The 135,748-nt window shown below is 41.7% G+C and overlaps 10 protein-coding genes across 14 annotated transcripts; 5 read left to right on the plus strand and 5 right to left on the minus strand.

Moving 5' to 3' along the window:
* Positions 1–2,915: 2,915 nt before the first annotated feature.
* On the minus strand, positions 2,916–16,559 carry rint1 (RAD50 interactor 1). Its single transcript, XM_083999453.1, has 15 exons — positions 16,324–16,559; positions 15,548–15,673; positions 15,240–15,355; positions 13,858–14,031; positions 13,629–13,769; positions 12,711–12,900; positions 12,497–12,607; positions 11,317–11,542; positions 10,324–10,461; positions 8,840–8,934; positions 7,910–8,014; positions 7,132–7,352; positions 6,846–7,026; positions 6,528–6,646; positions 2,916–3,695 (listed from the first exon to the last, which is right to left on the minus strand). Exons 1-15 carry the CDS (start codon positions 16,552–16,554, stop codon positions 3,482–3,484), a joined length of 2,388 nt encoding a protein of 795 aa, XP_083855579.1. The 5' UTR covers positions 16,555–16,559; the 3' UTR covers positions 2,916–3,481.
* Positions 16,560–27,162: 10,603 nt separating this feature from the next.
* prl2 (prolactin 2) lies at positions 27,163–29,388 on the plus strand (the record flags this gene model as incomplete). Its single annotated transcript, XM_083999443.1, has 5 exons — positions 27,163–27,184; positions 27,413–27,600; positions 27,812–27,919; positions 28,167–28,346; positions 29,194–29,388. 5 exons carry the CDS (start codon positions 27,163–27,165, stop codon positions 29,386–29,388), a joined length of 693 nt encoding a protein of 230 aa, XP_083855569.1.
* A 2,276-nt stretch (positions 29,389–31,664) lies between these two features.
* Positions 31,665–45,545, minus strand: hspa14 (heat shock protein 14). Its single transcript, XM_083999177.1, has 14 exons — positions 45,423–45,545; positions 44,337–44,417; positions 43,314–43,396; positions 43,096–43,144; positions 42,463–42,568; positions 42,055–42,145; positions 41,829–41,933; positions 41,327–41,488; positions 37,303–37,458; positions 36,281–36,383; positions 35,063–35,278; positions 34,811–34,975; positions 31,918–31,985; positions 31,665–31,829 (listed from the first exon to the last, which is right to left on the minus strand). The coding sequence occupies exons 1-14, from the start codon at positions 45,477–45,479 to the stop codon at positions 31,751–31,753; spliced, it is 1,521 nt and encodes a 506-aa protein (XP_083855303.1). The 5' UTR covers positions 45,480–45,545; the 3' UTR covers positions 31,665–31,750.
* A 260-nt stretch (positions 45,546–45,805) lies between these two features.
* Positions 45,806–49,865, plus strand: cdnf (cerebral dopamine neurotrophic factor). The gene is made up of 4 exons (XM_083999261.1): positions 45,806–45,905; positions 48,058–48,185; positions 49,372–49,513; positions 49,602–49,865. Exons 1-4 carry the CDS (start codon positions 45,833–45,835, stop codon positions 49,772–49,774), a joined length of 516 nt encoding a protein of 171 aa, XP_083855387.1. The 5' UTR covers positions 45,806–45,832; the 3' UTR covers positions 49,775–49,865.
* Positions 49,866–51,259: 1,394 nt separating this feature from the next.
* On the minus strand, positions 51,260–66,837 carry irak3 (interleukin-1 receptor-associated kinase 3). The gene is made up of 12 exons (XM_083999933.1): positions 66,707–66,837; positions 64,634–64,822; positions 61,583–61,729; positions 61,259–61,419; positions 60,364–60,428; positions 60,157–60,271; positions 58,479–58,597; positions 57,124–57,322; positions 55,314–55,376; positions 54,850–55,017; positions 53,875–54,232; positions 51,260–52,098 (listed from the first exon to the last, which is right to left on the minus strand). The coding sequence occupies exons 1-12, from the start codon at positions 66,807–66,809 to the stop codon at positions 51,968–51,970; spliced, it is 1,818 nt and encodes a 605-aa protein (XP_083856059.1). The 5' UTR covers positions 66,810–66,837; the 3' UTR covers positions 51,260–51,967.
* A 5,932-nt stretch (positions 66,838–72,769) lies between these two features.
* Positions 72,770–75,962, minus strand: LOC311006917 (beta-2-microglobulin-like). The gene is made up of 4 exons (XM_083999953.1): positions 75,754–75,962; positions 74,911–75,183; positions 74,090–74,127; positions 72,770–73,984 (listed from the first exon to the last, which is right to left on the minus strand). Exons 1-3 carry the CDS (start codon positions 75,815–75,817, stop codon positions 74,114–74,116), a joined length of 351 nt encoding a protein of 116 aa, XP_083856079.1. The 5' UTR covers positions 75,818–75,962; the 3' UTR covers positions 72,770–73,984; positions 74,090–74,113.
* Positions 75,963–77,637: 1,675 nt separating this feature from the next.
* Positions 77,638–80,159, minus strand: LOC311006944 (beta-2-microglobulin-like). Its single transcript, XM_084000008.1, has 4 exons — positions 80,005–80,159; positions 78,954–79,226; positions 78,246–78,281; positions 77,638–78,132 (listed from the first exon to the last, which is right to left on the minus strand). Exons 1-3 carry the CDS (start codon positions 80,066–80,068, stop codon positions 78,268–78,270), a joined length of 351 nt encoding a protein of 116 aa, XP_083856134.1. The 5' UTR covers positions 80,069–80,159; the 3' UTR covers positions 77,638–78,132; positions 78,246–78,267.
* A 4,242-nt stretch (positions 80,160–84,401) lies between these two features.
* Positions 84,402–89,865, plus strand: tmbim4 (transmembrane BAX inhibitor motif containing 4). The gene is made up of 7 exons (XM_083999178.1): positions 84,402–84,599; positions 85,207–85,315; positions 86,802–86,907; positions 87,114–87,147; positions 87,239–87,356; positions 87,462–87,507; positions 88,939–89,865. Exons 1-7 carry the CDS (start codon positions 84,506–84,508, stop codon positions 89,143–89,145), a joined length of 714 nt encoding a protein of 237 aa, XP_083855304.1. The 5' UTR covers positions 84,402–84,505; the 3' UTR covers positions 89,146–89,865.
* A 989-nt stretch (positions 89,866–90,854) lies between these two features.
* Positions 90,855–107,605, plus strand: lemd3 (LEM domain containing 3). Its single transcript, XM_083999160.1, is given in 14 exon segments — positions 90,855–92,253; positions 94,344–94,381; positions 96,009–96,078; positions 97,006–97,079; positions 98,405–98,484; positions 98,586–98,731; positions 98,815–98,916; positions 99,663–99,765; positions 100,593–100,768; positions 102,890–102,971; positions 103,083–103,188; positions 103,290–103,368; positions 105,474–105,530; positions 105,533–107,605. Coding segments are annotated over 14 exon segments (2,715 nt in total). The 5' UTR covers positions 90,855–90,878; the 3' UTR covers positions 105,760–107,605.
* A 1,253-nt stretch (positions 107,606–108,858) lies between these two features.
* msrb3 (methionine sulfoxide reductase B3) lies at positions 108,859–118,869 on the plus strand. 5 transcript variants are annotated; one of them, XM_083999772.1, is made up of 8 exons: positions 108,975–109,079; positions 111,126–111,235; positions 113,453–113,601; positions 115,653–115,761; positions 115,854–115,931; positions 116,015–116,043; positions 117,764–117,861; positions 117,954–118,869. In XM_083999772.1, exons 3-8 carry the CDS (start codon positions 113,526–113,528, stop codon positions 118,140–118,142), a joined length of 579 nt encoding a protein of 192 aa, XP_083855898.1. In that variant the 5' UTR covers positions 108,975–109,079; positions 111,126–111,235; positions 113,453–113,525; the 3' UTR covers positions 118,143–118,869. The 5 variants fall into 5 exon arrangements, with proteins under 5 accessions (XP_083855896.1, XP_083855899.1, XP_083855897.1 ...); XM_083999770.1 differs by lacking the exon at positions 113,453–113,601 and having other exon boundaries at positions 108,859–109,079; XM_083999773.1 differs by lacking the exon at positions 111,126–111,235 and having other exon boundaries at positions 108,859–109,079.
* The last annotated feature ends 16,879 nt before the right edge of the window (positions 118,870–135,748 follow it).

Consider the following 135,748-nt stretch of genomic DNA (forward strand, 5'->3'; position numbering starts at 1 on the left):
CACTGACGCACATCAGTACCAGTCCAGTGCGGCCTGAGCACTGATGCTGAAAGAAAAGAAAAACAACCAATAGGTAAACACTGTGACGTCCCAGTACGGCGAGCACTTTAGAAACCCGATACATGTAACTTATTCACGAATACGTGATTAATGTCACCACACATTCCTTGGCCGCCACAAGTCAGGGGGACAAAGGTTGTTTCTGCTCCTGCGCCTGCTCCTATGTGTGAAGGGAAGTGTTAGTGGACCCCGCCGCCCGTGAGTCAGTGCATTAGCATCCCACTTAGCCCAGCCCTTGTTTGTTAAAGCGGGCTAGATGTGAAACTGAACTTTCTACTCACCCCACCTCCACCCACATGTCCTCTCCTGTGTCTTTTTCAACTGATACCGCGGACGACACACACAGGAACACAACACAGTAGTCACTCACGCGGTGCAGGTATTTAGTGCTGTATAAAGGAAGCAAACTGCTATTCAAGCAACAACTGCTGTATACTGTATTCAACATATTTCCACTGTGAACTTTATCTGCTCGTGTTTGGCAACGAGACCACTCAGAAATTAATAAACCCACTGCCAGTCTCGTATTTTAATGCCAGTATCACATGGGAATATTCAAGACTGATTTTCTCTCACTCAACATTTATGTTTTTTTTTTTCCATTAGCCATTTTATTGCAGTCAAATACTGGGCGGGGGGTCAACTATGGGGTGATGTTTTTTCCATGTTTGTCTGCAGAGCTGGTTGGGCACTGGGCAGCACTGGGACACTTTGGCACACGATATGGAAAACTGTTCCAAAAAAAAAGAAAAGTCCAACATAAATGCTCCCAGTGCTTTATTTTTCCAAAACATTACTGATTACTCTGATGTTACCCACCAGTCTGAGAATCTAACCCCCTCAAATAAATTTCATTGTGTATGATTGAACTCCAGGACACTAAAGATCAGGTCACATGTATGTATACTGGTCTGGAGAGGTTATGTTTGTGTTGCCTGGATACGTTTTTTTTATTTATTTTTTTATTCAATGATCAACAGAGGTAGGGTTGGATACCAATGCCCACACACTGAGCTTACTATTATGAGCACTACCATGGGAATTTCAAATGTCTCTTCTCTCCATAAATGGAGATGAGTCAGTTTTATTGGCTGAGAGCTAAGAGCTTTATCTGTAGAACTGTTTTTTTTTTCTTTCTAATCATCATGGTTGTTGTTGTTAATAATTCTTAGGAGTTTTACTCACAGAATGCCTGGGTTACATTTTTTTCAAGTTGAAGCAAAACTCGTAAGACTATTGGTTGCTCTTATTAGATGTGATTGATCTCTTCTGAGAAATGCTCTCCTTCTGCTGAAATGAGACGTCAGAAGGTGGACACTGTTTTAGAACAAGCAAAGACGGATAGTATATGGATTATCTTTGGAACAAGATTTCCCCAGAATGGTTTGTCATACACAGGGGTGGGCATGTAAGTTTCGTTTTGAAACGGGCTCAAAAAAATAAATAAAATCATTGATCTCTAACTGTCTGACTAAAAACGGTCAAAAGCAACATGAAATGTGTAATCAAATAGTTAGTAGGCCTAATGCCCCTATTAATGTGCAGTATGCAAAAATTAAATGGACATGTCAACTAGGGGTGTAAGAAAATATCAATACACTAAAATGTTGCAATATTTTATGAGGTGATAGCTACTGTGTTGATACTTTGAAGTGCTCTGTTGATAATTTAACAATTGTTTACATGGTGAAAGTGGTTTTGTGTTGTACTTGAGCCTAAAAATAAAACAAGGGTAAATCCACTGTGCAGATGGCACAAAACATATTTACTGGGATGTAGAACTCTGAAATATAAATGCAGGTGCAGCTGAGTCATACCAATAAACTGTGTTAGTGCAAACCAAATTGTGTGATCTTTGTGTTATAGAGTTTCAATAAAAATAGACTTTGTTAAAATAAAAAGGGCATGTTGATTTTAATGTTGCGGTCGAAAACCCTACCAATGAGAGCAGATAAGCAGCAGGAAATTAAACCCAGTGCAGAAGTAAAAGGGTTCAGGTGGCAGTCGAGGCACAGGCGGTGGCGCCACACTGAGCCTCTGCTGACATCTAGTGGCGTTTCGACGCAACTGATAATAATTGCACACGCTTAAAAACAATGTAAAACACAATGTATATAGCTCTAATTATATAATTTAAAACCTATATCGTACTCTGTGCTATTTAAAATAAATAATTTCGTCGTTTAAAGAGTTTGGACCATTTAGCATTAAGCTAACTGCAGTGACGTGCCGAGCTACAACACACTAGCTGCTAGCTAATCAATAACTGCTGTTCAGGGTTAATAGCCAATAATGGCGTGTACCCGCGGTTATGCTGGTGTTATTATTTTTTGATACTGCAGTTTTAAGGACTGAGGTTAGTTCAAAGCCTGACTGAGAACCGTGGGCTCACCGGCGCAGACTCCTGTTGTTGCCCTCGGGGGACGGCGGCTCATCTTCAGCTGAACACTTCCTCTTCAGGCTGCGGCAGCTCGGCTGTCGCTTCAGCTTCTCCACTCTGGAAACGGCAGCTTCAACCTCACCGGTCTCACCCATTTTAAATGTCGGCGACGATACAGGTCAGTGGTAATTACAGGTTACAGAAAGGGTTAAACACAGTAATAACAATACATGTTAGTACTACTGCAGACTCGTAACTATTTTTGAATATGGCGGAAATCCAAGAATTGGCCAATGAGAGGAGAACAGAGGAGCTCGTTTCCGGGGTATCACACTGAGGGGGCGGGGCCAGAGTAGATCTATTGTTATGATCAAACATTGAAAAATATAAGTTGGTCCCTCAATAATAATCAAAAATGGAGTCTGGGAATAACAAATTTAATTTTTTCAGCAACATATTGTACACAAATGTCGTTTATTACAAAAAAAGTATGTGCAATAAAGCGCTTCTTCTTTTTCTTCTTCTTCACTATGTGACTGGTGCCATTTTAATTGCATTATGATTGTCAAAAAAGCAAATGTTGCATTTGGCCATTTGTGTTAACTATATTGTAATTTATGTAGATTTATGAAGATATTTAAAAAAAAAGGTTTCCTTCAGTTTGCTATTATAATGTATTGCAAAAAATAAGTTACAGAGCAGCTGAACAATGGAGTATTGCAGGTCAGTTGGGTTTATTACATAATCTACAAGGACAACTGTTATATACTTGTATAGTGTTATTTACCGTTGTGGTCTTCTTAGGTCAATGAAGGTGACAAGTGAGTAGGTCCCAAAAAAATAAGTGCAAGGCATTAATGACATACAGTGACTGTCCAGTGGTGAACACGGTCTCAACAGCCATAACTTACTGTATATAATTTACATAATTTACCTGTCTTGTTTACAAAGAAGATTAAAGCTGCTGTTACAAATGGATTAAGAAAACTCTGACCAGCACGCTCCACACTAGCAACAAACACTGTCGGGGGAGGGGAAATGTCACTGTCCAGGCCAGGAGGCTCTGAGCTTGAGGAGAATCTGCACATCACAGGGGGCCAAGCAGAAAACCCCCAACTCGTTCAGGGCAGACTCGGGTGGAGGATCCTCTATACCTCCAACGTCTCTTGTCTCCTCCTCCGACTCTTTGAGGAGATCCCTCAGCAGAATAGCAGAGCCCACGTTCAGGCACAGGATAATACAGGCCTCCTTAACACTGTGGAGAGAGGAGAGAGCAGAAAGACAAAACTAATCAGAATGCTGGTTCACCTCATTTATCTCTGTCTTCACTTGTCTTAATGTTTTAGGGATACAACAAATTAGTATGAAAATGATCTGCCTGAATAATATTTTCTTTCAATGTTTTTCTTCCACAAAACATTTAGGAGTTAACTATGTCCACATTCTACATTTTCTTGTTTCAATAGTTTAACTCCCATACGTCCCAAACATAGGGAACAACATCAGACGCACATATATAACTGAGCCTGATGACTCTGTCTTGACAGCTCAAGGTGCTGGTGAATCTAGTCCCAATATTCAATCTCAGCCAGCTGTTTCTGATTTCTACTAACTAATGCTGCATTTGAGTTGGAACTCGGATTTTTCCGACCTCCAACTTGAAAAAGTGCAATCAAACGCCACCCGAAGAAAAAAATCTACCCCGACTACACGGCCCACGCATCAGTTGTCTGATGTCACACAACAATCTGCAGCCGGGCAGAACCACACCGTCAACGGTAAAACATCAATTAAATGCATTTTAAAGCATTCTTTTTAAAATTGTTTTTGTGCCCTTTGTAATGTTTTTATGCCTGACGTGAAGCACTTTGAATGCATAGTTTGTTCCGGTCCGCCATATTTTTGGTTATTCTGTAAACAACACAGTGTGGTGATAACCAAGCATGGTCATCCATTGTTAAAGGGATAGTTCAACATTTTGGCAAATTGGCCCATTGCCATAATCGCTATCGTCATAGCAGTAGGTTCATTACCTTTAATTGTAGGTGTAAGCTATTTTCAGTACGGCGGAGCGCAGCAGCAGGCTGCTCAGAGCTACGCTATGGAGGCTAGGGCTGTCAACGAATGGCAGAAATGAGGTTCGAATATTGCCTCTTAAAAAAAACAGATATTCGAATAAAATTCGAATTTCTATTTTTTCATATTTTCTCCAAAAATCAATACAAAGAGATGGACTTTTATAGGGTTAGCCTGTATTTATTATCAGCGCATGTCAAACACGTTTTGAACAGCTTACATTACACAAAACAAACGGCTACACAATGCAAATCAGCAACGACATTATATGCATATTAATACGTGAAAAAGACCGCGTTTTACTCGGCCTTTATCAATTCATGTCAAACGTTTTGTGATGACGCGAGCAAACAGCTCGCTCGGGAAACGGGATAAGAGCCAGCATGTTTTCTTCCCACATCCAAGTAATGATCCTTATAACGCGGATCAAGTACAGTCGCGATGAAGTGCAGAGGATCATCATAGCTCTCAGTGAACGGCACAATTTTGTTTATGCGCGATTAACGCTGTCACTCGGTAGTTTGGGAAAACAGAGAAGCTGCTTCTCTCCAGACGTGACCACACACAGACAGGTGTGTGTCTGGGTGTGTGTGAGTTACTACGGTTACCGCGGCGCTCCTGTCCCCCGGATATTTCTGCAGCTGGATTGACATGATCCGGTCTGAGACATGAAACTCATGGACTGAGGAGTCGTCCTGCTGCATCCTGCTGCGTTCTGCACGTCACACCGACGACCGTGCATTTGTAGGAGGAAGTTGTAGTTGCTGTTGTTGTGGTTGTGCGCGTGAAGATAATTTAAAAATAAATTATTAATATTCGAATATCATATTTTAATATTCGAATTTCATTTTTATCACTATGATTCGAATATACATTCGAATTTCAAATATTCATTGACAGTCCTAATGGAGGCTAATGGAATTTCTTGGTTTCCCTCATTAAACTCATCAAATTCAACATCCCAAAACTCCACAGCGCTTTTGTAGACAAGTTGTGACCTGCACAACCACCACGCTATGAGATAATGACGGAACGATACGAAACGGAGCCGTTTTCGAGGTAAATACAGGGTGAATACGGAGACTGCTTGCTGAAAAACTGTCCCTGAACGCAACGCGCATCAGCGGTTTTGTATGAATTTACCTCGAAAACGGCTCTGTTTCGTATCGTTCCGTCATTATCTCATAGCGTGGTGGTTGTGCAGCTCACAACTTGTCTACAAAAGCGCTGTGGAGTTTTGGGATTTTGTATTTGATGAGTTTGATGAGGGAAACCAAGAAATTCCCTTAGCCTCCATAGCGTAGCTCTGAGCAGCCTGCTGCTGCGCTCCGCCGTACTGAAAATAGCTTACACCTACAATTAAAGGTAACGAACCTACTGCTATGACTATAGCAATTATGGCAATGGGCCAATTTGCCAAAATGTTGAACTATCCCTTTAACAGAACCATCTTGATTATATGAGTTTTATTTTCTTCTAAACGGAGCAACAGGCATGAGATTAAATTAAATTAGCAACTATAAATAGTCAGATCTTTCAATAGGAGGTAATATAACCCATAACGTTGGAATAATTTTGTTTTCAGACACATGCCTCTTTTTTATCTCTATTTAATGTTTATTATGGTTTAATCTTCACAGTGATATGTTTGGAAGAGATTGATCAATAAGGTTTTGAGATAGTTAATAATAATAATCACATTGTCACAATCATTCATGAGAAGAGGTAAAAAAAAAATTATATTCCAACTTTATGGGCAACAGTGTATTTACACATTATCACTATAACCAATGACCTTATTGTGTGAATTTATTGTACTTTTTTCATACTTATATATTATTTTATACAATATTTCTATTGTTATTTGTCATTATACAGTATTTGCAGAAATCTGAGACGTCATATGATGACAGGGTCACGAGGATCATCCACTATTTAGTCACATGTATGTGGATTTCTGTGTTCCAAGGATGAGGAGACTGAGAACGGTGTTATACACACACACACTTACTGTTTAAAGAAGTTCTCAGGTCTTTTGCAGTAGTGACCAAACAGAGGAAACAGGTTTCTGGTCATGTCGAACTGAAGCTGAGCCGCTCCACCGTCGCTGAAATGGTTGGACAGGATCACCTGTCGGAGACACGGGGACATGTACTGAGCTGACTGTACCTGGCTGCTAGGAGACCACACAGCTGTTTGATAACAAACACTACAAGGGAACAAGCAGAGCGGTTACGCAGGTGTGGTTTTTGCTTCCCTGCACCTGTCTGAGGTTTTTCAATGTATTTGCAGTTTTAAATAGTGCATGTGCCACCGAATCACGTCTTACATCCTGGTAGAGGAAGTTGTCGAGTCTCTCTGCCAGGCCCTGCCAGGCCAGCTGGAACAGAGAAAGACTCAGGACCTGATGAAGGTTCAACAATCTGTCCCTCACGCACAGCATCATGGGACATGCTGAACTGGACAGGGACATGGTGGACTGGTCGTGCTGGGACGGTAGAGACAACCACCTAGAGAAAACAGAACAAGTGAGTGTTAGTGTTTATTCTTCACCCGTCCCGTCTATAAATATAATAAGTCCACAGGAAGCAGAACAGAAACCTGCTCCGTCTCACCTGTCTTGGCCGTATGGTTTGGCTTTTTGCATAATTTCTCTCATGGTCCACTCCAGCAGTCTCCCCATCATGTCTCCTCTCAGTCGGTCCAGCAGCGCCAGCAGACCTTCGAACAGAGAGCCCTCCAGAGACGCCAGGCGGCCCACCTCCGTCTGCCCCAGCTCCCCCAGCACCGCCTCGTCGCCTAGGGAAACGGCCGCCTGCTGCAGCTGCAGGAAGAACTGAGGACAGAGGACAAAGGATGTGTCAGGTACCAAAAACAGACATTTAATCCCTGATTAGATTCGCATCAGATTCTGTATCAAATCATGATTCTACCAATTTTGCTTTAAAGGAGACATATGATGCCCCCTTTTCCACAAATTAAAATAGTTCCCAGGTGTCTTAAAGACATCTCTGTGACATGCTGTGGTCAAAATACCCCAAGGATCAAACATCACTTTTCATCCTCTCAAAACAGCCCTGTTCAGAACGGCTGGTTTCAGTGTCTGTCCCTTTAAATGTAAATCAGCCACTGCTTGCCCCGCCCCTTCTACTGGTACCAGGTAGGGGTGGTATTATGCAAATTCGAAAACTAGTTACATCACTGGAAGACAACTGAGGGAACAGCTCGTAAAACCACATGGATTTCAACCTAGGGAGTCTGCACATTACAGATTTTTTTGTCAATTCTCACATTTTGGGGGCCCGGAAGGCAAGACAAACACCCAAATATATGTTAAAGAGCCTTCAAAATAATAATATTAATAATAAAATAAACTGAATTAACTCCACACACCACATTGTCTCCCCAGTCTCCCAGTATGGTGGATATGTAGTTGACAGCATTGAGGATTGCACAGTAACGGGCACCGAGTGGACAGCGAGACTCCTCCTTCATCACCTGGTGAAAGAAAAAAAGAAAAATCTAATTCAACTACATCTGTTTCATTCATTTCCTCTCATGCTTTCTCTCTTCAAAAATAATCAGACAAAGAATGAGAAGAAACAACAGAGACAAAACAAACACAAAAGCTGTAGGCAGAAATTAACAATCATTACTCATCCCACAAAGGGCCGTCGTGGCTGCAGGTTTTAGTTCCAACCAAGCAGCAGCAGCAGCAGCAGCAGCACGCCAGACCTGACTCATTTAATCAACTGGTCTCAGTCTTCAGACAGATGATTGGTCAAACTGTGTTGGAACAAAAACCTGCAGCCACAGCAGCCCTTGGTGGAATGACTTGCCCATCCCTGCTATTATCATTATTATATTATCATATCCGTAAATCAAGCAGGTTAAAAGTCTCATTTAGATTAAAATCCCTTCTTCAAGCTGAGCGTGCAGAACACAAATAGTACTAACAGATAAATACAACTGACAGCCAAATCGACCTCTGTGTAAATTTCAGAGCAGACATATTGATTGTGAGAACTTGTTCCTCGATTCGTAAAGACTTAAATTCCCTCACAGTAATAGACTCTGACAATGTCAGGCTCTTCTGTAAATCAGATGGATTAAAGCTCTTACACCTGCACAATTAACCAGTAGATGAATTAAACAGTGTCCCTCGCAATTCTGCCACAAACAGGCTTGAAACTGTCAGAGAGGAAATTAATCTTTCTCTCTCTCTCATTTTCTCAGTTATCCTGAGCTCAGCTCTTCCCTCCTTCTTCAGCAGTGTCACTGAAAGCCTCACCATCTTTCACCTCATCACTCCGGTGTCATTACCTGGGTCAGTCGGATGCGGAAGTCATCCACCAGTTCTCTCTGCAGCCCCAGGAACTTGAGCTGAGCAGAGGGACAGGGTAAACCCCGGTACCGCTCTGAGGAGAGGAAGAGGACACACAACACCAGATTCAAACATGGTTTATACTCTCTGACAGTAAATGTTACATCCTGTGTGGCTTTAATGTGCCTTGTGAAGTCTGACCAGTGGTAAAGCTGTGGTGTAATGTTTTTATGATGCATGCACACACTCCAGTTCATAGAGATCCATTCTGGCGGTTCCCAGCCTTTTTTGACTTGTGACCCGATTATGACATCACTAATTTCTGGCGACCCCTCGATCACGTGACCGCACGTGATCACGGCCGTCAATCAAGATTCGCCAGCTAAGATATTTTTATATGCTGCATTTTATTTGATCTCGATTTATATTCAAGAAAGTGAAAGTATAGAATACAGTTGTTTAAGACTGTGTGTGGTGTTTTTAATCATAATTTCAAAAAGAATAAAAATTTGTTAAAAAATATTTTTGAGTAATTTTTTCTTATCAATTCCTAGACATTTCAGGCTACCCCATGTGAATTTCAGTCGACTCAATGTGGGGTCCCAACCCCAAGGTTGAAAAACACTGCCCTACTCACATAGCTATAGTTGGCTTCTAAATGAAAGGATTTTTCTATTTGACCATCAAAAATGTCGATATGAGGCAGAGTCTCTGAGCTAAGTTTCCAACATGTTGTGCATTCTATGAGAGCAAAGTGAACCCAAATCTCTCCCAATGCATCATGGGTGTGTTAATGTGCGAGTGTGTAAGTGATGGATAAAGTATTAGAGTAAAGCACAGACGGGTCAACAAGGCTAGGAAAACTATTTATAAGTGCAGATCATTTATCCACAGCTTGTCTTGTGTGACAGTAATGCTCCTAATGAAAGCACATGTTTTGACCAAGGGGGCAGTTGTCGGTCTGAGAAGTGAAGCTCACTTCCGCGTTCAAAAAACTGCAATCCCCCCGGCTTCCTCTGGGGGCTGGTACCGGAAGGGAGCATTCTCCATAGAGCCCCATGTTAAAATAGCCGACTTTACGTCCTCAGTAAACATGTTAAAAGCCTGGTACCATTACGTTTTTTGGTCTCAACCGATAGTTTCTACCCCCGCACACACTCTGAGGGGGGTGAATTTTTTTTATACTCTACCGTTTTACTGTTATTAGGTTAAAATTCTGGCCAATTAGGGCGCGGAAACGTTGAGTGACAGGTCCGGAGACCGCTGCTTCGAGGCCAGTGGGCGGGCTCTCGGCCGGCTAACGGCCGCACCGCTCCAAATATGGAAAGTCAAATCCAACATGGCGCGGTTCAAACCCCCGTAGTAGCGGCACAAAACAGACTCACCAAAACCAATGGGTGACGTCACGGACGCTACGTCCATTCTTTTTACAGTCTATGCTTTTGACACATTTCCATAAAGGCAAACTGACAGTGTTACTGACCTGTGACGACCTGCAGCAGAGTCATGAAGGTCTCAGCGCAGTCTGGAGCCTTCAGTTCATCCATGTCACTGATGTCTTTGTACTGAGAGCTCCACGCTCCCTCGGCAGACAGCATGGCGTCCATCTTCTCCACCGCCACTGTGTGCACAGAGGAGCGCAGGCTTAGAATAACAGAATACCTAAACAAGGTACTTGTAGCATGTTTGCATTATATCTTTTGAAGTGTGCTGATCTTTTTACTGTGTGATCAGCTCGTGAAGTGAAGAGAAACACGCAACCGCCGTCTTTCAGGATACTAGCTCAGCTTGAAGAGTTTGAGTTGGTCAGACTCTTTTTAAAGGGATAGTTCAACATTTTGGCAAATTGGCCAATTACCATAATCCCTATAGTCGAGTAAGTTCGTTACCTTTAATTGTCGGTGCAAGCTATTTTTAGAATGGTGGAGCAGAGCCGTGAGCTGCTCAGAGCTATGCTATAGAGGCTAATGGGATTTCTTGGTTTCCCTCATCAAACTCATCAAAAACACAATCCAACAACTCCAAAACGCTCTGGTGGACAAGTTGTGACCTGCACATTCACCACGCTATGAGATAATAACGGAACATCACGAGGCAAATGCAGAGATTGCTTGCCGAAAAACTGCCCCCGACAGGAACGTGCATCAGCCGTTTTGCTAAATGTTGTACTATCCCTTTAATATAAAGACGAATGTTAGTTAACTGCAATTATTGCCAAATATGGTCACAGTCCAGAGTCACAGCACTGAATAATGGCCAGACGTGTTTTCACAGGACATTACGAGGTCACAGTGACCTTTCACCTTTTTATGCTGTTAGACATTAAATTGTGTGATAGTGTATGCATTTGTGTGTTATGGACAAGAACATGTTTTGTCTTTGACCTTACACCAGGAAATAGTCATCAGTTCATCCTTTGACTAATAACCACACAGCGTATGAACTCGGTTAACTGGCCTTGCTCTCAACGACTTACTCTTCCTCTCCACAGTGAGCCACTTCTGCAGCACGGCGTCGTCCAGCAGGAGGTGCAGCAGGCCGGGCAGCACCACCGGGTAGTTCTGGTTGCTCCGCAGCTCCTTCTCAAACTGCAGCACCTCCTCCACCAAGTGGCAGAAGAGCATGTCGTCATAGAGCAGCCTGGAGGCATCGCTGGCCACTTTGTCCTGGACCAGACACAACAGGCCACGACACAGCTCCACCTACACACACACACACAGAGACGCAGACAGAGGGTTAGGAGAGAGACAGAGCAGGGAGACACAGAGAGAGACACACGTACATTTAGTCTGACTTGATTTTAGTTCGGTCTTTCACCAGATTAATTTATATTCAAATACACAGTCATGTTAATTTTCACTTTTCAAAGCTATTAGACACTTCAACCTCAACACATCACTACAGCCATATACTGTACTACATATGACAGTAGTGGACAAATCCAACTGACAAAACACAGCTGATCATCATATCTGCAGTGGGCAGCTTCTGGGCTACTTATTTAATCATTAAGAGGAGAATAATAAGAACTACATATAATATAGCTACATTAGTTACATTAGTAGATAAAGCCTCTGATAGAATCTACATATGGAGTATCAAAACAGACAGAAAAAAAATAATAGATATTCTTGATCAAATCCAAAATAATATACATTAAAGAGACTCCAAGAAGTTTGCTTTTGGTTATTAAAGAGTCTCATATTAATGTGGATGAATCTACATTACCTACACTTGTTAATGGGTCCATTTTCGATAAATACACTGTTTTGTCTTATAGTTATTTTGATATTATTATTTAGTGGTCGACTCGCCCAGTATTTCCTAGTTTAGTTAACGCCGCCGGCGAATTGGCAAATGTTTTCGCTTTCGTCCGTCTTGTGCCGGTCCAAGAATTTCACAGTGCGTGCAGAGGCTCATGGGAAATGTAGTGCGAAAACACTTCCGCTTTCCGAAAGTCCTCGTAGTCACTTTAATTTAGAAAATAAACAAGCCGTCTGTTTGGGCTTGCTGTATTTTACTTACTGGGATTGTTTACATGTCCTCTCATTACAGTAGTACCAAGAATATAACACAGTGGTCTGGCCTGGATCACATCTGATTGAAAAAAGCCCCATTTGACAGTCAGATAGTCATTATGGAGCAGTATTTATTACCCTGGCATTGATGGTGGCTCCGGCTCGCTCCAGAATAGGCTGGATCTTCTCATCCATGAAGGTGGTGCTGTTCCCCATCCACATGAGAACCTGTGTGAGGTACCACTCAGGCTGCAAGAAGCACAGACAGAGGACGAGTTGGAGCATCTGTGATATCATTCCACATATCACCATTTGTGTGTGTGTATGTGTGTGTGTGTTCTGTGCGAGAGACCTTGCTGAGAGAGTTGGTCTGTCGGTTCCCGTAGAAGTGGTATTTGAACCTCTTGCTGAGCGGCAGCAGCATGATCTGGATGGGCAAACAGAGGGGAGGAGCCGGGGAGGAAGGCGTGGCTGCTGACGGAGGCTGCGTGGATGGAGCTCCCTGAGCAGAGGCCGCAGCCTTCTGAGATATGAGGTCATCACTGTCAGGGGACGTTAAAGAAACACCTCATCATACAGACTGTCCTACAGTACATTCGGAAGGTCATGATACCCCTTCATGTTTCTGACACTTTGCTGAGACACTTGATACGTATCTCAAGTTTCTCACACTGCTCTCCATCGTCTTTGAGATGTTTCTACACCTTGAGCAAACTAAGCAATCTGGGAGAGGAGTTTTGGTAAAAAAAAATAAAAAGTTGAGAATGCTAAGTCGAGCATGGAGCTGCTTCAGAGTAGCTTTTCTGAAGCAGTTAACATAATATCAAATAAAGGATATATCAAATGCTAATAATAATGGTAATGATTGTTAATTTCTGCCGAATATCTATAGTAGGGCTGGGACGATATGCTTTTCTCCTGATTTGATTCTTCTACGATTTTTTGGATGGCGATTCAATTTAAATTGCGATTCTACGATATTGCCGTTTCTCTCGATTTTTAGTCTGCATTTTTAACATTTATCTGCACACAAATACTGTAGGAGCCTATAAATTAACATACTCCATTATAAAGTGAACTTAAACCCTTTTCAAAACATGTACTCTCTTTATGTAAAAAAGGCTAACAAATGCACATTGCACAATATTTAACCCCCCATTTAAAAATCGTCAAAAAAGATATTGCAATATTTATGTGAATCGATTTTTTTCTCCCACCCCTAATCTATAGACCAAAACACAGATGTGCAGAAGCTCAAAGTGAAGGATACGAGGTCTGCAGGGCCAGGAGCTGAGCGACCAGCAGCTCCAGCTGACTGCTGATCTCCTGACCGTTGGCGGTGGGCGTCAGCGACTGAGTCGGGGGGGAGATGATCGGCCAGTGGAGCTGAGTCAATACTTTCTCAAAATCACTGGGGGGAAGAATTGAAGAGGTGATGGTGAACTCAAGGTAAGGACACACACAGTCTATGTGAGTAAACCAAAGCCCTGAGGTTTCACCTGGTCAGTCGGTCTTTGATGATCTTGTGCCAGAAGTGAAGCGTTTCTCGGAGGAAGTCCCGGAGGTGAGAGCAGCCAGACTGACTCAGGCCGGTGTCGAGCGAGGCCATGCTGTCTACCGCCCTGATGGCCTCCCAGACACTGCTGGTCATCAGACACTGCTGGACCGCAGCACTGCGGGCAAACAACACACTTTACTGCTTCTGTCAGCCCACAGCAGACTGAAGGAAGGGAGACTGCTTTTTTTAAAGGTCATAGTAAACTCAGCATGTCTCACTGCCCTTTCTCTGCTGGGCTTTGGAAAGAGATAGTGCTGAACTGACTGCCCTCCTTAAAGTGATGAATGATCTGCTGGGAGAAAACCTTCAGCTTCACTTCTATTAGGTCCCAGTGTCCTAGTTTACTGGAGCACCTCCAACAATGGAGGGGGCCACCTCAGGTTCAGTTTCAAATTGGGTTCATTCTGGTTCTTTCTTGGTGTGGCCACGTCACGGTCTTCCTGTGTGAAGATGACGTGCAGAATTTGTTCTCCAGCCTCTCTGGGTCTCTCTGTAGGTCATCTCTAGGAATTATGGGAGTTTTCATTGATATACTCTGTCTTTTAGGCCAAAACTTGACCTCAAATGCTGGATGACCCGGAACTTGAAGCTTAAAGGGATAGTTCAACATTTGGGGAAATTTGCCATAATCCCTATAGTTTTAGGAGTAGGTTTGTTACCTTTAATTGTTGGTGCAAGCTATTTTTAGAACGGTGGAGCAGAGCCACGAGCTGCTCAGTGCTAATGGAGGCTAATGGGATTGAATTGATGAGTTTGATGAGGGAAACCAAGAAATCCCATTAGCCTCCGTAGTGTAGCTCTGAGCAGCTCACGGCTCTGCTCCGCTGTTCTAAAAATAGCTTGCACCGACAATTAAAGGTAACAAACCTACTCCTAACACTATAGGGACTATGGCAACGGGCCAATTTGCCAAAATGTTGAACTATCCCTTTAAACCTTGAAACATTTGGGCTTTCTCTACCAAAATATATCAAAACAGGGGTTGGAGTCAGAGTTCACTTTCAAATTTTTGAGTCAGGGTTACTTTTTTTTGTCATTTTACATGACATTCTTAAAATTAAATCTATATATTTTTAAACTGTTCTTCATTTCTTGTCCTTCATTTTTTATTTTGTCTTGCAAAGCACTTTGTAGCTGTGTGTAGAAAGATGCTACATAAATAAAGCGTATTATATCATTTTGAAATGCAAATGGGGGTGATGCAGGTGGCCAAATAGCTTTGCATTTAGGAAGATAGAAGCAAAGATGTTGAACAGACCTATGAAGAATCTCTGACACTTTTGCAATGTGCAAGATAAATTAATTGTATGTTCACCACAGTACCTGAGTTCTTCTATATGTTGAAGGCAGCGGAGGTATTTCATGTGTCTCTCTATGGTGTCGACCTGATTTAGCGTCTGGCCAAGATTATCCATCCATGGCTGAGCCCCCTGCAGGTGCTGCAAGACATAAATCATTAACCAAGACAAACAACTGCTGAGGGTGATAAGAGAGAGGAATTTATCTTTACAGGAACTGGACTTCTGGTTTCACCTCTCTGTTAAATGACATTACAGGAACATTTGGTGATGAATCTTATTAAACAGAGCAGATCTATTTTTTCCCTCAGTTTCTGTGGGTGGTGTCTCTACCTGCTGCAGCGTGTTGGAGATGAGCCTCTCTTTCTGCTGCAGGACCTCCAGGGAACATCTGGCCTCCTCGGCAGCAGACAGAGCTTCAGAGACTTTAGGAGGCACAGAGTTGGACACGGTCAGAACCTGGAAGACAGAAAATACAGAGTCACTGCTCGTGTTCTTAACGCTCCTGTTTGTCCTCCTGGGTCAAATTGACCCGATCTGTTCCCTTCCACCCTTCCACCCTTCTTCCTTCCTTGACCCTAGGACAACAGGTGGGTTAAAAAGCTATTAGCTAATACTTAAATACTAACACTCTCCTGCTAGGAAAAAAAATAATAAAGACACATATTTACTGGGTTGCACTTTTTACATTCTTGGGGGTCTGTAAAATGTATTTGTTTCACATGAATTCCTAGTAGGAAGAGCTATGTGAGAGTGAGAGCAATGTGGGCACTGAGGAGGATGTTAAATGAATGGCTGGGCAGCATTTTACATGAACCACCACACTGTCGTGAATGCAGCATCGCCGAATAAGACTGCTGAATAACACTACTGAATATATTTGCAACTAAAGAGCACATTTTGCAAACAGTTAGACAACACGTGCAAAATCCTCATAGTGGGATTCTATGAGCTACATCTGGATATAATAGTCTTCTCGCTGTACCTCTATGTGAATGTGACAGTGGAAAAACACCATGTAGCACCAAAGACTCATTCTAGTCTATCAACATGAACTCGTCCGGTGCAGGCTGCAGGCTGCAGGCTGCTGCCCCTCATAGACATATCACCTGTTCCTCCAGCAGCTTGTTCTCCTCCCTCAGCTTCTTCAGCAGGTTGCCCACATTCTTCAGGGATTTCACGTCGTTGCCGACTTCTTTCTCCAGGAAATCCACCACAAAGTCCTGCAGGGCGTCCGGGTCCGCCGAAACCGGTTCGTCATCCGAGCTGTGGACGGGACTTGAAGGAGGTTGTGACAGTTTGGTCCCTGTTTGCTCCGCTGCTGCGCTGAGCGCCGCCATCTTCGTTTCGCCAACGCTGTCAACAAACTTCCGAGGAACGGAAAAGGGGGAGACGCTCGTTTTATTTCTCCGGGCGTGACGAGCGGGCGGAGACACGGCTGGTTACGTGGCATGGTCCATAGCAGTAAAGTGTGCTCAAATTTTAATTTACGCCGCGTCCATGTGTGGTTTCAAACGAAGTGAAGTCAATACACGCGCCTCGTTTTGTTCTGTGCGATAAAACGCAGTATCCTGTGTTAGAGCTCCGCCACCATCTCCGTCCCGTGGGACACGCTGAGCGGCGAAACAAGGGCACCTTTCTTCAGCCGAGTTAGCACGAGAGTCCACGTACACGTCATAGACCACACGTCCACAATTGATACGTCATACTTGCAGTATGTAGCCTACAACGTTTTCAATAAAGCTCATTGAAAGAAAGAACGTCATACTTGCAAAAAAAAAAGAAAAGAAAAAAAACGTCATACTTGCATGCATTTTTTTTCAGTTTCCTCCATCAGAAAAAACTTTATTTACTCTTGCTACTAACTACTAAACTACTTATATTTTCTATCACTGCGTTTAAATGGTTTTATCATACAGAATGACAAGGCAAACAAATTAAATATACATTCCTACTCTACGACTCTACTCTTTTATATACAGTCTCAGTCTATGATTCCTATACATCATAGAATGCATGTACAAGAAAAAAAAAAACAAGCTAAATGTTAAGAATAAGAATGTGTGAGTTCTAAGTATCCAAATCAAAATCTGGTTCAAAGTTGAAGAAATGTTTCTTTTTGTAGCATATAGCAGAGATGGCCAAACCTACACAGCCATCTCTAGACAAATAAAGCTTTGCCTGAAGAACCAGATGAGTAGGCCTATTACCTCTGTTATCTCTGTTACATTTTGAGGCTATATTTCTGAAATCATTATCATTATCTCACACCGGCCACATCTGAAAAGGGTTTTGCTTTTAGCTATTTCATTACAGACAATAACCCATGGCCAAAATAGTCATACACTTTTGTGCGTGTGTGGACATGTTCTGTTGACAAAGTCGTGACAAGCAGAGGGCGGAGCAGCATTTGTTGAAAGTTCATGAATGCCATGGTGAATAATGCTTTATATTAACAATTCCTGATCTTTGATGCATGACCAAACAAGTGCATTTGACAAGCAGCCCTTGACTCAGCTCCCCCCATTCTGAAATTACTCATACTGCACGCATTATTCTTCACATGAACCAATGGAAATAAATTAATGAATTAATGAATTCCTAGTACTGATGGCAGTGAAGGTTGAGAACTGAATCTCCATGTTTTTAGACAAAAAAAAAAAGAATAAAAACACATCACATCACATGAAAGACACAAAATCTTCATGTAGTAGTTTCGGTTACCGGTCAATCTTCACAGAAAAAGTTCTAGTTAAATGGGAGCAAAAGGCCAAAGTGTGGGAGTGTTCTGGCCCATGGGCATGTACAGTCACCCTGTTAGTCTGCAGGTCAGTCTGAATATGACAACACGAGGCCATCTGCCCAACAACACTACGCTCCTGTGTCTACGTCTGTGTGTGTGTGTGTAAGAACGTGCTGCAGAGTCACATGGAGCATCAGCCCCTCGTCACCCCTGAGGTTTTCATTAACCAAATCTTTTAACCAAATCTTGAGGGTGACACCTACAGCAGTGCATTGTCATCACTGTCCCAGACAAACCTGCTTACGAAAAACATCTGTTTTAAACTGATCTTTGAACAACAGTGTCAGACTCAATGCAGAGAGTAGGCTAGCTACTACAGTTGTAGGCGACATAATTTATTTCATATTTAATTACATCCATCTGTGAAATGGTTCATTTGATTGACTGACTGCAGATTGTTCAACTCTGTAGTATCTAAATATACTAGCAGCCACATCTACTGTATGTTGTGCTGATGTCATCATAATCAGCCAGATGATCTTTATGTGTGTGGTTGGCTTACTGTTATAGATGATAAAATTATTACCAGATCATCAATTAAACATAGGTAGGCTTTTTCTAGACTTGAAAGCAACGAGCTGTTAAAGCAGAAGTAAGTGGTCCGGTCGTTTTCGCTAATGCTGCGTTCCAGGCAGGCTTTTGAAATCGTAAATTACAGCTTCAAGTCACAACTTACGACTTTGTAGCATTTCAGGCAACCCACTCGTGTTTTTCCGACCTGTTTTACCGGTGAAAGTCACTATAATGGCCACTCGTAACTTCCGACCGGTGAACTCGTACCAGATCGAACTGGTACCACTTCACGGTCAGAAAAATACGAGTTTCCTTGAACGCACCATAACAGTCCTCGTCCCTACGTCGCCACATTCACGGCGTTCCTTGGCTGCACACACAGCCCTGCATGCCGTTCTCTCTCCTCATTGGATAAAAACTGTAGGATACGATAAATGTTTTCTCTTCGGCTCAGAGCAGAGCAGAGGGACTGACAGACCCGTGCCCAAACACTCTATGTAAGTGATTGCTGTCGGAAGATATAACTATTTAAGACTTATATTAACACAAATATATCACTTACTGTTATGTACGAGTAAAACACTATTCTGGTTTACGACGTTTTACGTCAGGGTTGAGGAGTTTTACGTGTGTGTGCTTGCGTGGTCAGTGAGAATGGCACAGTGAAGTAAACAGCGGGGTTTTTTCGATGCAAGACAGAAACTGAGTGAGACTTGTTATTCTTACACCACACAAGAATACAACATTTGGCGACGAGGATGGCTGAGTTTTCTTTGCCTCCACCGGCGCCGTTTTTGTCTGTCCCCGGCGACCCGCCGGTACCATGGTCCGGATGGCTGGAGGATTTCAGTGTGTACCTCGAGGCCATGGCTTTGGACGACATCCCGGACAAGAGGAAAGTGGCGATGCTCCGCCATTGTCTCGGTACGGAGGGTCAGAGGATATTCAGAGCCCTCGGCTGCGCGGACACCTACGATGAAGCCGTTGCTCTCCTCACGAACCACTTTGCCGGTAAACAGCGGGTGATCCTCCGGCGGTACAGACTACGTAAGCGGCTTCAACGGCCCGGTGAGTCCATCCTGAGCTATGTAACGGACCTGCGGGACCTGGCACGTGCCTGTAAATACGGTGTGCTTCAGGATCAGATCATTCGTGACCAGCTTATTGAGGGCACTTTGTGTGACAAAATCAGGGAGAAGCTGCTCTTGGAGCCAGATGACTTGACTCTCGATGATGCCCTGGCCAAAGCCATACAGGTGGAATCCGCGCTACAGTGCTCCACAGCATTGATTGACAGCCCTCGCCCCGTCCCCATCCACACGGGCTCTATAACACAACAGCTCCACCCTGTGGCAAGCCAAGAGGACAGCCATGAGCCAGATGAGGGTTTTCCAGTGCAGCTCAACCGCAGGCAGGGAAACACCCATAACTCTGTGACTTGCAATAACTGTGGATCCAGCTCACATAAGACCCGGGCCCCAAACTGCCCAGCCCGAGGTCAGATATGCAAGAACTGTTTGAAAGCCAATCATTTTGCCAAGGTTTGTAGGTCTGCTCCTGCTTCCCGCTCATCACAGCCCAGACCCCCGTCATCTTACAGCGACCGTGCAGAGATCAGAACTGTCTCTATCAACCATGTGACTTTTAAGACATGCACGGTGCAGCTCGAAAGTGTGAGCCTTCCCTTACTGGTGGACACAGGGGCGGCTGCATCCCTCCTCAATCACAGCACTTACCGTAAGTTTTTTGCACACATGCCATTGCAGCGACCCTCCACCCCTTTGCTCGGTTATGACAACTCAAGGATTGGGATCGTGGGCGTCCTCTGGGTACAGGTCCGGTACGGATCCAAGACCATTCTTGCGTTTCCGTTTCATATTGCAAGGCGGGGTGCCAATCTTCTGGGTTTTGACCTGTTTACAGCCTTAGGGTTTTCACTGCAGGACAACAACGGCTCACCCATTCATCACGTCACCTCCACCTGGGAGCAGAAATGGCCAGCTCTGTTTGATGGACTGGGCTGCCTCACGGCATTTATACACAGACCCCTCGTGAACACAGAGGTGCCCCCGGTCATACAGCCCCTGCGCCGGATTCCTCTCGCATTGAGGGACGATGTCACAAAGGAGCTGAAGCTACTGTTGGAGGCAGGCATTATCGAGCCAGTGGATGCTGCCCCCTGGATTTCAAACCTTGTGCTCGCAAAGAAAAAAACAGGTGGGCTGAGACTCTGTGTGGACCTGCGGCGTGTCAACAAAGCCATTATTCCAGATCGGTATCCCCTACCCACCTCAGAGGAGCTGACTGCTCTCTTCTATGGCTCCACAGTGTTCACAAAGCTCGACCTGCGGCAGGGTTATCTTCAGGTGCCCCTTCACCCAGCCAGCAGGGACCTGACGGCTTTCGTCACACATGCCGGGGTGTTCCGGTACACCCGGATGCCATTTGGGCTTAACTCTGCACCCAGCTGTTTCCAAAAGATTATGGCCACAATCCTTGCTGGCATCCCCGGGGTGGCTGTGTACCTGGATGACATCGTGGTCCATGCCCCAGACACGCAAACTCATGATGAGCGGCTCGACAGGGTGTTTGGAGCCCTCCAGAAGAACAATCTGACCCTGAACACTGAGAAATGCTCCTTTGCCGCCGCCACCATCGACTTTGTGGGGTTTCGCCTGTCAGCTAAGGGCATCACACCCCTCCTGTCAAACGTCGATGCCATACATTGTCTCCCCGAGCCCACCTCAGCTTCCCAGGTGGCCTCATTTCTGGGCATGACGGCGTACTACCTCCGGTTTCTGCCCCATTACTCCCAGACCACCGCTCCCCTGCGCCACCTCCTCAAAAAGGAGGAGCCGTGGAATTGGACTGCAGCTTGCTCAGAGGCATTCAGCTCACTTAAGGCTCAGCTCACCACACCCCCCGTCTTGGCCCACTTTGACACGTCCAGCCCCACCCTTGTCACCTGTGACGCCTCAGCTGGAGCGGTGGGGGCTGTCCTCTCACAGATGCAGAATGGCGTCGAGCGGCCAGTTGCCTTTGCCTCCAGGGCCCTGAACCCCACCGAACAGAGGTATTCAGTTGGTGAACGTGAAGCCCTAGCCTGTGTCTGGGCGTGTGAGAGATGGCACCTCTATCTGTACGGCCGCCAGTTCACCCTCCGCACGGACCACCAGGCCCTCACTACTCTGCTGTCTGCCTCGGGCAGTGGGCACAGGCCCCTCCGTCTGCACAGGTGGGGGGAGCGGCTCAGGCAGTATGACTATCAGCTCAAGTTCACTCCAGGTAGTGACAACGTGGTTGCAGACCTCCTCTCTCGGTCTATTAACACCCCAACTCCGACCGTTTCTCCTGCCACCATCGAAGAAGAGCCCGAGATCATCCAGCTGTTGCACGGGCCCCTGCAAACAGTCGTGTCATTGGAGGAGCTACGGCAGGAATCGGAACAGGACCCGCTGCTGTCTACTCTGCGCACCTACATACGGACTGGGTGGCCTCCACACGTGCCTGAGAATCTTGCTCCATTTGCTAGGGTGCGACACAAACTCTCATGCTGGGGCGACGTCTGTGTCTCCAGGGGCCTCTGCACTGTGGTCCCAAGTAGCCTACGTGCGCGTGTCATGGTAATGGCGCACGAAGGCCACTTGGGGATAGTCAGGGTCAAACAACGATGCCGTGACCTGGTGTGGTGGCCAGGTATCGACCGCGACATTGAGACCATGGTCAAAGACTGCGAGCCATGCCTCCTCAGTGGAAAATGTGGACCACCGCCCATGACGCCCCTGCAGCCTATCCTGTGGCCGTCCCACCCATGGGAGCATCTACAGTTGGATATCTGTGGTGAAATCCATGGCCGAGGGGTTCCACACCACCAGCGGTTTCTAGTGGTGGCCTATGACCTTCACTCAAAATGGCCTGAGGTGATCCCAGCAGGTACAGTCACAACTCAGGTCATCATCGACATTTTGGACGGCCTGTTTGCAAGATGGGGCTTGCCACTCGCTATAACCACAGATAACGGGCCCCAGTTTGTGGCAGCGCAATTCGCAGACTTTCTCAGTGGGAAAGGAATTAAGCACATCCGCACGGCCTACTTCCACCCCCAGGCCAACGGGGGAGTCGAACGTTTCAACCAAAGCCTGAAAAATGGAATCCGAGCACATCTGTTCCAGGGATGCACATTTCAGGCTGCGCTCAATCAAACACTCTTGCACTACAGAGCGAGCCAACACGCAACGACGCAGGCTTCTCCGGCAGCCCTCATGTTGGGACGCGAGATGGACTTGCCACTGGGCAGACTCAGGCCCAGAGATACAGTGTCATCTGAAACACTCAACACCCGAGATGCCACTCAGGCAGTGGTGAGGGAAAAGCAGCGGGTGATGAAGCAACGTTTTGATAAGAAACACAGAGTCAAGAGCACTGCTATCCGGGTGTTAGACTGGGTCCGGGCCCGAAGGCCCCAGCGGCGCAACAAGATGGCGTCTTTCTGGTCTCGGCCCCTTCAGGTGACACGTCAGCTAGGGCCAGCCACCTTCATGCTGAGTGACGGCTCCCGCTGGCACGCCAGCCGACTGCGCAAAGTTCCTGCTCCTTCGGGGCCAGCCACGCCCACACCTACACTACTACCAGCTGCTAGTGTGTCGGACATGGATGCAACGGTGTGGAGACCTCCGAGACCCATATTGCCGGGGGATCCACTGCAACAACCAGCCGCGCAGCCCTTGCCTGTCATCCCTGTTCCTCCTCCTCCTGAACGCCCACCGGGCATGCACCCTCTTCAGCCTCCACCAGGCCCAGACACAGGGCCTCATCCCATGGTGGCGGAGGGCAGGTCACAGCGGGACCGGGCTCGGCCCCCTCGCTTCAAAGACTTTGTGACTACGTTTCATACATAAGCTGCTAATGTCTTATCGTGTTCTGTGAGGGACTGTTCTATTGTTACTCAGCTGTGTTGGGTTTTGAAAGGGGGGGGAAATGTTATGTACGAGTAAAACACTAATCTGGTTTACGACGTTTTACGTCAGGGTTGAGGAGTTTTACGTGTGTGTGCTTGCGTGGTCAGTGAGAATGGCACAGTGAAGTAAACAGCGGGGTTTTTTCGATGCAAGACAGAAACTGAGTGAGACTCGTTATTCTTACACCACACAAGAATAAAACACTTACTTCTGCTTTAATGTTAGCTATGTAGAAATAGCAAAATGTACAAATAGACTAGCTACTTTAAAATGACAGTAAAACACTGGAAATGAAGTTAGGGAAGGATTGTTAAGATGATGATTTTTATGGAGCAGAATGAAATCCACTGTAAATCACACGTTGAGTTTATGGAGCAGAATGAAATCCACTGTAAATCACACGTACAGTATGATTGAGATTTACATGGCTGCTAGCATATTACTAGTAATACAGTAAAATTATAATTATTAAAGATTTGCACACCTGCACTTTGTACATTACATTGCAATGCACAATTGTTCATTCTGCATTAACTGTGTAAATATGTTTTATGTCTCCTTTAATTTTATAAAGATTATGTTAGGCCTACTATTTCATTTTTTTTCTCTTAATACTAGGCCTATTAGCCTAAGTTATTTTATTTTATTTCTTATCTTATCTTTATGTATTTTTTAAATGTATTTTTTAAATAAATTAAAGTATATCTATCTATCTATCTATCTATCTATCTATCTATCTATCTATCTATCTATCTATCTATCTATCTATCTATCTATCTATCTATCTATCTATCTATCTATCTATCCATCCATCCATCCATCCATCCATCCATCCATCCATCCATCCATCCATCCATCCATCCATCCATCCATCCATCCATCCATCCATCCATCCATCCATCTATCCATCTATCTATCCATCTATCCATCTATCTATCCATCTATCCATCTATCTATCTACACTGGGTTTTACATTGTGCTTTATTTTACGTAAAGAGGTTTAGACATTTACTGTAAAAAATGTAAAATATTACAGTAACTAAACAATTAGCACAGTAACTATAACTATTACCACTGCTACTGCCAATAACATTAAAACATCTACTAATATACTGTCAATAGAGTTTGTGATTACTATCTTTTCAAAACACATCAGGCACAGTTGCTGTCCTATAATAACCTTATATGAGCTATCCAATGAAACCTGACCAACACAGAAAAAGTACGTCAACAGCTTATTGCGGAAATGAAACGATCTACTCCACATCTGCTTGACGTCATTCAACTGGCTCTACTGCTGCCCCGTGGTGTCATTGTAAGTGTCTATGCAGCTCAGTCATCAGGCCACACTTCTCTTCCTGTTAGTGCCTGCAGCGCTCCGACCTCAACCTGGACGACATATAAACATTCATAGGTAGGCTGCTGCTGAGTGAACCTCAGCCGTCCACTATCCAGACGTGTCAGACAGACAGTCCAATCAGGCTCTGTTGGGATGACGTCGTTGGCTGATGATGCAGGAGGCACAAGAGTTCAAGGAGCATTACAAGCTGTTTTGCTATACAAAGTACTGTATATTCATCATACTGCTATAACTAAACACTAACCCCCACTCTAACCCAAACCTCCACCTTAATTCCTGACCCATTAATGAGTTTTATTCCCAAATGAAGACTCAAGAGTCTGGGTTAGAATGAACAACAGTATACACACAGACAAAATTTGTTCTGTTGTTGAAATTGGTGAACATGTGTTCAACATTGTGATCAAATGCCTCATCACTACTATGACTGACAATAACTTACTGACAGAAATTATAACGTTTATGTCCTAATCCTTACAGACACATGTAACTAGTTTTTGTTATATTGTATTTTGACGGTGATGGCTAAAACAAAGAAAAACAGAAGGAAGAGAAGAGAAGATACAGACAGAAAAAATTAGCCTAGCAACTTCTCCAGGTTTCTCCTATGTGCTCTTCAAAAACACACCACAATCTGAAAAATGTTTGCCTAACAATGCAGGGAGAGGAAATGGTAAAGGATTTTAAATATTTGGGTGTAGTTCTGGATTCCAGACTCAAATTTGACAAACATGTCAAAAAGATATACCAATTTAAATTGCTTCATAAGACATCAAATACCAATCCCAATCAAAGCAGCACAGCTTTATATGCATGCCATGATTTTCTCTCATATGTCGTATTGTGTTAAGAGTGTGGAGTCAGGCCCCTCCAACTCTGTATAACCAAACCTTAAAAAACCTTAAAAATAATGGACAAGAAACCAATAAGGCGGCATTACTGTCAGAAGCAGTATCATTTGCTTAGTTTTGATAATGTCTTAAATAGTTTTTTAAGTGTTTGCAGAATTTGGCACCAGATGCTTTGTGCAGTCTTTTTAGCAGACACAATAGTGATAGTATCACCTGGGTACAGCAAGTGGTAACTGTAAAATATCTCACCGTTAGACCTCCTTTGGGCAATCAGCCTTCTCTGTAAAGGGCTCCCAGATGTGGAACTCACTACTGACTGAAATAAAACTAACCCGAGACATTAGGATTTTTAATAAAAATGTTAAAGCAGAAGTAAGCGATCCGGTCGTTTTGGCTAACTTCCTGTCAGCCGATGGAGTTAGCAGTCCCCGCCCTCGTCCCTACGTCACATTCACGCGCATCCCTTGGCTGCACACACAGAGAGGACCGCCCCTATATGCCGTTCTCTCTCCTCATTGGATAAAGGTTGTAGGATACAAGGAAAGTTTTCTCTTCGGCTTACAGCAGAGCAGAGTGACTGACAGACCCGTGTTTCAGACCAAACACTCTATGTAAGTGATTGCTGTCGCATTCTTAATGGGTCATGACTTGGAATGATTTTAGATGTATTGTACATTTTATTGTAATGGTATGTCATTTTGATGTCTTTTTTCTTACTTTCTTTCTTTTACTAAAAGCCTAGGGATAGCATTAGCTATAATCTCTGTATGCAGAACATCAGTCACATTGACTTGTTTGTAACGAGTGGAAGTGTTACTATGTTAACCTGCATTGTCCCTATCAAATAAACTAAATCGAAATTGACATAAATGGGTGTCCTATCAATCAATCAATCAATCAAATTCTATTTGTATAGCACTTTTCATACAACTGAAAATGCAACACAGTTGGTTAACATAATAAAAACACAGGTGTGTCTATTTCCTTCTATTTTGTCCACCCCACAGCAATGACTCCGCAACGACACCACCCAAAACATTCACTTCCATTCAAGAAAGTCGACCTGTCCCCAGAGGGCAACAGTGAATCATACAGTAGTACACGTCACTGCTCCGTACTGTATATACGTTGCAGTGACATCACGGGCTGAAGATGTCCACCAGTCTGGACTCTTTTATTATGTCATGCCCTCATACAGTAGCCTATGACTCACACAGCACAGGACAGTTGCTGCCCATCACTTTCTTTGCCCCCGCCCACTCTCTGTCGCTCTCTCTCCCCCTCCCTTCCTCTCTTTTTGTCAGATATTAAAGTGTAAGAGTGAAATGGTGAGTGAGGGACCTTCACATGAAGCCACAGAGTAGAATAGAATAGAAGAGCTCCTGCACCTCCTGCACCTCCTGCACCTCCTGCACCTCCTGCTCCTCCTGCTCTCAAACCAAAGCCGCTCTGCTCTCTGCAGGATGCCCGGACACGTCAGATCAGGTAAAGAACGATGCATCGCTCCTCATCAGTCTGCATCTCCTCTTCCTTTTCCACCTCTAATTTCCTCCCAACCCATCACTCCATCATGAGTTTGTTGCTATATTTCTTTCATTTTCTTCTTCCTCCTATGAAATCAGTTGCTAAGTTAAGTTAGTTAATTTAATAAGATGTGTTTTTTTTTAAGTGCAGCAAAGTTTTCTTTTATTTAGTTGTGTTCTCCTCTCCCAGTGTCGGCTGCGTGGGTGGTGTCGATCTGTCTGGTCTTCTGCAAACTGACCGGTGTAGGTGCAGCACCCATCTGCAGCACCAATGCCCAGGCTGGGTGCCATGCCCTCTCCCTGGCCAATCTGTTTGACCGGGTCATCCAACACTCAGCCAGGATGCACGGCATTTCAAACGACCTCCACTCCGAGTTTGTAAGTCCCCCCCCCACCGTGCTTGTGTGACGCTTGCTGTCCTAATGACATTTGATGTTGGATGTTTGTGCGTGATCAGAATTGTGTTTATTAACGATGGCAGCCCATTCTACTACTTCATTCATCACTTTTGTATCGGACCCACAGCTGACATTTAGACGACACCTGACCTCTGACATTTCATCCGTGCTTTCGTGTCTTGTCCTCTCAGGAGCAGTACTTCCTGCCCAGTAAGAATCAGATTGGCCGGGTCAGCCGCAACTGTCACACTTCCACCATCCTCACCCCAAATGGCAAAGAGAACGCTCAGAGAATGGCGGTGAGTTGACCTCTCTGAAAGGTATTTCCTCTCAAAGGCACAGACTGTACCTCGTCATCGAGATGTCCCGTCCTCTGTGCACTTCACCTCTGCATGGCTGTTTGAACAGTTTATGTTGTGGTGTTCAGTTTTCAAAGTCTCAGCCTGAGTTTGAACTGACTTGACTATGTGTCTCGTTCATCCACCCGTCCTGTTGCTGCTGCTGCTGCTGCTGCTGCTGCTGCTGCTGCTGCTGCTGCTGCTGCAGAGAGAGGAGCTGACGGAGGTGATCCTGAAGCTGCTGATGGCGTGGAGGGATCCTCTGTGGCATTTCCACCAGAGCATGGCTCACCAGCACGACTTCAACAACTTCAGCTCCAACAAAGCTCTGGAGATGAGCGACATGGTGCACGAGCTGCGCAAAGGTGTAGAGAAAGTGGCTGAGAAGGTACTGTCTGATATTAAACTGTCTGTACCTTTATCCAGAGTAATGTTACCATACAGTATGTGTCAACTTTATTATTGTCACATACTACACGTGATTCAGATATGTTAAGCTCTATATAAGTTCATTGCATATATGAAATCCATGGTAAAATTATTATCTATACATTTACTAGAAATAGTTATAATGTGAATTTTCATATGGCATAATGGTATTTTCTTAATTTGTGTATGGATTTAAGAAATTTCAAACACGTCTATCTCTCAGGGAAGTATATATTTATGTAATTTATAATGTATATGAGCAACCCATATATTAAAAAAATCAAATTTCTAAGAGGTTTTACATATAATTTATACATACTGTATGTATTGACATGTATAGTATAGTATAGTAGACGATAGTATAGTATATAGTATAGTATAGTACAGTGTAGTGTGGTGTAGTGTAGTATAGTATAGTATAGTATGGTATAGAATAGTATAGTATAGAATAGTATAGTATAGTATAGTATAGTATAGTATAGTATAGTATAGTATAGTATAGTATAGTATAGTGGGATGTCATGTCTAACACATTCATATTAAATTACAAAGAAACACAAATGACAAAGTTTAGCTCCAAACTGCTGTTGACCTGATGAATGAATGAAAATCACAGCAGGTGTTTCTGTTATTTTGTCCACTGCATTGAAATCAATGAGGCCAAACAACAGAAACGCCTCTGGGCGTAATATTCTACCTCCTGAACCTCTGTTGTATATCTGCATTTAGAAACTATCATTACTCTTCAGTGTATTTGCTGTGATGATGCTGAGCTGATGTGTGTGTGTGTATGCTCTCTGCTCCAGCTGCAGATGTTGGGGATCATCAGTAACTCGGTCAGCAGCCAGTCTTCCCCCGAGGTGTCGTTGCAGTCCGACAGCGCCGAGTGGCGGCAGATGAAGGACTACGACCTCCTCTACTGCTTCCGCCGAGACTCCAACAAGGTCCAGAACTACTTAAAGATCCTCAAGTGTCGCATCGTTCCAGAGCACGGGTGCTGAGGGGCCGGGGGGGAGCCCACTTCAACTTCCAAAAACCACCAACACACACACGCACACACACACAGGACCACACGATTAAAGCTGTAGCTTTTGTTGTGTTTTGAATGGGATGTGAACTGATGCAAACATATGTTCATGAAGTGCTACTGGAACCCAAAGACTCTGGCCACCCCCCTGCTTCAGGCCTGACACTGCACAGAGTGTGGGCAGATGTGACTGAGTGTGGACAGGATGTGTAATCAATGTCATTACTGACTCTTGTAGGCTGCATAATCATGTTTAAATAGTCATATCATATAAAACATTTCACCAACATGAAAATTCATTTCTGTATTTGTTTAATTGTGCATTACCATGTTCATTCATCTATTTATTGCTGTATTTCTGTAGTTCTACACTGAATAATTTGGTTACGTGTATTTCATCTGTGTACATTTCTGTTTCCTTATTTATTATTTCATTTATTACTACATTTAATTACATGTATATAGCCATTTCTGTGTCCATATGTTCAATAGAAGGTGGTCAGTCTAAAGCGGGATTGGTTGGAGCAGTGTCATAGATTGGATGGATCTACTCCTGCTGCCTTCACTTGACTTGACTGGTTTGTTTTCCAGTGTTACCAACTTATGTAAATTAGAATATAGCAATATATGAATAAATACAAATAAAGAAAGCAACTTTCAATAACAAAATGAGTTTATTTTGCATTTTACTTGTGTGTATCATAATTTATACTTCTACTTCTACTTGAATGTCCCTCATGTTTATTGCCATCAACAGCTCCCTATAAATATAAAATAAAGATTTTTATTATTAGATTCAACTATTTTTAACTTCATAATTAAAAATGGTTCATAATAATTTATAATAGCATCACGCATGTTATGCTATAAGTATGAGTACGTGAACAAAATGATCTAGTGGACATACTATGACATTCAGTTACTGTGACAGTAAATAATGACATTAAGGTCAGATGTGAACAGTACACTCACATGACTAGAAAACAAACACAAAGACTAGAAATAATTTCCAAGATTTTGTCCAGACACAAATTCGTGGATTATCATGACGTTTCACTTCATCTCTCTTGTCTGATGATGTGATGCATGTAGAAGATGAACAGTTTATATTCATGACAGCTCATGTCTGATGAGTCAAACTGACTGAAATGTTTATTTATAACCATGGGCAGATTTCACAGTGTGTGTATCATTGTCCTAAAACAACAACCATCTGATGTTTAGCTGCTACTTCCAGTTATCATCAGAGAATTGTATCATAGCAGCATCCACAGGGCCAGGAACCTAACCACTAAAACCAAACTAGGAATTTGGTGAAATAAAATTTCCCTTTGTTTATTAGAGGCTGTTTTAAAGGGAGAGTAGCATTTGTAAGTGGGGTTGTATGATCTACAAATAGCCCCTAAGTACTTTAATTGCAGTAGAAGACTCTCTACACTCCTCCCGTTAGCAACGCCGGCCCATAGCCCTGCCCAGAGATTTACAACATACAGTGTTGTGAACAGACCCAAAGAAGCGGCCTATTTTCGCGGCCTAAAAGAGGTTTTACCTGAAAAAAAAAATACACAGTTCCATTGTTCGCTATAATATAATTTTTTCCAGCCCCTCAAAGTGCAGGAAAAACGCAGTTTTTATTTGGACCTTACCAACTGCTGATCGGCGGGCACTAACCTTGGGCGGAGGGATACATGAGTTGGTTAGGTCCAAATAAAAACTGCATTTTTCCTGCACTTTGACGGGCTGGAAAAAATTATATTATAGCGAACAATGGAACTGTGTATTTTTTTTCAGGTAAAACCTCTTTTAGGCCGTAAAAATAGGCTGTTTCTTTGGGTCCATTCACAACACTGTATGTTGTAAATCTCTGGGCAGGGCTATGGGCTGGCGTTGCTAAAGGGAGGAGTGCAGAGAGTCTTCTACTGCAATTAAAGTACTCAGGGGCTATTTGTAGATCATACAACCCCACTTTAAAAAAATGCTACTATCCCTTTAAAGCAAAACATTTCAATTTATTTTTATAAGTGTACTGTTCTTTATTATTTAATATCCATCACTCTATATTATCTATCACTTTCTTCTTCAACTCTTTATTTCTCCTCCTTATTGGGATCCTGTAGGAATGATTATCCAGTCATCTGATTGGTCAGTAGTTTGGCTGTTGACAGGTTTTGATCTTAAGTTATCTTGCTGTGAGGTTAATAACTGAAATAAAGGTAGTGACTCTGAACACATCTCTGCAGTGTGATTCTGTTTATTGAGAGAAACATAGAAAACAAAAACAAAAGCATTGCACTGACACTGTACTGATGTGTGGTCCGGACCGCGGCTCAGTGGCTTCATGATGAGGCTGCTATGGTGACGACCTCTGACTTCCCGGTGCTCTGTTCTACACAGGAAACGTGAACGGAGCCATCCCTGCAACACACACACAAATGATGATGTAGCTGTGCAGCAGTCACATGACCCGGCCTCATGCTCTGACCCTGGAGGGGGCTGGTTGTACCTTTTCATGGTCACCACGGTGTCGATGTCGTGCTTCTCCTCCTTGGGCTGCAGGTCTCTCAAGATAATCTGTACACACACACAGTAAATTTCAATTGTCAACAATTCTAAATTTTTAATTTTCTCTCTTTTTTTAAAGGGGTAGTTCAACATTTTAGCAAATTGGCCCATTGCTATAATCCCTATAGTCATAGCAGTAGGTTTGTTACCTTTAATTGTCGGTGCAAGCTGTTTTTAGAACGGCGGAGCAGAGCTGTGAGCTGCTCAGAGCTACGCTACTGAGGCTAATGGGATTTCTTGGTTTCCCTCATCAAACTCATCTAATACACAATCCAACAACTCCAAAACGCTCTGGTGGACAAGTCCACCACGCTATGAGATAATAATACGAGAGAGTTGTTTTCAAGGTAAATACAGAGACTGCTTGCCGAAAAACTGCCGACAGGAACACGCATCAGCGGTTTTGCATGAATTTACCTCGAAAACAACTCTGTCTCGTAACGTTCCGTTATTATCTCATCGCGTGGTGAATGTGCAGGTCACAACTTGTACTACTCCTAAGACTATAGTGATGATAGCAATGGGCCAATTTGTCAAAATGTTGAACTATCCCTAAAATAGTCCATGTTGATCTTGGCTTTAATTTCAGTAGCTGGTCCAGTGTTTGCAAATTGCTCAGGAAAAGTGATTGAATTATTGATTACTGATTACTCCTTTTAATTCAGCGTAGTCAGTGTATGGTTGTGTGTTTTCTTTGTTTTATCTCATTATTAGCATTTATGCTCATTTACAGTCTTTTTTTTAATTCATCTTTATGGCTGCACCATCTGGTTGGTTTGGCATTTTAAATTTCGTTATACATGTGACAATAGCTGGGTTTCCATCCAAGTCGTATCGAATTTAAAAGCGGATTTTGTGAAAATGCGCAAAAAGCAAAGCAAATTTATGCCCGTTTCCATTCATTAGTGTTTTGCGATTAGGAGGAGTGCGCCGTGAGATTACGTCATAAGAGAGCGTGAATGTATCCAACAGTTGACACTCAGCTGACAGCTGACACTCAGCTGACACTCAACATCATGGACAATTTACGTACTTTCCGGACTATAGACGCACCTGTATAATCCGCACCAGCTACATTTTAAAAGAAAATACATATATAGGCCGCAGTTGAATATAAGCTGCAGGTTTTCCTGTTGTAACATGAGATATTTACACAGAAAGACAGTAGGGAACTGTGACAGTCTGCTCGCTTTTCCGCTGTTTTGGTTATGCTCCTCTCCTCCATGTGCATCTGTTTACATACGAAGCCGGTGAAAAATCAATAAGTTACATAACGATGTTACGGCGTGTGTTTGTGTAGTCTTAACCGTCATAAACAAAAGATTATGGGTTACGGAGCGCGTTTGTGTCGCGGGGTGCAAGGACGAAAGCTGGGACACCGGGGCGTCGTTCTCCATTTGTTTGAACGTCGCTGGGTGAAGTCCGGCAGCACTTCACCCACAAACTCTGCCTCAATTCGCATAATCTGTTTCCATCACAAAAACTCGCATTTCCTTTATTCGATACGCTGACAAATCCACCCCCTCCAAGCGTATAAACTTTTATGCGCATTTACTGCCTTTATTCGAATTTCTGGCGTTTCCATTCAAGTATTTATGCGCACTTTCACAAAATGCGCATAAGAAAAGGTGGATGGAAACCCAACTAGTGACAAAGGATATTCTACTCTATTCTATTCTTAATAGTAATGCGCTTCGGTTCTGCGTCTAGTGCGTCCAAGCTGTAACAACTTGAAATTGAATATTGCTGGTTGGTCAAAACATGTTTGGTTTCATTCTAAAAGAGCAGGTGCCAACAGGAAATGTAAAAACGGTGAAGAGACCCAGCAGAGCGATGAGCATGGGAATGACCGTAAAAACCAGCTGCCAAAAAACCCCTCCACGACTCCACAGCAGGTGAGCAGCGCTCTGCAGGAAGTGGGCAGAGACGGCTTCACATCAGCGATCAATACAGGACTTCAGAGCAGAACCACAAGATGCAAACCTTGAAAGTGTGTGTGTGTGTGTGTGTGTGTGTGTGTGTGTGTGTGTGTGTGTGTGTGTGTGTGTGTGTGTGTGTGTGTGTGTGTGTGTGTGTGTGTGTGTGTGTGTGTGTGTATGTGTGTGTGTGTGGTGGCAACCGCACTAGAGCAACAAACCACCACATGGACCATCACATGCAAAGCGTTGTTCACCCCTGGGAGATGAACATAGATTTGAGATTTTTGACAACATCACCAGCTGTAAACTGCACCACTGACTCGACAAGGGGCTTTGGGAAAATATAAAAAGACTTTTCCTGAATTAAAAAAAAAAAATTCTGCAGCTACAAGGTCTGAACAGTGTGTTTTCAATTTTTATATGAAATAGAATAGAATAGAACCCAACTTAAAGGGATAGTTCAACATTTTGGCAAATTGGCCCATTGCCATAATCCCTATACTTAGGAGTAGGTTCGTTACCTTTAATTGTCGGTGCAAGCTATTTTTAGAACGGCGGAGCAGAGCCATGAGCTGCTCAGAGCTACGCTACGGAGGCTAATGGGATTTCTTGGTTTCCCTCATCAAACTCATCAAATACACAATCCAACAACTCCAAAACGCTCTGGTGGACAAGTTGTGACCTGCACATTCACCACGCTATGAGATAATAACAGAACGTTACGGGACAGAGTTGTTTTAGAGGTTTTTCGGCAAGCAATCTCTGCATTTGTAACGTTCTGTTATTATCTCATGAAGTAGGTTCGTTAAAGGTAACGAACCTACTCCTAAAACTATAGGGATTATGGCAATGGGCCAATTTGCCAAAATGTTGAACTATCCCTTTAAAGTACACATCTCATCACATCTCCTGTACCTTAGCTAGCTTCTCTGGCTGCTCCGTCTCCATCCTCTGGTAAATCTCCAGACAGAGGGACGACAGGTTCCCTCCTGCGCTCAGGATGTGGTGCCTGCGGGCGGGGAGGGGCGTCCCGGACGGGAGGAGGACGGTGAACACCTCCGCTCCCGATTCGTCCGTCTCCTGCGGGGACACGCGTAATAATGTCAGATTTCGAATCAAGTTCGTGCAAAGATAAAAACCCGGTCAAAGTGGGTTTTTGTCCTTTACCTTGACGAGGATGTCGGAGGCGGCGACGTCCACGGTGACGGCCTCTTCCTCGGGGGCCAGGTCGTCCCGGCCCACCAGGATGCCCGCCTCCAGCGCCGCCCCCACGGCGATGACCTCATCCGGCGGCGCCGAGCTGAGAAGCTCCACGTCAGAGAACATGTCGCGGATCATCTGCTGCAGACGAGGGATCCTGGCTGACCCGCCACACAGAACCACCTACAGCGCGCACACGCACACACACACACACACACACACACACACACACAGCCGTCACGTCATGAGGTCACTGTCGGCTACTCATTTCGACGACAAAATCACCTTCAAACATCATGTATCTAATCTGGTCATTAAACTAAGACTTTCGACGACAAAATCACCTTCAAACATCATGTATCTAATCTGGTCATTAAACTAAGACAAAAAATAGGCTTTTTTTACAGAAACAAATCATCCTTTCCTTTTCACTGCAGGAAGAAACTTATTGAAGCAACTTTTATGTCAGTTTTAGATTATGGAGACATCGTATACAGGCATGCATCAGCCACAACTTTACATCCACTTGACACCGTTTATCATTCAGCCCTGAGGTTCATTACTGGCGACAGCTACAACACTCATCACTGTGACCTGTATTCCAAAGTTGGATGGCCCTCACTATCTAACAGGCGTGATCGACACTGGATTTTATTTATTTTTAAAGCTCTTACTGGTCTCTTACCATCTTATATTAACTCACTAGTATCTTTCAATGCAGGTCTCTATCGCACACGCTCAAAAGACTGGCTCACACTGCAGGTTCCCTCTGTTAACACTGAACTTGGAAAGACCAGCTTCTCTTACTGTTGCACCTACAACCTGGAACACTCTGCAGAATCTCACTTTTTTATCAATGGGACAATTTAAAGCCATAACTACATCTTATTTGACCTCTAACTGCTCCTGCTTTTAACTATGTTTCAATTTATATTCTGGTATTCTGTTATGTTTTTGTATGTTTCAAATGTCTTGTCTTCTGTCCTTGTGTGTTTTGTGTTTCATCTCGGCTATTGTAAATGAGGTTACTCCTCAATATATCTCTGAGTTTAAATAAAGGTTATGAAATGAAATTTCAGCTGCACATGAATGGCTGCACACACACACTCTTCTCCTACACACACACACACACACACACACACACACACACACACACACACACACACACACACACACACACACTACCTTGTTGATGCTGCTGGTGGAGAGTCCCGCCTTCTCCAGCAGGGCTCTGATTGGCTGGATGCTCTTGTTGAAGAGTGACGAGCAGAGCAACTCAAACCGAGCTCTGAGGAAACACAACAGTGAAGTTATCACGGAGGTGATTCACAAATTCCATGGGTCAATCACCAACATGAGGTTCCACGAAATCTGATTTTAATCTGTTACTCAGCTGCACTGGATCAGTGGCGTTAACACGCAATATGTGACCTTTTACTTTTTTTGTTGTACACTTTTGTGTTTTATCCTTTGTGTCCTGCTTACATCTATGATTTATTTTATGTGCATTAATGCCTACTTAAAGGTCCAGTGTGTAAAATGAGGGTGACAAGATGGCGACACTCTCTAAGCAAGACCCTTGCTATATATAAAAGAAGAATTATAAGGCTATGAAAACCAAACGGGTTTTATTTTATAGCGATTATACACTTTTACAAATATATTCATTGGTAGTATATTCCGATTTTGCCAATAAACCTTGACAAATATTACACACTGGACCTTTAAAGTTATAATATCTAATTTCCAAAAACTAATTGACCTAATGCTCAGTGACACTCTGTTTTATTGAATGTTGTATGTATTTATGTATTTACGTGTATGTATCAGTGTTATGTCAACTTTTATAACAACTTTTTTCTCATTGTCTCATTGTTCTGTCTGCATGATGTTACAGCTGTAGAGTCACACAACACTCTTGTAATATGTGGGGGGGGTTTTTGGGTCATAATGTGATTCACCCACAGTGCGTCACTGGTTTCACTCTCCGAGAGGATTTGTGTTTTATCTCTGGTGTCTGTCACATGCACACAGCACATGTCATATGTTGTTATCTGCACCAGCTTCCTCTTTTCTGCAGCTCTGCCTCGGCTCATTTCCTTAATTCGTGAACTCTTGTCGTCATCACACCCTCCTCTCGCTGCTGCCAGCTCAGCAGACCTACACTCAGCAGCCTCATCCGCACACGGCAGGTCATCGCGGCTCACCTCGAGACGTTGCATTCAAAGTCGAGGCCGTCGTGCAAGGAGTCCACGAAGCAGTTGGCTGATCCCAGCGAGGACAGAGAGTGTTTGGCCATGTCAGCTCCGTTCATCAGCTTCATCATCGCCCGGGCGTTGGTGCTCACGTCATGTTTGAAGGAGCTGCAGAGCAAACACACACACACAGACAGACAGCGACTCAGACGTAAAACCAGACACATGAGACAGAGCTCAAGTCAGGGCACAACAGCGTTTCCATTTTCAATTTACTTTAAAGTTGTTTTATTTTCTGTGTGCATCTTGTCTGTCAGCATCCTTTTGAGTAATGTGTATCATCTATATGTACACCCCCTGTGCCTTGTAGTCTACTTGCCAGCCCATAGGGCCCCATTGTGAACCCGGAAATGTTGAGTACCCCAAAGTTTTATGTTAGAAATATGTAGTATGGGTCCCCAGTATTCAGAAACTGCCGGATGCTAACTTATATATATTGGGCAATTAGTGTAACTGACATAATTAGCATAAATTAGCATAATTGCCTATATGGGCAATATTTCAACAAAATTGACTTGGCTGATCTGGGCAATATTGGAGTGGTTTTAGGGGTTATTGATGATGCTGAATCCATTTCTGACATTTTCAAAATGGCTGTCTAAACCGGAAGTGACCAGATGAAATCCATCAAAATCGGCCCACTGGCGGTTAAAATCTGGTCACTTCCGGTTTAGACAGCCATTTTGAATTTTGAAAATGTCAGAAATGGATTCAGCATCATCAATAACCCCTAAAACCACTCCAATATTGCCCAGATCAGCCAAGTCAATTTTGTTGAAATATTGCCCATATAGGCAATTATGCTAATTTATGCTAATTATGTCAGTTACGCTAATTGCCCAATATATATAAGTTAGCATCCGGCAGTTTCTGAATACTGGGGACCCATATTACATATTTCTAACATAAAACTTTGGGGTACTCAACATTTCCGGGTACTCATTGTTGGCAAGTAGACTATTGGTATTATTCACTCACTTCTTTTCTTCTAACTTGAAAATTGAAATAATATTTTGATCAAAATTGTACATGCACCAAGTGTTTCACATGAAAAGACAATGAATGAATCTGCACTATTGATATCGATTACAACAATTTGCACAATAACTTTTCTGTATTCTGTATAAATCTATCTTTTTCTTTTCTATTTTATTCTATTGTATATAAATCCTATATTGTATATAGTATATGCATATGCTACTTTTCTTTTTTTGTCCTTTTTGTGTCTGCACATGACACGGGGCCAAGTTCTTTGTGCTGTGAAGTGATCTTTACTGCTCTTGGCAATGAAAACAATCCTGATTCTGATTCAATAAGTGAAAAATAAAAACACCTGTCAGTGTAAATTTATGCGATTGTCTCCAAGATCATAATCATCATACTGTTACGGACTAGCGGGTCTAGGGAGATTTATGTAAAACCAGTCCATTCATTTGTGAAAAACAGAGGGAAAGAGAAAAGAAAGAAAAGGAGGAGCTACAAGCCCTTTAATAAGTCAAATTTAGACACATAGTGGGCGTTGCCAATCCTATCTACGCAATCCTCCAGTCTGGGTACAGGATATGCATCAGTTTTAGTTACATTGTTTAAAGCAGTACTAAAGAACTTTCAGTTTTGGTTGAGTTTGGCGGTGCCTGTGGACCAAAGCGGTAGTGTTTTGCCTGAAGAAAGACTCCATTTCCCATGAACACTAGCGTGAAGCCCTGTAAATATCCTGCGTTAAAATTAACAGAAGACAGCAAAACTAAGTTTCTGTTTCCAGTGGATCATTTCAAAGTGAAAACACAAACATGATCCATTGCTAAAGTGCCGTTTTGCCTGTTCCCTCCTTGTTGTGACTCGCAAAAGTGAAAGTGAAACTTAAGTGAGAGCAGGGTTCCTACCATGCTCCTCAAAGCTGCTTAGTGCCAGAGAAAGAGATACAGACCCCCTCAGGCCATGACAGAGGTGTCATTCAACTTGTTGTAAGTCGATGTATCATCACAAAAGTTATGAAAATATTTTATGAAGGTTGAAAAGTTCCTTAGTGTTGGTTTAACTTTCGGTAATCAATACAAAGGCGTACAGTTAAATCAGGCTTGGGAACAAGGACTAGAGGAGAACTCCTGCTCAACCACCTCAATTTCCTCCATGTACAGTAACTCTGGTTTCACCTGAGCCCACTTCTGTGGGTTAATCCTGTAAGGATGCTGCTTAATGGGTGTTGCCTCGCCAATGTCGACATCATGAGTTATTAACGTTGTTAAAGCAGGTGTATCACTGAACAGAGGACTAAACTGCTCCACTAGATGACGTACGACATCCTCTCTCTGCTCTGTGGTGAGATGACTGAGTGACTCTCTGAGATTGGCCAGGGCGCTGGAGTTGTTAAGCCTATGACCCAACCCCATCATCCTCACTCTCCCCATCCTCCACAGCAACCTGAGACGTTATACAGACTACGGATGCGTCATAAGTATAATAAGGTTTCAGGAGGTTAATGTGACATAGCCGAGATTTTTGTCTCCGGTCAGGTGTTTCAATCACTGTCCTTCCTGACAACGTTATACGGACCGTAGAATTTCACCCCCAGCTTGTCTCCACCCATGGGTAACGACACCAAAACCTGCTCTCCTATGTTAAAAGTCCGCTTCACTGCTTTCCTGTCATACTGGGTTTTCATCTTCCCCTTAGCTGCTTCCAAAGTTCTCCTGGCCAGGTCACAAGCTGCATGCAGCCGGTCCTTGAAGCTAGGGCTGTTTGATTTTTCCAAAAAATAAAAAAATCTCTCTCTCTCTCTCTCAAAACGTGACGTCAACTGACTGCCTTCCACTGATTGGCCAGAGCGTTGTCACCGGAAGAGTTGCAAGCGCGACGTCCGACCATACGTCCGCCACGAGAATCAATACCGCTAATTTTACAGTAAAAACACACCGACAAACTGTTGTTATTCTGTCGCCTGAGTCAAAGATACTCTATTTACCGTCTTTGCCTTGAGTTAAATGGCTGCTGTGTGGAAAACCACGCGGTGGTCTGTAATCGAGAGGACACGGCCGTAGCCGCTGTTATATGACGACCCCGCCCCCGCTGAAGAACTCAGCTGTAGAAGAGCTAATCCTTGTCATAACCAAATAATCTCGATTACGATTTTAAATCCATTAATCGACCAGCCCTACATACTGCAGGACACCACCCGAGCATCTGTCTGGGAAGCCGACTGCAACAGCTCTTTCACCATCCTCAGTGGTCCCCTGACCTGACGGCCATAAACGAGCTCAAAAGGGCTAAAACCAGTAGCCTCATTCACAGAATCTCTGATAGCAAACAGTAAAAATGGTATTGGTACATCCCAGTCAGCTGCGTAACTAACTAACACAGTAGGTTTTAATCACAGACTTTAAAGTCTGACGGTACCTCTCGATTGCACCCTGGGACTGGGGATGATAAGCAGATGATGTGATTTGTTTGACTCCAAGCTCATTCATCACTTCTTGGAATACACCAGATGTGAAGTTGGACCCACGATCATGTTAGACCTCTAATGGTAAACCTACCCTAGAAAAGAAATGCAGCAGAGTTTCCACTATGACCTTAGTCTTAATTGATCTCAACGGCACATCCTCCGGAAATCTGGTTGAAACATCCATAATGGTAAGAAGATACTCATTCCCTTTCTTTAGGGTATCTTATCAATATTTGGGCAGACGAGGCAATATCACAACTTTTGGACACCACACATAAAAACAGTGATGTTAATAAAATGATTAGTGAGTGCATGAAAGAGAGGGGTTATGAGCGCTCTGTCGAGCAGTGCCGGGCCAAGGCAAAAAAGCTGACAACCTCCTCCGGTTGCCAGGTGCAAGTGAGGTCATCTCCACCTCAGCACCACTTCACCACACCTCTTACATCTCTCATGAAAACCAGTCCATTCATTTGTGAAAAACAGAGGGAAAGAGAAAAGAAAGAAAAGGAGGAGCTACAATCACACTACTAGTACCGTTTGAACTCTGCAGCCAGGTGCTGGGCCAGGGCCTGGGTGAAGCTCTCCCCTCCGATGCTGTGGTCGGTGAGGGTGCTGAGGACCCGGAACATCCCCCCGTTGGCCTGCAGGACCGTCACGCTCAGGGACGTCCCGCCCAGCTTATACACCAGGACGTGGCTGTCGACACAAGGACACGTTGTCAGAGTGAGGGCCGGACCGCTGTGACGTCATGATGTCATAATGAGTCCACTGAGCCGAGGTGGAAGTGATATAAACGACAATAAGTGCGGCAGGGACACGTAACGACATGTGACGACAGTCGTGACCCGGCGGCTGAGTGTGAAAATCCTCAAACCAGGACGGGACAGGACAGACACTCGGTCAGTCACTGAGATCACGTCATCTCCTCGCTCTGATGACGCTGCAGACCTGTAACTGCATCATCTCCAGCTGCTGCCACCTGATTGGCTGATTATTCTAAAGAGAAAAAAAGAAAGTGAGCCGGTGTTCCTCCTACCTCTTCCCAGAGTGACAGTCCTGTCCGATGTCGTAGGCCAGCAGGGCAGCGGCCGGCTCGTGGATCAGCCTCAGTACGTTGAAACCTGCTGCTTCAGCTGCCTCCCTGCACCACACACACACACACACACACACACACACACACACACACACACACACATCTTATCAAAAGGTGCAAAAGGACAGATTTGGACTCTCTCAGCAGAGTGGACAGTGATGAGTCTTACCTCAGAGCACGCTTCTGAGCATGTGCAAACTCAAAAGGGACAGTGATGACTGCGTCAGTGACGTCAGAGCCCAGAGCTGACTGGGCCGTCTCTGTGGAAACGGAGAGGATCCATCAACATTTGTTTATCAAGTGTATGTATGTATGTATTACCACACTGGAGCTGCTGGTCTATCATGACCTCAACAGTTACAGTTTATTTGTGTCTTTGTGTGACACTTCTGAAGGCTTCTGTCTCAGCTGAAAGTCTCACGGTAACACACACAGCAAAAAAAACAGCAGAACGAGGCGGCGATATTAGACAGAAAATTCCCACTATATGCAAATTTAAATTACTGTTTTTATCAAAGGTGTGTAATTTTTCAAGGTGTGTGTGTGTGTCTTTGTATGTATGCGTGACGTGTGTTACCTTTCATTTTGGCGAGGATGAGTTTTGCAACGGCTTCTGGAGCGACGAACTCCGGATGATCTCCAGCTGTGATCTCATAGTAAGGCTTCTCTGCTTTGTTCACCACCTGAACACAACAATACAAATAACCAGTGGTCAGACTGAGGACTCAATTCAACAAGAGCTGATGCTCTGATCTGAGGACAGCTCATGAAAACTCAACTACTCATGATTTTAATCAAGGAAACAAAGCAATTGTGGGTTCAAAAATAACAAAAAACTAAGATGCATGTTATGGATACTTTTAATGATTGCTAAGAAAACAGAGGCTGAAAAGGGTCTACACAATGGAGCCAATGACTTAAGTCCACAAGTGAAAACGGACACTTTCGAGCAGAGGTGGAACTGTGTTACTCTGTATTTGGGTGACTGATGGAGGAATATGTTGTATTTCTCTATGATTGATATTGTATTTCTGTAAATTCCCCTTATGGTACAAATATCTGTTATCTATTTGATTTACCTTTATTTATTTTTTTTAAATTGTATTTCATTTACTTTTTATACTATATTATTTTTATTCCTATGTCAGTGAATGTTTTTTTTTGTGGAAAAATCAAAAGATCTAAATAAAAAGTAAAAAAAAAAACTCACCTGACACTTTGTCTCTTTTCTGTGAGTTTGTGTCTCTGGATCATCGAAGCTGCCCATCGACGGAGAGAGAATCAGAGGTCACTGTCAACAACTCACTCAGTGATACACGACAAGTCTGTATTTGTCTAGCATGAGGACAACTGCAAGATCATTTACAACACACATTATTTTGACTAACCCAAGCTAGGAAGAAAAGAAAAGACAGCAAAGTATGTCACCTTCTCCCCAGCACTTGTTTCACTTTGACTACTGTGTTGGCGGCGTTGCGGACCCGTCCTTGCTTTGCTGCAATGCCTACAATCTGAGGAGGACAAACGAAACAATCAGTCAGCAAGCAGCAGAATGGCAGAGGTCCAGCTATTAGCCATATTCATTTAGAAGTTCACACCGCTCACTACAGACTTTTTACTACAATAATATACTCTGTGTTATACATTAAATATTTGTTGTTCATTGACCTTGAGAGTCATGACATAAACCAGGTTTCACTTCACTGTCTGCTGACAAGATCTCTGAACCAAGTCTATGATTGATCTTTAAAGGGATAGTTCAACATTTTGGCAAATTGGCCCATTGCCATAATCCCTATAGTTTCAGGAGTAAGTTTGTTACCTTTAATTGTCGGTGCAAGCTATTTTTAGAACAGTGGAGCAGAGCTGCGAGCTGCTCAGAGCTACGCTATAGAGGCTAATGGGATTTCTTGGTTTCCCTCATCAAACACACAATCCAACAACTCCAAAACGCTCTGGTGGACAAGTTGTGACCTGCACATTCACCACACTATGAGATAACGGAATGTTAGGAGACGGAGTTGTTTTAGAGGTAAGTTCATGCACATTACCGTCTGGGGCAGTTTTTCGGCGAGTAGTCTCTGCATTTGCCTCGAAAACAACTCAGTCTTGTAACGTTCCGTTATTATCTCATAGTGTGTTGAATGTGCAGGTCACAACTTGTCCACCAGAGCGTTTTGGAGTTGTTGGATTGTGTATTTGATGAGGGAAACCAAGAAATTCCATTAGCCTCCGTAGCGTAGCTCTGAGCAGCTCGCGGCTCTGCTCCGCCGTTCTAAAAATAGCTTGCACCGACAATTAAAGGTAACAAACCTACTCCTAAAACTATCGTGATTATTGCAATGCCAATGCGATGAAATGCAATTTGACCAAACGTCGAACTATCCCTTTAAGGAAAAGATCAGTCGTCCTGTGCAGACAAGTGGAACACAGGTTCAGGTTGTACTGTACCTTTTCAGTGTCCCTGTAGCCGACCACAGCTGGAGTTACTCTGTCTCCTGCATCGTTAGCCACCACGTCAGCCCGTCCGTCCTAAAGAACACACACAGAAAAGACACATTTCAGTTGCAGCAGTATTGTGGATGTTGTATGGGACTTTCTTGGTTAAGACAGCTGAGCCTGACTAGGAAGTTCTCAAATTAGCAATAAACCCAACCAATGCTCCTTCAAATGACCTGAAGAATATGAGTCAATACTGGACAAAGCATGTTTTTCATGGGGAGCAGGTGCAGCACCCTCTTGGCATGAGATGCTTCAGTTTCTAAACAAGACTTTGGATGTGTTTCTGGAGGAAACCACAAAGAAGTTAAGAAGCTGGAGGGATTACACCTCAGCCTGGGAACATCTGACCTGAAGGTACCTGAGGGAGTAGTGGGATGTTTTCCTAGCTTTGCCCTGGCCTGGACCAGGATCAGTGCCAGAGGATGTTAACTAACAATTTACTTATCATTAATTGGTGGATAAACAGATAATGATCCTGTAACATCTGCATGTCATTGAAGTGTGACGTTGAACCAAGTATAGGCTGCAGGGGCGTTTTAAGAGAAGGTGCAGCATTTGTAATGAGTCTGCATCAGTCTGATTTATTTCCAAAACTTACCCTGTTTCACTACAGTCAATAAACTAACTCCATTATGATTAAAACACTGCATTAAGATGATTAAAATGATAAATAAATACAAAATGCCAGAGACCACAAGGTGACGTCGGTGATTAGCGAGATGAAAATCTGTGCAGTGGGCTCTACTTTCTGCAATTTGATGCATAAGTGCGTCGCGTAGGTGTACCGGAGGGGGCTGAATAAAAGGTACATTATGTAACATTATCTGAGTTGTAATGTGGTCCTCGTGTTGATTAGACTCACGTTAGGAGGAGCCATCACTTATGACTTTACTTCATTCATCCTACAGTTCATTAGCAGCTACATCCGGCGCCTCTTCACTGAGCTTTCAGAGCTCAGGTCGAAGCCGCCGTCGTGTTGTTAACTATGTGAAGCAGCAGCCCGGTGTGTGCCGGGGTCGGTGGAGTTAAACTCACCTTAAATATCGCCACACAGGCGCAGGTATAGCCGAAGTGAACTCCTATAGCAGCCATGCTGGAAAAAACTTAGCTCAAACGGCCGGAGCACGCGCATGCGAGCCGGCTTCCGCTCCCCGTGACAACTTCCGGTTGAGCCTTTTCAGAATAAAAGCATTAATAAAGTTCCCTAGACTCAGAACTGCGACGTTGTCTGGCCATTTTCAGGTCTGCGTGAAAGTTTTAGGCAACAAACGGAAAGGGAGTGTGTTTTCACAAGTAATACAATGAACAGACTTTATTTATCAGTGAACCTGATTAAAAGTGAAGTGGGTTGATTTTACTGCCAGAAACACCTGCCTCTCCTTCCTCCTGAGCCGGGGTCCCTTGGCCGGGGCTCCCGGTGCTAATTATAACGACCAGCCACCAACATGTCGGTGTTGTCTCTTTCCATACTGCTGCTTTTCAGAGGCTTCACTCTCTCTACAGCAGACAACTGTGAAGGTCAGGCAGCATGGTGTGAGGACAGGTTAACTGCAGCCTGGCTGTTGACCCGCTGTTACCTTCAGTGACTCAAACTTATCTGCAATGTCTCAGTCAGCCCCGCATGTCTTGTGTCAGGCTGTCAGTTCTGGCTGCATGTGCTGACGAGTGGCGCCGCCTCCCTCCTCTGTGGGCTTGGCTGATTGTATTGATTTGTGTCAATATGGTACTGGAAATTGACCTGAAGTTACAGACAAGGGCTTAACGTAACTTTGGGTTTCACATTAAGGGGTGGGGTGGTGGTAAAGATCTCTGTCCATATAAGACATTTTTTAAAGCCAAAAAGGAGAGAAAAGGTCAGTGTATGTGTCCTAATGTGGGGGAAAAGTGCAACTAATTAAGTTAACTAATCATTAACTGTGATAAAAGGACAAGGCTAATTTACCTCTTCATTTTGGCAACAACAACAACAACAACAACAACAATTTTATGGGGGGAAAAAATGGTAGCATTACTTTCTCAATAGCTTCCAAGTCACCTGACCTATTGACCCCAAACCAGTGCAGGGCCAAAGTGCTACACTGACTATGTGAGATACACCTCTTTCTATTGCATTTTAACACTCCTCATATACAGCGGGGAAAATAAGTATTGAACGCGTCAACATTTTTCTCAGAAAATATATTTCTAATAGAGCTATTGACATGAAATTTTCACCAGATGTTGGCATCAACCCAAGTAATGCACACATACAAAGAAATCCGAACATTAATGTCCATAAATTAAGTTATGTGTAATAAAGTGAAATGACACAGGGAATAAGTATTGAACACATGAAGAAAAGGAGGGGCAAAAAGGTATGGAAAGCCAAGAAAACAGCTGGAGTTTGTCAGTATTTAGAATGTAATCCTGTCTCCTATCAGTGCAAAGTAATATCTGCTGGTTTAGTCCTGATTGATGCCTTTTAAAAAGGTTTCTCATCACCAAGGTGTCAGACAATAAGAATTGCATGGTGGGCAATGGCAAAGGGCTGTCTAAGAGCTGTCTAAAGACCTACACAACCTTACTATTGCAAAACAGGAGTCAAAACAATAATCAGAAGGTTTCCCTAACAGTCCAGGACACTGGTGGAGAGCTTCAGACAGACCTGGGATCAGCAGGTACAGTTGTTTCAGAGAAAACAATAAGTAATGCACTCAACTGCCATGGCTTGCATGGTGTGTGTGCATGGAGGCCATGATGGTTGAGTGCATTACTTATTGTTTTCTCTGAAACAACTGTACCTGCTGATTCCAGATCTTTCTGAAGCTCTCCACCAGTGTCCTGGACTGTTAGGGAACCCTTCTGATTATTGTTTTGACTCTTCTGTTTGAAATCTTTGTCTGCGTAGGTCTTTAGACAGCTCTTAGACAGCTCTTTGCCATTGCCCACCATGCAATTCTTATTGTCTGACACCTTGGTGGTGAGAAACCTTTTTAAAAGGCATCAATCAGGACTAAACCAGCAGATATTACTTTGTACTGATAGGAGACAGGATTACATTCTAAATACTGACAAACTCCAGCTGTTTTCTTGGCTTTCCATACCTTTTTGCCCCTCCTTTTCTTCATGTGTTCAATACTTATTCCCTGTGTCATTTCACTTTATTACACATAACTTAATTTATGGACATTAATGTTCGGATTTCTTTGTATGTGTGCATTACTTGGGTTGATGCCAACATCTGGTGAAAATTTCATGTCAATAGCTCTATTAGAAATATATTTTCTGAGAAAAATGTTGACGTGTTCAATACTTATTTTCCCCGCTGTATATCATTTTAATCATTTCATAATGTAAATATGAGCATTTTAGGTCAATAGCTTCCAGGCCTAAAAAAATCAGGGCTTCTGTAACTTTGTGATGTCACAACAAATTCCCACCCACCTGGACCTGCCATCCAACCTGGGATTTGGTGTCTCTGAGTGTTTTGCCTGATATCTGCTGTGTTTTATCATCATCCAATCAGAGGAGAGGCTCAGAGCCTACAGTGAATAATAAAGCCTACCTGTAATAGCTATTCACAGGTAGGCTAAACAAGAAAACCCAAACTCAGTCTTTCATGGCTGACAGACCTGATATGTGAACTGATGAGAGAACTGCTCAGCCCTACTAACAGTGAAGTGTTGTGCAGTGTGCGTGAGCTTCCTCCACAGACTGTATGGCAGTCTGAACTCAGCCCACGTGGAGCTCACTCCTGCCCTGGTGGAGGAGGAGCTGGTCCATGCCTGCGGCGCGGCCCAGGGGAAGGAGGCAAGGCTGGTGAGCTCTCAGGAACACAACAAATGAATTCTGTCATACAGGCAGCCACCTTATCTAAGACTTGTATCAAATCTCAAGTGATTCACCTTATTAACTTTATTTATTGGTTTTCAGCCACTGGTCAGAACAGACATCGGAGATAAGCTAATTGTACAAGATAATAGCAATTTAATTTTTGACGACTGAGTTGTCTTTAAAGGGATAGTTTGAGATTTTGGCAAATTCTCTTATTGTCATAATCCCTAAGAGTCATAGGGGTATACTATTAATTATCGGTGCATGTTGTTTTGAGCTGCGGCTATGCATTTGCCTTGAAAACAACTCCATCTTGTAATGTTAGATTATTATCTCATAGTGTGGTGAATGTGCAGGTCACAACTTGTCCATGTGTTTTGGAGTTGTTGGATTGTGTATTTGATGAGTTTTGAGGGAAAGGGGACCTGTACCGTTCACCTCCATTGTGTTCGCTGAGCAGCTCACGTCTCTGCCCCGCTGATCTCAAAACAACATGTACTGATTATTAAAGGTAATGAACCTTCTCCTATGGCTATGGGTGTTATGGCAATGGGAGAATTTGCCAAATATGTTGAACTCTCCCTTTAAGACATGTAGACACAGATATGTTCAACTCTAAAAGTAATTAAATTTCTGGATATTTCATCAAATGTCTCTACATGATATCACTGATCAGTGCAGTGCATCAGTCTCTACATCGCAAGCTGCAGTTTTAAAGGGATAGTTCAACATTTTGGCAAATTGGACCATTGCCGTTGTTTTCAAGGTAAATTCATGCAAAACAGCTGATGCACGTTACCTTCAGGGAGCAGTCTCTGTATTTACCTCGAAAACAACTCTGTCTCGTACTGTAACATTCCGTTATTATCTCATAGTGTGGTGAATGTGCAGGTCACAACTTGTCCACGAGAGCGTTTTGGAGTTGTTGGATTGTGTATTTGATGAGTTTGATGAGGGAAACCAAGAAATCCCATCAGCCTCCGTAGCGTAGCTCTGAGCAGCTCACGGCTCTGCTCCACCGTTCTAAAAATAGCTTGCACTGACAATTAAAGGTAACGAACCTACTCCTAAAACTATAGCGATTATGACAATGGGCCAATTTGCCAAAATGTTGAACTATCCCTTTAAGCAGCATGAGCCTAAATGACAGGATGTTTCCGTACCATCCCAGTGCTACTACCTGGGAGCCAGCAGCGATGCAGCAACACGTGTCACAGCGTCGGTGTCTCGACCTCTGGCCTCCCACGTCCCCGTGGAGAAGATCTGCCAGCGCCTGAGCAGCACAGACACACAGATCTGTGAGCTCAAATACGGTAAAGTGTGTTCAATACACAACAGCCATGACCATTCATCAGTGTGTGGTGGGACACAAAGTAACGCCTGTGTGTGTCTACTCTGCAGAGACCCAGCTGAAGGACCTGAGCAGCGACGGGCTCAACAAGCTGCGGGTTCTGGAGCTGAGGAAGATTTTGGCCTCGTGGGGGGAGGAGTGTCGAGGCTGCCTGGAGAAGCACGAGTTCGTCAGCCTCATCCAGGAGAAGGCGCCGCTGCACGCCCACAGGATGGAGCTATGAGGAGGAGTCGGCGTCCACTCCACCCACACACCCACGCAGCCAAGTCTCTAACCTACACAGACTGGACGGCATTATTGAAGAAAACACACACACACTGCAGTCACTTTGATTTGTGACCAATTTGTGTCACAAAGAAGCTGCTTAAGCTTTTACTCCAGTTTCAGTATTTTCCAAGCTGCAAAGACTTTGACATCCTGGGGTAAACATTTTTCTTATTATTATGTTAAAGGGATAGTTCAACATTTTGGCTAATTGGCCCATTGCCATACTCCCTATAGTTTTAGCAGTAGGTTCATTACCTTTAATTGTCGGTGCAAGCTATTTTTAGAACGGCGGAGCAGAGCCAAACTCAAACTCATCAAATACACAATCCAACAACTCCAAAACGCTCTCATGGACAAGTTGTGACCTGCACAAACACCACGCTATGAGATAATAACGGAACGTTACGAGACAGAGTTGTTTTCGAGGTAAATTCAGAGACTTCTTGCTGAAAAACTGTCTCTGAAGGCAATGCGGATCAGCGGTTATGCATGAATTTACCTAATTTTAGAATGACTCTGTCTCGTAACGTTGTGTTATTATCTCATAGCGTGGTGAATGTGCAGGTCACAACTTGTCCACGAGAGCGTTTTGGAGTTGTTGGATTGTGTATTTGATGAGTTTGATGTGGGAAACCAAGAAATCCTATTAGCCTCCGTAGCGTAGCTCTGAGCAGCTCACGGCTCTGCTCCGCCGTTCTAAAAATAGCTTACACCGACAAATAAAGGTAACAAACCTACTGTACTGCTATGACTATAACGATTATGGCAATGGGCCAATTTGCCAAAATGTTTAACTATCCCTTTAAGACTTTAATTTACCCTGGGCAGCAGGATGATGACGCACATCCAGCTGGTAACATCTCCCATTGGTACACAATGATAGAACACTGAATTTCATTTGCACATAAATGGATTTGATAGTGTTGGTTCTGAAGTAATGCATAACATGTTCAATACAAGTGCAGATAATGACTGATGTTAAAAAAAAAGAAGCTACTTTTTAAATCCTTTACTTTGTGTAACATCATCCAACCTGATGGGAGTCATGTGGACAGATCAATTTTGTTTATGAAATTTTATTGAAGAATGGAAAATAAGTTGTAACATTTGCTTGTTTTATTGGACAAACTCCAAAAACTCAGATCTAGTCAGTTCACAGTGATATGAAACGGGGGAAATCGCAAATCCTCTAAACTTCACTAAACTCTAATCTTCAAAATTGTTTCTGTGTCATTTTCTCTTAAACTCCCATTCACATTACTCACTCGAATTGTATGCACAGTTGATGTTTGCACACAGGATGTAAAACACATCCTGTGTTATAGATGACACATCAAATGACATAAAAGAAAACAGGTTTCTAAAATGAAAAATGTAAACGATAAGCGGCTGACATCAAAATGTGTGTGTATATGTTCACACACTGTCACATACTTAGCCAATACAGTTAGAGGAGGAATAATGTGTGGCAGCATCAGGTCAGCAGTCATAAGTTCTGATTTTGATATAAACCTGTTCATTCACTGTAACTCTTGAGATCAAAACATGCAAATGTGACAAAGCAATGTGATGCAATAAAATGGAATATAAAAAAACAAGACTCCATACAAAATGGTTTGTAAAAGAAAAAATATTAGTTGTTTCTTTTGTCAACAGTTAAATAAATTAAAATACATTTTTGTTACACCGTTTTTGGTCTCATTTATTTCACTTTTCAAGAGCTGATATAAAACACTGTATAAAATATGAGAACGAATATTTATCTGCAGAACCGCTGGTGATCAAAATCTCCCGTCTGTGGATAATAGCTGTTGCGTTTACAATAAACTGACAGGATATTGCATGAATACTGGACGAAGACCAAAAATAACAAACTAACAGATCTATGTAGAGACAAGACACGAAGAAAACTGTGCTGTAACACAACGAAATGGCTAAAACGGACATCAACAGGAGGAAATCAGCTGTAAGATCCAACGTGGTCCACCCAATCACCTCATCGTCCCGGCGCACACCCGCCAGGACACCGTGTTTTAGTACTGTAGTAACTGTCATCGGTATGAGAACATCCTCAGGTGTCCCGGTGTGATGTGAGGTGGGAGTTGTGCTGACTTGTAATGCCACAGTATTAAAAGGTGAAGTCTCTCTGCTACAGTGTTGTCTCAGAGAACAGCTCCCCTGAGTGGATCAGCCCTCCGTTATAAAGACTCAGCTTGTGCCTCAGTCTCTCCTTGACTGGGTTCTCCACCACCACCACCGAAGATGCACCACTGAAGTCAGCTGAAACACACCACACACAATATTAGACTAACTTACACACAGTATATTCCAATTACACATTACAGAAACATAAAAGACTGCACATGACTTTATTTGAGGATGTTTAATATTGTCCCACTTTGCAAGACACCTTATGAAGTTCCCCTTATGTGGTTGAACTAAGTGTCAAAGTAACACAGGCCACAGAGGCAAACTGTGTCACAACACATGACAGAAACAAAACCATGGTGTGATAGAACTGGGTCAGGGTAAGGCTGGATAATAATACTGATAAGTAATATTACTACAAACAATAGTAACGTGGCAATAAAAATAATAATAATATATATCATTGTACTGTATATTCTATAAAGAATTCTAGAGGGTTGCCTTCACTAGGAGATGGTGCCATCTGACATGCAATGGCGTGTTCAGGAAGTGGCAAACCCAGGCAGGTGCCACCCCAAACTATGATGGGCTATATGCCCAGTCAGAGGCATTTTATACATTCTTTTATACTGGCTTTTGTCAAGTCTTTTTTTTTTCAAGAATAAAATATTGAGGTTTTCTATCACAATTGTTTGTTGTTGCCACTCCTGTATTTTGACTAGTAGGTCTAGTTTTCTTGCAGTGTTAGTAATTTAAGTAGATATGGGTTTTGCAGACAAAACTGGGTATGGCCAAAACCTGTGTGGGTGTGTGTTTGCATGTACATGTGGATACATGAGTACGTATTGTGTGCATGCAGGCTTCATGCCCCCCCACCATAAGTCAGTGCCCCACTTGGGCCACCCCTATCAAAAATGTCTGGCCACGCCCCTGTCTCTGGGCGCTGGGTCCCGCAGCTCAGGACGGTGCATGGGTCAGTGGTCGAGGTTGTTTTTGTCCTTTTTTGTTTTGTTTTATTTTATTTTATTTGTTTTATTCCTTTCCTTTGGTTCGCTCAATTCTCATTTCGCTCAGTTTGTACTGTCAGTTAGTGAGTGGTGTTGTGAGTTTTGAGATCTCAGATGTGTCCTGAATGCATCTTGGGTACGTTAACTTCACACCCAAACTTTGAGATGACTTATTATCAGATCACCTGACCTGGATGTTAAGAACAGGGCCAGTGAAGTTGACCTTTGACCTTTTGGATCCTAAATATCATCACTTTGGTGTTTCATCTTATTGACATTTCTGTTGAGTTGTGTCATAATCAGCGAGTCATGGCCAAAAACATGTTTTTATGAGGTCACAGCAACGCTTGACCTCTGACCAGCGTATTCTTCTTCGTAAACTTCATCCTTGGATGACTCTCCAGGAGACTGTTATGAGTGGATCTTTATGGATGAGTGGGGGAGTGTGACATCTTTTGTCCAGAAGTTTGTTCAGTAAAATAAAAGGAGAAACAAAAACTTGGGATGAAGATTTTATATAGTTTAATGTTTGTTTGTTTTCTTTCTTTTTTGGGGGGGGTACTATATACAGTGAATTATTTAATAATTTATTTATTTGAGTTATGATATGAATTTATGGTGCGTGTATTAAAAATGAGTGATATGTAGTACATGTATGTAGTACTGTATGCACATACTGTTTATATGTTTTGATCTATTTCATGACGTTAAATGTATATTTTGTTTTGTGTGTGTTATTTAAAAAAAATAGATGGAAGAAAAGATTTGTTGAGACATGAGACAACCTTGTACAGTAAATATGGGGGATTTCCTCAGGTCTTGGAAAGAGGTTTGATGAGATCTGTAAGTTTCCCACAGTCTGCCTCAGTAATGAGTGATGCAGTATCTTCTAAAGACTTACTCTGAGGGTTCTGTGTGGGGTCGGAGGTGAAGCCGTTGGCCCTGCAGTCCTCACAGGCCAGACCTCCGGCCTCGTCCGCGCAGCTGCACTGTACGGGCCAGCTGCCGTACAGGTCCACCGCCGCCTCCGAGCCCGAGCCCGAGCCGCTCAGGTACGTCACCTCCGACTGGCTGCACTCGCAGGGCCCCCCCTCCTGGGCCAGAGAACCGGGGAGGCTGAGCTGCTCGTCGTGCTCCACGGGTATGGAGGGTGAGATGCTCTCTGGGCCGTTCACAGCAGCTGCGTCGTCCAGGCTTCGGGGTTGGTCGGCAGGTGGGCATGTGGGTGGAGGAAGCAGCTGGCTCAGTGTCCCAAGTACCTGAGGACAGTTAGTTTTTTCGTTTTTAGTTTAGTTTAGTTTATTTCGGACATGTTAAAAGAAATAAAACATAATACAGAAATGGACAGACATAACAAATAAAAACTTTGCAAAGACAACATATGAACAAAATAAAATAAAATAATTGAAAATAAAGATAATTCGATTTTTTTCATATCCGAAAAGGAGTGGGAAGAAGTAAAACTTATTTACTCCCACCCCTTATTCATAAATTATCTATCAAGTTATCTAGTCATTATAGTCTATACAATAAATTAATTCATGAGTTATTTAACTGGATTTATTCTAATATATTATTATATTTATATACATATAGATGTATTCTAACATATGATTACTAATCTTTATCTCTCTATGTAGTCATATACATATAAAAACATATACAAACACATTCATACATACAAAGACAAACTGAAAGTAACACGAACAGAGCAACAGATAAACTAAGTCGGTAAATAATACCCAGACACCCTCATTTCTGTACATACTGAAAATAATTTCTTTGTATTTTAGTTAACATTTGATGAGATTTGAGATGCTGTTGCAGATCCTACTGGTGCCAAATGTCCAGAATGAACTATTTATAGGCTACTCACATTTTCCATGTTGGGTCTGTTGCGGTAGCGACTGGCGGTGCAGTCCAAGGCCAGAGTGAGAAGACTGAGGGCCAAGGCAGTGGGCCACTGACCAGCTGCCTTGTCCAGAAACTGCAGACAAGAGTCCACACCACCGCTGTTCTCCACCTCAGTGACCAGCAATTCCCTCTGAAAGACGACAGAGACACAGAGAGAGTCTTCACTATTAGATCAAATCAAATCAAACTTTATTGTCATTTTGTTCCTACCGAGGTAAGAACAAAAGGAGGAAACGTTTCTCAGAGAGATCAATAAATCAGAAAATTGAATAAAATAGATGAACTAAGTAAGAAGAAAAAGAAAAGAAAACTTATCCCCGTGAATCTGTATAGAAAGTCTTTATGACTAACTGTTATAAAACACGATATGGAAGTGGATTTCATAAAAAGCGAAGTGATTACTGCGCTACTTCAGTGTTGACTCACCAGCAGTGTTTGTCTAGGTGCATCCTCTCTGACTTTCCTCCCTGTTATCGTTTCCATTATCACCTAGGAGCAAGCACAATGTTAGTGACTGAAGTTTACATCAGATTATTATTACAGTAACTGACAGTAGCAGCAGAGCAGCAACTCCTGTGTATGGCGCTGACATGAGTGTTTTGTCACCGGGGTGTGACGGCTTTGAACAGAACGATATAATGGCTGCTGCTCTCTTAGTTAAACAAATAGTAATTTCCTCTTCAAAGTTATTTATCTTCATAGGAACTCGCTCCATATAATAATGTTGCCTGAGAGAGCAGACATTGTAACAGTGTGAAGCAGGCAGTGAGCAGAGCAAACACTTTTAGTGATGGGTACATGCACCAGTTGAGGACATTGCAGCAGCTGTGTAGCAGCGCTGGGGAAAAACCACTCTTGGCCAATAGTGGAATCAGAGGAAACATGGGAGCATAAGAGCCAAATTATTAATATCCTTTAATACAGAGGGACGGGTTTTACTTTTTACTCCACTACATCTATTTGACAGCTCTGGTTACTGATTTTTTTTTTTTTTTTTTTTAAAGAAAGGTATGAAAAGGATGCAATTAAGGATCACTTAGTATAATAGGATGCACTGATTTAATTTACCTACTGATGCATATACACTTATTTAAACATTATAAAGGAAAACAGAAACTAACACTTTTTCCTTGTTGTGATGATTTCTTTACTAAAATAAACGGTGGAGCAGTGCAGTGGTAATATCCAAAATATCTCTGACCGTTTATTTTTGTAAAGAAATTATCACAACAAGGAAAAAGTGTTTGTTTCTGTGGCGGGGAGAAGGCGCTCTGCGATCGAATAGTAATGTCTTCCCAGGATGCTCCAGAGTTCGGCTATCTGAGGTGAGTGATAACATGCAAAAACACAAAGTTTACACTGTTTATACCGGTTTATACTGTACAGTTTATGGGTTCAGTAGTGTGTCATAAGGATTCGAGTCATGTACCATAGATATTTGATTGTTTTTTGGGTGTTTGTTGTGGTTGAAAAAATTGCCCTCATACTTTAGCATTGTGGCTATCGCTAGCGCCATCTAGCCATGGTGTAACTCCGGTTTGCCTGCATCAATTTTAGTCGTGTGTTTTGCTCCCCCCAACACCGGGTGACCATCAGGACAACGATTTAGGGGTCAAAAATGACCGGAGTTCTCCTTTAACACATTGGTTTCTGTTTTAATATGCACTAGCTTTTGTTTTAATGTGCAAACACTCTATGTAAGTGATTGCTGTCAGAAGAACAGGAACAGGAACTATTTAAGACTTATATTAACACAAATATTCCGCTTACTTCTACTTTAATATTATTGCTAGCGGAAGTTATGTTCTCCTGCTTATTTGTTTACACGTTGCCTTCTCTCTATCCCATAGGCTGCCAGTCATTTTTTTGCACATTCGGCTTTTATGGTGAGCCGAAGACAATTTCCCACGATGGTGGACAATAAAGTTTTATTGTATTGTACTGTATTGTATTGTATTTGTTTGTTTCATTGTTCCAGTTTCTAATAGGTATTATATGTAATTTCTACATGTATGTGTTTATTCTATATTTACATTCATGGAAATCCAATGTAAAGGTGCCAAATCTGTATTTTTAACAGCACATCCATGGACTCTATTGAATAATGTAAAATGTTCCTCATTGTCCCTCAGAGATTCACCATCAGACTCTGTAGTTTTCCTTCAGGATATTTTTTACAGTGCACTATTTTACTTTAAAAGTTTAGCTCAGTTCATATGATGTAGTTTATAATCACCATTCCAAAGCTGTAGACGTCCAGGCTGAAGGACAGCTTGTGGTCTCGCATGTATTCCTCAGGGAGGTATCCCACGTTGTGTTGGAGACTACTATCCAGAGTGATGGTACAGTTCTGATTGGCTGAATTAGGACGTAGACGAGCCAACCCAAAGTCAGACAGCTTGGGCTGCAGGGCGTCATCCAAGAGTATGTTAGCACTGTGAGGAGAAGCCACACACACACACAGACATTTTTTGGCAATTTTAAATTAAAAGGCTTCAATCTTGTGCAAGAACTACACACATAGATTAATCCCATCTTTATGATATTATTATCACTTGTGATCATCCAGAGAAGACCCAACTTCAATGAATCCTGATGAAACACACCATCTATTAAAAACAGGAGACTAGCCCCTCACACTCCGAGCAGCCAAAGAGTAGCAATAAAGTTATATTCCAGCTCGAAAAAAAAAGAAGCCTGAAATGCAATGTGAAGGTCCTGGTTGTTAGTTTCTAGGGTGAAATGTGCACTCTTTTTTTTTTTTTTTTTTACCATAGCTATACTATCTTTGGGGTGACTTCCTTCAAAAAAAAGTGAGTTCTGACTTTTTTCTCAGAATTCTGAGTTTAATCTCAGAATTCTGAGTTTAAAATCATGGTTGGAAGAAGCAGTTTATCTGGAGCTAACCGACTCACTCAGTAGCCTGCTCCCCCATCAGGCTCCGTGACGCGTTGTATCACTCCCTTTTTCCGAATGAATAGCTTTTTTTCCCCGCGGCCAGTACACTGCAAAAACTCAAATATCTTACCAAGAATATTTGTCTTATTTCTAGTCAAAACAAATCTCATACTTAAAATCTGACTCATCAAATAAAAAGTAGCTTGTTTTTAGACACTTTTTACTTCTTTCAAGCATATTTTCACTTGAAATAAGTAGAAGAATCTGATAGTGGAGCAAGTACAAAAAAACTTGCTTTCACAGGGATTTTTCTACTTATTTCAAGTGGAAATCTGTTGGAAACATGTGAGAATTGTCTGAAAACAAGTTAATTTTAGGTGATGAGTCTTATTTTAAGTGGAATGAGATTAGTTTTGACTAGAAATTAGACATTTTGACAAGAAAAAGGACAAATATTCTTGGAAAGATTTTGAGTTTTTGCAGTGGCCTACCAGAATTGTTATTATGTAGAAGAGAGGAGTCACTCAGTCACCTTCCATCTGTCCTAGCATGCACTTTCACCGCACAAATTCATTGTTTTTTTGTTTTGTTTTTTCCATTTCATTCAATAGGCCGACAAAAAAAACCCCACTGAGGTCATGACCTCGGTGTCCTCAATGGTGGACGGCCTGGGGTGTGTTTGGTGTCTGGTACCTGGAGATGTTGCCACAGATGACTGGGCAGGGCTGGGCCGTGTGCAGGTGATGCAAAGCCTTGGCAACTCCCTTAATGATGGTGAGACGCTCTTGCCAACACAGAGGGTTCACTCCATCCTGTGCAGTGACAACAACAACATAGCACAATCAAATAATGATGATACTTTCAAACAGCTACAACCAGAAAGGACCAAACCACACTGCAACAATAAACCTGTGATTACTGCACAGCCGGTATGCTAACACTAGCCAGTTATCAGGCTGTTATAGGTATCACTACTGTTGTGTAGAGAGTTTGTTGTTCTTCTCCTCTACAGGTAACAGGCTGTCGACTTTATTTTCTCATAACATCTTATGTGTAATATGTTGTAATTGTAGGTTGTGTGTAGATAGATTCACTGTCAAAGCAATACTTTTCATTTTAGCCTTCTGCTAAGTGGCTGTAGCCAAAGTCTCGCAGCTGCAGCCCAGTTACTTGTGTTGCAGGCAGTTATTAAGTGCATGGGGGCAGAGCTGCAGAGGGACGATGTGTTTTCAGGTGTTTTTTCTTTCTTTCTTTTTCTTGCCTACATTTCCGCCTACAACTGCTTTAAATAAAAACTTCAACTACAGCAGCCTCTGCAGCCACTAGAGTCGCCACCTTGAATTTGTGAGTAAAAAAAGGGACACTTGATAGGCTGTGTAATAATAATAGGCTATAATAATATAAAATCAGCCCAGTGTGATATGAGCAGAGTTTTTTTTGTTTTTTTTTCCCATGTTGTCCGTTCATTATCATCCCGTTACACTGATGCGTCCGTGCAAGAGCAAAGAACAGCAATGGATAGAATGTGTTCTATAGACAATACTACGATCTCTCTGCTTTGGAGGAGTTTCATGGTGACATGCTATAAACCAAATGAAGTTTTTTATATTTTCCCCCAAAAAACGGGACAAACTGTGTCCAGGGAGAGATTTATTTTTCCCCGGGACAGCTGATGAATAAAAGAGAACAATTCTGGGAAAAACGGGACGGGTGGCAACACTAGCAGCCACAGGTGGTCATCACCGCACACTGACCTCTGCTACTACAGGTACAGGAAACAGCATAAGAAGCTCCATCAACTCAGTAAGAGTCAGCAGTCGCACTGTTTGCCCATTCCAAATGAGCATTTAGCTAGTCTGACGTCTGACTGAAAACACCTAAACTTGTGCAAGGAGTTGTGCCACAACTCCGCAAAGCTTTATACACTTGTTTACTGTGCTCAACCCGAGTCACATAGTGCAAATGTTCAATGGCACTCTCTCTATATCAACATGATATTACAGCTGTTGCATAATGCATAGTTGCATAATGTTGCTTCAGTCGACTCAGAGGAAGGCCGTCATAGATCTTCCAAACCGTTGTGGTTCACAGACACAATACAGTCAGATCAGACTCAAGACAGCTGAGCTACAGCGTCACTGGGATTGTTTTTCCCCCATTGTAATTTTATTCCCTTTATATTCAAAGCTGACTCAGATTTACCATATAATCATCAGAGTTTTGTGATATTAAAAACACATTTTCACTTCCTATCCTGTGATATTTAAAGAATTTCCTAGACGCTATTTGGTGAGCAAATCACAAACAGGAACTCCCTTCAGAATCACGTCATAACGGACAGAAGCTGTATAGTAAACAATAGAAAACTCACCCGCTGGTGTAGTCTGTGGGAAAGCGACCCGCCGGGCAGGTAAGGATAGAGCAGACAGTAGTGGTCCTCATCAGAAAAACAGCCCAACAAGTCTATGATGTTTGGATGTCGATACCTGGAACACATCAGTATGTTATAGACTGAACACACTATCAGACACACAGAGAGAGATACTGTAGAGGTTTTATAGGAGAAGTCGTCACGTACAAATGATGAACCTCCATTTCTTTGGTGAAGATGTCCCACAGCTTCCTCCAGGACACATTATCTACCTGGATAAAAATGAAATAACACAATCTCAGAATTCTGACTTTAAAAAACAAAAACTCAGAATTCTGACTTTAATCTCAAAAAGTCAGAGCAGCAGCCCTAATCCTCTTCTGGATATATACAAAACCTTTACAGTGTAACAACTGGTTAGAAAAAGCAGTTTATCTGGAGCTAACCGACTCACTCAGTAGCCTGCTCCCCCATCAGGCTCCGTGACGCGCTGTATCACTCTCTTTTTCCGAATGAATTGCTTTTTTTCCCGCGGCCAGTAAACAGTAAACACTGGTGTGTGTCAATAAACAAGAGTACACTGCAAAAACTCAAATATCTTACCAAGAATATTTGTCTTATTTCTAATCAAAGTGTCATTTCTAGTCAAAACAAATCTCATACTTAAAATCTGACTCATCAAATAAAAAGTAGCTTGTTTTTAGACACTTTTGACTTCTTTCAAGCAGATTTTCACTTGAAATAAGTAGAAAAATCTGATAATGGAGCAAGTACAAAAAACTTGCTTTCACAGGGATTTTTCTACTTATTTCAAGTGAAAATTTGTTGGAAACAAGTTAATTTTAGGTGATGAGTCTTATTTTAAATGGAAAGAGATTTGTTTTGACTAGAAATTAGACATTTTGACAAGAAAAAATACTTAAAATCTGACTCATCAAATAAAAAGTAGCTTGTTTTTAGACACTTTTTACTTCTTTCAAGCATATTTTCACTTGAAATAAGTAGAAGAATCTGATGTTATTCGAATTTCATCAGATACCTGTATTACATCAGAGGTCTCCAGTTTAAACACATGTAAAGAGGCAGAGGGGTCAGTAATAACCTTTTTAAAAAGCTTGACCGCAAATGTTTGGTTTCTGATCCGGGCTCTGTAGACGTCAGAAAAGTGTCCGTCTGCGATCCTCAGCTCCTGGTGGAAGTCTCTGGTTCCTTCTTTGATGTCTTGGAGGGTGATGCTGGGTGACTGGTTTTCACTGGTAAACGCTACAATAAAAGCAGATGAGTCAAATGTCACATAGTCCCACCCAGCCGCCCACCACAAAATCCCACTCGATATGTCATGATTCAATTGTAGTGGAAGGGGGAATTCCACAAAAAATAAGATTTTTTTTCCGTCGGTATCCGCTACAGTGTTTACTTCGCTTACCAGGACTTGACCTTTGACCCGAGGGGCTCTCCTCTGGCCGGGTGGATTCCCTCTCCCCCTCCTTCTCCTTCTCCTTCTCGTCCTTCCTCACTTCAGCCTTGCATTCTGGTTGTTTTTTATTGCTGGGGGCGGGCGGCGGTGTCGACTCTGGAACAGAAGACATTGTCCAAACATGCATTTTTCTAAGTTGAGCATCTGGTGACGACTGCATCAGTGTGGTTTGGTGACATCAGGCCCGCACCACAGGCAGGAACCCAGAAAAAGGCCTTCAGATTTCCTGTGGCATATCGTTTCCCCTCCTACTCAGTGTCACAAGGGCTTGCAATTTATTTACAAAGTCTATAACTAACTGCTGTTGGAGGAAGTTGGCGTAATGCACGTGAATCTCACTTTCCATTGTGTAAAAAGAGAACAAACTTTAAAAACTTGCACCAGCTTCAATACAAACGTGTTTCCCACTGAACTCCCACACATCTGCTGCAGTTTAAATCTTCAAACCTCATCTCTGTCCTCAGACCTTAACTGTACCATCAGTGACACATGGTTTACTATAATTGGCACCCACATTATGGTTATCTACAGCAGTGATTCCCAACCAGTGATATGCGAGCGAGCACATTGCAGGTGGTACGTGGAAACATTTCTAAATTCATTTCAAAGATGATAAGTTAACATTCCCAGTCATGTCGTAAGCCGATTACGAGAAAAAAAATGGTACGTGCCAACACAGGTAGGGAGATAATAACCTTTGACACCAATTCTGTGAAGACTTTGTATGGATTCACTTGTGTGTGTCTTTTGCGGAGCTATCATAACCTGCAAGCGTGCACTGCGGTCAGGTTGTAAACAAAGCCACAAGCTGCGTTGCCAGGTTTGACAGTTGTCCCCTTTTGGAAACAACATTAGTGAATGAGAAGTTTAATGTGGATGTTTGCGTGTTTATAGCGCAGTGTTAGGCTATTTGTGTAGCCTATTTCTGTAGCACATTTTAAAAAAAAAGTTTTATAATTTCATTTTAATAGTCTTTGAGTGGTGGTTTAGTTGGGCTTTTACCTTTTTAATACTGAAAACATTGGGGACCTCTAAATCAAACTATGTGTTAAGACAGTCTAATATGTTTCTCACTTCTGAATTATGGTAAAGATAAGAGTCGCCCTAGCTCAGGCTTTTGAGCTTATAGACTATTATATATAGAGTCCTATCTTATCCATTCATTCCAATATTGGGACCAGTACAGGATGTGAATCTGTCTAGAGTAGACTATAAAGCATGTATGGTAACACATCTGCCATAATCTTTGCTATGTAGATAGTGTGTTTGGTTCTGGTTCAGCATTGTGTGGATCCATTTTTGAGCAGAAATTATGGTTTGCTAGTGTGTGGGTCTGACTTGCTGGCAGTTTAGATCTAGAATATTTTGTTGGTGACTGCAAAAGTTGTTTGTCTGGTACATTGTGTGCCACATGAACTGTAAAATTGTGTAAAATTTGGTCATAGACATTTAACTGAACAAGCAAGATACTGTAAGGATACTGTAAGACTTCTGTTAACACGTGCCTGCGCTGTACTAAGTTCCCTTTACACCCTAGAGAAAACATTGACCCCCCCCCCTCAATTGTCATTGTATAATTCACACTCTGTGCATATGTACAGTATACTGTATACTGTATGTTCTTCCTTTTTCTTTAAAAAGTCTTAAATGGCAAGGCAATGGCACTATGTTTGTAATACAGTGTTTAAATTGTTCAATAAAAAGTTCGTCACACAAAAAAAAAGCAGGAGAATAATGATTTAAAACACAATACACCATAAGAGTAAAATATCTTTGTAGAAATTAGAATGATTCTAGTCTTGTTACGTGTCATATGACCACTGTTGGAGAATCATCAAGTGAGTGAGGGTGTGACACAAAAGCTCAGGGAGTACACAAGATGAAAACGCTTGGGGACCACTGAACTACTGCACAAGCACATATCATATCATATCATATCACATATCTACAATCTTACTGTAATTGTGAGAACAGTGTGACACTGCCTTCCCACACAAATGATACTTTCTTATTCGATCTGGTCCTGCTTACATAAAAATGATATTTTAAACCTGCACAAAAGCTAAAATAAAATAAAAGTAGTAAAGACTCGGAAAATAAAACATACCATTAGAGTCTGAAGTTACCTACATCTTCATCCCGTCTTTACATTTGCAAAATTTAAATACTACTGTATGAAGCGGTTATATTGGCCGTTGCCCTGAGTTTAGTTTGCAGAACTGTTACAAGGAGAGAAACTCTGTCTTCTTTCAGTGTGCTGAATATACTGTATGAACTTGCCAGAGAGGCCCCAGTGTTCCGGTGTGGGGCTAATGTACAGCTGTACTGAAACCGCTGACAATGGAAATAATGCAGGGCATGACGGCTAACAGCTTCTCTCACTGATACTGATCAAAAATAAAATGTTTAAGTATATTTTGGGGTTTTTTTTTGCTTTTATTTGACAGTACAGTTGAGAGAGACAGGAAATGGGGAGGCAGAGAGGGGGTTAAATGACATGCCTTAAAGGGCCACCGATGCGGGATTCAAACTGCAGCGAAGACTGTATAGCCTCTATATACGGGACCCCTGCACAACCCTTATGTCAAAGTTACTTTACATCAACAGGGAGGATGAGATAAAAGCTGTAATGTGTGGGCTTGTGCATTATCTAATCTTCAATCTCGATACAGTCATACTTAAATATCACTATGATATTATCACTGGAATTTATGTATATTCAGCTGCCATATGTCATGGTACAGTATAGTAAAGAAAGCAGATATGCTTTGCAAAACCGCCCAACTAAATACTATGCATTATGCAAAAATACAAAACATTGGATGTGGCAGGAAATGTTGCAATGTTTGATATCAAATATTGACCCATGCAAATTGGAAGAACCCCAAAGCCACATGGTAACAAACATAATCGCTCTTCATCAGAGATATTTTAGATGTGCTCTGCTTCCTAAGACATAAACAATGTTAAAATTACATGAGCAAGAGTTTTTGCACTGACCTGGAGCTGGACTCTGGAAGAGCTGCAGGGCCCGTTGGTGGCCCATGTCCTGCAGCACCGTGCACAGGTCCTGCACCCTGGTGTTCTGCTGGGCCCAGGACCACAGCAGCTCCCTGGTGGGACTCCGGCCCGCAGCCTGCAGCCGCTCCAGCTCGCGGACCTCTAGCTGGTTGGAGGCGATCCTGACAGCTGGAGCGTATAGGAGAAAGTGGTGGACATGAGAGGAAAGCAATGTGTACACAAAGAGTTAGGTAGTGAGGTATTCAATCTGTAAATTGTTCTTCTATCCTATCTTATTTCAAATCTCCTTTTGACCTTCCACATTGTTTCTGTATTGTAATTGTTTTGTTATTTTTATGTAAGTGTCTTTGAGCACCTGTAAAGCGCCTTATAGATAAAATGTATTATTATTAGAAGTGTGAAACAGGGCCGTTGCTAGGAATTCTGGGGCCCCTGAAAGAATACTAAAGTGGGCCCCTGACTTTTCCACTTTTTTTCTTAGACTACGTATGTATTATAATTTTTTATTTATCCTACTTTGTTTTGATGCTAATGCAGCATTACTATGAGTATTAGTTAGGGTCTTATGCAGAATAATTCAGTCATACAAAGATTAGACTACTTGGGCGCTGGGCCCCTAGAATTATCATCACCTTTGTCCCCTATACAACGGCCCTGGTGTGAAATACAGAACCTCCGACTGAAAAACTCTATCTTCCTACTAGCAGTTCATGCTGTACCACTACCTCATGTAATAACACCTTCAGTTTGCACATGCACAATACTTTGCACATTACTTATTATTACATGCATATTGCAAGTACTAAACATGCTCTACTACTGTGTACAACTGATACCTGTCTGTGTTTAGCTTTTAGTTTTGTATTATTATTATTAGGCTACTATAGCCTACTATTATTGTTGCTCTTAAATTGTCTTTCTATTTTTATACTTAGTTTCTATATTGTCTATGGTGGCATTTGTGTGGACAACCAAGAAAGAATTTCATTGAAACATGTTTCACACTGTGCAAATGACAATAAACACTTCATGAAGAAGCAGAGTCCATTAAAGGGATAGTTCACCCAAAATTCAAATTTCACTCATTATCTACTCACCCTCATGTCGACTAAGAGCTGTGAGAATTTTCAGAGTCCTCCGTGCCTTCTCTGAGTTACGGGGGGGTCCATGCAGCAGTATTTGTCCATATAATGGTTGTGAATGGATACCAACTTTCTTCGTCCAAAAAGACACACCAAAAAACATCCAAATACCTTCATACTGCTCGTCTGTAATGTCCCTCTGGTATTGAAGCCCGACATGAGAAATTGTTCTGCCGGTCAGCGCAAATCACGCGAGATTTGCACTGACACAGGAAGAGCAGTGAACCGAGACACTGGGAGCTTCCGCTACAAACAAGCTTAAAATATAGACTTATTTAATTTTTTTCGGAACAATTTCTCATTTCGGGGCTTCAATACAAGAGGGACATTACAGACGAGCAGTATGGAGGTATTTGGATGTTTTTTGGTGTGTCTTTTTGGATGAAGAAAGTTGGTATCCATTGACAACCATTATATGGACAAATACTGCTGCGCGGACCCCCCCGTAACTCAGAGAAGGAACGGAGGACTCTGATAATTCTCACAGCTCTTAGTTGACATGAGGGTGAGTAGATAATGAAATTTGAATTTTGGGTGAACTATCACTTTAATTCATTCATTCATTCCTTAGTAACACTTGATCATCTAGTTTAAATTACTTTATGTGATAAAAGCAAGTATTTCATACACAGTAGTAGCCTAAAGCAAGTCTATCTTATATGAGTTCACCATATTCATCAGTTCTGATAGCAGTTTGTTGCCCATGAGCTATTGAGAAAGACTTTGTCATTTCCATAAAGCTCCACTGATAAAAGTGTATTTTATCCTATAGGCAGAATATTAAGGCCCTATTATCTCTTCAATCAGACAGACACAACACTGTCCACGAGTCAGCTGTTTACACTCTGTCACTCAGTCCGCAGTCCCTGTCCCTGTCCCAACAACATACAACACAACATCATGTCCTCACCCAGTCCCCGCCATCCCAGGCTGTCTCCCCCGGTGTCCATGATCAGACTGAGCCGCTCCACCACCGCCGGAGGGACATCGTACAGGAACGTGAAGGAGTTCATCCTGAACAACCGCTCTCACCGACACCCGGGACCCGAATAATGCGACTACAGCGGCGGTTGCTCAAACACGGAAACTCCCTCCCCCCCCCCTCTGTCACGCAGGACGGAGACCGATGATGTCAAACAGCAGACTCACTATTACCACAACGAGCTGCACAAACCGTTGTAGTACCGTTAGATAGACACACCTAACAACCTGGACGTCAGTCACATTTCCTGCTATCTATCTATCTATCTATCTATCTATCTATCTATCTATCTATCTATCTATCTATCTATCTATCTATCTATCTATCTATCTATCTATCTATCTATCTATCTATCTATCTATCTTTCTTTTGTTTTGTTAATGACCTGCAGCGGGGGCAGTAGGCCTATCAACTACAAGTAGTGACAAGTAGTGAAGTAAAGCACACAATGTTCTTGGATGTAAACGGTAGTAACACCTACCTGTGCTGACCTGCCAAAATAAAAGTCTGTCATGCAGCTGAGTGAAAGTGGAACTAGGACTCCAATATAGATAGATATATGGTTGTAAAGATAGATAGATAGATAGATAGATAGATAGATAGATAGATAGATAGATAGATAGATAGATAGATAGATAGATAGATAGATAGATAGATAGATAGATAGATAGATAGATAGATAGATAGATAGATAGATAGATAGATAGATAGATAGATAGATAGATAGAACAAAACAAAACCAACAAAGAAAAACACACACAATATCATACAAATCAACAAAACACTGCATGTGAGAAATCAGAAAATCTGCCACAGCAAAACAGGAAACAAAACAACCAATTAAAGCAGAAACAGCAAAACAGGAAATGTGGCAAGTTGTTTCTTGGAAAAGGTAGGGACTGCCCATGCATGATTGGACAGAAGCCAAGTCAATTTACAGGTTTTCTCAGTCACTTTGGTATATTTCTCATTTGTGCACATGAAAAAAGCAGTTTCTCATTTCTTTGAACAAGTTGCAAATGCTTTGGTTCATCCATGCAAATGATTATTTACAATTATCTGCTGTTTCCTACATAATCAATTGCTTCATATGTCATGTCGATCAAAGTGTATTACAGTGTTTTACGATCGCTATAGGCTACTTAAAACACTTTTTCAAAACTCTTCACACACATCACATCTAAAACACACAATTCCACCCCCACAAATATACACACAGATACACAATTACATACACACTCACGCACACATACACTAGCTTTTGCTGAGGTGACATGTCTGGGCACCGAGATCTGAGGTGAGGAAGAAGCTACCTGGGGGAATAAAACAGTAAAATGTATAAAATAGACCAAATAAATAACGTGAAATAGTTATAGTAATAATTTTGTGCACCAACTAAAACATTGAAATAAAACAATAAAACAGGATAAACTAAACAAAAAAATAAGAATCAGCTGTGTGATGTATTTGCATGAGCTCAATCACAATCAACTGTTTTGCAATGAAACAAAATACAGGTCATACATTTGTTTCAGTCTACAATATGAACTGTTCACTTTGGCCTTCAGGTTTGGCTTTGAACATGAGGTTTTCTTCTTTGAAAAACAGTGTGAAAGCAACTGAAAATTTACCAGTTATCATTGTCATAATATGTCAAGCCTATTTCTATACATCCATTAGACTTGTTTTTTTTCTAAATCTGTCATGAATTGGTAAATTGCTCCCAGGTGAATCTTGACTTTCTCTAACGAAGGGAAATGTGTGGAGCATTAGATCGACCAATGATCAAACAGTTTTCTGAAATATCTCAAAGGTGCATCTCATGCATCAACTGGCAAGTATATACAGTAGATAGCCAGAGCACGACACTATGTTACAATGTGCAGGGCCGTTGTATAGGGGAGAAAGGTTCTAGGGGCCCAGCGCCCAGTGGGGCCCACAAAAAACCTCAGTTAGTCTAATCTTTGTATGACTGATTTATTCTGCATAAGACGCTGACTAATGTTGCATTAGCATCAAAACAAAGGAGGCTAAATAAAAAATGATAATACATACGTAGTCTAAGAAAAAAAGTGGAAAAGTCAGGGGCCCACTTTAGTATTCTTTAAGGGGGCCCAGAATTCCTAGCCAGGCTAGCGCCGCCTACTGGTTCCGGCAAATTTCATTTGCCTCAACCATGTAGTCAGGAAACTAGCAATGCGTTTCGGTTTGCTCTGGCGGACGGACCAATCAGCGAACATACGGGTAAGTGAAGGCGATGACGTTGAACTCAAGCGCTCAAGATTAACCTATGAGCTTAACCGGTGTATAGCACACGTGACCACCAAGCAGCAGCGATTAGTTGAAGCAAATGTAAGCAACCGCCTCCCGGAAGCAAACGAATCCCTATGGCTCGTGTTCAGACGCTACATGAAATGTAATGAATTAAGCGGCTGATGCATCAGGCTACAGAATTTCTAGCAACAGCCCCGACAATGAGGTGTACTGTAGGAAGACTGCACTGTATTCCTACAGCACTAGTTTCCCCCAAGGAGATTGTCCCATGTTCACATTTCTACTTTTAGTTTTTTTGTTACAAATTACAGTAGCCTACAAACAGTAAAAGTGTAAGTGTGAGTCTTGTCCAGTCTCTTGCAGTCAATCTCCCACATACACTAAGGCGTAACTTACAATTTAATTGTCATCAAAACCTTAGCCATAGTTTACATCAGAACATCCCTCCAGAGTAGCTACACTGTTATATTGACAACATGACTGTCTTATCCTTTCACATGTCATGCCAGTTCTTCAAGACAGTGAGTGTGTATTTGTGATATCATATGGCTTCCCAAAACTGGAAAATGGACATCTGTCCATTATAGCAGCAGGGTTGAGGCATTTGAGGTGACCACATGATGCTTTCCCATCAAATCAAACTTCTCATCACAGCTAATAAGACAAGTCTTCACTCGTGTGCACTTAACCTGTGATCCGGGTGCTGCACCATAGTGGTAGTAGCCTATTCATATAGCAACACTGAGATAACAGCCCCACCATGAGGTCAAACTGAAAAAAACAACAACAACATTATCCTGATAACCTGAATGCAGCATCCCATTAGAAAAAGGTTACATTCCTGTCTTTTTTTAATCAATATTTTATTAGGTTTTTAAAGCAGGAACAGAACAGTGAACATACGTGACAGCAACTGTAGGTATAAACATAACAGACGAGGGGGAAAAAATTAAACAAAAGTGTTGCAATACAATAATGGACCTTACATGGACAGTTCTAAGAAGGTTTTACAGTTTAGACATTACATGTGGGCCAGGGACTGCACAGCCGGATCAATGGAACAAAATCAAGGAGCATTGGGGGCGCCAATCAATACTGCAGCGACTTCTATGTACTTAGTCTGCTATCCAGCCCAGCAGGTGGTTCAAGAAGGCCTACAGGGGTTTTTGCTGGAGACTTGAAAAAGAAAGTACCTCTTCTGAAAGATGTAGTAGAAAAAACAGGATCTATTTGTATGTTCTTACCTGAAAAATTATGTTAATTTGAGACCTTTTCCCAAAATGTAAATGTAACAAATGCAATGTATGTAAGACCCAACCTCCTGCTTGCATTTAAGTCTTATGTTCAGACTAGACAAAAGGTGTTATAAGTTAAAAGAACTGTGAAATGCAACAACTGTTATGACTCTGAATGTATAAATATAAACCGTATTTGTCTGTGTGTACAACATTGTGAGTTTGTCTATAAATAGATTTTTAGAAAAACTAATATCACAATATATCACCTAGCCTGCAGTATCCCAATATATTGCACTCCACTTCTGTCAGCAGTAGTTAAAGCAGCGGCCTTTCTCTCAGACATGTTTTAACCATCATCAGTTTCAGTTAACATCTGCATTATAGACATGTTTGTTATTACAGTTTTTCTCTATTGGTTTGGCTCAATTCTTGAAACAGAAATTACATTCTCAAAATAACATGGACAAATCTCCAAACCACCTTGCAAATGTTCACAACAGAATGGCATTTCTCATTGATTTCATCAAATTGCAAATGTCTTAGTACATGTCTCAAGTGTCTTAGTGCATCTTTGCAAATGGTTATGTACAAGTACCCTAGAGTTAGCACAATGAGCATACATTTAGCACATTTTCCAAATGAATAGATCTTGCTGATCTAAGCTGATTAGTTGATTCTCAGTCTAATGGTTGCTCTCTCCAAAACATGTCAGCATGATTTCACTGTGTAAATCATCATATGCACAATAGTCTGTTCAACTGTCAAAATTAGTCAACATACTGTAGGCTAATACCATGAAAACCATATGAATTTCTTGCAGCATTTCATAAATTCATGACAGTAATTGACAGTCAGGTGAAATTAGAACTTGACTAACGAAGGAGGAGTTCCTACATCTCAGATGACCAATCAATCAGCTGTTTAGCTACCTGACTGGTGCTGTCTATGATTGTGAATGCTGCCAAACGCGTATATATAGAGCTTGGCTAGGGCCTGTACCTTTTGCAGTATAAACATACATACACATACATACAGAGAGAGAACTGTAGGCCTATACATTTTGTTTTTACAGTACATAATCTTGAGTTACTTTATGTAGGCTATATGTGAATAAAAATGGTAACAATTTCCTTGGCAATATGAGTGCAGTGTGTGTGATGTCAAACTTTGGAGGCTGCTCTTACTGTAAAGTCCTTTTCTTCGGTTTTATACGTCTCTGCCATAGTGACAAAACATCTAAGCATTTTGACTTGCAGTGCTCACAGAATGCCACAGGGATGATGCATTTTGGGGGCACTGACTACTTACATGAGAAAGAAGTTTGGTTTTGACACATTAGTAAACTGTTTTGGGAGAGATATGAGGTTCTGCAGCTCATCCACGGTGTTATGCTGAACCATCCAGTTTATTTTTGGTAAAAGCACTAAGTGAATGCAAATGAGCCAAAAGCAATTGAGAAAGATCTTTGCCATTTTGATGGTACTGACACTTTACATGGTAAAGGAATCTAGTTTTGAAGCATGTGTGAACAGTTTTGGGAGAGATATGCGCTTTTGCTAGTGAGCTGTAATGTTGTGCAGAACTGTAAGACTGTTTGGCCAAATGGTCTTATAGTTTTAAGAATGTAATTTCTGTTTCAAGAAATGAGCCAAACCAACAGAGAAAAACTGTAAGAACCAGTATATAGTCATAGCCCATCAGCTGTTCCCTGTCTCTTCTCTCAGCCGTCAGACCATCCACCTTCCCTCACCTCCATGTTTTTCCTCTCACACCTGCCATTCTCCTTCCTACCACAAGATGTCTCCATACATTTCTTCCTGTTTCCCTTTTGTCTCTGCCAGCTGACATGAGCTCACTTTTTCTCATGATCCCATCAGTATTTAAACACACACCATTATCCAACAGCTTCTGTTGCGTTCCTTGTTATGCTCATAAGTGTTTACCATAAACCCGTCTTTGCATTTCAAGGCGCTCCAACGACTGTTATCAGTGAATCCTGACACATTTTGATACGTTATCATGAATGACAGCTGTTAATCATTCACAGCCAGTATAAGGGTATTTATGTTTGTTTCTAAATCATCTGAATTGAGTTGGGTTCTGTTCATTTATGAGGAACTTATCTCAACTGCGGAACATTAGGTTTCTGTTTTGTTGCTGTGTTTTGAACCACTGGGCTACCATACATCGTGGCAGCTCTTTGTGATCAGTATAAAAAAAATTAACCTGAGTCAGGGACTTTCCATCTAAACTGATTTACCAACACCGGTTTCAATAGTCCACATTAAATCAGACATAAAAATACTTTGGACCTACACCTACACTATAAAGTCTGAAGTGCAGCTCAGGGCCCCTCCCAACACACTGACGCTGTGAAATATGTTATGACTCTGACCACAAAGCACTGAACAGGAAGGACATTTTCAGATTCAACCCGTGACAACATCAGATTTCATATGAAGAGACACAAACACTTGAATTGGTTCAACTCAATTGCATTTTATTTCCATATACCAAAAATAAATCTCAACATTATCTTAAGGCATTCACCAAGGATGGGTTTGCTACCCAGACGTATCTCAAATCACATACATTTAATGAGTTTAATACCTTTTATGTGTTACTGGTACATACTACCTACTAGCCAACCACAGAAACAACATAAGAAAGTGCTCTGGTTTTGAGTAATTCTATAAAACAACTTACTTGTCTATCAAAATAAAAAATCAACGTAATTTAAAAACTCTTTATTTAGCTCAGCATTTCTAACTTAGCGTAAAGCACACAGCAATGAACAGGTTAACAGAACATGAGTAAATCAAATTCCCCCAAGATTTCCAAGTTTGTGCTATTTTTTTTTGTGGGTAGCCACAACCACGTCACAAGTCAACAGCTGATGACAGCGTGAAGCCTTGTGAGATACACAAATCCTTCATAAGGAAACTAAAACCTAATTTAATATTTGGTTTGTGCACATTATTTAGGAGATATACAAGTTTGTTTCTAGCATGTTGCACACCAACACAGAGAGAAGAACATATACACTTCAGATACAGTATATTTACATATCAGCAGTTGCCTGGCATACACATATAGTTCACTGTCGCACAACTATTCATCCAGTGTTAAAATGTGTAATGTATGTGCTGCATTTTCAATTATACTATCATGTTATTGACACTACTTAAATTCAGTATCCATTAATGACCAGGCTTCTATGTTCCTACTGGATGTATGTTTCTGTTTGCTGACAATTATATTAAAAAATCTGTATTTTTTTTCCCTTTTAACATATTTTCTCACAATAAATGACACTCAAGGCCAATTTCTGATTGTTAAATTAACTGATTTCACATTAGTCAATCTCTCTGAGGCTGTGTTTGGTAGGAACAGGCAGGTAAAGGTAAATCAAGAGTATAAAAGAGGGGGAAAGAAGGAGGATACAGATTTATAAGCTGTATTTTAAAGACAGTATACATAGTTTTTGAACTAATTCATGTAATCTAATAATGTTAAGGCTTGTTACTGTGAGTAGTTGATTGTTTTAGGCCTCGACACAGCACATCCTTCCATGGAGCTTTGCTCACAGCTGGATCAAGTGCTGCATTTTCCCGCATTTGTTGAAGTTCAGAGTCAAACCAAAGTTTTCAGATGAAACAGTCCAATTTCTTCATCGTCATGGGCCTGAACAGACCTGTGATAATGAAAGGATATTTTTTAAAAAGTGTGTAATCACTCAGTTACTGCACCAGTTGTTTGTTTACTGAGCTGAAAGATGACACTGACATATGGTACATACCTGAAGCAGGGCGGAGCAGAGAACTTACATATCTGGTTCTGCAGAGAGGAACAAAAATATCACAGTGAGCGACTGAACTTTCTAGCACCTCCGATCAGTACAGGTTACAGTGTGATTCTGGAGCAGTACAGAGAAATGCTACACTGACACATCTGCATTCCTGAAGGAAGAGATGTTGTGTATTTATATGTATGCTGGAAAAAGAAAATGCGTATCATTCAGAATGAATGTCTCAGTTCATGTGACCTGTTTAATTAGTGGTTCAAATTTAGAAAAACTAAAAATGATTAGACTAAACAGGCTTTTGTCTTTTCTTCTCTTTTGTTTGGCAAAAAAATAAAGATGACAGATGAAACCAAATCTTCACACACTCTTTCCTCTTCTCACTAGCTGTGGTTTGCAGACGTGACCTAATGTGTGTTCATGAGCAGCGTGAGCTCCTCACAAAGTGTTTGTTTCATTTCTATATGAAGAACTACATAACCTGTGTTGTAAAAGTATTATTATCAATAGGGGATAGCACAGAAATGTATGTTATGTCCTGTGTAACATATGCAAATGTGTTATTTCCATAATCAACTGAATTTAAAAGAAAGTGAAAAAATTAAATAGAAGAATGACAAAACATGGTGTGATAAAATAAAAGGAACAGCACAGGAAATTAGCAAATGTAAGTTATTATAAATTATAAATAAGAAATTATTACATGATGTCTGTACATAGGAACTGTCCAAAACATGAGGTGCATAAGATTTACAAAAGTTGAAACTGAACACAGTAATTTGGTTGTGTAATTTAGACAGATGTAGACAGACACATACCCCATATGTACTGCTGTGTCTTCCCCAAGTGTTTGACTCTGCAGGAATAGTGCTCCCCGCTGTTTGGGGTGAAGGGCACATGCTTTGTCAGGTGGTAGCTCCAGTTCTCCTCGAAGGCCAGGTCAGTCTGATTGCCTCCCTCGATAACGTTGTCACCTTTGAGCAGGTCGATGGTGATTTCAGGTGGGTAGAAGTCGCTCACATGGCAGATCAGCACATTTGACTTTCCATACAGGCCTGGTGAACGGCTGTACACCTGCACCTTGGGCGAAACTAAAGAGGAGATGGAAAACGTTTCACACATGTAACTTACAGACATGATATGATGACAATATTTTAATAACAAATACAGACTATTGTTAATTATTAGCCTATATAACTATCAATAAAAAGGTAACATTTTGTTATTGAATACAACCATTTGAATGCCAATCGATGTAATATTGCTTCATTTTTTGTTATAATGAAATGTCTATTGAAGATAATGTCTAAATTAGGCTATTATTTCAGTATGACCCATGGTGGTTATAACACAACAGTAAGGTTTTAGATTGGTTTCAAATTGTTTCGATTTCTCCCGTCACGTAGGGACATAACTTATTGAGCTTCACAAAAGACATTAACTTGATCTAAAACACAACTAATCTAAGTTTCACTGTAGTTTTAGGAGGATTATTTCCAGGGTTAAAACTTCATAGTTTCCGGTAAACTGAAGGTTAGCTAACATTACCAAGCAAAGGCTGAGACCACAGTCTATGGCTGAGACCTGCCATTTCATGACTATCCGCGACACTACGCCATTTCTAAATACACCCGTATACGTATTTACAGTAAAATACTTACTTTCTTTAGTCGCGTCGATGAGGCAAAGCAGACCGACGAGAACGGTGACGACAAGGGTCTTCATCCTGTCACCTTGAGACGTTAATGTCCTGGACAAAGTTATTTAGTCTTCGCTCGAATAAACGAGACGTCAAAAGTTCACCGCGGCCAAAAACGAAAGTATCCCTGGCTGGGTGTTATTGTCGTCAGTAGTTTCCTGGTCGAGACAGCAGCACTGGGCGGAGCTTAAAGTGACGAATCAGGAAGCCAGGGCAGGCTGCGCTGCTAAGCTCCGCCCCCCGAGGCATTACGTCACCTCCAGCTTCACCAATAGAAAAATCGTGGGCAGCTGTTGCTAGGTAGAAATAACTCCGACATGTTCCTGTTGCGCAGTTGTATTTACTGTAATCCTGACTGCAAGTTTTGAGGGCCCACTCCATCGTGTTTGTGTCTTAATTGTCAACAGCAATATTTTGGTCCCTATACGCTGTAATTTAAAAGTAGAAGTAACAAGAGATAGAAATATTTAGATACGTTTTGTTGTTTCTATTATATAATTATTGTGCTGTTAAATTTTCTGTTTTGTGATAGCCTATCTAGTACTTTCTGTTTTGTTGTTTTGTATGATATAGCCTAATGTGTTTTCTTTTGTTGGTTGCGTTTTGTAAAACAATTTAGTTTGTACCTTGAAGCCATCTTATGACCTGGAGCATATTAGGCTACTGCTGTAGCGAACACACTTAAGCTGAATGTCCTATAAGTAAGCAAGTATATAAGTAAGCACCCGGCCATAGACCTGGCCTAATGCTGGTCTACCAAAATAAAAGTCTGTCATGTAGCTACTGTGTGAAATTGGAGCTAGACATCTGAACTTCAGGAATACTTAATTGACAAACAGAGACATTCATATCCTTTAATTGGGAATATTATTAGGGGACAGCCACACAATATGTATGTGAATATCAAGCTCACCCCTGATAACATGCTTGTTTTCTTCTGGCACAGTAATCCTCTAGTCCTCGGCCATGATTTGGTCCATGATAGGCTGTCAGATGCTACTCTGAATCTTTACCAATTCTGCCCAAAGACAGTAGATTCAGCCACAGTCCTCTGGCTGTCAGCCAACATCCCATGTGTTTTTAATCAATAAAGTTGAATTCAAAGTATTTTAAAATTAACTGGAATAGTATTTTCACATTCATTTTCCTCAGAACATGTGTGACAGGCAGTGAAGGGATGAGTGTAAGACCACCCAGTGAAGCACAGGTCAAATTGGTAAAGTCTTAACTGGAAGGGTCAATCTGTGTCACTCATTTAAATGTTGACACGGTAGGCTACATTAAAGCAGAAGTAAGCGATCCGGTCGTTTTGGCTAATGCTGCGTTCCAGGCCGGCTTTTGAAACTGTAAATTACAGCTTCAAGTCACAACTTACGACTTTGTAGCGTTCCAGGCAGTGGGTTATGTAAGATGTCATGCTTTTTTACTTCACTAACTGTGCGTTCACACCGAAAGCTTCCAAAGTGTCAAAACGCTGGAAGTCAAATTATTTTCAATGAGAGCCCAGCGACCAAAGCGTCAACTGCCGTCACCGCGCTTCCAATGTGTCCAAAGCGTCACCAGACGATAAGTTGAGCCTTGGTTAACTTTAGAGACTTCATTTGGCTCCCCCTTTTTTCTTTTTTTTGTCCTTCGGCTCCCCAATGACCAGTGCGATCGAACTTTGACGTCAGTCACGTGACGAGCGCCCGAAGCAGCTAAAAATGTTTGCCATTTTGGAAGCTGTCTTCTCTGAAGCACACCCTCGAGCGTTTTTGACACTTTGGAAGCTTATCATTGCATACTTATCAAAATCCCTTTAATAAATAACCTGTAGAGTTTTGTGTTTAAAAAATTAAAACATCAGTATATTTTAAGACACTTTATTTAGACAAATGAATTTACAAGTGTCAACCAACAAATCAAACTTTTTGAACACACTTCTATTTACTTCAAATAGGACAGCCCATACACATAATTAATTTCACCAGTTCCTATTTAATTGCATAATTTAGGTAGGAAAACAGTTTCAATCAATCTAAGTGTACTAGACACAAATAACGACAGCATTCCCTGCTTTAATTTTATATAAACACAATGTCTAACGACAAGGGCAAAGGATGAAAAATAAGGTGCAAGCAATGTACGTATGAAACGCTGCTAAATTAGAAAAGACTAAATGACCAGCAGCCCTTGTATTCTGTCATATTAAAGTAGAAACTGAACATTTACATCTCCCTCAGCAAGATATTGATAGTTGGCTTTATGGAAAGAAAAGTGAGAAGTTGTGGGGAATCTGTTGATCCTGTTGATTACAGATGTGAAGATCAAATGCTGCTGAGGCTGGAATAGTGGTTGTCATCTGGAAAGAGAAAAAAGAACAACAGCAAGTCAGCATCTACTGAGGCAATCAAATGACATTCCTGGTGTGGGGTGGTTGAGTAGCTTCGCTGTATAACAGAGAAATTAACTTACCAAACTGAGCCTTTGCGGGGCCTTACATGTTGGACTCTGTAAAAAAATGAAGAAGCAGAAACACATTTATAATCTATCTCATCTACAAGTGTATTTCATTTACATATTCAAAAGTAAATAGAAACACTTTGAATTACACTTGATTTGTTTGAAAGGTGGTATATACATACAATTTGGTTGATATTCTGTTTTACAATTGATTTACATTATATTTTTTGTATAGTGTATCAAGGCTGATGATTTGACATGTGACCTCTTCAATTTTCTGTTTTGAGGTTTCTATTTCTTTTTTCAATCTCAATAGATTACAATAGAAGTATCAGTGCTGCTGCTTTTAACAGCCCCCCCCCCTCCTCTTTTTAGCATGATTGCACAACATTTTTGTTTTTAATGTTTGTTTGTTTTTTAGCGTTTTTATACGAGCCTGTCAAAGACGAATTTCTGTCACTCGTGACAGACAAAGTTTATCTATCTATCTATCTATCTATCTATCTATCTATCTATCTATCTATCTATCTATCTATCTATCTATCTATCTATCTATCTATCTATCTAAATGCATACACCCTCTGACTGTTTTGAAGTTTATTATCATTATGTAAAGTTAATGTCTTCCTTCGGTCTCATCTAATTGCCTACATAGCTGTGTTATCACCTACTGATACAGTTTTGAATCTCTGTACAATTTCTTGACTGATCTCAACTCACCCCAGGCGTAGTCTTTCTTATTCTGCCCATGGGTGACCCTGCAGCTGTACTTCTGGCCGTCATTGGGCGTGAAGCCGGCGCTCTTGGTCAGATGGAAGTGCCAGTCCTGCTTGAAGGCCAGGTCTGTCTGCACGGCATTGGGGATCTCCACTCCATCTTGAAGGAGCTGGATGGAGATGTCAGGGGGGTGGAAGTTGCTCACGTGGCAGATGAGGGTGTTATCCTTTCCGTACTCCCCTGGGTTACGGCTGTACACCTGAACCTTGGGTGGACCTGAAGGCAACATGGGAATTACGTCAAACGACATTCCTTTTTTTTTTAACCAGACACGACTTCCTGGATGAAAAGACTCATAATATAATTATAACAACATTGGGTGCACATAAAATATTCAATTGATAAATAGCAGTTATTATACTGATATATAATAATACTGGTTTAGTGAGTATGAAAACAATGTGTCCATCAAGGTCACCACAAAAGAAAACCGATGGGGGATTTTTTTTACTGCGCACTTACTTGTGAGATAAAATTAGAAAATAAAAATGAAACTAATCACAAGGTGAGAATCCAACGGACGATAGTCGAAATGTTCCAGAACCTCAAACACAATGTGTTTTTGTTTTTAATCCACAAGGACTTATTTCACTGAGAATTCAGACACTGGCCCTCTGTAGTTTGGGCAGATGCCGTTTCCTGTAAACACTCAGATGCAGGTTTACCTCCCTGAAGCCAGAGGAGGGTGCTATCACAGCAGAGATGAAGTTACTGGAAATCGAAACTAAATCAGACTGTTGAGGGGAATCCCACCGCCTTAAAAAAAGACGTTTTATACCGTTTCTCTTTAGCATGTGACTCTCACAATGTCTCTTCTATAAGCCTTTAGTTTTATTTCACAGATTACTGCCTTAGTTTACAAAATCCTAACCTATTTGTGATGTCGCCTGGGTCGCCATAACAAAGGCAGCTTCACCTTAAATATAGTGTCTGCAATTCTTCAGTCCAAAAACAAGATAAAATTCATGACAGGTAGATTAAAAACAATACTTACTGGTTTTGGAGTCCACTGAGCAGAAAACTGCTACTACGACCGCGATACACAGAACGTAGTTCATCGTGGCCTTCTCTCTTGCTTCAGTAGTTCGAGGAGACGTGCATTCACCTCTTTCAAAGTGCTGGAATAAAGTGAAAGTGTGGAGGGAGGCAGCTTTGTGGAGTCATCTAGGTCCACCCACTTCACCGCATCAGCCAATCAGTAATTTTCATCATACTGTCACTAGGTAAAATATGGCAAAAGAGGTTTGGTTCCTCATGGAGGAGGGACGGTTTAGGAAACTACCGGGCGACCCACATTCACCAAAGTGTTAAAAACGGCAGAGAAACAGCTTATTCTGTGTGTGGTGATGCCAAGAATTAGTCAATCTAACAACAACACACCTACAGCAGGAGGGATCAGGTTAAATCCTGATGTTTGCAGGACTGTCAGGGTCATTCTCAGCCCCTCTGCTTTTTGTATTGTTTTTTTCCTTCCTCTCTCAGCTCTTTAGTCCCTTATTTCTTCTCATCTTCCTTATTATTGTTCCCTCCCTTCATCCTCATGTCTTTTCCACTCATTATGTTGTAAATTCAATGAAACGTTTTTATTTTTTATTTTTTTTTAAAGTCTTTTCAAGTACCATCTTGCCCGTGGTGCTCCTTATGTCATTTGTTTACAGGCAGAACCGCCATGTTGTGGTGCTACTGTACTGACACCCAGAAGTAGCCTATGTTAACACATTATTTGCACTTTTATCTTGTATGCTTATTTTGCATATGTTTGTTAGACTATGGAGAGCCTGTCTCTGTTCATTTTACATCATTAAGTGAATTATTTGTATGAAAATGATTAACAGCTGCTCCTTCCTAACAAAACATATAGGCTATGTGCTGATCATGTAGGGATTTGTTTCACTGATCATATACGATATATACGTCTGAAGTTTGGGCGGATACTGGTTTCCTCTAAACAATGTTGACCAGGCAGAATCGTGCCAGTGGACTGAGCTGCTGTCGCAGATTGATTATACCAGAAAAAGAAACTAAATCCTGTTTGATGAGGGGAATTCCACCAAATTAAAAACAAGACAGACATGTTTCATACTGTTTCTATTTTGCGTGAAGCAGACAATAAGCATTTTTGTGAACAGATTTTACAGATGTTGCCTTGTGTTGTGTATATCGTCTCACAAAACCTCAGTTAACCTCTGATGTCACTGACCTGGTGGAGACAACACGAAGGTGGTTTTATTAGAGTTAATCTAATTTATCTTTATGATTTTGGATTTCCCCTGCAAACATTCGACTGAGACAGCACCAGCAGTGACCGTCAGTGACAATCATGTCTGGAAGTGAGGAGGAGGCTCACTTAAAGCAGAATGCTCATTTGATACTGATTTGTCAAGTCTCAGATTACATGTGTCCTAAACTGTGTGTGTTTTGGTTTGAAACAGACCAACTGAGAGAAAGAGAGAGAGAGAGAAAGCCAAACAGAAACTGAAATTTAACTTTGTTTGCTTTTTATCTTATTGTGACGACTTATAAAACAAAAAGAAGACAAAACTCTTAGCAGCAGATTTCTTCATGTGCAATTATGCCTGAAAAATCATATTACGTTACACCACGGAATCAGACTGTTTTTCTTTCTCCTCTGTGGTTTCTTAGAGGTGGCGCTTATTGGTCATGTGCCATTGAGTCATAACTTTGATACGTCTGCTCTGTCTGTTTTTCCTCCGGCCTTAAAAAACAAAACATTTACAACCTTACACATGAATTTTATCCAATGTAATATTATTCAAAGATGGTCCCTAGTTTTAGTTCAGGAAGCTTGAACCAAAAGTGAACAATATTAATAATATTTTAAAATGATTCAATTGTTGTGAGGCTATGTTTCATATTAATGTAGCCTATCCTGTTTACTTGACTAGATCCTGCTATGATAAGAAATTAGTAGGTACAGTAATCAGAAATCAGTTGTAGGCTACCTACGACTATTACCAAAAATGTCTTCATACAGTTTTGTTAATGCCCCCACCCCCCCACACACCATGGATACACTTTTTTTTTATTTTTTTTTTTACAACGTGTCAATGATTGATTGTAGCCTACAATTGTTCAATAAAGGTTATTTAAAATAACTATTTATTTTGCGCCATCGCCATTTTCCATGTCCATGATTCTAAAGTTAGTAAAAACAAAGACGATTTAGAAACACAGTAAAGTCTGGTAAAACACAAACCAAGAGGCTTGTTTTTTTGTAAAGCATCACAGCCTACTCTCAGAGAGGAGTTTTTCTATGTCACATACCGCCATAGACTGTAAAAAGCGCGGGACATGAGAAGCCTCACCTGACACCGACCTCACCAGGTTGAGACAGGTGGTTGAGGCGGTGACCTGTCCTCCACTGACGGTGTGGCGTCTGGGCTGGTTGTTTATGGCCGGGGACGGGACAGTAACGACACTTTCTTGATAAACAAACAAAACAATAATAGTTGACTGTATGTTTGAAGTTGTGAGGTCGCTCTGGGAGAAACAAAGGACGCACAGATTAAGCCAGTTTAGGAAGATTTGAGCCAATCAGAGGCAGAGAGGGGCGGGGCAAAACATGGATGAACGAAACCTATCGACTGTAGAGAAACACAGGCAGCCCCGAGGCCACCGCCATGTCCGGGACCGGGACAGACTAACGGCATTTACAGTAAGAAACCCTGGAAGTTTACGGCTGTATGGCAGAAACACCTTTATGGAAACAAAATGGGAGCACAACTGGATGAAACGTGTGGCTCGTTGGTCTAGGGGTATGATTCTCGCTTAGGGTGCGAGAGGTCCCGGGTTCAAATCCCGGACGAGCCCAGATTTTAACCCCCTGAGAGCTTCAGTACTGATAACACCCTCTGAGAAGGATAGTTGAATAAATCAAAACGGCTTCATATAAAAAGAAAACAAATCAATGTCATCGATAAGTATGGAGAATCAAGCTCATTTTCCAGCCAGTGACATGAAGATGAATGCCTGGGAATATTTGGTGAACAGCTCTGACCAACCTCCACAGCTGCCCAAGTTCAAAGTTCAAACAACTTTATTTATCCCAAGTAGGGCAATTCAGTTTACAGTCCAGCAGTCACAAACACAAAGATAGGACAACACATAGTCCATTAATTCTCTCTGTCAGTTGCAACAAACTGGCATGAACTCCAGAGATAGTAACCAGCCTGCCTCTGTAAAAGCCTGGCAGCCAAACCTGCAGCTCAGTCACCACACTGCTGGAATGCACTGCCTGACAGGTGACAACCAACACACACAGATCTTTTGTATAGATGGCAGGCAAATGTGTGTTCTACTTTTACATTATGTAGCTTATCACTTTATGGTTGTGTATTACTAGTTGCTTTACTGTTTTGTTGAATGTCTTCCCAAAAGCTAGTGTGTTTTTCCTCTGCTATGGTTTGGCTTGTATTTAATGAGAATCTCAACTAAGTAGCTACAATACTAAATGACCAGGAGAGATCTTCAATGTCAAGCAGATTTGAGCAACTTGGTGTAGATCCGTAGAAAGTGTAACAATTCATTATATTTTACAAACTGAACATTTAATTTAGATTTTGATTATAGATCTGAAGAGTCGCTGCAGTATAAATGCAATGCAGTAAAAGGAAAATATTTTCTTTCCTTACTTGTAACATTTGCTTGTGCTTGTCAGGTGCTGAGGGTGAAGTAGTACAATGTTGCAATGATTCTAATTCAAATGAAATGCAGTAATTATAGACAGCAAGAAATACAAAAATGAATATAAAATAAAAATGCCAAAATATGTATTTTTTTATTTTTATTTTTTTAAAGCAAGGAAAATGGCACAGTGGAACATGAATGTTAACATGACCATCCAGTAGATAGGAAATTTCCTAAGTTTTATAAAAGGTTTATCAGTCTTTTGAATGTTTAGTAACAGATGATTTAGTTCAGAGCAGGTTCAGAGCGGTTCAGAGTCAAAGGGTAACAATTTGGGAATGGAGTCGGTCAGATGTCTGTTTGGCATTATGAGCTATTCAAGAGCGCCACCGTGTGGAGCATTACAAAAGCAAGCATGAGGAGATGTTGCATGTTGTCAGATTGTTTTTTTTTTTTTTTTTTTGCATTTTCAATTCGCTGCACTGTTACCCGTACTGTATTAATGAATTTTGAATATAGCAGCACTTTGATGTTAAAAAAAAAGTGTTAAAAGTGTTAATATACAATTATATGCTGCATTGTATATAAACTTAAGCTTTTCTTCATTGTTTTTTCTTTGTCCTTTATTTTATTTTACTGTCGGTGTGTGGTTTGTTTCTTTGTATATATGAATATATTTCAGTATTATATAATATAACATTTCGGCCTACAGGCTGGAGAGGGGAAAAAAGCTGCGTCACGTGACCGACGTCACCTTACGTCGACCAGGGGTGCAGCAGCAGCTTCCGTGTTCTCCTCAGTCCTCAGACTCTTTCGAAATCCATCGGAGGAAACGACAGAGCAACAAGATGACGACTACAGAAAAATACCCCCGTTCTTCTATTGAAGACGATTTTAACTATGGCACCAACGTGGCCACCGCCAGCATCCAGATACGGATGGGTAAGTAAACGCAGTGTTTGGGGTCGTGGCGTTGTGTCGCCTCCTCAACGTTAGCTCGATGCTAACGTCAGCTAACTGCGACTGCCATTGCACTGTTGTTATTACAGAGTCAGACCGACGTTAATCATTTATTAACGTTAAAATACAACCAAGTGTTAGTTAAACAGCACGTAGCTATGTAGAAACTTCACTTCAACCCGTTAGCAACGTTGTCAACATTTATAGCCTATATTGTTGTATCATTTGTCATCATTGTTTATGTTAAGTTAATTACGCAGCTTGTGAAGCTTTACCTACCTGACGTTGTTAGCTTCAATTTTTTTTACCTGCACACGTTCAAGGGAATGTAAATAAGTGCTAGTTTACACTAAACACAAGTAAAAAATAATAATAACTGAAAGTCAAATAATTGTAACATTAGTACAGCAGACTGCTGTAATTTCACAGCTTGGGATCTATCTATCTATCTATCTATCTATCTATCTATCTATCTATCTATCTATCTATCTATCTATCTATGCTGGGATCCTCTGTAAACATATGGTTCAAATTAAGTCTACATATCCCTGTGAGCCACTGTCAACTCTTTGCATCTTTTGCTCATCAGACTTCCTGAAGAAGGTCTACAGCCTTCTCAGCGTGCAGATCATCCTGACCACAGCCACCACTGCACTCTTCATGTTCTCTCAGACCATCAAGGAGTTTGTCCATGCAAGGTGAGGATGGTTCGTCAAACAGAGATGGGAATTTTGCCTTATGTCAAGTCAACGCTGTCACAGTTTCTTGGCCCACTGAACATCAAAAGCCTATGTCGGGCCATAGGTGTCTACCTTGTGAGCCTAAATAAACAATCATTTAATTCAGAACATAACAACTACACAGTGGCAAGAAAGTTAAAAAAAAAATTGTGGTGGTAACTTCATATTGGGACAACAATAAAACGAAAGGTTGATTGGTAGACACAACATGCAGCTCTGTGTGTGAAATAAAAAGATGACTGTGAAAACATCCCAACAGGTTTGACCAGTGATTTAATCAAAGGTTTCACTTACCTTTAAATAATTCATACCAATAAAGACACTGAAGAGTATAAAGGTTTGTGTGCTATAGGAACACTGAGGTTTAGATGAGGATCACATATCATGATGACCAGTTACTGCATAACACCAGCTCATACACCATTTTTCTTGCAACTGTACAGCATTCCTCCAATTACTAATAATATTAAAGCAGATATCAGCTTCACGGCCGTTTCGGCTAATGCTGCGTTCAAGGCAGGCTTTTGAAACCGTAAGTTACAGCTTCAAGTCACAACTACGACTTGGTAGCGTTCCAGGTAACCCGTAGCTCGTGTTTTTACCATCCTGTTGTCTGTGAAAGTTCCCTATAACGGCCACTCGTAACTTCCGACCCGTGAACTCGTACCAGATCGAACTGGTATGACTTCACAGGAAGGAAAAACACAAAGTACGAGTTTCTTTGAACGCACCATGAGTTAGCAGCCCCCGCCCTTGTCAGGCATCAATTGGTCCTCGTGCTACGTCACCACATTCACGCGCATCCCTTGGCTGCACACACAGCCCTTCATGCCGTTCTCTCTCCTCATTGGATAACACTTGTATCCCACAAGGAAAATTTTCTCCTCGGGTTACAGCAGAGCAGAGTGACGGAGAGACTCGTGTTTAGGCTGAAATACTTCATGTAAGTGATTGCTGACGGAAAATAGGACTATTTAGGACTTATATTAACAAAAACATTCCACTGATATCTGCTTTAACTGCCAATTTGCCACTGCTCATAATAGTCGGATTGGATCCATCATTTCTCCACAGCTCGTTTGTATGTGTTGTTTTCCCCATTTATTTAAACATACAACATTACATGAACGATGACATACTTAAACATAATCAGAATTATTTTACATTTTAACATACATTCACACCTTTGATAGTTCAAACTGAAAATTAATTATTGTGGTAGTGTATATCACATATCAAAAACAAACATATAACAGATATTAGATGAAAGAAGGAATGAGAGGAGAATACAATTAATAATAAAACAATTAAAAGAAATCATTTAAACAAAAATAAATACAAGGGGTTTAGGATACAGTAGGTTATGTGTGTTTTTATAACTTTTTGAATTTGTCAGTTGTGTGTTTCTTCTGTGATTAACCTGTGTTTTGTGTTTCCCCCTCAGTCCTGCTGTGGTCTTGGGTTCTGCTCTGGGCTCCCTGGTCCTCCTGCTGGCCTTGGCCGTGTTCAGGCACAGACACCCAGTCAACCTCTACCTGCTGCTTGCATTTGTAAGTATTTTTTATTTCCATTCTGTTGAGTTTTAATGAACTGTAACATTTAGGCTTATCCAGCAGCAGATGAATGCAACATCTATTTGGAGTTCAGTATATATTTACTGCTCTCTTTTATTTCTATATTTACCTGTTTCATTTTGTGATGACATAATAATGCCTCCTAGCTGTAGTGTGTAACTGTAATTGTGTGTTGTGTGCAGACTCTACTGGAAGCCGTTTCTGTGGCCACAGCTGGTGAGTAAATCTTTTGAAGGAGTCTGTCAGCTCACACACTGTGAACCGGTAGACAGAGCACCCTGACCCCGGCGCTCCTCTCTCTCCACAGTGTCCTTCTATGAATACGCCACCGTGCTGCAAGCCTTGTTCCTCACCTGCGCCGTGTTCGCCGGACTGACGGCCTACACCTTCCAGTCAAAGAGAGACTTCAGCAAAATGGGAGTAGGGTGAGTGAGTCTGACTGTATGGTGGTTTTTGTCAGTTGCTGTGTCCCTCCTCTAGAGGGAGCCACCATCAGACTTACAGTGTCTGCCCTTTTCTGACTCTTTCAGCCTGTTCGCCTGCCTGTGGATCCTCATCATTGCGGGCTGCATGAGGGTGAGTGTGGAGCTATTTCCTATGAATGAAAAAAGGATGGAAAGATGGTGGGAGTGAAAGGAAAAAGAGACAGATGAAAAAGTGTATGTTCAATAATAAAATGTGCACAAAAACAGAACCATAATTAAAGTAGCTATTTAACAGCTTAATTACATGATATCATAGATAGACACAAACTTTTAAGACTTATTATCAATTATTAAAGAGGAACTATGCAAGATTTCTGCCAAAACTATGCAACATTTTTACCTTAATTAAAGTAGGTAGTAGTAATTGTGATGGTTAAATAAATGACATATGACCCGGTGTCCCAGCTCTCATCTCTGCGATACCGTGACACAAATACACCCCGTAACCCGTAATCTCTAGTTTATGACAGATAAGACTACACAAATATACACATCGTAACATTGTATATGATAAATAACGTTATGTACCGCTCTATTGATTGTTTTTTCACCGGTTTCTGTGAAAACAAATGCACATGGCCAGGAGGAGGGTTAGCAACACAAAGGAAAAGAGACCGGACTTACATAGTTCCCCTTTAAATGAGGTCTAATATTATAAACACAGCACAGCATGACATATTCCAGTACTGAGACTTTATTCATTCTTCCTTGTTCTAGGCATTGAAGCCTCTAGAGGCCAAAAACAGCAAAATATGACTCATGGCGATATTTTCATTATGTTTATGAAATACTAGAATGAATGTACATTCACCATTTATGTTGCATTCAAATCTAAGGAGACGGTGACCTGTTATTTTGCTCAGTGAGGTTTGTATTATGTGTAGCCACACTGAGCTGAGCTGCTCCTCAGGTTCATTTGGTGTTTGAGTTAATGTAGCGGTCTAAAGTCTACCCACTCATCTGACATGACTTCATTTTCTGTGTGTGGTCAACTGCATCCAAATTGAATCAAATCAACCTTTATTTATATGGCACTTTCCATACGTTAAGTAACACAAAGTGCCTCACAGAGGCTAAAAACAACAAAGAAAACCAAGAAAACTCGACCCTCCCACCCCCACATGCACACACAGAGATACACATTCACACACATACACTATTCTATTTCTATTACATTTGATCTGTTTTGTCTTTCTGACTCGACATACACTGCTAATTGCGTTGTTCCACAAATCCACACAGAAAACTGACTGGTGTTCTAAGCCTGTAGTGTTGATTCATTGCCAGTCTAACAGAATTAATTGAACAAACATATTGAGGTTAGTGAAATTAGGTTGGTCGGCGCTCATAATAACGTAGATTTTGATAACTTTTCGAGTGGAGGTGGTGGAACAGGATTATCCACTGATAATCCACGTTGCAGACAAAGTCCCTCGACTTTACTCTCACCATCCACACACTAGTAAAAAAGAAGGCTTCAGCCTCAACTCGCCTCGTGCTGACTCTCTGTTCTCTTCTGCAGTTCTTCTTCGAAAGTGACAGCACAGAGCTGGTTCTGGCCGGGGCCGGGGCTCTGGTCTTCTGCGGCTTCATCATCTACGACACCCACCTGCTGATGAAACAGCTCTCCCCCGAGGAGCACATCCTGGCCTCCATCAACCTCTACCTGGACATCGTCAATCTCTTCCTGCACATCCTGCGTATCCTCGACTCCATGAAGAAGCACTGAAAAGCTGCCAATCCTATTCCTACCCAGCCTCACTGAAAAACCCACTCATACGCCTGTGCTGTGATTAACCTGTTTTCCTGTCCTGATCCTGTGGTTCATCAAAAAATAAAGGTTTAGAGAGGAGTCTTCATCAGTATAATTCTAACAAACCTATGTCATTGGTGAACTATTTCCAGGTGGCTGCTTCTTTTTATTCAACCCAAACTGATTGTGCTTTTGTATTGAAACATCTGTATCAGTGGAGAAGTTTGTTTTGAAACCGGAATATTATCATCATGTTTCAAGACAGATCAGTCTTAACCCTGCAGAACCTAATATGATAAAGAGCCTGCTGGCACCACCAGCTGGTGCCATGGCTGCTTGCCTTGTTTTAGAAACACTTTCCAATTTTCTAAGTTATTTTTCAGAGAGTTTTCAGAACTGTCATTCTAATCCATTCTCAGATTGAATTTATTGTTGAATGTTTTTGGTGTAATCAAAAAAATAGTTGTTTATATTGGACTGTAGCCTACTGCTGCAGCCCTCTGATGTTCCATATCTGTTCATGTTGTACAACGGCAAGAGGACGACGCACAGTCTGATTATTTTGATGAAGTTTAAGCGCATGCGTGGGGCCATTAATAGCTGTCATTGTACATACTGTAATTTTATGGTGTAAATGTAGTTGTGAAAATAAATGAAGTGATTCTATCCTGAATAATTACAGGTATCAGAGTAAATGTTTTGGCTTTTCATTTTCAAACTACAACTATTTCAGTTTGATATGCATACCATTGTGTATGAATTCACTGTTTTGGGTGTTTCTGATGATCATCCTATCTTCTGGGTGAGAGCTTTTATAAAAACTGAGTACAAACAGAAAAAATGAGAAACACTACTACTAATAAATACAAAAATTATATTAATATCATCATTAATTGGGTTAGATAAAATCACTTTGAAATCATTTAATTCCTAACTCCTACACCAGATGAATTGTATGCACACATGATTTGTTCTTATCCCTTTCAGACTTAACTATAATTTTTCAAATGTGGTGATGATAAATTAATAGATTTGATATATTACAGGGCAAATTTATATAAGAAATATGAGCTTAGTACATTGAGCAGTCGCCAAATTTTTCTCACTGGAATTTCCTTTGTTTTCTTCATAAAAAAATAGCCTCTGCTTGGCTTCCAACTCAATTACATGGTTTGTTTTATTAGCAAACCAGTCCCTCAGTTTTCTCCAGCCGACTGTTGTACATCAACCATGATAAAAAAAAAAGAAGAAAGTTTTATTGTGTCAGATTTCGCTTTACAAAAAAAAAAAAATCACATTTATTGATGATTATGAAACGTTTGAGTTAGTTAAAATTAAGTATGCTATTATTATTATTATTATTATTATTATTATTATTATTATTATTATTATTATTATTATTATTATTATACAGTAGAAAACGACACATTTGTATGGAAAAGGCCACGTTTTGCTACTAAATTTCAGAAAGATTGGAGTATTTTATTCTTTTAAATTATTTATTTTATATTTTATAATAGATCATTTTATACTGAATAACGGTAGTTTTAATTATAACATTTTTAAGCGCTACAACAGTTACGAATTTGATAATTATTACCGTTTTTTAACAGTTGGCCGGTGGTTTTGAACGCAGCCCAGTTGGTCCACTGCCACTTCACCTCGACGTCATTTCCGTCACACAACCTTCTCCTAGAGTTTTGTCTAAGATGGCGTCAATGCAGTTAACGGATGAGGAGCTTTTCTCCGAATTAAAGCGCTTCGGTATCAGCCCAGGCCCGGTTACCGAAAACACCCGGCCGGTATATCTGAAGAAACTGAAGAAGCTTCGGGAAGAGCAACAGCAGCGGGGCTCCAGGTCCGGGAAAACCCGTAGCAGCGGGGCCATCAACAGCAGCAGCACTGGCGGCGGCAACACGGCGGGACCCAGGCCAGCCAGCCATGACGTCACGCACCTGAGCTCTAACAGGAGACCGGGCCGGAAGTCCTCCGTCCTCGGCTTCAGCTCCGACGAGTCTGACGCCGAAACTCCACTGAAAAGAAAGGGCCTCAATCACAGCGGTAGGGCGGACCGAAGCCCCGGGTTTCAACACCAACCGAAGATAAGGCCCGTTACAACGCCGACCGTGGCTACCAAGAGCCAGTATGGCGCCGGGAGTCCGCTGAACAGCAGCACTTCTTCCCCGGGTCCGGACGGACAGAGAGGTGTCTCGCTGGGCTGGGGAGTTCGTGCCAGATCCAGCCCTGAGGCGAAAGGGAGGGATTACGACGAATCGGGAGAAGAGGACGATTATGAGGGGGAAACGGAGAAGAACTCTCGCTCTGTAAATGGCTGTGGGGCGTCTCACTCGATCACTAGCAGCAAGTTAGCCGGGGATTACTCAGACTCGGACGAGGAGGAGGTCGGGGGCCTCGGCGGCGCCGTGGACCGACAGCGGGATCGGTTGGAGTCCAGACGGAGCCACCCGAAGGCGGCGATCCCTTCCCACGGAGTCGGCCGAGGGTCTCAGACGGGAGGGGCGGCTAGCAGGGAGCTGAACTCGCCCGGGAGTCTAAACATGGTGGGAAGACGGAGGGAGGAGGGGGAGGAAGACGAGCTAAGGAGAAGGGACTCGGACCCGTCGGGAGGAGGTTTGCGGAGCCACAACTTTCCCAGGAAGTCCATCTACGTCTCCCTCGCCGAGAACCATGGAAGAGAGGCCGGTAAAAACAACCACGTCGACAGCGAGGACGGCTCGTTCAGAAGCAGCGGCGGCGGCGGCAGCAGCTTGAATAGGTACAGCATCGGGCTGAGACCGCGCTTCTCCAACTACAGCAGCCTGTCCCAGCCGTACAGGGGCAACCACTCCAACCACACCGCTCCCAACCACTCGTACAGCCAGACGGCGCTGAAGCAGAAGCTGTCCGTCCCGGAGGATGAGCTGCTCCAGCAATTCAAAAGGGAAGAGGTGGCCTCCTCGGGCAGCTTCAGCGCTCACTACCTGTCCATGTTCCTGCTCACGGCAGCCTGCCTCTTCTTCCTGCTGCTAGGCCTCATGTACCTGAGGATGAGGGGCTCTGGGTCCTCAGAGGTGGATTCAGTCAGTAAGTACCTGATGAGATGTGCAAGTTCAGCTTTACTAATGTTTATCCCGTGGACTAAACGTGCATTGGCGATTTAAACCCATAGATTGGAGTAGAGCTTCTGTTCCCACGTGCAGTGGTTGTGGGATTTTTTAGCTTCAGCTTCACACTGCAGTTGTTTAGAAAGCATCAGGAGCATGACTGGAAACATCTTTATTTTTTGGGGGGAAAAAAGAGGAAAATTGGCAAATCTGTGATCATCATGCCTATTAAACAACAACAGACGATCCCATATATTACTTAAAGGGATAGTTCAACATTTTAGGAGTAGGATTGTTACCTTTAATTGTTGGTGCAAGCTATTTGTTGAATGGCGGAGCAGAGCCGTGAGCTGCTCAGAGCTACGCTACGGAGGCTAATGCAATTTCTTGGTGGTTTCCCTCATCAAAGTCATCAAATACACAATCCAACAACTCCAAAACGCTCTCGTGAACAAGTTGTGACCTGCACATTCACCACGCTATGAGATAATAATGGAACGTTACGAGACAGAATTGTTTTCGAGGTAAATGCAGAGGCTGCTTGCTGAAAAACTGTCCCAGATGGGAACACACATTAGCTGTTTTGCATGAATTTACAACTCTGTCTCATAACGTTCCGTTATTATCTCATACTGTGGTGAATGTGCAGGTCACAACTTGTTCACGAGAGCGTTTTGGAGTTGTTGGATTGTGTATTTGATTAGTTTGATGAGAGAAACCAAGAAATTCCATTAGCCTCCATAGCATAGCTCTGAGCAGCTTGCGGTTCTGCTCCGCTGTTCTAAAAATAGCTTGCACCGATAATTAAAGGTAACGAACCTACTCCTAGAACTATAAGGATTATGGCAATTTGCCAAAACGTTGAACTATCCCTTTAAACTAACCAGAGTGCATCCATTGTGTTGTCAACAAAGTCACAGTTCAGGAGCTCAGATGAGCGTCCACAGTGCTGTTTTCAGTCTCTTCCCTCCTTCAGGTGCACCCACTAGATTTGCTCTTTAAATGCAGGAACATGAATCCATCCCTCTCTTGAGAAGCGTTGTTGCTGCAGATCTGAGTTCAGCTCCCGACCCAAACAGATTCCAGACAGCGTGGCTTTCTGATGCATCCGTCTCCGCTCAAACTCCCCGCTAAAGTCACCATCATCAACTTCCCAAGAAGTCCGGGTAGATGACGGATATTTGCAAACCAGGATCAACAAGACAGTGGGGAGAGGAGTTAAAATACTCAATCATTTTAACATTTGCACAATTAAAATCAAAGTTAGTGTTAAAACTTTTAAATAAGTGTTGGAAAATGTTTTTTTTTTACAACTTTGATGTTCTGCTGAATGGCAAGGCAAGGTGCACGCCCTACGATGATGCATCTCGATGAGCATGCAGGTATAAGATGCATATTTCTGACAATGGTTTCCTTGATCAGCGGCATATTTGGGAGCGGACTCAGACTCAAAGGAATTCAGTTTCTTCTATTTGAAACAAACCAAGTCATAAGGCGTTAAATGTTTTTATCCACAGAAACGTGGACTTAGTTAAAATGAGTGTATTCGTGCTTTGATTTCTAATTCTCTGCCCCGACACAGTCAAACCAGTGATAGTATTATTCATCCTGTCCCCGGCCTGTCAGCACTGTATTCCCATATGACTGTGCAGTCCTTTAAAAAAAAAGAAAGAAAAAAAGAGAAATGGCTTTAAAGTTGGACTTTCATGGCTCCCAAATTGCTCAATGAATAAACAGCCAGAATATAATGTGTGTCATTCTGCTCTGAATTAATTCAGGCCCTCAAAGTGCCAAGCTTGAATGTGGTGAGGTTTTTTTTTTTTTTTTTTTTTCTCAAGGGCCGAGCCTCATGTACAGACACTGACTCACGTGTGATGTCTGAACTCCACTCGGATTTCACGTCTCCAAACACGCCGGCCTTACTGTAAAACAGACCAAGTTTTTCCTTCTACTATTCCAGCGTGCGCCTTTTTTTTTTTTTTAAGTGCAGTGTCGATGAGCAGGCCTTTGTCTCTGCCCCCCTCCCGCCCCCCCACGAACCTCACCGATCCGCTTTCTCTTCTGTTACAGTTAAGAGCCACCCGTTCGGCGAGGACTTCGACTCTAATGTAAGTATATGTTCTCCTTGACACCTCTTCTAACTTGTCTGCATGATAAAGTTGTGTAGTTAAGTTTTTTTTTTTTTTTTTAAACCGCACAGGAAATGCAGTGTGTACACTTAAACCCGGAATTAGATTGGAAGCGTAATGGATGTAAGCAGTGAACACAGTCTAAGTGCTGCTTGTTAATGAATTTAGCCTGCTCTCCTGGTCCGGCCCGGGAACGCTGCTCCCTCTCAGGCGTCGGGTGTTTGTTGTGATGTGCATGTCAACTGGAAAGCGAATGCATATCTGTCTGGCTGGGGAGGTGTCCTATATGTTTTTGTCCAACCCCCCCCTCCCCTCCTTGTATAAACAAAGGTGGATCAAAGAGCCAAGCTGTAAAACCAGTCCAACTGAACTGGAAGTGAGTTTTATTAATAAGTTCCACATTTATTTTAAGGCTTTACTAAATCACTGGTTCTAATCTGTTTAGATATCAACTAGAATGCAAAAACAGGACTGATCAAATCCATTCTGTGATGTGCTGTAGTGCTGCACATGTCACTGAAAACGAGTGGGCGCAAATGTGGAAAGTGATTTCAGTTCAGATTAGGGACGCACCGATCAGACATCGGCCCAGTTGCCCAGATATTGATTAAATAGACAGATCGGGTATTGGATAATGAAGCTGATCCATGACACCCATCTATTCACTTCAGCTCTGTTTGTGACAGGTGCTACATCAGGTATCAGCAGGACACACAGCATGTTGGTAGACGACAAACACAGAGACACAAGGTTTTACAGGAAAGTTAGGAAAGTCACGCCTGATGCCTTCACTCTCTTCCACATGGTGAGATTTACAGTTTATCAACCTATTCAGGCCTAAAACACCTGTAAAACCTATGAGCCATTTTATAATACCCCCCCAAAACGAACAAAGTTGTTCTGGAAATTCAACACAAGTGTCAACACCTACTAAATAATTGATTTCTCAGCCTCTCTAGCAGATAGAAACAAAAGTGAGAGCTTACACCTCTCGCTTTCTTTATATGTCCAAACCTTCAGTGAAGTTTTATAAAAATTCAACAAACTCAGCAAATAGTGAAAAACAATAAAACGAATAAAATAACTTGTATAAAGTGTAAAGGCTCTGCACTAGTGAAGTGCAAACAGTTCAAAAGTGGCAATCCCAAGAGCAGCACGGCTTTCAATCAAAAATGTAAAAAAATAAATGAAGTGTCAGTACAAGAATAAAAATATGTCAGTGTACAGCACTGTTTTCAATAAAAATGTAAAAAATAAAGTTTAATTCAACAGTGGTATTGATCGGTATCTGGTATCTGCCGATACGCTGAGCCCAGCTATCGGTATTGGGACTGAAAAGCCGGACCAGTGCATCCTAAACCCAGTGTTAGCCAGCGTCTCATCAGTAGCAGACAGTGAGCATCACTCTGACCGGTCGTCATCGGCAACAGGTCACATCAGCGATGACAACGGGACATCACCCTGTCAGCTGCAGCTCCTATCAGAACGCGTTTTAGTTCAGCGTGTAGGACTTTGTTGTTGTTGAATAGTTGTGTGCGTGCAGGACCGTGCAGCTGGATTGTGTCGTCGTGCAGTCTGTCATTGTGTGTGTTTCTCGTGTCTGCAGGACGACGCAGTGAAGAGCCTGATCCTGAAGCTGCTGCTCAACCTACACGACCACCTGGCCCACATCGCTGGTAGATCCACACTCTGCTGCACATCCACCCACTGTAGCTGTGATTATTTACACTCATCATGTTTGATCAACATTCTTTTCTGCATAAATACGTTGTTGAGTCATCACACATTTCCACCTGTTGGTCTGGTGGTAGGTCAAACATCATTTTACATCAATACAGAGGAACTGGACAATATAGATGATATTTAAGTGTGTTAATTAGGCTGTTATTCTGTGTTTTTAATGATTTAATAAGCAAATAATGCACTTTTATTTGCTTATCATTTTGCTCTATGCACAGACAAAACCAATGTGTTAAGAAAAGTTGACAGTGTCACACAGACAGGAGAGTTGGTCAGTGAGGCAGAGCTGTTGAACGCAGCTTTTAATGTTGTAATTAGGACTGAGTGACTGACTAATAACAGGTGATGATATGTTAATGAGCAGCTCCTTATCCAGAGTGTATTCCACTTCATTCATATCATCCTCTCCAATATATTCAGCACTTTGACACACACACACACACACACACACACACACACACACACACACACACACACACACACACACACACACACACACACACACACACACACACACACACACACACACACACACACACACACACACACACACACACTCACTCATTGGGATGTTAATTAAGAACCTCCTCATTAATATGAATGTATCTGATCATCATGTGGTGGTGTTTAGAGGACAAACGGCTCCATCCAGTAATAGTGCGGTCGGTGTTCCTAATAAAGAGCTCGCTACATCATCAACAGCCAAATATTTAAAATGTACTGTGGTTAAAAATATTAACTTTGTCCCCGTCGAAGCCTCCCATGTAAATGTTAGTGCTGAAGTGCAGATAAACAGGATGCGATGACACATTGTGTTGATGCAGTTTGTTTTCACCACTGATGGTTTGATGCTGTGGTTGCAGGCCAGCACGACTGCGGAGACCAGAGGAGTCCCAACAGGAGTCTGTCCATGGACGAGGCCTACGCCTATCTAGTGGTACGTCGTCCACAACGCCGTCTGCATCACTACTGTTACTGTAACACTTCACACATTCTCAGTGGCCTTGACATTCTGTGTCTTTGCCTGTCAGGCTGTAACCAGTGAGCTTTGTTGAGTTTTTATGAAGCGTATGGACTTTACGGAGGAGTAGAGTGTTTTCTAACCTGTTTCTTAGTCAGATGGTTTGAGAATGGTCTGAGTGGAGGATGTGAGAGTGATGCTGAGGAGCATCAGTGTGTTTTATTGTTTGAAGCAGCTCTTTTTAACGTCCTATATTTACTTTCTCCATAAGAAAATAATAATAATACTTAATTTGGATAGGGGCAATGCATATTGATGAACAATAGTATAAAAGATTACTGTTGTAAATATGCCGGATTATAACAGAGCCACTAATTTGCATCCGCAGTCCCTAATAAATAAGTAAAATACAGCTAACAGTACACTACATAAAATAAAAACAATACAATAAATAAAATACAGATAAGATAAGATATAATACAGTAGGTAAATAAAATATCGATCACAGTACTCAGACGGGATAAAACAATGCAACAGCATTAAAACAACGTGGTAGATAAGTTGTGTCTCCATGATTTAGAATATCATGGAAAAGTTAATTTATTTCACAAATTCAATTCAAATAGTGAAACTCATATATTATACAGATTCGTTACACACAGGCTGAAATATTTCATGTCTTTATTTCTTTTAATTGTACAGATTCTGGCTTACATTTAAGGAAAACCCAGACTAGACTTTAGACTCTATTGCCCCTTTCAGGGAAATTCTCTTTCACAGAACCTCTTCATTCCACCACGAGGAAAGAGCAACATTGGGACAAACACACATAAAACAACATATAGACATGGGCGTAGTGTACACATTAAAGAGGAAGTATGGGCTTACGGCCCGGATGAGGCTTTTGCACCTATTTTATTTTGGAAGCTGTGGTGGTTATGCATGCGAGTCTGGCTTTTGTTTTTAACAGATAACAAGTCAAAAAAGCAGGTGGAACAGTACGTGAATGGACCCAAAATACAGTATCTTCAGTATATTAGAATAAGTTCATTACTGTAACCTAATGATGTCACACTCTAATCAGCTGATTAGCTCCACTATCACGGAGAAGACTGCCGACCTCCATCTTGTTCTACTTTATGGAGACGTAGCTGTATGTTTGTGGTGTCAGAAGAAAAAGGAAACCCGGAGAGGACGGACGATCACTGATGAGCAGTATTCAAATAGCAGCCTCCTGTGGAATGTGAACTGGTTTGTTCCGGCTCGTCCCTCTCTCATCAGTACCCTTGTGTTCTGTTCAGGCCCAGAATGCGGAGTTTGAAGACTTCATCCTCACCTCTCTGGAGTGGGTCATCCGGGCGGGCCACGACGTCGGCATAAGGTGAGAGGAGATCTGAGGATTCACCCTGATCTCTGCACAGCCTCCTCACTGTGTCGTCTGTACTCACTCCACTCTGTGTGTGTGTTCGTGTGTGTGTTTAGGCTGACCGGGCAGGCAGCCGACGATCCCGTGACCGACGTGTCCGAGATCTCCCGGCTGGAGTCCACACACCCCAAGATGCCCTTCACGTGCCGCTTCCGCCGAGCCTTCCTCACCGTCATCAGCAGAGTCTTCCTCATCGCGCTCGGTGAGAACGCGTTTCCAAGCATCCTACCAGCAAACTACAGCAGCAGTGTTTGTTTAACCTGTCAATTCTGTGTGTGTGTGCAGTGGTGGGCTGCGTGTGGGGCGTGGTCTGGTACGTCAAGTATCGCTGGAGGAGAGAGGAGGAGGAGACCAGGCAGATGTACGACATGGTGGAGAGGATCATCGGTAAGAAGACACCACACACACTTTAGAAACAGGCTGATGTGTCGAACATCATCGATGTCGAACAATCTTTGTGCTCAGAACTAATACATATGTTGCAGAACAACAGTTCTTTATAACAAGTAGGGCTGTCAAAGTTAACGCATTAACGCATGCGAGTAATCCCGGAACAGTAACGCGCAATTAATTTTATCACGTGACTTAGGTAGTGCCCGTCTGTGTGTTCAGTCTGTGTTGCCACTGGAGTTTTCTGCCCGTCCGTTGAAATAGAGTCACGTCCTGTATTTGAGGGTTAAAGGGATACTTCACCCAAAATCGATAATTCACCAATTTTCTACTCACCGTCATGCCAAGGAAGGGTTTGGAGAACTTTCAGAGTTATCAGAACGCTTTTGGAGTTCCAGGGGGGGTCCGACTGGCCATGGATTTCAATATAATGGTGGCGGATAGAGTTAACTTTTGAATCGTCCAAAACACACACTATGAAACATCCACATACCTCCATACTTCTCGTCTGTACTGACCCAAGTGTCCTGAAGCCGCCACATGAAAAAGCTGTTAGGAAAAAAATTATTTGATCTCTGTTTTTAGCCTTGTTGTAGTAGATGCGAGATGTTGGTTCGTCATTGTAAACTATTGGATGTATGATGTAAACACGGAAGAACATCTCGCAGCAAAGCTTCTTCTCTGAACACTGTATTTGCTCCTCATTCTCGAATCCTTTCTTCTAACCACCTTCTGTCGTCCAGACGTGATGAAGAACCACAGCGAGGCTTGCCAAGAGAACGAGGACGTGCAGCCCTACCTGCCCATCCCCCACGTCAGAGACTCCCTGGTCCAGCCTCAGGACCGGTCAGTACCAACAACCCACACCCCCTTCAAGGAAAAAGCCTGATATCCACACGCTTGTCTTATAGGCTTGGGCTGATAACTTGATATATGAAATACAGTAATATGTATGCTCCAATATTGTTCATGGTCATATATGGCATGATAATTGAAATGTGGGGATATTCTGAAAGCAGTTGCAAAGAATGAGAGTTAAAATGTCCTTGCTGAAGATTAATGTAGTTTTTCCTCATCAACAACACATTTAATTGGATCCTTCATTCAGATTCTCTATCAAGCCACATGGCAAAGGCACATTTATTTGTATAGCACATTTCATACACCAGGGAATTCAAAATACGCAGCACAGAAAAATACATTTGAAAGGAAATAAGACGGTAAACAATAGCAAATATCATGATTAAAGGGATAGTTCAACATTTTGGCAAATTTGCCTATTGCCATAATCCCTATAGTCATAGGTGTAGGTTTATTACCTTTAACTATCGGTGCATGTTGTTTTGAGATCAGCCGGGCAGAGACGCGAGCTGCTCAGTGATCACAATAGAGGTGAATGGTACAGGCACACTGAATGCTGCTTCACTTTGTTCGGTTCTGGTTCTGGGAACACACAGTAGACCGGTCCCAGGTGATCTGATGGGTCTGGATGCTTCATATGGATTTAATAAATCTCTAATATATTTTGGTCCAAGACCATTTAGTGCTTTGTAGACCAACAGTCTATCCTTTGCGTCACAGGAAGCCAGCATAGTGATCTGAGGACTGTCTATCAACTGTGTAGCTGATGTATCAGGTGGGGAGGATGTGACACACGTGCTGATCTTTTACAGGAAGAAGATGAAGAAGGTTTGGGAGCGAGCCGTGAAGTTCCTCTCGGCCAACGAGTCCAGGATCCGAACAGAGAGCCAGAGGCTGGGCGGAGCGGACTTCCTGGTCTGGAGGTGGATCCAGCCCTCGCTCAGTTGCGACAAGACCTCGATGCCCTTGAGAGTCTGGCAGGGGAAAGGTAACATCCTCTCAGCGTTTGCTCACTCAAACTGTAAAGTATCTAGATAACACGGGTAAACAGATACACAGAGCTGACAGATGCACTGTCGCTGCCACTCCAGATTTTCTGTCAGTAAATGTCAACAGTAACATGAGATAAATATCAGTGTTGAGACAGAAATGGAAAGAAAAGGGTGAAGGGAGAGGGAGGCTGGAGATAAAATCACCGTCTTGTTGTCACTTCGTTGTTGTAATAGACAGTGAGTGTTGACAGAGACAGACAGAGGCACAGAGGACTGTCACAGTCAGGTGCAGCCACTAAGAAGCTAACTAACCAGGGTTATCACTAGCATGAAAGTTAAAGGGGTAGTTCAGCATTTTGGCAAATTGGCCCATTGTCATAATCCCTATAGTTTTAGAAGTAGGGTTGTTACCTTTAATTGTCGATGCAAGCTGTTTTTAGAACGGCGGAGCAGAGCCGTGAGCTGCTCAGAGCTACGCTACGGAGGCTATGGGATTCCTTGGTTTTCCTCATCAAACTCATCAAATACACAACCCAACAACTCCAAAATTATCTGGTGGACAAGTTGTGACCTGCACATTCACCACACTCTGAGATAATAACAGAACGTTAGCATTGCAAGCTGAAGCACAGCATAGGCATCCTTGAGCATGGCTGCAGTAGGTTTGGCATCAGGCTCTGACTCAGTTATTCGTTCCCTGAATGATCTGGTTTGCCAGACATTACAGGGAATGAAGCAGACCCCCCAGGGGATCATAGAGACAAAGCCCACAGGTGGATGCTGGGGAGGAGGTGGGATTGCAAAACCTCATGGGCGGCATCAGCAGCAGCAGAGCAGAAAATAGAAGCCCCAGCAGCATAGACAGGGTTGAGCAGGTAAGCTTGGGGGTTTAAGTAGCCCACCCTATTTGGAGGAGGAGAGCATGTGACTGATCAGCTGATCAGGATGGGCTGAACTAGCTCCGCAGGCTTTGCATCATTTACGAAATTTGATGAGTTTGATGAGGGAAACCAAGAAATTCCATTAGCCTCCGTAGCGTAGCTCTGAGCAGCTCACGGCTCTGCTTCACTGTTCTAAAAATAGTTTGCACCGACAATTAAAGGTAACAAACCTTCTCCTAAAACTATAGGGATAATGGCAATGGGCCAATTTGCCAACATGTTAAACTATTACTTTAAGATGACGATTAATTACTGTACAAATAATTGCGATTAACAATGTAATTGACTTTTTTATCTTATGCCACAAAATAGTATAAGCCTAAACATAGTTTGATAATACCCTTATTTATTACACGGCTCTATTGAATGCTGCTCTCTGATTGGTCCAGCGCTGCGTTCTGCGGTCTGTTATTTCTGTATAACGGACCGTCGTCATGTATAACAGACCCTTGCTAGGGACGCCGCTCTGATCAGCGCAGCACAGAAAAGAGAAACTATGCAGGATATTTACCTTGTGTTTAATTTTTACCGTCATTAAACAGCGTCGGACTAATAGTGATGTTAGAGATAAATGATTTGTTCCATACAACCTGTCGGGGTTTATTTCTCCATAACAACCTCCGAACTATACATTATCCCTTACATAATAACCTTATGAAGAAGAAGAGGCATTAAATATTTGAACATATAAATAAAAACTGCAGCTAAATTCATGATGATGATGTCAATAGATGCTCTGGAAATGCTGTTGTTGAATATTAGAAATGAAGCTCCTGTTTGTGACGCTCCACTCGTGTCATTAAACCGTAGCAGAAAAAAAGAAATAGTGGTAGTATAGTGGAAATAGTGATGCAATCTGACATTTCTGTTAGTTTCATCCACCTGTTTTTATACAGATGAACGGAAAAGATTTTAGCAGCCTGATTGGAATCAGGTGATTATGTAATAATTGTGATGGGCCTATATCTAACCAGGTTGGATTGGCTGTAAAACTGAACATTTCCAGTGGTCCATGTTGGTAAAGTCCAAGACAACATGCATGCTGCCAGCTTAGCTTCTTGTACTTAGTATTTCACAGGCTCTGGTTAACATGTCAGTTTGTTCACTTTCTCTATGATCACCTGCCTGATCCCCATGAACACCTGCTCACCGGACTCTCTCTCTCCCCCCCCTCAGCTTTCCCTCTGGACCGGAGGAACTCTCCTCCCAACAGCCTGACTCCATGTCTGAAGATCAGAAACATGTTCGACCCAGTCATGTGAGTATCTGTCTCTGCCGTACATTGAATGAGCCGTCAATCTCTCTAGTCTTCTCCCTCTGTTTGACTTCCTGCCCGTAACGTCTCCTCACGCGTGTTGTCTTTTTCCAGGGAGGTCGGGGAGAACTGGGACGTGGCCATCCAACAGGCCATCCTGGAGAAGTGCAGCGACAATGACGGCATCGTCCACATCACTGTCGACAAGAACTCACGAGAGGTACGCTCCCGCCGAGACACGAACCAACCGTCACATCGCATCCAGCCCCGCGGCTGCTCGACCGTCAGGATGTAACTCTGTGCTTCCTGCTCTCTCCACAGGGCTGCGTCTATGTCAAGTGTCTCTCTGCAGAGCACTCAGGGAAAGCCTTCAAGGCACTTCACGGCTCCTGGTTTGACGGTAAACTTCACACTTTATAACACTTAAAATCACAGAGGAAGTCCAGTTCCATTTATTCATCCAAGACTGATCACCAGAGTTGGGCACGTTACTTTTAAAAAGTAATTAGTTATGTTTATTGGTTACTTTCCCCAAGTTAGTAACTGAATCACTACATTATAAAAGTAACTAATTCCCAGGAAAAATAACTGTTGCGTACTCTTAAAAAAAAAAAGCTCAGATATGTCAAATTAATTGGACTCGCCCCCCTAACGATCTAACCATAACCTCCTGTTTATCTGGAACTAACCAACTCACTCAGTATTCCTCCGCACTGTGTGGAGGAATACTGAGTGAGTTGGTTAGTTCCAGATAAACAAGCAGTGTTTCCCACACATTCATTACATCCGCCACAAATAGATTTTTCGGTTTTTGGCTCGACAAATATCGTTCCGTTCATTCATACGGTCTGAATTGAATAGTTGATTCCAACATGGTGGCATGCAGGCAGTGCTGTCAAAGAGGAGGGTAATATGCATCATACTAATTGGGATGATGGTGAAGGCTTTGGTGCATGCGAAAAAAAACAAAAAACAGAGGAACTTGAATAAAGTTTTGGGGGGAAAAAGGTTGAGAAGTGGAAAAGTTGTTTTTACAGCTCCATTGTTCTGGATAGTGACAGGACGTGAGGACATAGCTCCTGGTTCAGTGGTGGAAACATTTGGGTGGAGGAGCTTTAACATGCTGTTTCACCCTGATCACACTGACAGCAACACTAGAACTGATCCTGATTGGATAATAGTCAATACAATCGATTATGTGGTGAATTATTATGTATATTGTGAGGGGTGACCAGAGAACCTCAGAGAAGGTGCAGCATGATAAATGACTGTACATAATAATAATAAGGAAACACCTGGGTTACGAACCTCACATAGACAAGTGGAAACATCAATTTTAGCAGCTACAGTGAGTGGAGACAGAGTGTGTGTTGCAGAAAACAGAGGAAGCATCAAATGCGTTTATTTCTGCAACAACCATTTATCTCAATCAGACATGCAGGGCTGTATACACCTGATGCAAAGTGGTGCAAAATGCAAAGCCAGTGTCTTTGCTGATTTCAGGCCAGCGCAGTGTCATTTCCTGTCCAGCACCAACGCTGTTTGAATAGCAAATAGACTGGCACTGTGGTCTGATGTCAGTGGTGCAGTGTGTCACTGCTGTTTGAAAGACATAGTGCATTGTGGGGGTTTGTTTCAGTCAGTGTCTTCCTCTTTTCATGTTTTTTATATAATATATAGCACATATAGCTGCTGTGTGTTGGACCACATGAAAGATTTCTACTTGGAGCTATTTAAGCTAAATGATCATACGCATTAAATTATATTGATGTTTGGTTTCTAACATTAGTAGTTAGTTAATCATCTGGGTTGCCATAGATTGTTTTTAGATTTTTAAAAATGACCATCTTTCTCCAATCAAACAAAGGTTACAACTTTTTCATCAAAACGATTTAATTTTTCAAAAATAATACATCCACAGAACGTCTAGAGGGGTGCAGAATACGTATTAATTTTACTGAATTTTTTTTTATAGTATATAAATGATTGTCTTATAAATTTTGACGGGTCCAAAATATATAAATATTTACATCTGGTTACGTTGGCAACGTTGGCATGAAATGATCTCAGCGACAACAGCATTAGTACGTTGATGTCATGTGAGGAGGAGCTCAGGGGGAGCCAGATCCTGATAGCTCTGTGGAGAAATGGCATTGTGCTAATGCTAATGCTAATGCTAACTAACGGTCAGTCGGTACTGTAACGTTTCCAGTGCAGGTGAGTTAGTGTGAAGTGATTCAGATGTGTTTCCAGTCCACTGTCAACACCGGAGCTGCTGCTCGTTAAATACGATTAGCGTTAGCTTAGCTTTAGCTACTAGCTTGGAGCGAGTGTGAGTGCAACACCTACTGGCCAGGAGGAATTAAACTTGTAGCTCAGACCTTTTAATTTCTTGAACTAATGATAAATAGAGAAAAATAAGATTATTTCAGAGACTTCTCTCCTCCCTCTTTCTGCATCTAGCTGTTGACTGACATCTCCTCCCTCTGCTCTTCCTTTTCACAGGTAAGCTGGTGACAGTCAAGTATCTGCGTCTGGACCGATACCACCAGCGCTTCCCCCAGGCCCACGGCTGCAACACGCCCCTGAAGGCCTCCAGCCTCCACCCCAGCACGGCGGCGGACACTACGGCCGGCGGCCCCCAGCAGCACGGCTCGGCCAACTCTTCAGGCTTCTCATGAGACCGCCGTCAAAGAGCATTAGATTTAGAGTTCTCTCTTCTGTGCCCTCCCAGCATCACAGCACCGGTCTGCTGCTGCTCCTTCACTGCTTTATAACGGGGAAGACTTAAGTCTGTGCCATGGGAGAGCTTTTTTTTTTTTTTTTTTTGTTTTTTTCGTTGTTATTTTTTTTTTCTCAACACAGGATCTTTGCAAGAAAAGCTGTTCAGCGTTGCAGTGTTTGTTTTCTATAATCTTTGTATTAGAAATGTCATGGATTTAACAAGGAAGCGAAGCTCTTCTGGAATATTTAAGATGTGTGCAGATACTCCGACCCTCCCTCCTCCTCCTCCTCCCACAGTGTAACTAACTGACCCACCAGTTCATTTGGGCACTGTATGAAAACGGCTGCATGTTTCAACGTATGCCTCTATTTCAGAGTATGCCTCTATGTAAGCTTTCAATACAACACAGTGTGGATGTTGATTTTTCCTGAAGATGTTCGATGTACTCCTTGTTATTATTATTATTATTATTCTGATTATTATTATTATTATTATTATTATTATTATTATTATTTAGTCGAGCGAGGAAGGCATGGACAGATTTGCAGAGGGCGTCCTGTAAATACATGTGAATGGTGGCACAAGCTTTATTACATCTCCTGTATTAAAAAGCAAAGCATAAGCTCACTTTTATTTTTTTATTATGATTATTTTCTTGCTGCTCACTTACCACAGCAGAGTATCACATCTGTATCCAGAGGCAAACACTCCCCGGGAGGCCGGCGATAGCACAGACGCACACGGGACAGTTCAGGCGACGGCACAGAAACGCCGATTCAGCTGCTGTGTGTGTGTGTGTGTGTGTATGTGTGTATGCGTGTGTGTTTGTGTGTGTGTGTGTGTCGTCGGCGGCTCCATGTATTCCGTGTATGGGCTTTTCTTTCCCTTTGTCCTTGGGTTTTGTTACGGCGTCCAGCAGTGCTCCCATGTTCGCAACTTTTTTTCGAGCGATATAACAAAATCAGGGAGTGTACTTTTTTTTTTCTTTTTTTTTTAACGGTCATCTGAAACTTTCTACTGCAGATATAATCCAATATATCCCCCAAGCTATTATTATTATTATTATCACTTATTATATTTATTATTTACCTCTTTCAAGTTGTGGTGCAACCCCTCCCCCCCCTCCTCTTCTCCTTTCCCAACCTGAATTGGATTTCCACGCCTGTTCTGAACGGCTGGTGTGTATTTTTTATTGTCAATCTCTTTGTGTACATGAGCAACAGACCAGAGGAAGACGGCGGGGTCAGGACGGCTCATGTCCAGGTTACAGTCTGCGCTCATCCCACAGATGTTTCCTGTCATGACGGGGGTCCGGCTCAGTCCCCCCGCTGGTCTTTGATCATATCAGCCTCTCGTAATGACGCTACTACACTTTTTCTTTTCTTTTTTGTCATAAGGAGTACTGTGAGAATGTTGACAGTTTGTAATACTCAATTCTAAACACTCCCCTCCCCTCCCTGCTGTAAGGAGACTTTACTGAACTTAGGGATTCCTGATTTGCTTGTGTGTTTTTACAGCATCCCCCTAAATCGAACAAACAAAAAAAAAAAGCTAAGAATCCAGGAGATGCTAGACAACGTAATTACATTTTTTTTTTTAATGCAGTGAATTGAAAGTTGGATTCAGTATTTGCAGTGTGAAATTGTACAAATGATGCACATTTCAAATGTTCAACAATCTGCCACAGTAGGCGGCGGACAAACCCAACAGTGCCTTAAATTTGTGCTTTTTTAAGACTGGCACTGCATTACTGGACAATACTGGATTTAAGAGATAGAAACAGTTCAAAGGGTGAGTAAGGCCTGCCATAGATGTAGTTTTGTTAGAGTTTTACATCTTCAGATTTGGTATTTTGTAGCAGTTTCCTTTGATATTAAACCAAATGCTTCTCAATATTTATTTCTTTTTTTTTTTTAAATAAAAAAAAACAGCCATGGTGATGTACTATTTTAATGTCACTATACAGTACCTGTTACATATGTGTCATAACTTTATTTCATGGAGAATCAAACCTTACATCCACTTCCAAACAATTTGTCAGGATGTGTAAAACAACAAAAATAAAGTGAACACTTTAAGAAATAAGCCAGTTGTTAGTGCATCACTGTAATCTATTTTTGTACTCCAGCAGAACGGTGCACCTGCAGCGTCTCACCTCACACTGACTGTACATGAGGCTGAATGTAAATGTTGGTTTAGATGTGACGGCACCTCTCCGGGCTTGTGCTCCACCTTTTGAATCCATCCTCATGGATGCATCCTTTTCCTCCTGATGTATTTTATGTAAACACTGTACATTGATATAAGTGTAGTATGTACCATTATATGCAGCTTTATTTCCATTGCATTGTATGTTTGGATTGACCAGTATCCCTAACCTGCTAGCCAGAGGGGGGAGGTGTAATATACTAGACATTTAAAAAATAAATAGATGTTTTAATGTAATTTGTCAATTGTACAAACAGCTCAAATTAAAGATTTATTAGGAGTTTTTACATTTTGTTTGTTGTGGTTTACTATCATTTGCACACATACAAAAAAATAGATAGGCTTGTTTAGTTTTTATGTTGAGACTGTTTCAGTTTTTTACATTTTAATCCTTAAATATTCAATTGGTGTTAAAGCTCGCAATACCTCCCTCAGTTACATAATTCCAAACATAAAACAAATCCAGTTTTTACACTTTTAAAAACATTTAAGCTTTCAGCAACCTGCACAATGTAAGTCAAATCATTACACTGTAGTACTCATGGTGGTTGATTATCACAGACCAAATTGTGTCAACTGTTAAAACTGCTTAATCATATTGCTTATAATTCTGTTTACTACAGTTTAAAAAAAAAATCTATTAACTCTCAATAAAAAAAAGAGTATCTGAGTGCACTATGACCATGTACACCTGCTCTGTGTTCTCCTAAATATAATTTAGTCACCTTCATCAGTCTGAGCTGTTTCCTGCCTTCTCATCCATGCTCGGTTTGAAGAAAGTCAATGTTTACAACTTCAATGAAACGACGACTTTAGCTGATTGGTTGAATTCTATTGCATTACGATGTGACGAGGCGTCTATGTATGAGCAAAACGGAAGCTGAGTGGGGTCCTGGCCATATTTGGAGATGTGCGGGACAGGACAGCAGCAGGTCCCCCTGTCATTCTAGCCGCGCACAGACACAGACACACACTGGGCTGCAGCCTGTTGCTCTCGGCGGTGCAGACCAGACCGTTGTTGTTGTGTTACTTAGCTCCGTGTGCTGCTGCCTGCTACCTTTACCGTGTGTCTGTGCTCCAGGTGAAGCTCATGAGTCGACGTGACACCGCCATATTACCACCGGGAACCCTGCACCTCACCGTCGGCGTCGTGCTGCTGCTGCTGCTGCTCCCCTCCGGTATGTCTCCGTCTTGTGTGTTTGTGTTTGTGTAGTTGAAGGGCACAGTTAGCTTTTAACGGTGACACGGGGGCAGTTACAGTGATGACGGGGGTATGTCTAAAGAGTATACTGTAGTTTAGGAGGGATATAACATGTCAAAACATTCAACTAAACGACATTTGGAATAACTACATAAACTTCATAAGTAGAAACAGCGACGCAACACAAAGACTCACTTATTGTTATTTTTAGGCTCGTGCCGTGGAAAGCTCATATTAGACATGGCGGACTGTGCCACCACGTTACATAACGCAATGTTGTACAATGTACGGTTGTTTGGACATTTCTCTACGCTGAGCATCGTCAGCTGACCCAGGACAGGACTGTTTGGAGCTCCCTGTCTGAGGTCTGAGATGATAACAACACACAACAACGCACTGGCTGGTGGAGTGGGGTTTAAGTTTATTAAACTAAACTAACGCGAGAGTTCAGTAAGTGAAACTCGCAATGTTTCATGGTTTACAGTGTAATTAATGCTGCGTCACATCGAGAAGTAACTATTAATTATTATTCGCGTGAAGTTGCAACGTAATGGTGAAGCTCATTGTGAGGTATTTCTACATGAGCTGACATCTAGTGGTGATGTCTGTCACTGCAGCTCAGCTCAGCACTAAAAGCATTGTGTAAATGAGCTGCTTCTTGAATTATGCACATAATAGTAATTATCCCTGTCTCTGCAGAGGGATATAGCTTTCCAAGTCTTTGTTTAAGGTGCATATGGTTCAGGTGAAACAAAGTGTTTGACACACCTGTAATTTAGCACTGTAATCGATAGCTTATTTATTTATTTATTTATTTATTTTTGTACCTATGGCCTTGTTTGGCTGCCACAGAGTGCCACAGAGTTCAAATATTGGTGGTGAGCATCTTCCCTTACCATAGATGTCAATAACATTCATTATTCAGATTATTGAGGCTTGTTATAATGTTAAATCTTTACTGCTTGCTTATTAAGTAGGCTAATCCCTAACTAAAATAGAGAGAGGGTAAAAACACAGAATGGTTTTAAATAATTGAAAAGCTTTTGGAAATGTTATGTGAGGTGGAAAATGCAAAAGGAAAACCACACAGAAAACAACAGCACTGTAACTTCAAATGCTTATCAGAATTAAATCGAGTTTTAAAAAAAGAAGAAGAAGTTTTGAGTGGGTTTGGGGCATTATCACAGTTTTTATGGAGAAATCAAGAGTAGGTTTGTGAATGAGACACATAAAACTCACGGTGTCTGTGGCTGACCATTGCCTGTTGTTTTCTGTGGTATTTGTCATAACTGGGCAGTAGTCGGCCCACATGAGAGGCCGGCTGGGCATTTAAACCAGCTCACAGTGGGACTGTATTTAATATTGCAGACCACAGACCAGTTATTTCCTCTCGCACAGACATTGCACAAACAGCAAACCAACAAAGCAGCATTAGCTGCCTGCTAGCTACACAAAGACTCTGATCAGTCAGACTTTGGTGTCTCCCCATTTTGAGGCTAGCTCAGCTATGTGACTGCTTTTTGATTTGTAGATGCGCTATTATTAGTTTCCAATTGTATTGAATGTCTAAATGTCTTTAACAAAAGTACTGATGTGCAAAAATGACATTTTTATCTATTTGAAATGAAATCTACAGCCCAGTTAAGTGTATCGTAGTGAAAGGGCCTGAATACTTTGTGGAGCCTCCGTTTATACTGTGGTAGAAAATTGTTTTCCTGCAGGATGAAATTCACACACTGCCCAAAACACTGCTGGAATCACTGCCATATAAGGCCAGAGCTTTTTATCACAGAGCAGCTCAGAGTGAGAGTTTCCTCTTGCACTCTCTCTGTCTGGCTTTGAATATGAGTTTCTATTATGGGAAAATTCTCTCAGGTGCCTTTTACTGTGTTCATCTATAGAGATTAACTATATAGAGAGGTTATGTTTAACAAGGTAATTAAATATTTATCTACAGAAATGGGCAGCTTTCTCTCTCTCTCTGCTTTTCTCTCTCTCGCCTTCTCTGTCTCTCTCTCTTCAGTCTGACTGTTAGTCTCATGGATGTCCTCCTCAGACGTGGCGTCTTCGTGGCTGTGCGTCTTGCTGTGAGCAGCTCTGTCTGCCGTCCTGCGCCGCGCGTCGCTCTTCTAGGTAGAGTAACCTGTTAGCTTTAGCGTTCACATGTCTAGCTGTGATTAGTGCACATTAAAAGAACAGTGTTAAAACAATGTTTTAATCCATCTACTGTGATGCCCATCTATTGCATAGCATTAGCTTTGTAGAAGCTATATCGATCAACATTTCCAACACTTGTACTGTTTTTTTGTCTTGATCCATAAGAAGATGTATTTGTGGTTTTAAGAACCAAAAACAATCTCCTCTCACAGGCTTCTCTCTTGAGGTCTAGCCAGCCAGCCAATCAGAAAAGAGGAGGCTCTGGGCATCACTTCTGACTAGCTGTTTTCTGAGTGATGCAATAGATATTGAGCAGATTGCAGGTAAACACTGCAGAGAGACCAAATCCTGCAAGGTTAGATGTTAGGTCTGGGTGGAAAGGGCTTGGGGCGTGGCTGAGAGTAGTTACTGCTTTGTTGTGACATCACAAAGTTACAGAAGCTTTGTCGGCTGGATTTATTAACTCAGTTTCTGGATTTCTCTGTGGACTGAGGCTTTGATACTTTCACAGTATTGATACAGAATCTAGACCTGATTTATAATCAAGACATGAAAACCTGGAAATGTACCTTTATACAATATGGGACCTTTAATGTGTCACTAGCCACTGTATTCTGTGGCAACAATCACTACAAAGTTTAAAATTGCCTCTAGGCAGAATCACTGTTAGTGAGGTTTGTCACTGTGTCCATGTCCAAACCTCAGATCACTGTGCACAACAGCAGACTCCCTGCTGCTTGACTCTGTGCTTTTTGATGAATCACGATGAATCATGTTTCACTCTCAGACAGGCTAATGGACTGTTTTGGGCAGATGCCTGGAGAGTGCTACCACCTAGAGTTTGATGTGGGAGGAATAGTGCACTGGGTGTGTGCTTCAGGCCAGGCAGAAGAAACTAGAAGTCATTGTGCTCTAATATACAGTGATAGTTAATTGTATCAACAATAATTAGACTGATATGATCTTTCACCATTGTTTTAGATCTGTCAAAATTGCTGTTAGGGCCATGAATGTTGTCACCACAATTTTCCCCTTTAGCTGTAAATGAGTTCTGCTGCAGTTCATTGCAATTAGCATATTGTGCTGCTCAATAAGACTTGATGCACACTGCACACATCTGAAAAGTGACAGGATCAAGAAATGAAAGTTTTCTGCTGCTGAGTCTGGAGTACTGGTTCAGGGTCAGTTACTTTTGCTAAGATTTATGTCCATAGAATTAAAGGATTTATCAACAAATTTCTTTAAACTGTTAGGGGGAAAAAAGAAAAGAATTGTGCATAAACCTAAATTACCTAACCTGATTACCCGGTGCCTTAATCACATGATCACACTGGAGCTTCTGTCAATTAGTAAAGTCATGAGCTAACTGTGGGAGCCAGAAAAACTGCTCTTTTGTCCTGTGTTGTGGTGTGAGTGGTGAGCTTTGGTCAATTAACCGTATAATATCTCTGTTGCTCTCTACAGTCTCTTTTGTGTGTGTTTGTCTGCTGAGCTGCTGCACATTTAACACTTGTTTCCCCCCCCTGATTATTATTATTTTAATTTGCAGTTGTGTCAGTTAGTGTGAAATGATAAATCAGGTGCAGAGTGTAATTCTTTAAATGTATTTTTCCTTCCCCCCTGTGTTGAAGAAGAATCACATGCATACATTAAAAAAAAAAAGTGTAAGTTGCACAACTGGCACAATTTCCACATCTTTAATCCTATTAATAATTATTATTAATATTTAGTAATATCCGTTGTTTTTGGTTCTTTTCTATTTTTCTTTGAATTGTAGTTGATTATTTTTTACCATTAGAAAAAAACTAGTCTGGGAAATATGATGTTAGATACTGTAATTCCATTCTATTGTGTAAACAAATGGTAAATTGATGAAGCAGGGTTCAACATTCAAGTATTTGATGATGTTTCCTGGTTTCCTCCCTGAACGTTTTCTTTCAGTTTTAAATGATGATTTCTGACTATTTCATGACATTGTTTGTTTTCATACATCATCGGCTCCACTTCTGTATGCTGTGTATGTTTTGTTCTTCTAGGTGTGTGTCCATGTCCCACGCGCCTGTTAACCAGAACCTTTCCAAACAGATCCCGACGACCAATTACTCCTCATCTTGTCTCTAATGCGGTTCACTTACAAAGCAGTGTTGTCATGTGTTGTCATATCTCTCCCTCTATCTACTCCCCTTCATCCAGCCCAGTCCTTGGTGTATCCCTTCTGAGGGGTGTTTGTTTCTAGTGGTGGGTGGAGCACCTCTGTCCAGCAGCCATGTCGGGCTTCAATCTGCTGCATCTAATAACCAAGAGTCAGCCTGTAACTCTGAGGTCCTGCAGTCTTCCCTCAGGTCCACTGACTGGGTGCTGTGTGCCTGCTGTGCTCTGCCTCTCTAAAGCCTTAACACCTGGCTGGTGTGTCAGCATGTCTTTACTGTCCCAGTCTGCGTGTGGTCAGAATGACGTGAGCTGCTTTCACTTCTTTTTTTTTTTCTCGTGCTTTGATTTGGAACAGCAATCAGTGTTCAGCACTGAGCGATGCTTCACTGATCCCAAATTGGACCAAACCTGAACAGGGTTTGATTATTGGAAGAACCCTATTGATTTGTATTGTTAGCAGTGAGGATCTAAAACTCACAGGCACTGCAGTTCTACTTGTCATTGCTTGGTGAGATTCTTAATCCTGTTGCCTTTATCTTTGATCAGATATTGCCTGATTACCTTTAAGGTCTAATACCGATTGGGTGTAGCATGGAAGGTGCTTCTCCATCTCAAAAACAAAAAAACACACCTGCACCTCTTCACCTCTGCATGCAAACTAATGACACTGCTTTGCATTTAGTGTTGGCAGGTCTTTGCTGCTCTCTACTGGACAACACTGACATGAACTACACCAATTCCTTGTGTGTTGTGATTTTAATGCAGCATGAAAAACAATTCATTCCAATGTTAACGGCAAAAGGCTAAATCATTTTAGTTATTTTTAACATTGTGTTCTTGACTAGATCCGTACATTAACACAAATGCATATAACACAAGTATTAAATACAAATTTGTATTTTAGACCATTATTTAGGCGTTTGAAATCTTTCATATATACAGTATGTGCCCTTTATCTAGGCAAAGTCCAGACAAATGTATGTATGTTTCTATATACAACATATTACTTACATTTTACAGATAACCACCCAAGCTATTGTATTTTTTCCCAGAAGTTCTTGAAAAATACATCTCACAATGAATAGTAGTTTAGCCTGCATTCAAAACAGTCCACATATGCAAAGTTTACATTATTTTTCTTATTTCAAAGAAGTTAAACTTTCAGACTTTAACCAAGATACATTTGAAAAATTAACTAATTTTAAAACTAGAAAGATCAGGTCCATGTTAACATCAATTTGACTTCACCTAATCTCCTAAAAATATGTCAGAGACACACGACTGACATCTAAACTGACTAACCTTATCAGTTTGTTTTGGCTAATCCATCAGCCATCAATCACAGATACTCCTTGGATATAAAATATATTAACACGTAGGGTAATCTTTTGTTTTTGAGTCTAATTCTGAGTGATATAAAAACAGTAAAAGTGAAAACCACAGTAAACCTGCGTCTTGGAACAGGTCCCTGCGTATAACTGGTTGTATCTGCGCCAAAACTCAGGAGGACAAAGTGGCTTCAGGATTTGTAAATCATACCAAGCTCTAAATCTGAGCACAGAAATGACTGGGACCATTGTTTTTAACCTAAACTGACATTTGTGTGTGTGTGTGTGTGTGTGTGTATGTGTGTTCACTCCCCTCAGATTTAAAATAGTGCAAAACAAACACCTGACTCGCTGGTTAGATATTGAAGAGACTAAACGCACAAACACAGAGCAGTAGCATTAGTGTACACTCTGTAGTTGGCAGAAACCTGCGTCACATACAAAACAATGCAGTGCTCAATGCAGCGGTCAACACATCCACATTGTAGCGTTAAAACGGTCCATGTCAGCGTCTGTTGAGTCTGTAGCCGTAGTCACACGTTGTTGTCACGCAGCTGAAATGACTAACGCAACAGTTTAATGATTCACTGCTTGGCTTTGGTTTGCAGTTTGTGTTTTGTGTTTCTGTTCAATACATTCACACTTGAGAGGGTTAATCGCTCGTGGGTTATTATTTAATGAAATGAGCGTTTGTTTAGTCAGTTACCCTGAAGCATGAAGCAGAGACGAGTCACACTGATCTGAACAGAGAAAAGAAGTTAGAGCCAGGAGTTTTTGGTTCACCTGCTTCTGTTTATATTTTGTGTTACAGACATTAGAAGAGTAGCTGGACATCAGGGGGTAGTGTGATGGCGACTCCTCTTTCTTCCTGTATAGTTAGTATTTTTTTCTCCTCCCTGCCTCCCCCCATTCAGGAGCACGAAGGACAAAGAAGACATGGCCGGTGAGCTTCTCCCAGGAGGAGCTGAAGAAGCGCCTCACACCCAAGCAGTACCATGTGACCCAGGAAAGAGGAACTGAGGGGTGAGACGCTCCACTGCAGCCTCCTTCTGACTATAATAAGCTTTCATGTCAGTCACATTTCCATCATTTTCTGACGGAGCTGTTCTCCACAGTGCGTTCACCGGCGAGTTCGCAGATCATAAAGATGACGGGAGCTACACTTGTGTTGTGTGCGGGTCTGTGCTGTTCAGGTAAGAGCTGCACTGTTGTTTTTAAAAGTATGAAATCCACATCATTAACAGAACCAAACTGACACATTTGTTTCCTTTTATAGCTCCAACACTAAATTTGAATCAGGATCAGGTAAGTTGAATCACTGCAACGCCTCTCATCGGAGGACAAAGCACTTTCTCTTTTTGTTTGTGTCACATCTTCACAGTAGGAGGATGCTTCACTTGTACTATACACTCCCTCTCTTTTTCAGTAACGGTTTCACATTGTTTCTGACTCCATGTCTATGTCATGTTAAAGCTACAGACATCACAGCTATAGAATGACTCAATCTGCTGTGACTGAAATGTATGTTTTGAGGAAGGTCCTGAAACCTCCATTGGATCTGTTGGTGCTTTCACTCTGTAAACCAGAGAACATGCACATTGTTGGCGTTGCTGAGAGCAGTTATTCAGACTTTGTAGCCAGTTTGTTGTGACAGTGTTAGACTGTAATTTAGGATACGCCATAAACTGTCTGTGTGTGTTGTGAGGTGCTCATGGACCAGTTACAGGCCCTAGATAAGAAAACAGTCAGTCAGCAGAGGGTGCTGCTTCTCTATCTGACAGCCACAAACTCAGCTTCATATAGCATCACCACTGTGTGTGGGACCTGTTGCTCCTTAGTGATGAGGATGAGTTCACATTCACTTTTATATATTCCTGTTTTCATTACATTTAATATACACACACAGAGATCCAGAAAAAAACAATGGGTAACACTTTATAATAAGTACACATTATTAAGCATTAGTTAAGCATTAAATACTGAATTCATCATTTATAACACATGAAAACTCATTAGAATGTAATTTATAAACACAGTTAAAATGTTTAACTCATCATTGATAAGCACCAACTGTGTTTATAAACTACATACTAATGAGTATGCATGCATTATAAATGAAAAATTCAGTATTTATTAATGCTTAACTAATGCTTAATAGTGTGTACTTATTATAAAGTGTTACCAAACTATATATCTCTGTTGCCAAGTCACACAGTTAATTACCTAATAGATGTTTGCTTTTTTTTAATGTAAAACTAGAGATTTTCGAGTGTCCTTTAACTGTGACCAGGCTGAGACACACCTGTGCAGTAATCATGTGTAATCAGTGTCTTGATGAGACACACCTGTGGGTGGAGCTGAATCAAACACATTTGTGAAGAGAATTTGGGCATCATGAATATCTGTACAGATTTTAATGGCAGTTCATCCACTTGTTGAAATTTAAACATAAAATTGCAGCTAGAGATAAAGCTTTGATTGGGCTTTAAAAATCTGTCCGAGCCTGAACCTAGTCTGGAACAATGGCAGCTTTTTTGGTGCCAAACCCGGCCCGAAACCAACATTAAAAAAAACAACAACAACAAAAAATCGACACCAACTGACTGAGTGCAGAAGTGCAGCTGTGGAGTTGGACTGATTGCACGAGTGACAGTATTATAAGGTGTATTAGAGAATGTGAGAGCAAAACAGCAACTTCTATTTATAAATTTGTAAACCGCACAATTCACATTTTTTTTCATTAGTTAACGGGTTGATGGCAACAGCTCAAACATTACTTAAATAAAATTAAAAAAAAACCTCATTCTGTCTGAGACCGGACTGAGTCCGACCTATGGCAGCAAATTTTGGCTCAGGTTCGGGCAAAGAATCGCAGTTTCAGCTAGAATGAATATAAAACTGTATCTGTACTGTAGTGTGTGTTGAATGTTGTTTCCTGTGAACAAAAGAAGCATGAGGTGAAAGTTCAGATGGAATCCAGTAATTTTGCTCTGTGTTGAGTCGTCGCTGTCCGTCCTGTGCTCAGGTTGGCCGTCCTTCTTTGACCTGGTGAAGGAGGAGTCTGTAACTTTGACAGATGACTTCTCCTATGGGATGCACAGAGTGGAGACGACCTGCAGTCAGGTACGATGGATAGAGCATTAGCCACTTTCCTGTTACTGTAGATTACAAACTGCAACCAGCATGTCACCTGTGTGTCTCCTGTTGTGTTGCAGTGTGGAGCTCATCTGGGACACCTGTTTGATGACGGACCAAAACCAACAGGCAAGCGCTACTGCATTAACTCAGCCTCGCTGGGTTTCCAGTCCAAAGACACGGCCTCCTCCTCCTCCTCCTCCTCCTCCTCTGGAGCTGAGGGCGGAGCCGCCAGCAGCTCGGCCAGCGATGGGAAGACGGAGCTCTGAAAGACAGACGTGAGAACCAGACCAGACCGACGACCGTGGAGCGAGAGTCCGAGGGTTCACACGCTTAAAATAGTTAGGAGTCCTGTGGTTTTGATTCACAAAGTTAAAAAAAAAACAGAGTGAGGTGATAACGTAGCAAAAGGAAGGAAGGTGCTCAGGCCTCAGACACAGACCAAATACTCTGATGTAAAATCTGTCACGAGAAAAAAGTGCATGTTTTCCAAAACAGCCAATCTGTAGTCAAGAGTGGGCGCTGCCAGACACACTGTCAGCTGATTGCCTTAAAGACAACCGAGTGTTTGTCAGCCTGGGTGTTAACATCTGATTCTTCTGTCACTATAGTTGTGATAACATCTGGTGAATGAAAATACAAAAAAAAAACATGACTAATACCAGGATCTTCTCCCTTTAATTTCCCAGCTCTCTATGAAGCGCTGTGTTGTATACGCACACACTCACGCACACACATATCTATATATTTATAGTATATGTATATATCACTATGTTGAAATGACATTTGATACCAAGAGGTTGACTTCAGGATATCTATGCAAGTGCTTCTGTCACACAGGCAGTGACACAGCTGGGACAGATGCATCATATTATGGGTAAACACACTGTGGCCTTTAGGTTACTTCCTGTATTTGTTCCTTCTTTGCAGTAGAAAATATTTTCAGTTGTTCACAGCTTGGATTAAAATATTTAACGGATGAATAAAATATCTACACACTCCAAGTCTTGCTTTTCCTTTAAGTGTGCAACCTGAGTGTCAAAGCTCATTTTCTGGGGTGGAAGGTGGGGTGTTTTTTTGTGTTTTTTTTTACTTGCATCATGCTGTTGTTCAGTACTGTGGTTAGTACCAGTGGTTCCCAACCTTTTTTGGCTTGTGACCCCATTTTCACATCACAAATTTCTGGCAACGATCATGTGCAGTCACGCGATTGCGGCCATCAATCATGTTTTTTATGTGCTGCATTTTATTTAGACTTGATTTATATTCGAGAAAGTGAAAGTATAGTTGTTTAAGATTGTGTATGGTGTTTTTAATCATAATTTTAAAAAGAAAAATAATTAGTTTAAAAAATATATTTTTATCCGTTTTTTTCCCCCAATTACTAGACATTTCAGGCAACCCCATTTGGATTTCAGGCGACCCTATGTGGGGTCCCGACCCCAAGGTTGAAAAACAGTGGGCTAGACTGTGGCGGTAGTGGGAAGAGAAGCTGGAGAGCTGCCTGGATGTGATCTGGTGGACCTGACCCTGGATCTGAAGCCTGGAGGAGCAGGATGCTGTGGAGGTGCAGGGTCATAGCAATACACACTAGAAGAGAGTGTATCAGAGGAAGACTCTTCACCAGCCCCAGCTTCCTCACCTCCATCATGACATGATGTGGTCACTCACTCATCCTGACAGGAGCACAGAGCAGAAAGCCTTCATGTCCCATCACAGTCACATGTATTTGTGCCTCATGCAGAAATCCCCAGTGTTGGTGAATGTGATTGCAGCAGCTTTGTAGCTCTGGAGCTTTTGAGGCCCCCCAGGGACAGGCTGGTGTTTGATGGTCTTACTGCTTGTTGTAGAAAGCACTTGGCTTGAGTCGTCTCAATCTGGACGCAGGAACGGGAGACACAAAGGAGGGGTTTGTCTGCAGGAGGAAATTGTAGCACTGATGACAATTAGGGATGGGGCCCGAGTGGAAACAGATTTAGGGAAGGAGAAGTGAGAGGCAAGTTGTTGTTAAAGCGGAGGATGTTTGGGATACATTAGCTACTCATGTTACCTGATTAATTTAGAGGCTTAGGATGTTGTTGGTGGAGGTGGGTGGGGGGCGCACTTAGTGGGAGAAGCAGGGATCAATTATGAGTCTGGGGGCTCTGCAGCCTTCTCCTTACCCACTCCTGATTTCTGAGAATCTGGGACTGAGTGACCATTTTTGTCTTTGTAAAGACATTTATCATAATAGTGGGAGGGATCAGTAGATTTACATTAGTTTATGTGTAACCTTTATGTAATCTCACAGCTGTAATATATCACGTATACTGTACTGATGTTGCCATATATCACCTTTTGTTATTATCGCCTATCATCCTCAGGGCAGTTACTAGGAATTCTGGGGCCCCTGAAAGAATACTAAAGTGGGCCCCTGACTTTTCCACTTTTTTTCTTAGACTATGTATGTATTATCATTTTTATTTAGCCTACTTTGTTTTGATGCTAATGCAGCATTACTATGAGTATTAGTCAGGGTCTTATGCAGAATAATTCAGTCATACAAAGATTAGACTACCAGGGTTTTTTGTGGGCCCTACTGGGCGCTGGGCCCCTAGAATTATCATCACCTTTCTCCCCTATACAACGGCCCTGATCATCCTCTGGAATGAAGTCCTACAATATATAATAGTCACAGGGGGCATCTTTTTGTATTTCTTTGATACTTTAAGTATTTACATGTGCATGGCATTTCTAATACAGAGGAACTGTTTGGTAGTTTATATTAAGCATTTAATTAACCAAAAGCCCTTCTGTTGTTATATTGATACTGATTATGATGATATAACATTGAAAACTGTGATATCAGAATTCTGAGATTTTGTTGTTGTTGAACTCCAGAGACAGTCTCGAATTAAAAAAAAAAAAAAAGTCAGAATTCTGAGAAAAAAGGTAATCACTCCAGATAATAGGAAAAAAGAACTCACCTTTTCCCCCACACCAGCCCTAATACTCTTCTGTACCAAACCAAGCAGCTAATAAATGTGTAAAATTGAAAGTTGAAATACAAACATGGAAAAACCAAACGGAAAAGATGTGATGAATCCAGGATCGAACACAGACCGGGCTGTTCTACAGAAGCCAGAGGACTAAAAAAATGATCATGATCACAATGATTAAAGGTGAGTTTTTATGCCTGTGATTTGTGCATGTATCACAGTAGTGAAGGGTGGACGATGCTCTGTGGATTTGGGGCTGGCTTTATATTTGTTTTGGGGAAAATAATCCATGGTTCTGTGGAAGGACAGATTTAAAAGACGAGTATTGAAACACGGTTCTAAACTGTGTACAGCTTCCTCCTCCTCCTCCTCCTCCTCCTCCTCTTTCTCTTTCCTTCCACCACTAACAGAAGACAAACTGAAAACACTGATAACAGCCTGCTCTCCCTCCGGCCTCAGAGCGGTGTATTGATAATGTCTGTCTGGACTGGTGAGTGTTGCTACTGTTTGGGTTGTGACCTTGTCGACTCCAAGAAGTCTGCTCTCACATTCCTCACATTCCCCCACAGCAGCAGCAGCACCCCACCACCTCCACCTCACAGCCCCCCGCCCACCACCACCACTTCTCTCTCAGGGGCAGAGCTGCTGTGGACGGACACACACCCACACATACACGTACTCGTACTGGTTCAATTACATCTTGATGGGTGGTATGAAAATGCTTCGGCCTGAAAAGCAGGTAAGACTCTGCATTACAAACCCTGGCTGACAGAGGGAAGACTCTATAGAGACTGGATGTGGAGTAATTGATGAGTACAAATATGTCAAATACTGGATGTTGTCATAAATAATGACAGAAATGTTCAGATAAATGGAATGTGAAACAATTATATGAAGATTGGCTTCATGGCTAAACAGGAGATGGAGATGAGCAGCTACCGACTGACAGCTGGGACATTGATAATCAATATTATCAAGTTCAACTCCTTTATTGTAATCTATAGTTCACAAGTTATGACTCTACACTCTGTAACACATGATTTAAATTTAGTAAAAGCAGATACACACTGGTCATCCAGAGTCATGGCCTTGAGGTTTGTCTAGTAAAGCAAAAGTAAAAGTTTATATAACATTTTATATTGTTTTGTTGTTTTATTATTTAAAGAAAATACGGTAATAAGGAAAAAATGAAACAGGATTCAGAATATAGACCAGTCAAAAAAAAAAAAAAAAAAAATCAGTCCTAGAAAGAAGGTTGTTGGTGTTGTGGATCTGCATCTGCACTGTCATGAGAGGCAAACCAGGCAAATGCTTGGGGCCCCTGGGGGCAAGTGGCGCCCCAACTGATGCCCCCCTCACACTGGCACATTTTGCAATGACAACTATAAACTCCTTTAACCCTCTCATAAAGACACTACACAGTGAATTCTCCCTCAGTGAGGCCCCTGGTGATAGGAGCTGTAAACCGGGATCGAGCTCGATGCCTGTTCGTGAGGCATTCAGGGAACATCTGTAAAATTTGGAGTTTAACCTGACAGATTGCATGTCAGTATTTAGGGGAAATCTATGAAATGTAAATATGTGAAATAAAAAAATACAGAAACGTGCGCATTAAGTGTGTTTTAATATAATATTATGTACTACAATACATCCATCCATGTGCATCTGCAGGGGACTCAAACTCAATCATACAAGGGGCCAAAATGTAAAACAAAGTATGTTGCATACAGTGTTTCTGTATTTAGTTGTGTTGTGAGAATCTTCACCACATTGTCAAATCGATGAAGATATCTTCTGACTGTGTTAGTGCAGTGTGTTGAGCACTCAGGGCCACCGTACTTGTGTCTTGAGTGAATACTCTACAGCAGTGGTTCCCCACCTTTTTTGGTTCGTGACCCCATTTTGACATCACAAATTTCTGGCGACCCATGTGCAGTCACGTGATCGCGTGGCCGGCAGAAATTTCAATCAAGATATTTTTATATGCTGCATTTTATTTGAACTCGATTTATATTCAAGAAAGTGAAACTATAGAGTACAATTGTTAAAGATTGTGTGTGGTGTCTTAATCATAATATTAAAAAGAATAATTATTAGTTTAAAAAATATATTTTTATCATTATTTTTTTAAATCAATTACTAGACATTTCAGGCGACCCCATTTGAATTCCAGGCGACCCCACGTGGGGTCCCGACCCCAAGGTTTAAAAACACTGCTCTACAGCAACAGGACATCAACACTGATGCTACATTTAATCTGAAGAATGAATACGTTCCGAAAACGGTGAGAGATGCCAACGAGGGACATTTGTCGTTGGAGAGTGAGCAGTGTTCTGCAGGAGGGGGGTGTTGGGTGAAGGTGTGTTTGTGCTCAGGCCAGGCGTGAAGGTTTTGGGGTGGTCTGGTCAGGAATGTGCAGCAGAGAGAGGAACAACCTCCATTAACAGACTCCTCTAACTGACTAAACAAAGGCACGGAGGTTGTTGGTTTATGATAAACTGTCAGTGACAAAGACACAGACTGACAAGCATGATGGGAACTTCTCAGCCGCTCGTTCCTGCCTTGGAAAAAAAACACCCTGAGCCCTGTGGTCCAAAGTCCACGCTCCCGCCAAAATAAGAGCGCTAAGTGTGCCCTCTCTGCACCTCAGTTTGGTGAAGAGGAAATGGACGGAGCTGCTGTTGCTGTGTGATTGGAGAACGTCTTTGCTTCACCTCTAAGAAAACAAACCTGTTTCCTCTTCTCGCCAGCCGAGGTGATGAGCATGGAAACCAAAACTGCCCCACATGCACCGGTTTGCTCCTGTTGATCTTTGTCATTGTCCACATGCATGACTGACCTGTTGCCCTTAACAACAGAGGCGTTTACGAGAGCAAAACCAAGATACATGCATGGAAATGTTAAATGTTCAAACCTATACTACACCCAGTTTTACCCACTGTATCCATTGTTAATTGTCTTCTATAGGGGGCACAGTGGATTAGTGGTTAGCATTATTGTCTCACAGCAAGAAGGTTCTGGTTTGAATCCCAGGGCTCATTTGTGAATGAGTGTGAGCTTGTTTATATGAGTCCTGTGAGAGGCTGGTGACCTGTCAGCATCATCATACATCAATATATCATAGTCTATGTTGTCACAGCAGCAGTGTGAGTAATCTCATTTAAAGGGATATGCCAACATTTTTTTTTCGTGTCTTGCCTCACTCCCGAGTCCATGACAAGCAGATAGACACCATCCTTTCGACTGTGTGTGCAGTAACAAGTCGTCATGGTTTTCTTTATGTAAAGGGCAACGGGTGTTTTATTTTGTGAAAGTAACCGGAAGTGCGTTGGTCACAACGGCTAGCTTGAGTAGCGCCAAATTCGTCAAAATTGAACAAAATTGTAAACAGCTGGTATTTAGACAAATTAACGACACACTGCTGATCTAAACGACTACTTTCTCGCCTAAAAACGTTTGAAAGAGTTTAGAGCTAAAATGAAATCAGCTTCTGACTGCTGGTTTCGGCTCGGGTAGGAGGCAGGCTAACACTACCCATACACTTCCAGTGTTTGAGCTAAGCTAATTACGGGCTCTATCTCCCTTGTTACTGCACACACAGTCGAAAGGATGGTGTCTATCTGCTGGTCATGGACTCGGGAGTGAGGCAAGACACGAAAAAAAAATGTTGGTGTATCCCTTTAACGCAGAATAAATACAGTCTTATTCTTCTGCTGTGTAAATGCATGCAGAATCTGTGGCATGTTTGGAGTCACTTCTTAAAACACACTTTTACAGACTTGCTTTTATGTGATCATCTCACATTCTTGCTTTATTTATGTTGTTTTAGTTCCCTAGCCCCCTCAGTCTGTTCATATTGTTTTATTATTCCCTTTTATGGCCTTATTTTCCATATTTTTATTCCCCACTGTCTTTATGAATGTTCTTATGTCTTTCTATTGTTTTTTATTTCCTTTCATTGCTTTTTTGTTTTATTTCAATGCACTGTTTTATTCAGCTTATCAGTTTCTTACTGCTTTTACTTTTTATTCCTTTTATGAGTTTTATGTCACTGACGTTAGCTTCAGCTGCCATTGTTCTTCTGTCTTTCCATATCATATTATGTTAAACCCATATGTTATGTTAAAGGTGCTATAAAGAAATTATTATTGTCATTACAAAGGATACTATCCCAGCATTCATTGGGCGCTGTCAATATAAGCACACTGTGGACTAGGCCTTTAAATGTTGAAGTCCTGTTCAGCTCAGTTCAGCAGTTAATGGTGCAAGCATTCAATCCACGGGTCTTAAAACCTGAGACAGTTTTGTTTTTTGGTTTCTACAGTAGGTGATCCAGGATCAGCAGCTGGTGATGCAATGTTCAACCAGTGTAGACGGGACTGTCTCATCTCAATTTGGCCTTCACGCTCTACGACGCTGTGAATGTCCTCTGCAGCCTGCAGCCGCTGAACTAGACACAGCTGCAGTGTGTTTGCAGCATTGTAAAAAGAAATATATACTGTGTGTGTGACATGTACAGAGATAGTTAAGGTTATGGTTATGGGAGTGAATGTCGTCAGTTCTTATGAGTATGGTGTGTGTGTGTGTGTGTGTGTGTGTGTGTGTGTGTGTGTGTGTGTGTGTGTGTGTGTGTGTGTGTGTGTGTGTGTGTGTGTGTGTGTGTGTGTGTGTGTTTAGGAAGTTGACCTGAACACTCTTAATGTGGATTAGTGTAAATTTAAACATCCTCTGGTGCAGACAGGCCTGGAACATGTGAAAAGAGCCACTCTCAGCTTTGAAGTGAATTGTGTTGAAGCAGCAGCTGCTGCTGTCACTTCTTCACCTCTGTCTGCCCCACACAATAACCAACGTTTCCGGCCGGCGCTGCGTCTTCTTCCCCCTCAACAACAAAACACCAGGAATAGGAAGAGGTCAGATACTGAGGGAAGTATGAGAAGGAGCTTTAAACTGTTTTCACTTCACAGACAGAGACACAGACATCAACACTTTCTTATAGCTTGTCTTTTGTCCCTTGTTCATGCTGTGTTTTATTTTGAAGTTCAGTGTCTTGTCTTCCTGTGCTCTCACTGCTCAGATTACCTCATGAGTCTCACCTGTGTCTGATTTAACCTCAGTGTTTCCCCTGTTGCCCTCTGTTGGTTCGTCTGTGCTCATCTTTTGTGTTTGGGTCCAGTTCCTCCAGAATTGTGACACAATAGGCAAAAAGTAGCTGTGACCAAACAAACAAAATGGAATTTAATTTTTAGTTTCATTCATAAATTTAAATTGACTAGGTTTGTGTGTTTGCAGGTGTTTGCTTCACCAAGAAAGTGCCATGCTGCGTCTTTGCATCATCTGCTTGGTCCAGAAATATATTCCACAGCACAAATCCTGATGATGTCAGTGATCTTCTGTCTTTTCACGCAACAGATCGACTGGATTATTAGTGTGCGTGTGTGTGTCTGTGTGTAGTGATGCAGGGATGAAACCTAAAACACATAGTTGCATTGTTAAGGACTCTCTCACTTCTCTCTGATTTTCAGAATGTGATTTTGGAAAATTGGCTGGAATAAGCTTGTGATGTTTTAATGTTGTATTCTGCAAAATAAAATTTTATAGTTTATAGCCTGGTCCCGATTTCCTGAAGCTATCAGTTTGTCAGGGATGTTAAACATCATCACAGTGAGTGAACATAAAAACTGATCTAGTCACGAGTCGACCTTTAAACATCAATAAATGAGGTTCATTAGTTTAAATGATCTTGCTGAACAAAATGTGTCACCGTTGTTTGTCACACAGTTTATTTTCAACAGTAATAAACCAGTGCAAAAATCCAATTCAGATTAGAAACAATATTCAGGTTTGACAGAGACACATTAACACTAAAATGTTGACTTGCCATGATAGTTATATAGTGTTGAAAACACGGCATATTTCACACTAAAATGAACACAATACCCAGTATTTTAAATATTAAAACAGAAGAAAAAGAAAGAAAACCCATAGGATGTATGAAATTCAAATTCACGATTTGCTCATATTTAATCTGTCTAGGAACTCAGATGTGCACCAGCAGATGGAGCCTTCTCCCTGCAGCTGTATGAGAGACAGCAGCGGACACTGTAAACTAGAGACAAACCAGAAACAGGTCCTGCTCAGAGCCTATTTAAATACTTATATTTATAACTAATGATACATTAATAATAAGAGGATATTAACCATGTGTATATATCAGCACTACATCATAGTCATTGAGCCTGTCTCAATACAACACTTTACCTTTTCTCAGAAGTGTCTTCAGGGTGCTGACAAAGAGCCCTTGGGAGAGACTTCTATGTTGCAATGTGACCTCTGACCTCTGTGGGTGTGGTGGCTGGATTCCACCACCGCAGATCCACTGGAGTTCAACTGCAGCCCTTTAAAGGCCACTGTTTTGTTTTTTTCAGTTTCCTCCGTATCTCCCACAGGAAGTAAACACACCACTTTGTGACAGAAAACACACGTCGTGTCTGCGCTGCAGGAGGAGAGTCACTGCTGCGAGGCCCCAGACACCACCACGGCGGCGGCGGCGGCGGTGGTGTTGCAGAGATTGACATCTGCTCCACTCTGCTTTGTACATCTAAAGAGAAATAACAACAACAGAGAAGCATATTTTCACTCCCTGGTTATCTCTGTGAAAAACACGGAGCAGGTGAGGAAGAGGCAGGTGAGGAAGAGTGCAGTGTTTGTGCAGGGGACCATGTGGTTTTTCCTCATCCTCGGATGTTGTCATTTTCCCCTCCACCTTAACTCTCCGGTCCCTCCGCTCCTCAGAGGAATTTTGTTTCCTTGTGGAGGTGGAAAGTTGACGACCTCCAGCCACATGATCACATGACTCCCCCTGGCCACAATCAGTGTTGGACGTCTGGACGTATCTGCAGGAGACTGCCAGGGACGGATCAGACAGGCAAAAATAATCTCTCCGCAGTGTGCTACAGGAGAGGACAGAGTGTGCTGGGATATATATGAACAATATGTGTAAGGTAGATGTAGAGTTTTATTGTATCACTGTAGTGTTGGAGTGTGCATTTTTCATTAAAAAATGCCACATATTTGCACATCCATATTGAAGATTCATTCATATTGCATTACAGATCCCATACCTGCACAGTAAATACCAGTAAATACCTATTACACTATACATACATATATTTTCTATTTTATTACGTTCCTCCAATTTTTATATATCATGTAAATTATGTATAGCATTGGCAATGTTGATTTATTCTGCAAAAATATTGAGGACGTTTAGATAACATTTAGGTAAATTAATGATCCATTAGAATCAATGGTGATACTTATTGTAATACAACTACCTGCTGTTAGTGTAGTTTAATGTCTGAGATGTGTGGTACGGTGGCCCTGAGAGCTCAATACACTGCAGCTTACGACAATACATTCAAATAGATAATACACAATCAAATTCAGAAAACATAAAATGCATCATTTAACATGAACTCAACTGAAAGCAAACAGAAGGATGCACTGCAGGCAGCTGAGGGAGGGACATACCTGTTGATTTTCACTTAAAAAGTCACAAAACATTGGACTACAGTTGCTTTTGTGTGGTTTTTGTATTTACATGCGTTTTCTGAAGTTGCAGTGTGTTGAGCTCTTAGGTCCACTGAATTATGACGTGTTTTGGATGAAACTTAAAGGTCCAGTGTGTAATAATTGGCAAGGTTTATTGGCAAAATCTGAATATACTACCCATGAATACATTTGTATAATCGCTATAAAATAAAATTTGTTTGGTTTTCGTAGCATTCTTCTTTTATATCTACATATAGCAAGGGTATTGCTTTAGAGAGTGTCGCCATCTTGCACCGCCATGTTTGTACGGTCGTCCCAGGCATGGTAAACTAGTTTTTTTGTCCTCGGAGGCCACCGTCACTTTGCTGATGGGAGGGGTGAGTGTAAGTGAGTGCTTCAAACTATACTATCACGGTTTTACCCCCATATTACACACTGGACCTTTAAGTGTTCAATTAATATGAACTCAATACTGTTGTTTTCAAGCAGCGTTACTACAGGGAGGTAATATGATGCTTCAAGTCAAAGCACATATTGTTGTTTTTGTAAAATGATGTGTGTTCATGGCACTGAACAATATAACGTTCATATACTTTATTATGCCCATGTGTTGTAATGATATTAACACAGTCACTGCAGCATGGCCTACTCCTGCAGAAGAGTAGGTATGAGTCTGTGTGCATGATGTGTGAAGACAAAGGATGAAGTGACTGCTGTTGGCTGAAAGTCATTCATTAATGATTCAGACTCTGTGCATGTGTTTATTAACAGGTGCTGGAGTCACATTGAACAGAGGAATCATATTAAACAGGTGATTTGAGTTTGTATTAACATTCATTTTCTATCAGAGAAAAAAAAAAAAAATTTTTTTAAAGGTATAATATGTAGGAATTACCCCCATGTAGCGGTGCGGTTGCATATATATTCTTGATGTTGCATTCACATGAAATCGGGCAGATGTCAGACAGACAACAGACGCTGCATGTAACAGGATAAACAAGCGTCTATGTTACTGTAACAAGTGGTCCGCCACTGCAACATGGCCGCCTCGGTTCGGTGCGTCGCCCACTTATGTATTTGTAATGACTTGTTACAACTCATTCTGAGGTACAAGAAAGCTTTCATTTGTATGCGGGTGTGATTCGACTTCAGTGAAATACGTATTTATGAAAGACATATTTGATTTTTGCTAATAAATAGCCAAATAAGTTACATACTGGGGCTTTAAACTGAGATATACAAATAATCCTGACAGAAAGGCCAGGGCATCTGCATTAATTCTAGTGAACAGATGTGTATTTTTTTTTGCACTATTCACAAACATGCTCAGGTGTGATTGCACACCTGCCTCCGCCTCACACCAGTGCAGGTTAAACACGTAGCAGCATCACCTCCAACGGCTCCACAAGCTGCTTCCTCTCTGCTGCAGCTGATCCTGCTCCTTTCATTTGTTCCATTCTCACACACTTCACATCCCATTCATCACTTTCTACCGTAAGAGATGTGATTGAAGTGTAGGTAAATACTCAAGTTAAATCAATCAGAAATCACAGAAATGCTTGTTACAGTAATGTGAAACTCATTCTTTTCAATCCTGACGAATATACATCCAACAACAATAAAATAAAAATAATGAATTCCACAGACAGCTCAGTTTACCCTGTGATCAAATAATCAATTATACAGTGATGAGTTATTTTATACTGAACAAAACCCAAGTTTTCATTTGTAAACTTCCCCAGTCCAGTTATTATTTATATAATCATGTACTATTTCTGACTCAAAAGGTTGTGATCAACTTAACATAATGAAGTGCTGATAGTTTTTGGAGCAGGTGGACTGTTTCTCATTATGAAGTTTTTTCCGGTTTTACAACTGTGAACATATATGAAACAGACTTTTATTATAGACTCTATAGGAGACTGTAGATGAACTGTTGCTTCACTGCTGTATGTCTGCACATGATGCAAGTCAAGTGCTTGTAAAGAAAGATGTTATGATCTCTGACTCATCTGTACTTTGTGCTTGTTAGTAGTATAGTTAATGTCTTTTTTGTGTCAAGAACCAAATCAGGAAGAATATTTGTTGTATCATTATCACAGCATTAAAGGTAAGAACATTGATCTTGAAGAATAAAATAAAGAGATGTAAATCTTGTCATTTAGATAAATCAAGGTCAGTAACAGAGATGATACAGGCAGTCAAACCTGGATTGACTGGTATTACCTAAAGACTCCAGAAAACACTTCATGGCAAATAAAATGTAATATACAAAAGTACAACAAATTGGCAGTGTTGATTTTATTGCAAAGTAAAAAAAAGTGCGATGTGTGTGTAGAAAATAAAGTGCGCATTGACTGTAAGTTATGACCAGAGTTTATAGCTGTTATTATACAGTGTGATGGCATCTGTCCCTTCCACAGCGGAGCTGGAGCAGCCTGTGGGAGAAGGTGCTCTGCTGTCCGTCAAAGGTCAAAGGTCAAGGTCAGTGTGACCTCACCATACGCTTTTAGCCATAAATTCAAGACTTCACAAAACAATTATGATAAAATTTCATATGAATGGTTCATTTTCTGGAGAAAGTGAGTGTAAAAAAAGTCAAATGATGATGATGTGATCATTGTAGTTGTGATAGTGTTTTATTTTGTTTTATGCTGTCAAAACTTTTTTGTACTTTTCTGATTTTTTGGGACTGTCACCCGATTTACTTTTCTTATTCTTTGGAGTTGAGCACGCTGAGTTTGTTTTATGAACATGTCAGATATGGTAAAACAAATCAAAACACAACAGCACAGAGGAGTTTATAAGACCGAGTACTCAGCCCTCATGTGTTTGTGTCCTAACTGCCCAGGAAGAAGCCATCAGGCACGGATCATCATTTGTTCAGACCTCTGACACACACACACACACACACACACACACACACACACACACACACACACACACACACACACACACACACACACACACACACACACACACACACACACACACACACACACACTTGGTGTCAGACAACCCTAACATGTGGATCTCCCACCCGCTTCTATATTTAATTTGTTCATTTCCTCTGTGGGAGTGGGGATGAGACACAGACACGGCTCCTCTCTCTCTCTACAGGACCTGAGCTGAGAGCAGGTTGTCGTCCGGCTCAGGCTTTCAGCTGGACCGGAGACCCGCTCTTAATTGGCTAAAGGACGCCATTGTGTTGCGATGCCCTGAAAATATTTTGGAAAATAAAGTAACCCGAGAGCAGATAGAAATAGAAATCCTTAAACAGTCTGAAGTGTTTGGCAGATGGCCTTTCAGCACCATAAATGCATCACACATGTGCTGCTGCTGCTGCTGCTGCTGCTGCTGCTGGGAGGAACATATCTGGAGGGTTATTCTAAAATTAAAGGATAAGTCTGGAGTTATTCTATATTTTTCTTATGGTCAACAAATTCCATGAAAAGACCCAAACCTTCGATGTGTCTCTCCGTCTGTTGGCGCTTTCTGACTTCCACAGTCAGCTCCATTATTTCCTATCGAAGACATGAACCTTTAAAAAGAGCTCAAAATGTTTTGTTTTTTTCAAAGAAGATTAGGAATAATGGGTCTTTACATGAGAAAGAAGAAACATTCACCCCAAGCACTGATTTGATTTCAAGTGTTTTCAGTCTGAATCTGTGTATAAATCCCCAAACGCAAATGTAATCTGCATACAGTTCATGTATTGAACTTCCATCTATGAAATACATACATACATATGAAATAATAACCATAGTTTAAAAGTAAAAACAAAACATCTTATACATGTCTAGCCCACTGAAATATCTATTTATTTCTGAATGCTTCTGAATGTATTATATCCATACAACAATACATATTTTTATTTTATAGAGAGGGAAAAGGTCTGAATGGAGAGGAAGACGAAAAGACATTAAACTTGTGCAAATTGAATATATTGCAGTAACACATATGCTTAGAACATGATATATATAATTAAAAAATATGTTACAGCCATCTTAATTTTAATATGGTTAGAAGTTTTGTTATAATCTTCATATATTCTGTACTGTAATAAATGCTAATTAGCAGAATCAGTCTTGACACAGGCACATGTGTTTAATGTTGCATTTCTGTTTGGGAAACAATACTCAGCACATTTATAGAATATTATGATGCTGTTATACTGCAGCCATAAAAGAAAAAAATCTCTTTAAAATGGAAAACAGGCCAATCTTATATCTTTAAACATTATTTAGTGTCAATGAATGGGTCGATTCTGAGAGCAGCTGATATGTTTCAATTAAAGGTAACAGAATGAAGAGCTTCACCGTCCCTGCTGCAGCTTATGAAGACATGACAGTAACATGTTTACTGTGCTGTTTTATTTTCTACTTCCTATTTTTCCATAGGAGTATATAACCCATAATGAATGGTTCAACATGTGTGTTTTCGAAGTACCGTAAGTGTAATAAACAGATATACAGGGATTTATCTGTTCATTGTGTAGCTTTCGTTGCTGAAATTACACAGTAATATAATGAGTGTAGCAACGAATAATCGGTGTAATGGGGATAAGTAAGTAAGTAAGCAACGAATAATGATGCCAATATACAGTCAAAGTACTGAGCATGGAGCTCAACATATGTCTATGAATACATGTTTCCTAGGGGTTTTAAATCCCCCTGTGAATGATTTGTTCACGCGCACAGTGACACTTCATAAAGTTTGTATCAAAGGAGAAACAGAAATGCAAATTTCAACGCTCTAACAGATTTGTCACAATGTTCTGTAAAACATAATAACTCTATGAATATTTCCAGCGACAACTATAAAAAAAAAAGCGACTTATCCGATGTCTCTGATTGGTCCAGAAGGGCACTTCAGCCAAACAAGGTGAAAGGTCACTGGCTTTACACAGTATAACCACAGTCCTGTGTGTGTCTCCGCTGCTGAAATGAATATTCACTCTGCCACACACACACACACACACACACATCACACACACTCACACACACACACAGAAAACTTTCCGTTTCAGTGCAATAACACATTTATTTCCTGTTTCATTGTGCCTCAGCTGGCTCAAAGTGAGCTGCGTGCCCAGCAGAGATGAACGCATGAAACCACCCTGAGGTAATGGATCTGTGCAGCCATTGATTGTATTGGTTTGGTGCTGACGCCGCTCTGTCTGAAAGGGAGGGGTCTGCACAGAAACCCCTTCTTTGGGGGTCTCGGGGCTGTGAATGGGGCTTATGAATGAAGTGAATAGCAGCTACAAATTAACCACACACTACATAAATTGACTGCCTCCGTGGGAGGAAGTTATGCAGTTATGAAAATAAATGTTTCCTACAACAATGTGCACGCCGCTCGCACTCCTGTTAAATGTCACAAAGCCGTGAATGTGTCTGATTCCTCACTCAGCTTTAAGCTATACTTTCTTTCTTTTTTCTTTTCTTTTCTTTCTTTTTTTTTTTTTTTTTTTAGCTCAGTGGCCGGTGTTATGCAGGGAGAGCATGGAGAGCAGGCTGCAGGATCGTGGGAAAGGTCCTCCACGTAAGGCACTTTATTCTTTGTGTTTGTTGTTCTTGTGTAATTGATCTCACTCCACGTCCACGGTGCAGTCCTTCAAAGCGCCACACTTCTTTACGCCTGCACGGTTACATCAAGAGAGAGGGGTGGGGGGGGGGGGAGGAACAGTCACCACATCTCGTGCATCATTTTCCCCAAAATTCATTCTGACATGTTTGGTTTGTTTGGAAACTTCCATGCGAATTTAAAAATAAAAAAAATTCTGTGGACTTGGAACAATGGAGGATGAAGACTATAACTGTATGATCAAGAAAGGAGGGTGGTAAAGGTGCTGTGCAAATAATTTGGTGAAGGTTAAAGAAATATTAACAGACAAGAACCTGAGGGGAATGTTACAGGAATGCAGGCGTTTGAAACACAGACTGAAAACGAAAGAGGCAGAAACTTCTATTAAAAAGAATTAAAAAGTTCAGCTTTACATGTGAACGCACTGTTTTCATTGATTTAAGTCATGGATTGTTATTTTCAAATCCATATATGCAACATTAAATTTCACTGTTCTTCTATACTATATGTGTAAGAAGGTTTCATAAGGGATAGTAAGGCTGTTGTGTTCTGTTATGAAACAGGTTTACAACCAGTGCTGTAATAAAACAGGCTGATGAATCATTTGCAAAACAGAACAAAAATGAAATAGGATGTTTTTAAGTTTGAAACAAAGTCATCTGTAAAACTAGGGCTGTGAATCAATGAGTCACATTCCACAGTTAGTCATGATGAATTGCAACTTCATCACACGTTTAAAATGTACCTTAAAGGAATATTTTTTAAATGATAATACTGTTATGTAGAATAAAGTATTTTATGCAAATTCAACATTATTATGTAAAAAGCGTGAGTAATATTTAAGGCCTCACTACATTTGGCATAAAAAATAACATAATGAGGCCACAGTGGTAACTGTTTAGCTTGCAACTGAGCGCTTGTAATAAAAAATAGTTATATTAAAATGGATTTGCAGGTAAAGAGACAGGTTGAGCTCCTCCTGCTACAGTTTGATGGTCTTTATCAATGAGAACAGCTCTGTGGCATTATTTGGCCTCCATACTGGTGAGGGGTTGGCTGTGGGCCGCCAACGTTTTAGACATTTCCAAGTGGGTCATGAGTTAGAAAAGGTTGTAAACCAGTGGCCTGGAGGTCTCTGTGCTTCCACCAACCAGCAGGTCCAGTTCATGTGTAATTAACATTCACTCATTAGTGCAAATCAAAAAGTCTGTTAATGGATTAAATGTTATAAAACACCAAAACAGCAGTGAGTATTTTGTGTCTGGGTCCTGACTCGGTGTGTGGATAAGGAGCCTCATATTCCACAGAGGTGAATTCTGAATGAATTCACCTCTGTGGAATCCGGATTCCATTGAAACGCGTGAAAATGTGAATTTAATTCATAAATGCGGGCCTGCCAGCTCTGGCCTGCAGCCAGGACTCCGTCTCCTCTCTGTTTTTTCTGGCTCCCATCCAGACCCCCCTCCCCCTCAGCCTGTATTATCCACCCACAGGAGAGAGGTGATTTCTTTCCTTTTTCTTCTTCTTCCTTTTTTTTCTCCTCTTTTTTTCTTCTTTAAACTCCATCCTTACTGAGTGGAGCCTGGTTCTGGAGTGTGGATGTGCTTGTTGTGCCCACACTTCCCGGACGATCCGGACTGAGCTGTCACGCCTCGCCGCCGCCGCCGCCGCTGCTGCTGCTGCATGGTTCCTGCCCGGTGCCGCGGTGCGTCGTAGCCGAGTTTCGGTCGAAGCCGCTCGGCGTCTCAGAGTCCGAT

This window comes from Trachurus trachurus (assembly GCF_905171665.1).
Source record: "Trachurus trachurus genome assembly, chromosome: 23".
NCBI lineage: Eukaryota > Metazoa > Chordata > Actinopteri > Carangiformes > Carangidae > Trachurus > Trachurus trachurus.

Coding starts and splice junctions, on each gene's coding strand:
- LOC311006917 (XM_083999953.1), bottom strand. CDS start 75,817: ATGAAGACCCTTGTCGTCACCGTTCTCGTCGGTCTGCTTTGCCTCATC. Junction 75,184..75,753: donor CATCGACGCGACTAAAGAAA/GTAAGTATTTTA, acceptor TCTCCTCTTTAG/TTTCGCCCAAGGTGCAGGTG.
- cdnf (XM_083999261.1), top strand. CDS start 45,833: ATGTCGGTGTTGTCTCTTTCCATACTGCTGCTTTTCAGAGGCTTCACT. Junction 45,906..48,057: donor TACAGCAGACAACTGTGAAG/GTCAGGCAGCAT, acceptor AGTGTTGTGCAG/TGTGCGTGAGCTTCCTCCAC. Junction 48,186..49,371: donor AGGGGAAGGAGGCAAGGCTG/GTGAGCTCTCAG, acceptor GTACCATCCCAG/TGCTACTACCTGGGAGCCAG.
- msrb3 (XM_083999770.1), top strand. CDS start 111,142: ATGGATGTCCTCCTCAGACGTGGCGTCTTCGTGGCTGTGCGTCTTGCT. Junction 115,762..115,853: donor CAGGAAAGAGGAACTGAGGG/GTGAGACGCTCC, acceptor TGTTCTCCACAG/TGCGTTCACCGGCGAGTTCG. Junction 115,932..116,014: donor TGCGGGTCTGTGCTGTTCAG/GTAAGAGCTGCA, acceptor TTCCTTTTATAG/CTCCAACACTAAATTTGAAT.
- hspa14 (XM_083999177.1), bottom strand. CDS start 45,479: ATGGCTGCTATAGGAGTTCACTTCGGCTATACCTGCGCCTGTGTGGCG. Junction 36,384..37,302: donor TTTGAATGCAACGTCTCGAG/GTGAGCCGCGAT, acceptor GTGTTTCCTCAG/AGCTCGGTTTGAGTTGCTCT. Junction 31,986..34,810: donor AGCCAGAGAAGCTAGCTAAG/GTACAGGAGATG, acceptor GTGTGTGTACAG/ATTATCTTGAGAGACCTGCA.
- rint1 (XM_083999453.1), bottom strand. CDS start 16,554: ATGGCGGCGCTCAGCGCAGCAGCGGAGCAAACAGGGACCAAACTGTCA. Junction 8,935..10,323: donor TCTGCTGCAGGTCGTCACAG/GTCAGTAACACT, acceptor TCCTCTCCTCAG/AGCGGTACCGGGGTTTACCC. Junction 7,027..7,131: donor AAACCATACGGCCAAGACAG/GTGAGACGGAGC, acceptor TGTTTTCTCTAG/GTGGTTGTCTCTACCGTCCC.
- tmbim4 (XM_083999178.1), top strand. CDS start 84,506: ATGACGACTACAGAAAAATACCCCCGTTCTTCTATTGAAGACGATTTT. Junction 85,316..86,801: donor AAGGAGTTTGTCCATGCAAG/GTGAGGATGGTT, acceptor TTTCCCCCTCAG/TCCTGCTGTGGTCTTGGGTT. Junction 87,148..87,238: donor CGTTTCTGTGGCCACAGCTG/GTGAGTAAATCT, acceptor CTCTCTCCACAG/TGTCCTTCTATGAATACGCC.
- LOC311006944 (XM_084000008.1), bottom strand. CDS start 80,068: ATGAACTACGTTCTGTGTATCGCGGTCGTAGTAGCAGTTTTCTGCTCA. Junction 79,227..80,004: donor CTCAGTGGACTCCAAAACCA/GTAAGTATTGTT, acceptor TGTTGCCTTCAG/GTCCACCCAAGGTTCAGGTG.
- irak3 (XM_083999933.1), bottom strand. CDS start 66,809: ATGAACTCCTTCACGTTCCTGTACGATGTCCCTCCGGCGGTGGTGGAG. Junction 60,272..60,363: donor GAAATGGAGGTTCATCATTT/GTACGTGACGAC, acceptor GATGTGTTCCAG/GTATCGACATCCAAACATCA. Junction 58,598..60,156: donor CCCACAGACTACACCAGCGG/GTGAGTTTTCTA, acceptor GTCACTGCACAG/GATGGAGTGAACCCTCTGTG.